The following is a 144,179-nucleotide window of genomic DNA, read 5'->3' as shown; positions in this document are numbered from 1 at the left end:
GCAGCATTCGAGGGCGGGCTAACAGCTGGCCGGCAGCTGGCCAGCACTCTAGCAATAGCAGAGAAAGAAAAAAAAAAAACGAAAAGAAAAGAAAGGGGGGAAAGCGTCTGGCCCGGTTGGGGGGGGAAGCCGAAAGCAGGGGCAAAAAGCAAGGAAAGCCCAGGCCAGAGGGCAGCAGCAGGAGAGCAGGCTAAGTAGGTCCCTTTCCCCTGGGTAAGGTAACAGGGAAGGTTTTTTTTTTTTTTTTTTTTTTTGAAACAGAAAAGAATTTTATTGTGTAACACTTGCAAAGAGTTACCAAAGGAAACAAAACAAACTATGCAACAAAACAACGCAAACAGAAGGTATAACACAGCAGCTTTCAGGAGGGAGAAAGTTTCAGGCTAGCCTGGGCCCAGAGTGGGGGGGCTTCCTCGACACTCGTGGTCTTCCACCCTCCTGAGTTACCTGGTGGCCTAGAGCAGGGGGGCTTCCTCGACACTCGTGGTCTTCCACCCCCTCGAGTTACCTAGTGCCGCGCCCAGTGTCACCGATTATCCCTCTCCTGAGAGTGCCCGACAAGATGGGCACGGCTGCGGGGTGGGTGGTTGGGAGGGAGGGGGGTACACCCATGTATTATAAGACTCCTCCTAGATGACAATAATGATGGTATTCACAGCAGCTAACGGCTGTGGCTGGCGTCCCTCGCTCCATCCCTAAATCAGAGGGTCAGACGGAGGGAACCGGACGGGGTCACCGAGCAGAGAACCCCGGAAAGCGCCCACCGCTCCTCGAAGATGTCAAGGGAGTCGGTGGACGCCGCCCAGAGGAACTCCGCCCGGATGCGTGAATGTACTGAGGATCGGAAAACGGCCCTACAATCGCAGGACGCCTCATGAGCCAACCTCCGCTCTCTGGTCTTATAAATGGCTGTTTTAGCCAAGGCTAGGAGGAGGTTAACCAGGAGGTCCCGCGATTTGGTGGGGCCACGGATGGGGAATGTATAGATGAAGAGGTGAGGGGAGAAATGAAGCCAAAAGCGCAAAAGAATATTTGTGAGGAGCCGAAAAAGAGGCTGCAATCTGGCACACTCTAAATAGACGTGCGCCAGGGTTTCCCTCACATTACAAAAGGGGCAAGTCTCCGGAACGGAGGTAAAACGTGCCAAAAACACGCCCGTGCTCACAGCCCCGTGAAGGAGCCGCCAACTGATGTCCCCGACGGGCCTCGGGACCAAGGTGGAGTACAGGCTGGCCCACCGAGGTTGCTCACCCTCCAAAGGTGGTAGGAGATCTCGCCACTTTGTATCGGGGCGGGACACCAGGGTGCGGGCGTGAAGGGTGTGAAGCGTGAGTGTGTATAAATATTTCCGTGGTGCAAGTTGAAAACTGACCGGCTGCAGTTCATGCAGCCGGCTTGCAGTGAAAGGGTGAGGGGTTTGTCGGGATCGGCAGGGTAGGGGCCCAATGGAAAGGTCCGGTGGGCCTGGGGTAGAGGATGGGCGGGGTGCACCCTCGCACAAGGCTTGGTTGACATAAGCCCGAGCAGCGGGGGTCAAGGTGGCCTTCACCTCCTGAAGTACGCGCCGGGGGGTACGAGGGCTGGAGAGCCCCATGCGCCGAGCGAGCGTCAGGGGATCCAGCCAGCCTCTCCGGTCGTAGTCCAGGAGGTCTCCGACCCTCGTGACTTCCGCCAGGACCAACCTCTGGCGCACCGAGCGGGACTCCGCCACCTGCACACGGAGTTGGGGGTTGTGTAGCAGGGGCTCTGTGAGGAGATCTGCTCCCACAGTGGCCACCACGGACCTGGTCGTTAGAAACGGTTTCCAGGTCCGGAGGAGGTCCTGGTAGAAGACCGGCAGCCCGGAGAGGTCTCGCGGAAAACCTCTCGGACAAAGATAAAAGAGCTGCCGGTCGTATTGGAACCCTTGGAAGCGGTGCAGGAAGGCGTGCGCCAATATGCTCCACGTCTAACTACCTGCACTGTAAAGGAGCCTCTGCAGGGCCTGGAGGCGGAAAACGCGGACCTGAGTGTACAGACACTTCAGGCCCTGCCCTCCTTCCTTCAGGGGTAAATGAAGAACTCCAACAGGGGCCCAGTGCATTCTTGACCAAAAGAACTCTAGAATCAATCTGCGGAGGGGGGTCAGGAAACCCGGGGCCGGGGCCAGGGTGTTGAGCCGGTACCAGAGCGTGGACAGGACTAGTTGATTAAGCACCAGTGCTCTCCCTCGGAGGGAGAGACATCGGAGTAGCCTCGTCCATTTCCGGATCCGCTCTATCACCCTGCCCTCTAAATTTTGCCAGTTCTCCGGCGGGGAAGGGTGCGTGGCGGAAAGGTAAACGCCGAGATAGAGCAGTGGACCCGCGCTCCACCGGATGGTCTGAAGCGCGGGTGGGAGGGAGCTTATCTACCGCCAGTCCCCCACCGCCAAGCCAGAGCTCTTGACCCAGTTGACTCGGGCGGAGGAGGCTGCCGAATAGATGGCCTGGCATGCCTCCACTCGCACCAAGTCGCCCGGGTCCTGGACCACGAGGAGTACGTCATCGGCGTACGCCGACAGGAGCAGCCGCAGCTCCGGCTCCCGCAGCACCAACCCTGTCAACCTCCTGCGGAGGAGACGGAGGAAAGACTCGATCGCCAGAGCGTACAGCTGGCCCGAGAGGGGGCACCCCTGCCGCACTCCTCGCCCGAAGCTGACCAGTTCGGTCAGGGTCCAGTTGAGCCTAACCAAACACTCCGCGGAGGCATACAGCACCCGGAGAAATCTCACAAACCGAGGTCCGAATCCAAACGCCTGCAGAGTGCTCAGGAGGTACCCATGGTCTACTCTATCAAACGCCTTCTCCTGATCAAGAGACAGGAGGGCGAACGACAGACCATCTCTCCGCCCGAGTTCCAAAAGGTCTCGGACTAGAAATAGGTTGTCAAAAATGCTGCGACCTGGGACAGTATAGGTCTGGTCTGGGTGGATCACGTCCGCCATCACGGACCCTAGCCGCAGCGAGATTGCTTTCGCTACGATTTTGTAATCCGTGCTAAGGAGTGAGATGGGACGCCAGTTTCGTAAATCGCAGAGGTCCCCCTTCTTCGGCAACAAGGCAAGCACCGCTCGCCTGCACGACAGAGGGAGGACCCCGCCCTGCAAGGACTCAGCCCAGACAGTGACTAGGTCTGGGCTGAGGATGTCCCAGAACGCGCGGTAAAACTCCATGGTCAGCCCGTCCATGCCCAGAGATTTATTGGTGGGCATGCGACGGAGGGCTTCCGAGAACTCGGCCAGGGTGAGAGGCAGCTCTAGCCGGTCTCGGTCGCCCACGCTGACCGTGGGGAGTTCCTCCCAGAGCACCCCGCAAGCGCCAGGATCGGTTGGATCCGGGGAGAAAAGGCTTGTGTAGAAGTCACAGGCCCTCCCACGCATCTCCTCCGGATCCGTGAGGGGGGTGCTGTCTTCCGCTAGAAGGCAGGTGACGTGTTTCTTGGCCCCCCTCGTTTTCTCCAGGGCATAGAAGAAGCGGGAGCCGCGGTCCATCTCCCGAAGGAGGCGGATGCGGGACCGGACGAAGGCACCTCGGGCCAGGTGGTCCTCGAGGGCCCGAAGCTCCTCCTGCTTCTCCCGGCACGCTCCGCAGAGGGACGGGTCCCCGGGGCTGGCGGCCAGGCGCCTCTCCAGCTCTAAGACCTCCCGTTCCAACTGCTCTATCGCTGCATTTCTCCGTCGGCTAGTGCCCCGAGTGTAGTTGCGGCAGAAGAGCTTGGCGCGTACCTTCCCTAGATCCCACCAGCGCCGCACCAAGGGAAAGGCACGCCACTGCTCCCGCCAGGCCAGCCAAAACTCCCGGAAGGACGTCACGAAGCTCTCGTCCTCCAACAGGCTGTTGTTAAAGTGCCAATAGGCCGGCCCCGGTCCCTCTGCACGGAGGGAGACCGTTATGGTGACTAAATGATGGTCGGAGAAAGGGGCTGGCCGAATGGTGGAGGAGTGGGCCTGTGAGAGATGGAAACGGGATAAGTAAATACGGTCCAACCGAGAGTGGTGTGACCGATGGGCCTCCACCCGGACAAAAGTGAATGTGGAAGTGTCATCTGGGTGATGGTCACGCCAGACGTCCACTAGGGAGTGATGTTCGACTATTCCTCGGAGAATGTTCGCGGCGGCTGGGCTCGGCTCGCCCCCTGAGTGGTCCTGTTCCTCGAGCGTGGTGTTAAAGTCCCCTCCCAGGACCAGGCACTTGTGCAAATCTAGGGTGCCGAGAAAGTCGGACACCCGCTGGTAGAATTGTGGTCGCTTTGGGCTCGTTTGCGGGGCATAGATGTTAACAAGATTGACCACGAGCCCCTCCATACGGACTCGAAGGTGCAGCAGGTGGCCTGGAACGACCTCAGTGACCCTAGTAGGGTGGGGGAGAACAGGGTCACCACTCCAGCTTGCCAAGTCGTGAAGTGGCTAAAGTATACCTCGTCCCCCCACTCCAGCCGCCACCTGTCCTTGATGGTCGGGTCCGTATGGGTCTCCTGCAGGAAAACTACAGAGTACCCCCCTTCCCGAAGGTAAGAGAGTACCTGGGACCTGCGGAGAGCCATCCTACAGCCCCTGGTGTTCAAGGTTGCAATAATAAGAGGCATCATGCGGAGGGCTGGGGGGGTGGGGGTTTCTCATTGGTGGGGGTGTTCATGGCCCCCGGTGGGTTGCACAGCAACCCGTGACCCATCCCGTGGATGAGCAGATCTTTCCGGAAGCCGCGGGCCCGATCGTAGGCCGCAGCACCGTGCTTTCCTTGCCCTCTGCCCTCCTTTATAAGGGCCCTTGTGGCCTGAAGAATTTGATCAAAGTCCCCCCATAGCTGGAGAGCCAGCTGTACCCTATTGCGGGCGCCACGAGTGTGTTCTAAGAACTTCCGTAGTGCATGCCGCAGCTCATGGGGGGGTGGGGTTACGATTTCTGGGGTATTCCCTGGTGGGGCTCTTAATACAGCCTCGTGGTCTGCTAAGGCGGGTAGGCAGGGTGTGGACCTCAGACGGGGCGTCTGACAGGCTGGGGTTATTAAATCCATTTCACGCCTTGGGGTGGAAGGGGATGGCGGGGCGCGACTAGAAAGTGCAAAGACTGCTCCCTGGGGGGAATCTACGAAAGGCAGGAAAGAAATAACCCCAGGGGCGGCAATAGCATTGCAGGAGGAGGTAAATTGGGCAGGGACAGGGGTGGGGGCAGGGACAGAGGTAAGGCTCTGGGCTTCAAGAGGTGAGAAGCTAAAAGAAGGTGCCTCCTGAGCAGGGTCGAGGGTTAAGGGGTAAGGGAGGGGGCTCCCAATGGCGCTAGGCGCTGGCTCCGTGGTGGTCTTGGTGGCCATGGCATCAGGTGGTGGACCACCTTCTGCAGGGTGCTCGCCCGGGAAGGCAATTGGGGGAGGGAGCATGGGGAAAGGGGAGCTGGGGTGAGGTTGCCCAGATCGAGGCCAGCCAGCAGTAGATCATCCTCTCCCTGGGTGACTGGGGTCAACTCTAGGGCCTCAATCTCCGCATACACGGAGGAGAGGCCAACTCCTGCTACCCCGAGGGCCTCTCCTCTAGGGCCCGCTTCAACGGTCGCTTCGGGGTTCGCGGGGGGTTCGGGTGGTATCCGGGCAGGAGGAGCTTCTTCAGGGGTCTCGGAGGGGAGGGTCTCCCGTGGAGGGGGGATTCTGCCCTCCAATGCCAGTCTGTCTTCCCCTCCCGACACCAGCGGATGGATCTCACTCGTGGCCGTAGCGGAAGGCTCAATATCAGTGCCTCCCTTCCTGGTCTTCCGGAGGGCTTCCGCATCGGATGGGTGCAGCGGAGCTCGAGCCTTCCGCTTGCCTGTCTTCCCCTGGACTAGGGTCCAGCCCTCCATAGTGTCGTCTGGGGGTTGGTTAGCAGGGGTTGTGTCGGGGGGCGGAGGTGATGGTTCAGGGGTTCGGGGGGGTAACAGTGAGGCAGCATGAGGGGCGGGGGGTTCTCCTTGGGGCGGGCCCTCTCCTATACCCGGTAATATCTTTGCCACACCCTCCTCCATAGGCTCCGCCGGATTGGTAATAGCAAGGGCGGGACTCCCTTGCTCGCCTAGGTGTTGTAGGGAAGGTGTTTCTTGGGCCCGGATGGGAGCAGCGATGGAGTGAGTAGGAGGAGGGTTGGTTTCAGGTGCCGGGCGGCCAGGGGTGTAGGCAACGACGGGGCCGATGTCCTGCCGGGTCTCGGGGGTCTCGGGTGCCCCTCCCCCCTGGGCCAAAGGGCAGTCTCTGCGGACATGCCCCGCTGAGTGGCAGAGGTAGCACCGGGCCTCTCCGGTGGAGTAAAAGACCAGATAGCGGGCTCCTTGGTAAGGGACTAGGAAGGACCCCTCGAGCGCCTCTCCATCACGTGCCGCCGGCGGCGGTAGAAGCTGCACTTGCCGGCGGAACGAGAGGACGTGACGGAGGGTGGGGTCCCTGCAGCCCAACGGGAGAGGGCTGATGACAGAGACAAGTTTCCCCAGGGTGGAGAGAGCAGGTAACAGGGCAGCACTGGGTAAAAAGGGAGGAACGGAGGTGAGAACGAGGCGAACGCCCAGGTCTTCTAGCGGCTCTAGGGGGACAAACACCCTCCCCCCACCACCAGGCCCTTCTCCACCGCCTCCTGGGTGGCAGCCTCCGAAGCTAAGAAAAGAACGACCTTCCCATACATTTTGGAGGCCGCGACAATAGCCATGGGTCCTACCACCTTCGCCAACGCCTGCATGTATGTCTCCACGTGGGGCGAGGCGGGCACCAGGAGGCAACGGACACCGTGCCTCCTGGTCAAGGTGGGGAAGGGGCCCCGGCCTCTGGTGATGGTAGCGGAGGCAGTGGGTGGGCGAGATGATGAGGCGGCAGGCAGGGGGGAGCCTGCCACCGCCCGGGCATACATCCTGGGGGCCGGGGGAGGGATGTTCGCAGAGCTGGTAGAGGGACCAGCAGGGAGAGACGCCATGGTCGATGATGAGGCCACAGCGGTGGGGGCAGCCCCTGCCATGGAGGGCCTAGTGGTTTTAGCGGGGCCCTTTCCTTTCTTCCCGCCCTGGCCTTTCCGGCCAACTGGGGGAGGGTTCCTAGAATCTGGGGGGGCGGTGGACGTAGCAGCGGCAGTAATCGCCCCGGTGCCTCCTACTGCCGGTGCCCCAGTGGGGGCGGTGGCAGGTGTTTTGACGGTGGTGGTGGTGGGGGCTTGGGGGTTGGGTAGGTGGGGGAGGGACAACTGATATTGTTAGAGGGGCCTCGCCCCTCTCATTCCCCGCCATTGTGAGCAGGGAGAGACGGGGAGACACCAAAAGGAGGAGGGGGAAGCAGATTAACTGCTCCTCCCTGCTGGGCTGCAGGCGGGGGGGGGATGCCAAATGGGTTGGACTGGGAGGGGGGGAAAACAGAAATCGGGGTCCGGTGATAGGGGCAAGCTGTGGGGTGAGCAGTCCGGGGGGGGGGGTGTAGACCCACGCACGTTTGTCCAAAGAGTCTCGTTTGGTCGGCTGTTATGTCCGGTCCGAAAGGCAAAGTTCAAAGCAAACAGCTGGATCCGAAGGCAGATGGCAGGTTGCCAGCAGGGACGGACGGCGGGGGGGCCGTGACAGTTGTAGTAATGTTGGGGGGGGGGGAAACCAATGGATCGGGGGGCAGCTCCGTGCCACACCCCCTGTGCCGCCACAAACGCAATTAAACCACAGTCAAACTCCCCCCCACGAGAGTATAATTCAAAAAATTACTCAGTCTTACGGCCCCCTCCACGATGATTTGTAGTTTCCCTGGGTGATTTCTTCTCCAGCTTGTTGGCTGTGTACCAAGGCTTCCGGCAGGCCGAGAATGTTGTAGAGATAAGAAAGGAATTCTAAACAGACAGCAAAACGGCTGGGTCTGGGGGTTTCCACTCCCCCCTCCGGGTAGCAAATCGGCAATCTTCCCCCCCTCCTCCGGGGGTTTCAGCTAAGGCAAATAGCTGCGCCCGAGAGCAGGCGTGGGGGGGGGGGTGCTGGCGGCAAGCTGGAGGCCGACCAGCACTCAAACGGCAGCAAAAAAAACCGGCAAAAAATCAAAACAAAACAAAACAGCGTCTGGCCCGGTCGGGGGGTGGGGGTGGGGGAGAACTAAGGCAGGGTCAAAAGTAAGAAAAATCCAGGCCAGGGGACTTTAGGAAAGAATAGAAAGCAGATAGCTGAGGAGCAAGCGAGGGAGGTCCCGTTTCCAGAACAATCAGGAACCTTCTGGAACCTTCTGGAGACAATTAAGGCAGACAGGCTGATTAGAACACCTGCAGCCAATCAAGAAGCTGCTAGAATCAATTAAGACAGGCTAATCAGGGCACCTGGGTTTAAAAAGGAGCGCACTTCAGTTTGTGGTGTGCGTGTGAGGAGCTGGGAGTAAGAGGTGCTAGGAGCTGAGAATGCATACTGTTGGAGGACTGAGGAGTACAAGCATTATCAGACACCAGAAGGAAGGTCCTATGGTGGGGATAAAGAATGTGTTGGGAGGAGGCCATGGGGAAGTAGCCCAGGGAGTTGTAGCTGTCGCACAGCTGTTCCAGGAGGCACTCTAGACAGCTGCACTCCACAGGGCCCTGGGCTGGAACCCGGAGTAGAGGGTGGGCCCGGGTTCCTCCCAAACTTCCCAACTCCTGGTCAGACACAGGAGGAGTTGACCTAGACCGTGGGTTCACGAAAATGAGGTCTGGTTAGCAGGGGTTGTGTCAGGGGGTAAAGGCAATGGCTCAGGGACTTGGCGGGGCACTGGTGGGGCAGCATAAGGGAGGGAGGATTCTCCCTGGGGCAGGTTCTCTCTCATGGTTCTCTCTCAAACTGAGGGCTGCCGTGAATCTCCAAGGTGAGCATATCTGCCAATAAGCGCAAGACCCACCAAGGTAGAGGAGGAACTTTGTCACAGCACGTACTGTGCCATGAGAAAGGGCTTCAAGAGAAACTACATTGCAGTTTAATTGGGTTTGGGGGCAACAAGATATTCTTTCTGCTCTGTGTGGACTGGGAGGTTTCTGGGCACATCTGACTTGCTTATCTGCTAACATGATGCTAATTAACCATGCAAGCCACAAAATCTCTAGCACCAGAAAATGTCCCAGCTCATTTGGAAAGCGCCCACAAGCAGAGGCTCATGCTGCTTAATAATTCAACCAGCACAAACAGTTGAGAAATCTCCTTGCTGGCATTACATCCAGTTAAACTAGGCTTGAATTTGGCCCTGAGGTCATTATAATGCTTAAGCTGTAATACACTTTGTGGATGTGTTGGGCAGATTCCTGTTTTCCTTGTCCTCCTTACAGGATCAGGTTCAGATCTCAATTGCGCTAGGATAAATTGATGGATTTAAACTGGTTTAACAGAGAGCAGAATCTGACCTTAAGTCTTGAAAATGTGAAGCAATTCAAAACTAATCAAGATAAAGTTAACTCTAGCTCCAGCCTCAATGGGTTAGCTACAGGGGCTTTCCTGGCAGAATTTTTTAGCCACTAGGGTGACCAGATGTCCTGATTTTATAGGGACAGTCACAATTTTTGGCTCTTTTTCTTATATGGGCTCCTATTACCCCCTACCCATGTCCTGATTTTTCATATTTTCTGTCAGGTCACCCTAAGCACCACACCCCTGGGTGGGTGGATAATAGCAGGGATTGATCGTGGGAATGAGATCTCTTGATCGAAAAGCATGAACTGCTGCTGCTTGAGCTCGAAGACCAGCTCTGTTAGTTAAAACTGTAACAGTCTCATTAGCAGCCTAGTCATCACCAGAAAGGGAAAGAGCATCACACAGAGTGGGTTACACTAGCTCTCTGCTTCAGGGAGGCCTCTCTGCCTTTGCTGAGTGGGAACTAATGAGAGCCATCTGATCTGGTTGCCAAGGTGAGTTATCAGAGTAGCTCTGCAGGTCCAGGCAGCCTTTGCAGTTTCTGTGCCTTAGAGTCATAGACTATCAGGGTTGGAAGGGACCTCCGGAGGTCATCTAGTCCAACCCCTGCTCAAAGCAGGACCAACCCCCAATTTTTGCCCCAGATCCCTAAATGGCCCCCCTCAAGGATTGAACTCATAACCCTGGGTTTAGCAGACCAATACTCAAACCACTGAGCTATCCCACCCCCTAAAAAAATACATCTTTGCATTGGCCAGGAATCGAACCCCGGGTCAACTGCTTCGAAGGCAGCTATGCTCATCACTATACCACCAATGCATCTAATTGATCTAATCTGTGCCTTACAGAAGAGGAGGAGAGAGTGCTGTAGAGCTGAGAGATTCCCCTCACTGTGTCTGACAGCCAGGATGGCCTGTCATGATTATAAATGGTTAGAGCCTTGGCCAGAGACCTGGAGTCTCTTCTCTGCCACATACTCCCTGACTAACCTTGGGAAAGTCACTTAGCCTCTCTGTCCCTCACTTTCCCATCTGTGAAATGGGGATAATAGCACTGCCCTGCCACACAGGGGTGAGGATAAATCACAAAAGGGATTGAGGGTTCATACGGCGATAGATGACAGACAGAGTGTTGTGCTGGGTTTTGAATTTTTAAACATTCCACTGTCTCTCCAAAGAGCCAACATGACCACAGGTAATGGCTGCAGTTCAGCATGCTGAGATAAAGTTGCTGCAATTGTGTGTCTCAGCCAGCTGTTAACAGGCAGGTAAATGCTAAAGATAGTGGGGGAGGAATATTGCAGTGCACGTGTGAGAGCTGCTGTGATCCAAATAAGGACACATCTGAGATGCGTTAATTAGTGCTGGCATTTCTATCAGAGCTTTGCAGTGCTCTAACTGTGTGCAGCCAAGGCCCACAAAGTACAGTAAGTTTAAAACAAAAAAAAGTACATAATGTTGGTAACCAAGAAGCTGCTGAACATAGTCCGTGGAGAGTTCAGTGTGATGGTACGATGTTCATGAACTGGGGTTCAACCAAGGAACCAGTCTGATTAAGTGAGCTTTCTACAAATGATAGGGATAGAGCTGGGAGGAAGGGACTGATAACCCAAGATCAGGATTCACCTCAGTGCTGTATCATGGTTAACGTTTATCATCTGCCATCCGTGTGCTTGGTGCTGTACAAAATCTAGAGGAAGATATTGTCTGCCTCACAGAGCTTGCAGTCTACGCACCTGAGCTTCAATGGGATGGCTGCATGAGTAGGCGCTACTCGATAGGAGGAAGGGTTGCAGAGCTGGGCCATAAGCAAGACACTGACAAACTTCACGGACACGTAAATGGGCCAGATTCTGCCATTCTGACTCAGATTCAGAAATGGTCCTGTTGATTTCAGCTTGCATAGTACGGTACTACACAGGGTGGCCCCATGCTACGGCGTCAATACTAGTCGGCATGCTAGATAGTAATTAGAACAAGGAAGCATGCTGTTAGGTAGTCAGTGTTAGGGTATCACTGAGTAGCAATGGGACTGCTCTTGGACTCAGATAACCTTACTTGTGTGGAATAGTACCAGAGCCTGGCCTTTAGAGATCAGCAGAGTATGGAGAAGTTGATGGTATTGGGGTAAGTGAAGTGGGAGCCATTTCCTGCCATTGAGACCCATGTTGAGTAGCACCTAGGACTACTCGCAGAGTAAGGTGTTCTTCATCGTGAGTAAGAGTGGCAGACTCCAGCCCTAAATAGATCCGGTGCGTTCCTGTGAACTCCAGTGGCTTTTACCTGGCACTGATCTCTTTGTTCATTGTGGTTGTGTCAGCATACTCGTGAGTGCACTCCCATGACCTTGTGAACTCCCATGGCCTTTTCGTGCCAAGCCCTGCAAGGCAGAGGAAAAAGGTCAGAAATTCCATGTAGAGTGCTTGTTTGCCCCAGCCCTGCAAGGCCAGGGTCTTGGATGGCAGACTCTATGTTTACTTAGCAGGCATGAACATTTATTCAAAGATTAAACACATTCAAAGATAAGGGGTCGGGGGCTGGGCTGCCTTGTGGGGGAACAATGCACAGAATGAGAGGTATAATCAGCCCTGGAATAGTGTACAAGCACATACACTCTCCCCCCACCCTTTGTTAACGTTCATTGCAATCTATAAAAGAAGTGTAGACAGGACCTAAAAATATGGAACCAGTGGGGAAATATTTCTACTTGGTTTTAAAGTTGGTTCAGTGGAGACAGCTTTAAAACCACTTAGAGCAGATTTAAGGAGTTTAAGGTGGCCCAATTGATCCATTTTCTCTTAACTTTGTGGTTCTCAACCAGGGGTATGCGTACCCCTGGAGATACATAGATGACTTCCAAGGAGTACATCAACTCATCTAGATATTTGCCTAGTTTTACAACAGGCTACGTAAAAAGCACTAGCGAAGTCAGTACAAAAGAACATTTCATTCCGACAATGATTTGTTTATACTGCTTCATATGCCATACACTGAAATGTAAGTACAATATTTATATTCCAATTGATTAATTTTATAATTATAAGGTAAAAATGAGAAAATCAGCAATTTTTCAGGAGTAGTGTGTTGTGACAATTTTGTATTTTTATGTCTGATTTTGTAAGCAAGTAGGTTTTAAGGGAAGTGAAACTTGGGGGTACACAAAACAAATCAGACTCCTGAAAGGGGTACAGTAGCTTGAGAGCCACTGGTTTCAAGACCTCAGGTTACCTTAAGACACCTAAAACTGGGTTAGCATTATGGTTCTAATCAGTATTAAACTGGACAATTTCCCTGGTGTTGATGGGACATTGGAGTCTCAGAGTAAAATTCTGGTCCCCACTGAAGTCAATGACAAAACTCCTGCGTCTTTCCTATTGTGGACAGCTTCTTAAAACAGGGAACCTCTTGTGGAGATCTCTCCTCCCCATCCCAATTTTACTCTTTCCTTGCAGCAGCACTGTGCATGTTTGCATGAAAAAGTGAGGGAGACGCGGTTTCCTGTATTAACTAGATTTTCCCCTAATGCCTGGTCTCTCACACAGTTTGTACTGATATAACTATTTTGACTAGGGGGGGGTCTGATTTTTTTTTTTAACTGATATAGTTATACTGGTACACCCCCTAACATAGACACAGTTGTATTGGTATAAAAGAAAAGGAGTACTTGTGGCACCTTAGCGACTAACCAATTTATTTGAGCATAAGCTTTCGTGAGCTACAGCTCACTTCACCGGATGCATACTGTACTTTCCACAAGGTGCCACAAGTACTCCTTTTCTTTTTGCGAATACAGACTAACACGGCTGTTACTCTGAAACCTGGTATAAAAGTGTTTCATACCAGTCTAGCTTATTCCCCTTCTCTTATGGGGGGAAAACTATACCAATACAAGCACCTTTATGCTGGGATAATTGTGACTACACTGCAGGGGTCATACTACTTTAACTATACCATTATAGTTAAAGCGTTGCAGCTTTTGGGTGCAGACAAGTCCTTAAAGAGACCAGGGCTGGGCTACAAGAAGTAGGAAACACCCAGGGTTACACCTTTCCAGATGCTTGGTCACTGTGACAGAGGCATTCCACTCACCGCCTGGTGCTGCTCCACACCCCACACTTGGAAAACCCTTGGTTTAAAAAAATTAGAAGCACTGCTGGTGGTGCTCAATGAGACAGAGAGTGGGCGGGAGCTGATAGCTCTGCCAGGCAGCAAGTCTTTCCTGGACATTTTCAGGTTAATATCATTATAAAGCTGAATGCTATACCATCCCTCTCTCTGGTTTACACATTCGTTATCACAGAGCCCAGGGAATGGATTCTAGTGACCTTTAGCAGAGTTCATCCCCCTTTTCTCTAAACTCTGATGACTTTTGTGCATACTGATTAGACAGCAATAAGGATTTCTGATATAAACACAGGTCGCTTTTCTTTTTTCTCCATTAACACAGGGTCAAATTCTGAGGTCCTTACTCAATATTTACTCTGGCAAACTCCCATTAAAGTCAATGGGGGTTTTGCCCAAGTAGGAATTGGATGAAGATCTTAGGATCTGGCTCTGGACATTTTCTGAACTCTAAGAAATGAAAATGAGCACAGGAAAAACCATCAGACACAAACGAACGAATAATTCACTCTTAGTTGCTGGCAGGACAAAGTAGGCCATGTACATAAAGAGAAAAGAAGTGACAGGGATACAAGAAGCCAGACCGCAGCTGCTGTACATCAGCATAGCTCCATGACACTAATGGCGTGACATCAGTTTACATCAGCGGGGGATTTGACCCTAGGGGGTGATATATAACCCTACTGATCCTATGGGCCAGCTTCTCCGGTGGACTGTGGCTGCTTGCACTATATGGTTGGTGTCGTTTGGTCCTAAAGCTGGTTTAACCAGGCCTAGAAGGATCACTACCGTATAAAGGGAATACTACCTAGGTGGAGGGGCTCCTACGACACTAGGTCTCCTTGTTGCTGGTGTAGCAGGATCCTTTTTGCTACACCAATTATCAACTGCAGATTTGGCCCCTCGGAGTTGCTGATAACTTGCCTAAGCTGCTTATGTTCACAAGATAGTGTCCCAATGGTGGTGGTGTCGTTAACGCCGAGGTGGCTGTTCCATCCCAAGACCTGGTTTGAGTTGCTTTAACATTCTAAAAGCCACTGGGCCAGATTCTGCTCTCAGCCAGTAATAACTTCCCTGAAATCATTGGGCCGGATTCTCTGGACTGCTGAGAAGCACTGGGGCCGGAAAGAAATGATGGCAGCTTTTAAGTTACTCCTCTGATCCTGGGGGACCCATCCCCAGGACAAATCAGAGGAGCACTTGAAGTGCTCCAGCTTGTGTTTGCTGCAAATGCCTGCTGGAATCCTTGCCTGGCCAGATGTGCTCAGAGGAAGTCAGCTTTCTGGCATGGGAACAGGGCCAGTGAAATCAGACCCATTACCTTGCTCAGGCTGAACTTTCTCCTGGGAGGAATTACCCAGAGTAGAGAGATGCAGTGGGGTGACTTGGCCTTACTGGACCTCTCAGATTGGAGAAACTGCAGCCCCTGCCTCAGGTTCCATTTTAAACTGTGCCAGCACATAATGAAAAGAGATCGCCAGCTCTGTGCTTAACAGCAGCCTGTTAAAACAAACAAAAAGAAGTATTTTTTCACACAACTCACAGTCAACCTGTGGAACTCCTTGCCAGCGGATGTTGTGAAGGCCAAGTCTATAACAGTGTTCAAAAAAAGAACTAGATAAGTTCATGGAGGATAGGTTCATCAATGGCTATTAGACAGGATGGACAGGGATGGTGTTTCTAGCCTCTGTTTTCCAGAAGCTGGGAATGAGCGACGGGATGGATCACTTGATGATTACCTGTTCTGTTGATTCCATCTGAAGTACCTGGAATTGGCCACTGTCGGAAGACAGGATACTGAGCTAGATGGACCTTTGATCTGACCCAGTATGGCCGTTCTTATGTTATGATCACCCATGTCGGACAATTCTATCGCTCTGCTGCGACCTTCCATGGTCCTCAGGGCCTTACAGTGGGGTACTTTGCTCTCTGAACTGTTTGTCAGTGGCAGGTTAAACTTGGCCAGTTCTTATTTAATTAGAAACTCCAGGATAAAAGTACAAAGCTGAAGAAATTAATTCTTGAGGATCACCCTCGGCTGGAAAATAGGAACACAAAATTAATTAGCAAGGCAGGACAGCCTGGTGGTTAAAGCATGGCCTGGGGCCCAGGAGATCCAGCTTCAATCCCCGTCTCTGCTGGGCATTTTGTGTGTGACTTTCAGCAAGTCACTTTAAATCTCTCTGCAACTCGGTGCCCCATCTGTGAAATGGGGATAGCAATGCTCCATTTCTCCTACCACTTGGGCTCTTGTTTATTTAGACCATAAGCTCTTCAGAGCAGGGCCTGTCTTTTACTGTGGGTCTGTACAGCACCTAGCCCAGAGCTGGCCTGACCCCATTTGCACCCGTCAGGTGCTACCACAATATAAAAGGTAAGAAATAGAAATATATAATATAGTTTTGGGGCTATTTTCAGCCTCTCTAATATTAGTGAAACCTAGCACAATTTGAAAATGTAATGCAAAAAATAAGTGGCCAATCTAGTGAGTAATAAATTAAATCCAATAGGCTGAGTGACAAGTCCAGTGATAAAATTAATACCCAATTGCTTTCTGAATCAGGCTTCTTCTCTGAAGTCAGTCTTGCTGTACCTTCATGTAACAACTGTCTGACCTGAATTCTGTGGAAGGATTGCATGCTTAACAATACTGGTGCTGCACAAAGTGGGCTGCTGTTTTATCCGTGACTCTTTATTCATGAAATGCAGGAGTTATGGAGCTAGTGCGTGTCTCTATGGTTACACAGAATAACAGAGAGGCTTTCAATGTGTATCCTTGGCAGGGGCTGGAAATGCTCAGAGAAGGTCTTTTCCATTATAAATCAGGTGGCAGATAGGAAGACCTCCATGTGATAGCTGGATTGCTTCTATATCACAGTTATATAAATAGCCTATGTTGAAAGATTCACTGGAAATTAGCTTTTAATATTTTCGACCATAGGCAGGGCAGTGAATGCAAGGCTGGAAAGTGGACTTCAAAATGGTTGGGGGCTCAGTTCTGCAACCCACAGTCAGACAAGTCACATGCATAAAGTGCTCATTTCAGGAATGGCCTCTGGGTTCTGGCCCTTGGTGCTGGCACATAATTGGACTGAGAAGTGTCAAAGTGAGATTTGCTGACTGTAAATATCCGTGATTGGGAGAATCTCAAGAGGATCGGCGATCTGATCTGGAAGAGAATTAAAAGTCTGCAAGTTTCTCTGAACTAATAATACTTAACATTTTCAGATGTGTCACTGCAATCAACCCAGTGAGGGAAAATTCAAATCCACTTGCATCTGCCATCTCATATTCCAACTCCTTTCCATACACCCAGCACTGTAGAACTCACTCCAACTCCCATTGAAATCAATGGAAAAATTCCCATAGAGTTCAAAGGATGTTGGATCAGGACCTACAAGTGGCCCCAGTATTGAAAAAATAACCCTAAAGTCACGTTAGGTGTCTAATGGAACAAACATATCTTGTACTTACGAAAGCTCAGGAGAAGTGGGGTATAGTTCACCATAGAATCTGGTTGGTTTTACTGCTAATTAGAGCTGGTTGAAATGTGGAATTTTTATTGCATGGGAAATTCCGACATTTTGAAACTTCGTTTTACCCCAAATTGGAATGAGAAGTCGAAGATTCGAAATTTCCCATAAAACAAAATTTCAGAAAAAATGTGTTTTGGAAATATTGAAATGACCCTTACGGAAGTGCTTTGGTTCAGAAAGGTGGAAGAGCTTTGTTTCAACTTTATCATTTTATTATATTATCTATTGTATATTCTATATTACATTGGACTTCACCATTTTCAATATAATCAAAGCACTTTGACCTTCCAAAACAAAACCTTTCGATAATTTTTCATTGAAAATGATGAAATTGATACATTCTCCTGACACATTTTGATTTAGTCCAATCAGCATTTTCTGACAGAAAACTTTCCTCTTGGAAAATTGTATGCAGTGAAGTTGTAGCCATATCAGTCCCAGGATATAAGTTAATGAGCCTTTTATTGTAGACATTATTGCTTTGCAGCAGTAATCACATGGTTATGGTTAAAGAGGCACTTTCATTATAAGCCTTTGCTGAAAAAGGCACCTTTCAGGTGCTGCAATTCTGCAGGCTTGTTTTATAGCCTAAAGGTGGGTTTTGGGGGGAAGCCTGATAAAATTCTGCAATTTCTGAGATATCTGAGTACGGGCAAAAGTTTTAGGTGCTTTACAGATCATCTGAAAGATGTGGTCTCTGCCTTAAAGACCTTCCAAGGGAAATATAACATGCTCCTCTGAGTAGATATGGGGCAAAGGGGCTTGGGTAGGGAGGAGGAGGATTACAACACCAAGAAAGTGGCATTCCTTTGAGAAGCACACAGATAACTTGATGGGTTTACAGGTAGTTTAAAGCTGGTTTTGTAATGTCAGTTTATATGTAGTCTAGACTCAAATTTAGATGATAGTCTGTCAAGATTTAGGGCACCATCTCAATCTGTCTCAATCAAGCAATCCATGGCTTCATCTCAGCTTCCTTCATCTAAATGTCTCCAAGGCAGAAGTGCTTCTCTCAGCCAAGAAGAACATCCTTACACACAACTCTGCCTTCGTCTCTCTCCTCCTCATCTCTCATTTACCCATATCTCTTTGGTCTGCGCATCTGCCTGTCATCTCTGGATCACTCACATCCTCTGGGCCCTACATGGTTACACCCTCCCTGTGGAGGTTACACTGGGAGCATACTGTGAGGATTCCTCCTCTGTGCCAAAAGCCCTCTCTCTCAAGGTTCTTTTCTAACTCCCCTCCTGAGTGATGGGCCAGGAGCCACCAGCTAAAAGGTGACTAGAGACATCTAGTGGTGGGTAGTCCTTGCAAGAGGGATTAGTAATATGCCCAGTGTAAGACTAAGGTCTTGTCTACTATAGGGATGTTTGCATTGAAAACATCCCCAATGCAGATGACCCATAAGTGAGAAGGGAAGGCTCACTGTTCTGCCACTTTACCCCAACAACCACCTACAGGCTAACGATCAAGCTGTGTACATGAGCGGGTTAGGAATTTTGAGGGCTTAGGTGAAAAATACAGATTTGCTGAACCCCACATGTTTTACGGAGGCACATCAGGTTTGATGAACTTCTGACAAATCACAGGCAGGGTTCCGGCAGAACCTAGCCTGACAGGCAGGCTTCCCTCTGAAAGCTGCCTGCCTTGCTGCCAGTTCGCCTGGTGCACGGCTGGAGAGCCCAAGCTACCAGGGTCCGCAGCTCCAGGGAAGCCCTGCCATGCGGACTCCCCCAGAGTTGAGGGCCCCAGGGCTGCCAGCCTTCCTGCCCCACAGCTGGCTCGATCAGCTGTCCACACTCCTTCATGTGCAATGGGATCACATCACCCACAGGGTATTCTTATTATTTGGCTAGTTACAGGTATAAAAGAAAGAATCAAAATCACTCTCTGCTGATGTAAGGGCCTTCTCTTACTGTGACAGTTTGAGGCCCTGTTCTTAGGCTAAGGCCTTTGGCTAAGCAGCAGAGGCAGCCATAAGCTAGGAAGCGAACAGTCACATCCTCACATTCCAAACTAGTCACATTGAAATAAGGTGCTATTGGGCTGTCAGGCACTATCAGGTCAGGATTGTATTCCTATCACCTCCAGAGAAAGGGAAGTGCCTAGAAAATGTAAAAGGAAAGTTAGTTTGATAGCATCCTGTCTGGCAAGAACTCACTTATCAATAGCTGGGATGTGAAATCCTCACTTCTGTATTGTTTTGTCATTATAGTTCCCACTTTGCTATTGTTTGTCTGTATAATCTCTGTCTGGTTCTGTGATTGTTTCTGTCTGCTGTATAATTAATTTTGCTGGGTGTAATCTAATTAAGGTGGTGGGATATAATTGGTTAGCTAATCATGTTACAATATGTTAGGATTGGTTAGTTAAATTTCAGTAGAATGATTGGTTAAGGTATAGCTAAGAATATTACTATATAAATTAGGGGCAAACAGGAAGTAAGTTGGGATTCGAAAATAAGGAAAAAGGAACTTGTATTTAAGCTTGCTGGAAGTTCACCCCAATAAACATCGAATTGTTTGCACCTTCGGACTTCGGGTATTGTTGCTCTCTGTTCATGCGAGAAGGACCAGGGAAGTGGGAGAGTGAAGGAATAAGCTCTCTAACACCCCACAGCTGGCTCGATCAGCTGTCCACACTCCCTCATGTGCAATGGGATCACATCACCCACCTCCTCAGCGCTAGGCTGGCTCCTGACTCCTGACACTCCAGCTCAAAACTGTCCTTGTTTACAAAACCCTCCCTGGATTTGCTTTCATTTAGCTCAGGGAAATTCTCTCTCTCTTCCACTCACTCCTACTCCTGTTTTGTTCTGGCTTCCTCCCTGGCCCTCGCAGTCTCACCACTGATCTGAGAGCCTTCTCCTGCGCAGCCTCTGCTGTCTGGTGTCTTCTCTATCTGCCTGTTTGACTCTCCATCTATTTTCAAATCTCCTCTGAAAAGCTCTTTTCTCCCTTGTCTCTGCTTCTAAATTTTCCTCCCTCTGCTTTCATTTTTTGCACTTTTATGGCCTTTTTTTTTTTTTTACTATGGAAAACATGGGGGTACAGAAGGCACTGTATAAAATAAAGTTCTGCTGTACTTTTAAAGATGTGTGACTAGGTGGTGTCCCCTGGTGGCTATGTTGTAGAACTACTTCAATCAATGCAGCAACTTAGCTGTTTGGCCTCAATTTACCCCACCCCACTAAAATACAGGGCTAAATCTACAAAAGGATGTTGCCACCATAACACACACCTCTCAACCTGACAAGATCTGAAGGTGAGACAAAGAGGGCAAAGATGATCATGAGGTTCAGGCAGTGCACTTGGACTCAGAACACCTGAGTTAAATTCCTGGCTCTGCCACAGATTCGCTGTGTGACTATGGGCCTCAGTCTCCAATAATACTTCCTTCTATTAAGGCTTATCTGTTTAAATTGCAAGTTCTTCAGAGAAGGGACCGTCTGTATCTGTATCAGACTGTGTATCTATACAGCATCTACAACAATGGAGCCTTGATCTCAGTTGGGTTTCTAGGTTCAGTGTCCAAAATGAAAGACACTTAAGACAAATTAAAATTCAGGATGAGGGAGAATTTCTTTTCCCCTTCACATAAGTTTTCCTTTATCTCAATTGGTTCAGCATTTCTGACGTAAATAATAATTATGGATCATGTAAATATACCTCATATTTCGCAAAAAGAAAAGGAGTACTTGTGGCACCTTAGAGACTAACCAATTTATTTGAGCATAAGCTTTCATGAGCTACATCCGATGAAGTGAGCTGTAGCTCACGAAAGCTTGTGCTCAAATAAATTGGTTAGTCTCTAAGGTGCCACAAGTTCTCCTTTTCTTTTTGCGAATACAGACTAACACGGCTGCTACTCTGAAACCTCATATTTCATATCTTTTTTTTGCCACAAGTGGAAGGTGCAGAAGGCATGAAAGAAAATGCTCCTGTTTAATACTTTTGCTTGTTGTTCCACATTGGTAATATACTCCTCAAACATTTTACTTTCACTGCTTCTTTAAGATGGGCTGAGCATTATTCTGTCCAATGACTTAGACATATCTGATACTTCTTGAATATTCTAGTTTGTTTCCTTGGAAATTATAGAAACATATACCAGTATCCAAAGTGCACTGAATTCCATGAATGAGAGGGAGAAAGAAAGGGAAAGTGAGATGGTAAATAGTTTCAAATATCTGTAATACAATCATCACTAGATGGCATCACAGGAAAAAGAATGAATGATGGATGCTCTTTGAGGTTCAGAATCTTTTGGATGAGTCCCACCATTCCCATTCCAGTACATCCAAAACACAGCTGCTAAAATTACCTTCCTTCCACATCAAACTGTTCTCTGTTTGAATCCCTTCTCTAGCTCCTCATCACCAACTGGATCTATTTAAACTTCTTGTTCTTTCCTCTTAGGCTCTACACGGCTCTACTAGGGTTACCAATTTTGGTTGCACATATTCCTGGAGGTTTCATCACATAACTTAAGCTTTAATTAAAGATTAATCTTTAATTCCTGGAGACTCTAGGACAAACTTGGAGGGCTGGCATCCCTAAACTCTGGCCCAGCAAGAATCTTATTGCATGCCCTCCTGCCCCATCCACTCTGTCAATGAAAGGAGCCTCAGATGGTCCATTCATTTCCTTCTGTCAGTCTCACTTCCATGCCTATAACCCAGACTCTCATAATGTCTGGCCACAGCAAAGGCCTGATGCTGCAAGGTCCTGAACTCCTCACAGGTGGTGCTGAGCACCCTGAACTACTAGTGGCTTCAGTGGGAGTTGAGGGTGCTGGCACCTTGCTGTATATGACAGAAAGTTGGCTGGGAAAAGGAGCTGCCAAGAGGTATCAGAAAGTGTGTGGGAGAACATCCTATTAGCAAACCTAATCTCTGCTCCATGGCCCACCATCAGGGTGTAGAAGTGGAGCCAGCCTGAAGGTATGTTTTCCAGAAGATTGTGATCCAGGATGATGCAACCTACAGAAGCCACAGTAAGAGAAAGTTTGTTACTGTTTTAGACCCAGGGTAGGCACTACGGCTGGTTGGGAATTTTCTAGCAAAATGTCTGTTCGTTGGAGAAAGCTGATTGGTCAAAACCAGAACTGTTTGAGAGGGAAAAGGTCTGTTTTGTTGACTCTCCCAATTTGAAAATGTTTTGGAGAAAGTTTTTTGAAATTGTCAAAATGGAACCTTTTGACATTTTTCTGAATGAAAGTTTAGTTTTCTGGTTTGAAATGACTTTTTCTTTCAAAATTTAATTTATTCAGACTTAAGAATTTTTTTTAAAACAAAGGTCAGAATTGAAACAAACTGTTTTGAAATGATCAGAACAAAATGTTTTCTTTGATCCTTTTTTTTAAAAAATCAGATTATTGACAAGTGAAAAGTATCAAGATTTTGACTTTTTGTCTTTACTCGAGATGGGGAGATTTTTTGAAATTTCAAAAGCTCTTATGGGATGGGAAAACCATTTCCTGTCCTGCTCTGGGCCCACCCTGTGCACATAAAGCCCCCTTCCTCTGCCAGACCTGGGCAACCTTATTTAGTTAGGGACCAGCCTATGTCAGGCTCTTTAACAACTGATGTTATGTATTGGTTATATATATTTCTTATTTCTTTTACTAGGTTTTTATCATTCTTTGTTATTTTGGATATTTTGCTGGGTTGTTTGAAGGTGGATTTTCTCTCAGTTTGGAGAATTTCAAAATAAAACAAAAATATCCTCAGGTGAGTTTAAAGCCATCAATGCATTCAAATAGTTATATTTGTAATAGAATGTGAAACTGTATTATACTGTTTAGTTAATTGGCGGAGCCATGTGTAATATACTTTAATCTGACAATAACCATTCCTGGCAGTGCATTAAATGATCTTATGGTGAACCCATCTCTGATTACTCCTGGGGAGATTCGGTGCAAAAAAAATAAAAGTTATGTGCACAATATTTTCAAATTCTGCAAAATTCTGCATATTTTGTCTAAATAATACAATATAATCACACCAGTTTCAATTATATTTGGTCATTTATTTCACAATACCAAGCATGTCTGTAACAATACAGACAACAAAGAAGATTCAGGAAATGTTTTTTGACAAATAGATTCCTTACTAGGTATATTAATACAGAACTCTGAGCAATAATTCATTTAAACTACAATACAGAACTGTATTTCCCACACCCCTCAGAAGCAGTGCCAAGGCTTGCGGGAGTCAGGAGAGGGATTGCTGGGAAGGAGCCTGGGTGTGAACTTGGAGAGTTGTTGGGTATAGGTGGGAAAAGTATGGAACAGGTTTTTTGAGGGGGACATGAAGGGATTGTTAGGGAGCTTCCCCCATGCAGACCCTTGCTGACCTCTAGCCTCTCCCATTCAGTCAGGAACATCTGCCCTTGTCTCTGTGTGTCCCTGCACCCCCATGTGTCTTTGCACCCCCTGTCCTTGTGTCCCTGCACCGCCACTCAAACACCCCTCATCCCTATGTGGCCCTGCACCCCCTCCCCTGTCCCCATGTGTCCCTGTGTCCCCACTCAGCCACCCCTGTCCCTAAGTGGCTCTGCACCCCCTCCCCATCTGGCCTTGCACCCCCCTGTGGCACTGTGCCTCCACTCCCATTCAGCCCCTGCCCCAGTCTGTCCTCCCCCACTAGCCCTTATGAGTCCCTGTCTGTGACCCCCCCACCAGCAGCCCCACGCTGTCTGTCTCCCCATAGCCCCTGTCTCCTGACCTGGCCTGACAGGCGCTGTGAAGAATGCAGGCTCTTTCTCTTCCCAAGCTGACCAGGAGATCCTGCTCTGTTCTATCATCACAGCACCATCTGGTGGGCAAAAGGCAGAACTGCAGCAACTTTCTGGCAGAAGCTTTTTTCTGTGCAAAAAATTAAAAATATGCACAGCTTATTAATTATGAATGCCCACAGTGGTGCAGAATTCCCCCAGGAGTATCTGATGTATCTCTCTACAAAGGAAGCCCTGTAATCAGTGCATATCTGGTATAAGAGCCTGACCTGCAACCTACCGTGTTCAAGAAGTACATGACAATAATATTATAATGGAGCACCACCAGTGTAAACAGAACACGGAGGCAGACATGCTCCTTGCTTCATAGAACAGTTTTAAACTATAATAGGGAATGGACCCTGCAAAAATGCTAACGTGTAGGTGCTGACCTCAATAAAGTTACTCGCAGTCGTAAGCACTATCTCTGCTGCTTAGTAAGTGTTTGCAGAACTGGCTGCATGAACCACACACTTTGGACCCATGAAATACTGGCTGTAGCTCCAGTCTTGAAGCAATGCAGATTTTTTTCAAAGCTAATGATCTGGGGAGCTTTTTGTGCTCAGCTACGTGGCAGCATCTTGTAATGTGTAACTGTATCTCTGCCCTCAAAATGATACAGATGGCTGTCCTAATCAGGACTGGCTGATGATTTCCAAAACACAATGACAATCTGGTTGGCTCATTGGACTGGCAATGAGGTATAGAGCTTTTCATCCCTAGAGAATTGGTTTTGGCTAAAAGTACTAGTGATTGAGTGTTACTGGGGGAGGCTGTCTGGTGGGATGAAGAGATGATCATCTCATTCCAGTTCCTTGTGGAAAAGAGTCAGTCTCACTAAAGCCATCACCACCATTGGAGTCTTCTCTAGGCAGTCTCAGCAGAGACCCCCCCAGGGCTTCAGGGGCTGGAATCTGAAGACTTTCCTGACACTGGGGATTGAGCTGGCCAGAAAATGGAAATACCGTCCCATAAAAAAATTCATGTTTTTGAAAAAATGTTCATCCTGAATCAGGGCAAATGTCAAAAATGACAACATTTCCAGAAAAAATCCATTTGGGTTCTCTCAGAAAAGAATTTGTTGCCTTTGCAGCTGTTTTCCTGGAGGCTTCTTGTCAATTTCACTTTCTTCCTGCTGGCAGACAGTGAATTTTGCAAGAACCTTCTTGGCCTGCAATTGGCCTCCATCATTTTGGTTTTTTAAGATGGAAAATCAAAAACTTTCAGGAAAATTGAAAATTTCTGACAAATTGTCAGCTAGCTTTACTTGGGGATTTCATCCAGCGGTGAGTAGCCACTGGTGTAGTCACATCACTGCAAACCTCTAGCGCTGACATGCAAAACCACTCATGATTTGCATCCATGCAGTAGCCCTGAGCGAAACCCGGGTTAACTGCACCAGTGTAAATCCCAGGTTGTAGGGCTTATCTATCCACACTAGGGGTTTGCTTTGAGAGCTACAGCCGAAAAGTGCTATATCAGACCTAGATGTTATTATTACAGCTGCATTGGTGGCTATAAGTAGGACACATCGCTCATGTAGATGAGATGTGAATTGTCCTCCTGCTACCAGAAGTGGTCCCTTCAGGTTAGAGATGAATCATACATATGTGTGATTTCTTGCAGGCTGGGGAGGCTGAAGGCTTTTGGGTCCCCACACAGGGGCTAAGAGCTCCCTGGTTGCTGCAGAGCTAGACCAGGGAAGGGGCAGCTCATAGCATGGCATGCAGGAGAGGGAAGTAGGAGGCAGTGGCAATTGCGGGCACAGTTAGAGGGAGGCATCAGCTGCAATGGCCCTGGAGTGGGTGTGCGAATGTGCATGTGCTGTTAAAAGTCTGGTCGGCAGTGTTGTGGGGCTAAGGCAGGCTAGTCCCTACCTGTCCTGGCACTGCGCTGTGCTTTGGAAGCGGCCAGTAGGTCCGGCTCCTAGGCGTGGGGGCCATGGGGCTCGGCATGCTGCCCCTGCCCCGAGCACCAGCTCCACACTCCCATTGGCCAGGAAATGCAGCCAGTGGGAGCTGTGGGGGCAGTGCCTGTGGGCAAGAGCAGCCTGCAGAGCTGCCTACTGTACCTCCGTCTAGGAGCCGGACCTGCTGGCCGCTTCTGGGGCACAGCGCGGAGTCAGGACAGGCAGGAAGCCTACCTTAGCTCCTCCACTAAACCGCTGACCAGGAGCCGCTGGAAGTAAGCCCGTGCCTCAACCCTGAGCCCCAACCCCCTGCCCCAGCCCTGAGCCCCCCCAACCCAGAGTCCCCTTCTGCACCCCAAACCCCTCATCCCCAGCCCCACCCCAGAGCCTGCACCCCCAGATGGAGTCCTCACCCCCTGCACTCTAACCCCCTGCCCCAGCCCAGAGATCCCTCCCATATCCTGAACCCATCTGCCCCACCCCCAGCCTGGATCCCCCTGCTTCACCCCAAACCCCTCATTCCCACAGCCAGTGGCCTGTGCTCCCCATTGCCATGCAGGAGCCTCTGCATTTATTTATTGGCAGATAAAACTTGCAGAATTTTAAAGGATTGTGCATAGAATTTTTAAGTTGTTGGTGCAGAATTTTTATTTTTTTTTTTGGCCCAGAATGCCCTGCGGAGGAACGTGTGAATTGCATGTGTGCACAGGTGAAGTGTGTGTGTATGACTGAGTGTACCCAGGTGAACAGTAGGTGGGTGAGAGAGCAGAAGTGTGCACAGCAGAAGGAACGGAGTGTGTAAGAACTGGTGTGCGCGCACCCAGAGGCCGGGCATGGCGGGCGCGCGCGCGCGCCCATGTCCCCCGTCCCATGGCTCCGCCCCCGCATGACGCCGAGCGAGTCCTGGGCCTCTTTTCCTGTCGGAGGCGAAGCCCGGCCCGGCCTCCCCTTTAAGGGCCTGACGCCGTTACTAGGGCGGCCGGAGAGGCGCGGAAACTGAACCGGCGCCGCGGCCAGAGCGACAGGCCCGGCAGCTCCCGCCGCACGCCATGGCCGCCGCCTGCCTGGTAGGGGCCGGGGGCAGCGCTTGGGGAGTGGGGCCGGGGGCTTGGGGAGGCTTGTTGGAGCCCTGTGAATGTTTCAAACAGCCCTCGGCAGCCGCAGAGCCAGCCTGTCCCGCTGCTCCGCCTTTGCCCCGCTCGCTTCCCTCCCCCACCCGCGCGGCGGCGGCGGCGGCTTTGCCGGGTGCTTCGGGGCGCGACACCGGGGCCTGGCCTGGGCGGGGCCTGTGAGTTTTGCTCTGTGGCCTGTGCCTGACGCAGCCCCCAGTCGGGTTGGCCGGGGCGCTGCCCCTTGCCTGTCCGAGCGAGGGACCGACCGGTTTCGGGACGGGGAGGGAAGCCTCGCCGTCACTGGGTCCGTGGGGGTGTCCCCGCTGGCGTTTTAAAAACAGCGCTCTTTAGTGGTTGCTTGTTGAAATCATCCCCACTTGTTGCAGGTGCCTTTTGCAACTAGGTTTTCTGCGTTGTAGCCCAGTGGGCTAAAAAAACAAAACAAAAACACTTTGGTAGTTGGCCGCCAGTGTCTGGTGTCTCACAAATCTCGTGAAGCGCACAGATGAGGTGAGATGGTGATGTTTTAACCACCCTGCTGCTATTTCTGGTTTACTTCTCTTCTCTCTGTGTGTGTATCTCACCCCCCCCCCCCCCGCCCTTCGATGTGCAACTGAATAGCTGCATAGATTGTGTAATTATATGCATAATTATACAACTAGTTGCACATATACTCTTTTTTTTTTTATCACCCAGTGCTGGGCTACTATTCTTTTGGAAATCTGACCTTGAATATTTTGGGGTGGGGAAATTGCCAAGCCTTGTCATAAAAATATGTACATTTTTTTTTTTTTTTTTTTGGTGTGTGGAAAGGTCACTATTAACATTAGCCTACATTCTTTCAATTTTTATTGTCTTTCAGGAGGATCCATCTCTGGAGAAACACTTTAAAGGCCATCGAGATGCCATCACTAGTGTGGATTTCAGTTTCAATAAGAAGCAATTGGGTAAATTATCTTTTTATGCTCTGACAGTCACCTGACAAGTCTCTTCTTTTTTCAGTGTAATTAAAGGAGCAGCTGAGTTACAAAATAGGCTCAGAAATAGTCACTTGTAGATCACTGAAGAGTTATTTTCAAGGCTGAAAGGCCCACATTTTTGCTTAACTTCTAGAAATGGCATTTTTAAGTGTGTGTGCACATGCATGTTTATCCTGACAAAGTTGCAAGGAGCATTGAGTGTTACACTGTCTCTCGCATATTTGTGTGCCTCATTTTACTCTGAAACCACTTTTTGGTAAAAACTTCACTTTTACTTGGTGTGACTTAAACCAAGGCTTGTTTTCAATCCACAGTCCATTATTATGATGCACTGGGAGGAGGGATAGCTCAGTGGTTTGAGCATTGGCCTGCTAAACCCAGGGTTGTGAGTTCAGTCCTTGAGGGGGCCATTTAGGGGATCTGGGGCAGAAATTGGGGATTGGTCCTGCTTTGAGCAGGGCGTTGGACTAGATGACCTCCTGAGGTCCCTTCCGATCCTGATATTCTATGATCCAGTTGTCTTTCCTGAGAACCAAATAGAAATTGACTACTGTCAACTGGCTTACTACATACATTGAGGCCCACTGTGCTTTTTAGTGCAGGAGAGAATTGCTATGTCTGTTGCTGAGGGGGTGAACAAAGAAATGATATGGCAAAGGTGCCCAGTAGACACACACACAGACACAGCAGGGCTAAGCACCTTGAAATTCAGTAGTCCAATAGGCTGTCAGAAGGCCTATTTCAGTATCCCTTATCAGGATCCTGGTAACCCACATAGTCCCTAATTTTCAGAGCAAAGGGTTATCAAAGTTAAGCATACTCTCTTAGATTACCACTCCCTCCTACCCTGTTTCCCTTTTGTTTCTCAGTGGCTCCTTTATTCTTGTTTTGTTTCCTGTCTCCCTTCCCTTGCTCTTTCTTCTTTTTAGGTTCAGGCCAGCAGCTGCAGATCAAGAGCAGTGCTACAATCCTACATAGCAAGTGCTGTGGGTACAGCACTTCTATGAATGAAAATGCAGGCAGGAAGACTCAAAATATTTGAGTGAGGTATATTGAGTCAGCTACTCTATATTCAGGCAGCCTGTACACTTTCCATTCTTTATATTCGATTCTTCATATTTTTTAAGCTGAAGAAGTGAGCTTTCATTTGATGCCATTTTACTGGGTTGTTTACCCTACCCAATGCTGTTAATGACTTGCCAATAATAAACTGCAAAATACTGCTTATATCTCAAAGTGCTTTACAGAGATGGCTAAGTGCTATTTTCCCCATTTCATAGATATGGAAATTGTGGTACTGCAGTTACGTAACTTCATCATACATTGAATCAGTAGCATACTTAGGAATAGAATTACTATCTCTGTAGAGGCTGAGCCTTGTCCTCAATCCACATGTTTTTAGCTACCTTCTTTATTTTAATCTTAATGTTTGTAGGGAAAGGTATTGCTGGCAAAAAGCCACAGGAATGGAAATGTATGAATTTGTTCCTTTAAAGGAACATGAATAATGGAACATCCTGTCTGAAATGGGTCTGTTAATCCTGAATCCTTTCCAAGAAAGGAGAGAGGTATTCTTTTTTGTATTGAAATGACTGTGAAATAAAAGGATGTTTCCAGCAAAAGCTATTTGGTATTTTGCCACAACTGACACAAACTAAAATCTCCTTGTGATTATGATACTGTAGCATCTAAATCTAGTATCAAAAACTAATCTGTTTTTTTCTAGGTATGTTTTACGTTTACTGGAGATATGTCCCACTTGGTGCTCTGACAGGGAGATAAAGATGATGCTTTTATCTGTTGGCAGGCTAAGATTTTTATACCACATAGTTGTCTGTTTTTTTGCTTTGAAAACCCCCACCAAAAAATCAACCCCTTCCCCACAAAGTTTCTATAGTTTAAATGTAGGATTAATTTGAAGAGGTATTTTAATTGTCACCATTTTAGAGGTTTGATGTCTAATATTTTTCTGTAAGTTGCCATTGAATCTGTGCCATTATACATCACAGTAAGTGTCCACTGTGCTACGGACATATAAAATGTGGCAGGCTGTAGGTGAAACTGGGTAGCTCTACTTTTATCAGGGTCAGTGGCATAGAGAAGTCTGGGAACCTTCATCTGAAGCAGTGCCTCAGAAGGATATGTAGGTAACTGTGTAACCATAGAAAAACCAGTGTCCTGGGGCACAAAGCACTGTCACAAGTGTTTCTTCTTTATGTTGCTGACTTGCTGGACTTGTCCGCTTTTGTATCTGCATTTGGATAATTAACCAAGCAAAGTCGTGACTGCTGTTTGCTCTCCAACAGAAAAAAATCTTTTGATGAAGAGAGACTGAGTCTCAAATCTTAGAGCGTCTGCACATGTGTGTATTGCTTTTTATTGGAATATCTCTAACAATGTTTGTACTTTTTTTTTGTTTTTATATTGTCTACTGCAATAACAGAATTACATGAACTAACTCTTAGCTTGGGTTGCCATGCTTACTTTCAATTAATAAGTGATGATTCTGAATGGTTGGATTGAATTGCTAATGAAATATAGAATATGTAGTGATGCCCCAGGGTTAACAAAGGTCTTAATTCAGTGGAGAGAACCATTGTTTGAAAGGGCTGAAATCTGTGCTGATCCCTTCAGTGCGTGTGATTGTTCCAGTGTACTCAGAGAAGATATTAAATGAGACTTTTTCCCCTTAAATTTAGCAAGTGGCTCTATGGATTCGTGCTTGATGATCTGGAGTATGAGACCGCAAATGAGAGCCTATCGCTTCGTGGGTCACAAAGATGCAGTGATGTGTGTTCAGTTTTCACCTTCTGGCCATCTGGTGGCCTCAGGCTCCAGAGACAAAACTGTCCGTTTGTGGGTTCCAAATGTGTAAGTATATCCTGCTTCCTAACTCTTTTATATTAAGTTGTAGTGTGTGATTTCCACTAGCAGGAGTGCTCCACTGTGAGGTTTGGGAATCTGTTATTTGCTAAAGGAAAAAATATTAGGTGATGCAACAGCTATCCTGCATAGGACTCTTCTATAAAGTGAATTTAATCCTGAAGAATATGCCAGCTTGTTAGCCCTAGAGACTGAAATCCTCTGTCTACAGAACAGGTATAGCATAGACCGTATCAGTGTAAACTTCCTGACACAGCTCTACTACTGTACTTAAATAGTTACCTACTAGTGTCCATCCCAGTTCATGTTCCATGGCTCATTAGTCCTTAGCTTTGCTCTGGCAGTAACACATACAGAGCTCAGTTTTTGTGATGTAGGCATCTGTTCTAGGAGTTGGATTTCTGACTTGCTTGTTGTAGTCCACCAAACAATGGGTGACTTTTCATGACATCTGGTTTTAAATTTTAATTGTTGACCTAAAGGTGGTTAACTCCCTGTCCCATTAATAGCATAACGATGGTATATGGCTAAAGCACAGGCCTGGAAGTCGGGAGACCTGAATTTTTGATGCTGTCATGGACTTGCATGGGACCTTGCCCTTTCTGTGCCTCAGTTTTCATCATTTCTAAAATTGTGATGGTGCCCTATCTAACTGGGAGATTGGAAGACTTAGTCTGATGTTTGTAATGTGCTTTGAGATCCTTGTCTGGCAGCTGCGAACCATTATTTTTGCCATTCCGAAACCATCCAGTCTCCCTGTGCTGCTGTTTTAAAATGATTGAAGTATGTTAGTTAGCCTAGAGCAGGCCCATCTACTACGCGTCCAATGGAAATACACCATAAGTGGCAAAGGCCTGCGTGCAATATGGACTCATATCACACTTCTGTCTGCAACTTTACTTTTTCTAGAAGTAACATCTGTTGGACCTCTGTATGGAGCTGAGAGTGTCTCCTTCCTCTTGCCAGACTCTTGCACTAAACTGAGGAAGTGATCTTCCCCTTCATGTGGTAACCAGCACGAGGATTCCAGCCCAGAGAGATGGGGAAGGGTGGCTTTCTGGGAAGTACTACTATTAAAGACCATAAAGAAATATCAGAGGGGTAGCCGTGTTAGTCTGGATCTGTAAAAGTGGCAAAGGGTTGGTGGGTTTTCACCAAGCATTCTCAAAACTATGATACCCACAGGGTGGAAATAAGGAAACAGAGCCAGACGTATACCCAGAAGCCTCCTCCTGCAAGACAAGCCCAAGAAAGAAACCAACAGAACTCCACTGGCCATCACATAAAGTCCTCAGCTAAAACCTCTCCAACGCATCATCAGTGATCTACAACCCATCCTGGACTACAATCCCTCACTTTCACAGGCCTTGGGAGGCAGGCCAGTACTTGCCCACAGACAACCCGCCAACCTGAAGCATATTCTCACCAGCAACTACACACTGCACCATAGTAACTCTAACTCAGGAACCAATCCTGCAACAAACCTCAATACCAACTCTGCCCACATATCTACACCAGCGACACCATCACAGGACCTAACCAGATCAGCCACACCATCACAGGTTCATTCACCTGCACGTCCACCAATGTGATATACGCCATCATGTGCCAGCAATGCCCTTCTGCTATGTACATTGGCCAAACTGGACAGTCCTTACGTAAAAGGATAAATGGACACAAATCAGATATTAGGAATGGCAATATTCAAAAACCTGAAGGAGAACACTTCAACCTCCCTGGACGCACAATAGCAGATTTTGCTGCAGGATGGCTACCTTTAAAACACTTCAGGACGAGACTTCAAAGAGAAACTGCTGAGCTTCAGTTCATTTGCAAATTTGACACTATCAGCTCAGGATTAAACAAAGACTGTGAATGGCTAGCCAGCTACAAAGGCAGTTTCTCCTCCCTTGGTGTTCACACCTCAACTGCTAGAAGGGGGCCTCATCCTCCCTGATTGAACTAACCTCGTTATCCCTAGCTTGATTCTTGCTTGCATATTTATACCTGCCTCTGGAAATTTCTACTACTTGCATCTGATGAAGTGGGTATTCACCCCCCGAAAGCTTATGCTCCAATACGTCTGTTAGTCTATAAGGTGCCACAGGATTCTTTGTCGCTTACAAAGAAATAGTGAGTCTGGGCCCTGAGAGGGAAGCAGACTTGTGGTGGGTCTCTCTTACTGGTGTTGGGTTTGTATTCTTTAGCAATTGAAACTAAACACAGCAGCCCAGGAGGCAGGGAAGACATTCTAAAATTAATCATTTCTGTTTTTGTTGGAGTGTTTTATGGCTATGAGTAATTGTATGTATTTTTGTTTATTAACACAGTAAGCCTAAATTAGCCTGTGCCCTAGTTCTTGCTACAATCTAGAAGTGAGTCAGATTTAAAAAATCCAGACTCTATTTGCTAGAGGAATAAAAACAAAAAAAGATTAGACTTGCCCCTCCTTCCCTTCCCAAGTCTCAAGACCCATTTTAAAAAACTCTTATTCATAAGCTAATAGGCTCTCTTGTAAATCCTTTACATTTTTGTTCTGTACTCAGAGTAAGTAATACATTTAGGGAAGATACACTATTATTCGTAAATAACAAAAATTTAATCTGTAATTTTTAGTGCACATCTCAATTCCTCCTTTAATATGGAGGTGTCGTACCTTCATAATGACAGCATGACCGTACAATAGATCCATTTTACAGTGAAATTGGATAAAGTTAAGCTACACTTACATTGAAGCAGTATGAAAATGTGCAGATTGCAATTTTAGTTATAGTTCACTTCTGTTTAATACAACTTTCCTGGAAGAAATATGACACACTTGTGTATAAAAACATGTGTATTATTTAAAGACACTAGATAAATTATACCTGATTAAAATTTAACCTCACCGTTCATCCATCTAGACAGAAAAAAGGGAGTGACAGTTTCTTCTTCTGCGTCCAGAGCCTGGCTGCTAATATATGTAATCCTGAAAATAAATTCAACAAAAAAAGCCTCCCTTATTGGAGTTCTTGGAAGTGAATGTGTAAATTATGTGGAAAGACTGGATCTTCTGGGAAGGTTGAAGTTGAATGAATTGTGTTAAATGATATCTCAGTGCCTTGAAGATATCAGTTCAGTGACTGAAGCTGTATGTATGGTTGCCATCTCAGAACTAAGCTAGAATGGAAAGGGAATTATTCTACCTGTGCCCGTCTTGAGGCAGCTCATGTGGTAACTTTTTTGAGTATTGTTGATTTGTGTGTGTATGTTTAGTATTATCAGTCACTGAACTTCTATAACTATACTCAAGGAAAATATCAAGATTAAGTCAGATGCCTCTTCAGTGTGTTAAATTCACAGCTTGATTAAATGTAATAAAATAAATGCACTGCAGTCTCTTTACTGAGGGCAGAACTTAAAGCAATAAGGGTAGCCTTGAGTAACTTAACAAAACATGAGGTCAGTAGCATTGCTGTTAGCGTTATACTGTGTGAGAAGGTCTTGACTTCATTAAAAATGAAGGTAGGTAGTTCAGAAATTTTCAGTACCAAATTAACATTTGCATGTCTTGCTCTGAAAACATGGATTTTATCCATTTTGAGATTCATTCATTCCTCCCCCTTCCTCTTCAGATCTTCCTTGATCCCACTTATCCTGTCCTCTAATCCAGGGGTTTTGAAAATAAACTAGTAAAAGAATTTAAACTCAATGACAAACTTTTTCTACCCTTATAATGAGAGTTTACAATGATGATTGTGACTGTGTCTGGAGACCGTACCTTTTTATCAAGCAAGCATTGAATATTAGCTTTAATGAGAAAACCCCATTACTTCTCTCATTCAGCTCTTGGCTTGAACTTTTAGATCATTCAGCGTTGTGGTATTGCTAGCCCACCCTACCCTAGGGAGTGGTTCAGGGCTAATAGTCTACCATCCACCTATTGAATCTTGGCATTCTCAGAATTTTGTACTGCAGTCTTGCATTTGTTTGCCAGAAAAATACCTTCTGCACCACTTTGAAAATGTTGGCAAGAAGAAGAACTAATGATACTTAATATTAAATTCTGTAGCTTGTTTGTGTTTTTAAATTGATCTCACTTTGTCACACTTCTCGTATTTCTGATTAAAAGTAACTATCGTGTATTTCTTAGAAGATGCTGTGTAGGAAAAGTATTTGCTGTAATATTATTTTGTGATCAATATTAGACAAACCATTGCTACCAAATGGAAGTGTATCTGAAGCAGAATATTTGATGCACGCTAATTTTAAAACATGTCCTTTTTCTTACCTCTGTGTAGACAACACAAATGTAAATTTTCTCAAGTTAGGATGGGCTCCAGTAACTAACATCAAACAGAACAGTTTCTTTTAGTGCTATGTTTTGTATAGTTCCTAAACACTTGTCTGCTCAGGATAGGTCAACAATTTCCTCCTAACATAACTGTATATGGTGCCTATAGAAATAGTGGTTAGAAACACTCCGTTTACTGTACACAAGCTTCAGGCTGTTTAGAACATAGTGTTTTAGCCTCTTGTGCAACTTAAAAATAATTCACTCCTTTTTCTACCTAGCAAAGGAGAATCTACTGTGTTCAAGGCTCATACGGCAACTGTAAGAAGCGTTCAGTTCTCCAGTGATGGACAATCCTTGGTTACAGCTTCTGATGACAAAACAGTCAAAGTATGGACAGTTCACAGACAGAAATTTCTCTTTTCCTTGAGCCAGCACATAAACTGGGTTCGCTGTGCCAAGTAAGTACGACCTGCTGGCAAAAAGCGGTGGTCATGTATGTCTTAAAACAAAGAGTGCATTCAACATGCGGCTTTGGTGTAACAACATTGCCTTATGCTTCAAATCAGTCCTGAGCTGAAGTAATTTTGAACAGGTATAGAGATCCATATATCCCTGTTGCCCAACCCCCAGGTAAATGTAACATCTCAGTTTTTTTCTTTAGCAGTTGGATTTGTGATGATTGGGAGAACTGCATGGAGAATTGCCTGCTGGGTGCAAAGGATGCAGACCTCTTGAGATACCTAGATAGACTTGTATGCAGTGCTGGGGAGGAACAAGTGGTACATGACGTAGGGGAAAGATAGGAGAGAGGTCCTGGAGGCCGAATTTAGGGCAGTAGGTAAGATATATAATTTTTTTTTTTTTTAAAAGTCCTCCATGATAGCATTCTCTGAAATGCTTCTAGTTCTATGTGTAGTGCCAGTTTGATAGTCAAACAGCAGGGTCTCAATGAGACTATGGTGTCGGGAGGAGGGATTTAGGTTTATTAGAAACCGGAGAACCTTTTTGGGAAAGGAGGGAGCCTGTACAGGAAGGACTGGCTCCACCTAAACCAATATGGAACGAGATTGCTGGCATGTAAAATTAAAAAGCTTGTAGTGGAGTTTTTAAACTAGGGCTGGGGGAAAGCCAACAGGTATGAAGATGCACACAGTTCGGACAGACACATCCCTGAGGGGAGGATTTATTAAAGTGGACGCTATATAGTCTAATAAAGAGCAGACGATAGAAATTGATAAAGTAGGTAGGAACTGAAGAGAAAGTCAGACAAAGACAGATAACTAAATATTGACAAACTTTATAAGTGCTTGTATACAAATACAGGAAGTCTAAATAGTGAGATGGTTGAACTTGAGTGCCTGGTATTAAATGAGGATATTGATTATTGCCATTGTTCCACCGTAGGACATGGTAAAACCACTGTACAGAAAATATAGGAATGACAGAGTAGGTCTTACTGGTGTGGGAGTGGCAGTATATGTGGGGGAATAAAAGCATAGAGTCAATTATAGTAACTATCTTAAATGAATCAAACAGTATAAAAGAATTTCTCTGGATGGAAATTCTATGCTTGAATAATAATCATAAGGAATAATATATTCCTATTGCTATAGGAATTACTGCTGACAACCTGACCAAGATGGTAAGGGTGATTGTGAAATGCTCAGGGAGATTAGAGAGGCTACAAAAAACAGAAAACCCAGTAATAATGCGGGATTTTTCATCTATCCTCATGTTGACTGGGTATGTGTTCTCAGGATGGGATGCAGAGATAAATGTTTCTAGATACCATTAATGATTACTTCTTGGAGCAGCTAGTCATGGAACCCACAAAGGGAGAGGCAATTTTTGATTTAGTCCTAAATGGTGTGCAGGATCTGGTTGTAGAGGTGAACATAGCTGAACCGCTCAGTAATAGTGACCATAATGTGATTAAATTTAACATACTGGGCAGGGGGAAATGTCAATAAAACTGACCACAGTAGCATTTAACTCAGTGGTTCTCAAACTTTTGCACTGGTGACCCCTTTCACACAGCAAGCCTCTGAGTGTGACCCCCGCCCCCTTCTAAATTAAAAACACAATTTTTTAAATATTTAACACAATTATAAATGCTGGAGAATCAAGCAGGGTTTGGCGGTGGTGACTGACAGCTCGCGACCCCCCCCATTTAATAACCTTATGACTCCCTGTTTGAGAACCCCTGATTTAACTTGAAAAAGGGAATTACAAAAAAAAATGGGGAAATTAAAAGGGACAGTCACAAGAGTGAATGCATGCCAACTGCATGGAAATGTTAAAAACACCGTAATATAGGCTCAAACTATGTGTACCCTCTTACTGGGTGTGGTTGTGGTGGTTTGTGGTGGTGGTTTTTTTTTTTTTTTTTTTTTAATTTTTTTTGAAGACCAAAAAAATGCCACCATGGCTAAACAACTGAGTGAAAGAGGTGGTTCGAGGCAAAAAGGCATTCTTTAAAAATTGGAAGTCAAATCCCACTGAGGAAAATAGAAAGGAGCATAAACTCTGGCAAGTCAAAAAAATATAATTAGGCTGGCCAAAAAAGAATTTAAAGAGCAGCTAGCAAAAACACAAAAAGTAACAGCTAATTTTAAGTACATCAGAAGTAGGACAAAGCCCACTGAACAATCAGTGGAGCAACTGGATGATGGAGGTGCTAAAGGAGAATTCTAGGAAGACAAGGCCATTGTGGAGAAGCAAAATGAATTATTTGCATCAGTCTTCACTGCAGAGGATGTGAGAGAGATTCTCACACTGGAGACATTCTTTTTAGGTGTCACGTTGGAGGAACTGTGTCTGACTAAGGTGTCAGTAGAAGAGGTTTTGGAACAACTTGATAAATTAAACAGTAATAAGTCACCAGGAACATATGGTATTCACCCAAGAGTTCTGAAGGAACTCAAATATGATATTGCAGAACTGTTAACTGTGGTATGTAGCTTATCCCTTAAATCGGCCTTGGTACAGTCGACTGGAGGATAGCTAATGTAACACCCATGTTTTAAAAAGGCTTCAGAGGCAATCCTGGCAATTACAGGCTGGTAAACCTAACTTCAGTAGCAGGAAAATTGTTTGAAATTATAATAAAGAACAGAATGATCAGACACATAGATGAATACAAATTAGTGGGGAAGAGTCGACATGGCTTTTGTAAAGAGAAATCATGCCTCAACAGTCTATTAGAATTCTTTGAGGGAATCAACAACCATGTGGACAAGGGTGATCCAGGAGATACAGTGTACTTGGACTTTCAGAAACCCTTTGACAAAGTCTCTCACCAAAGGCTCTTAAGCAAAGTAAGCAATCATGGGATAAGAGGGAAGGTCCTCTCATGGATCAGTAACTGGTTAAAAGATAGGAAAGAGAGGGTAGGAATAAACAGTCACTTTTCAGAATGGAGAGAGGTAAATGGCCGGGTCCCCCAAGAATCTGTACTGGGACCAGTGCTGTTCAACACATTCATAAATGATCTGGAAAAAGGGGTTAACAGTGAGGTGGCAATGTTTGCAGACTATACAAAATTACTCAAGATAACTAAGTCCAAAGCAGACTGTGAAGAGTTACAGAAGGATCTTAAAAAACTGTGTGATTGGGCAACAAAATAGCAGATAAAATTCACTGTTGATAAATTCAAAGTAATGCACACTGGATAACACAATCCGAACTATACATACAAAGTGATGGGTTCTGTCATAGAGACCCCCTTAGGACTGTCACCTTCTGTGCTGAAACTACCTCTGAGCCTGTTTTCTCTGATGGCTTGGGACTCTAGAACCCTGTCTTATTGAGCCAGACATGCTAGCCTGCTGCACCACGGACCCAGGGTCTGAACTATGCCCCCAAAGCTGCAGACTTAACTGAAAACAGCTCAGCAAGTACTCCTGTCTCCAGCACCCAGACATCCAGCTCCCAATAGGATCCAAACCCCAAATAAATCCGTTTTACCCTGTATAAAGCTTATACAGGGTAAACTCATAAATTGTCCGCCCTCTATAACACTGATAGAGAGAGATGCACAGCTGTTTGCTCCCCCAGGTATTAATGATTTACTGAGGGTTTGTTAATAAACAAAAGTGATTTGATTGAGTATGAAAAGTAGGATTCAAGTGGTTTCAAGTAATAACAGACAGAACAAAGTAAGTTACCAAGCACAATAAACCAAAACACGCAAGTCTAAGCCTAATGCAGTTAAGAAACTGAATACAGGTAAATCTCACCTTCCGATGTTCCAGTAAACTGTTTTTATAGACTAGACTCTTTAGTCTGGGGCCAATCCTTTCCCCTGGTACTGTTCTTGTTAGTTCCAGTTCAGGTGGTAACTAGGGGTTTTCTCGTGACTGGCAGCCCCCTTTGTTCTGTTCCACCCCCTTTTATATCTTTGGCACAAGGTGGGAATCTTTTGTATCCCTGGGTTCCCACCCCTCCTCCTAAATGGAAAAGCACCAGGTTTCAGATGGATTCCAGTACCAGGTGACATGGTCACATGTCACTGTAAGACCTCCTTCTTCATTACCTAGTAGCTGGGAGACACTTATACAGGAAGGCTTGCAGGTAAACAAACCCATTCACAGTTCATTGATTCTGAAGCACCCTTAATGGCTTCCACTTAACATGTTTATATCAGTAATACAAGTTTATATCTTAGGCCTTGGCTATACTTGCAAGTTAGAGCACATTAAATCAGCCCCGGGCACCCTAACTCCTGAGGTGTCCACACTGGCAAGGCACTTAGAGCGCCTGGACTCTGCGGCTGGAGTGCTCCTGGTAATCCACCTCCACAAGAAGCATAGACCTTGCTGAAACGCTCGGGTGTCCGTGTGGATGACGTGTTGCAATACTGCGCTGTGATTGGCCTCCCAAAACATCCCATAATCCCCTGAAGTCAAGTGGCCACTCTTGGCATTGTTTTGGACTGGGCTGCAGGCATGGGGATATCCCCTTTCAAAGCTCCGCTTCTGACAGCTGCCATGCTTATCTGCTCTGGGACAAAGCAAACCATTACTGTGGAATGTGGCGTGTGTGTGTGGGGGGGTTTGAGGCCGAGGTTTCCCCCTGCTGCTGTCTGAACTTACAAGACAACATGCTGATGTGCTCTCTGCCCCCCAAAACACACACACTCCCCTCACATACACATAACACACTCTCTGTCACACTCAACCCTCCCCCCCCCCCATTTGAAAAGCAAACTGTAGCCACTTGCACGCTGGGAGAGCAACCACAATGCACTGATCTCTCTGGCGTTGCAAGAGGAGCTAATGTGGCCACGCCGCTGTGCTTACTGCTGACAGTGTAAACGCATGGCAGCGCTTTCCCTGCTGCTGTCTCTGAGGGCTGGTTTAACTCCCAGCGCTTTACATGCGCAAATGTAGCCATGGCCTTATTCTCCTAACTCCAGACATAGAAATAATACATGGAAACAAATAGGATGAACACACTCAGTAGATCATAAGCTTTGTAATGATCCCTACAAGAGACCTTTTGCAAAAAGCATATTCCAGTTCCATTATATTCACACTCATAAGCATATTTCCATAAATATATGGAGTGTAACGTCACAACGGATAAGAACATAAGAATGGCCATACTGAGTCAAACCAAAGGTCCATCCAGCTCAGTATCCTGTCTGCCAACAGTGGCCAAGGCCAGCTGCCCCAGAAAGAATGAACCCAACAAGTAATGATCAAGTGATATCTCTCCTGCCATGCCTCCTGCCATGACAAACAGAGGCTAGGGACACCATTCCTTACTGGCTAATAGCCATTAATGTACTTAATGGATTCTACACAGGGTGTTGTCACTCAAGAAAGATCTTGGAGTCATTGTGGATAGTTCTCTGAAAACATCTCAATGTGCAGTGACAGTCAAAAAGGCTAACAATGTTAGAGACCATTAAGAAAGGGATAGATAACAAGACAGAAAATATCATAATGTTCCTATATAAATCCATGGTACTCCCACACCTCGTGTGCAGTTCTGCTTTTCCCATCTCAAAAAAAAATATTAGAATTGGAAACGGTACAGAAAAGGGCAACAAAAATGATTATGGGTATGGAATAGTTTTCGTATGAGGAGAGATTAAAAAGACTGGGACTTTTCAGTTTGGAAAAGAGATGACCTCAGAGAAGATATGATAAAGGTCTATAAAATTGTGACTGGTGTAGAGAAAGTGATTAAGGAAGTGTTATTTACTCCTTCACATTATGGAAGAGCCAGGGGTCAACGAAATGTTTAGGCAGCAAGTTGAAAACAAACAAAAGGAAGTACTTCTTCATACAATTGTACAGTCAACCTGTGGAATTTGTCAGAGGATGTTGTGAAGGCCAAAAGTATAACTGGATTCAAAAAAGAATTCGGTCCCCATCCAGGGATTGCTCAATAAATTGCCCTGTTCTGTTCATTCTCTCTGAAGCATCTGGCACTGGTTGCTGTTGGAAGAGAGGCTATTGGGCTAGATGGACCATTGTTCTGACCCAGTATGGCCATTCTTATGTTCTTTTCTGTCCATAAGAGAAGCAAGCTGTTTAGTTACTTCAACCCTGTTTCACTTCTTCTTACCCTGTTAGTATGGCGATTCCTTTCGACAGCAGAAAGCAGTATTAAAACGCTTATCTAAATATATCTGGTCACCTTTTAGGCTGATCAGGCTTCTGATTAGAAATTATCATCTGCACTCCTGTCCCTGCCTCGTTAGGAGAAATCTTTTTTTTTTTTTTTTTTAAAGGGAAAGTGTACTTTAAGAATGAAGATGGTCTTGGAGAAGAACTATATATAAAACTTTGGCATTTTGATGTGCTAAACTTGCTGTTATTTTAGGTATTCAATATGGAAGCTTGTAATGGGCTGATAAACAATTATCACTTGTGGTCTTAGTCAGAAAAGCACATATGACTACAAATAATAGCAAAAGTACTGTACAAAATGAAAGAATCAGCTTAAATGGGAAAGAATGTTGCTTTTAAAAAGCAGCTGTCATTTAGTTCTAACTGATTTTCATGCAGTATATATTAAATGAAGAACCCCTAAAATGTCCATAAAGTAAGGCTGCTGTTTCATCTGGGAGTTATAGTGAAATTAATCTCTAATATTGCTGTCATACTCTGGTGTTGGGGTGTGTGTGAGAATATATATGATGCGATATCGAAATAGTGTTATCCCCATTATGTTATACACATGACTGTAATTCTTTCATTGCAACCTAAAGCCTTAATCCTGTAAAGATTTATGCATGTGAGGAGGTGTGTTGATCTCAGTGGTGCGACTTGCATGCGTGAAGTTGTTGGAGAGGGCAGCTTAAGGTTGCACTAGTCTGGTACAGTCAAACAGCGTTTCTAATGCTACAGTTACTGTTGCCTATTTTGAACTTCTACTAACAGCCTTAACCAGAAATATAGGAATTTTGAGGACAAATAAATTACCTTTCCTAGTGGTAGTGAATCTAGAAATTGTCTGAAGCAGGGCCTAGAAATGAAGTATTTGAAACAGGTTTAAATGAAAACAAGTGGGATAGATGATCTGAAATCAGTTTAACCATTTTTTCTGAATAGTCTCTTAATCTATCTGCATGCTCTTCAATCATTTCAGTCCTTTTAGGTTGCTTTTCTCATAGAAATTAGCTTTGCAGATTTAGCTCTGCATTCTGCTACCCTTGCTCCTCAAGTAGTCATACTGACATCAGTGGGACTACTCAAAGAGTAAATACTTGTCTACACGAACATTTAATTTGCGGCAAGCTGGGGTGTAAAACTATCACATGCTAAGTATCCGTGGACCCTGCTGCTACACACTAACCATTCCCTAGTGCACTTTGATCTACCCTGCTTTGAAATGCGAGTAGATCGAAGTGCACTAGAGAACAGCAGGATCCACAATGCAAGGCAGCAGGGTACACAATGATATTTAGTGCCTGGCAGGCTAGTGCGGTGTAGATTTACATCCCAGCATGCTGTGAACTAAATATTGGTGTAGAGAAACCCTAAGATGCATCCTGCCATGAGTAAGGTATCCAGATCTAGCCCATACTGTCTATCCCCTCCAGCTCCTTATTGTTCTGAACTTTGTTATAACTCCTGTCTTTGTTTTAGATTTTCTCCTGATGGAAGACTAATAGCTTCTGCCAGCGATGATAAAACTATCAAACTATGGGATAAAACCAGCAGAGAATGTATACATTCTTTTTGTGAGCACGGTGGGTGAGTACCAGTAGAATGTGCAGGGGCAAGACACACAAGGCTGTTTTACCTGAGCCTTCCACACTGCTTTCACTGTTTGGAAGAGATTAAATCGTAACTGACTGACTGCACAGTCACATAGATCCTAGCTACACAGAAATGACCTTTAGTCACCAACAATTCCTTCCAGATATCCTACAGCTGGGCTTGAAAGTGACATGGATGTCAGTGTAAATGGAGCTAAATATATTTTAACATCCATCTAGTGGCCTAGGTGTGAGAACAGTTCTAGAAATCATTTTAGCCACATTTATGCTGGGGACAAAACCTCATTAAATGAAACTTTTCATGTCTCTTCTCTTCAACACACAATGTTGGTCTCTAGTTCTAGGGAACTTAAGGAGGTTTGGATCTCACTTCCCTTCACTAGGTTTGCCAAAACTTTATTGTGCTCTAAATTAATGAAGTTCAAGAATTAAAAGGTGTTTGTAATTATGCTTTGCACTTGTGCTGTACCTTTCATTCTAGCTCTCTAAACCACTCATAAAATTAGTCAAACCTCCTACATGTCTGTGAGGTAGGGAAGTGTTATACCTATTTTACAGCTAAAACTGAACCACTGCAAAATTAAGGGACTTCTCCAAGGTTACAGAACAAGTCAATGATAGAACTGAGACTAGAACCCATGATTTCTAGTTTTCCATTCCATAGCATCATTTGACACACACCTCGTCAATAGACCAGTAACTGCATACTGCCTTTTTTGTTTTCCCTTTCATACAATTCTCTTGTTTCAAGATAACGTCTGAATTTGTCATTAAGGTTGTATTTAATGTCATGACCTTTGATTCTGATCTCATTAATGTCATGGTATAATATTGTTATTTTTCATAAGCCTTTTTAGTACACACGGTTCCTCCACACAACAGATTTGAGAATTTGATGAAAAGCACTATATAAGCGCCTGGTGGTATTCTTAATATGGTGCAATGTAAGGATGCTAATAGGGCAGTCAGTTTTCTTGTATCTGATGTCTTGCTTGTATCAATAGAGCAAGAGTTACAAAGCACCTTACAAAGGATCTGTTTTATACTTCCTTTAAAATAACAATGTGTTCAGAGGATATCGCTGCATGTTGTATCTCATAAGCACCAATTAAAGAACTCCTATGATCTTAGTAAAAAATAATTACTTCTATTAAATATTAACTTTTGAAAATTAATGTTAAGACATTTAAATCTACAAAATTCCAGAAGGTTTGCTTCTGGAACTCATGTAATTGTCCTCAAATTCTTTTTAATACAAATATATAAAATATAGTGCTATATCATATCCTGCCTTAGGGGTGTGAGAGAAGCACAAGATAAATGTTAGTTGACTTGAGCTGTGTTTAGCATCTTTAAGTCAGAGTTCCTCCTGTCCCCATATTATTACACTAACTTACTGTAGTACTCCTTCTTGGAAGGGATCCCTTCAAGTTTAAACTGTTGGGTTTTTCTTTATAGGTTTGTGAATTATGTGGATTTTCATCCCAGTGGTACGTGCATTGCTGCAGCTGGTACAGATAACACAGTGAAGGTGTGGGATGTTAGGATGAATAGACTCCTCCAGCATTATCAAGGTAAGTTACAGACCTAGGAGAGTTTTTTGTTGTTTGTTTTTTTCCACTGTGGTATTTAACCTGATAACTGGATCCCCAGGAGGGTAGGCCAAGGGGGGAAAAAATTGCTTGCAATGCATTCTTGCTCACTTTACAAGTTGAAAATAAATCTTGCCAGGTCTAAATTAAACTGTTGGCACCTCTAGGCTTTATATAGCCTGAGCTATGTCCCTACCCAACAATGTTTTCAGCTTTGTGTGTCTGTTTACTTAAGTCAGACTGGGAGAACTAATCATTCTTTAGCCTCCCTATATTATTAATAAATAGTGAGTGTACATGTGGCTGATAGGTGTGGAAAGCGGTAGCAATGCCAAAAGAGCAGAGCTGTCCTATCACTTCTCCTCATTAGCCAGCTCCTCCTTCACATCTACCTCTAAAAGCATATGCTTAAACTCTTGTTACAGATGAGTGCTTTGAGAGGAACGCGTTCAATAGTAAATCAGGACGTGTGCGAAGAGGCCACTGAGGCTATCAAAGTCCTTTGGTACCATAAGGAAGCAAGTGAACAGCAGCACTGTAAAAAAAGAGAACTTACCTTCTCTCCTTTCTCTCTGAGGGTTTCTGAAATTCAAAGCTACATGATCTCCTGGTACTCTAGGTGTGATGAGATAGTCCCTAGGGTTAGCCTTCAGAGATTGCTGCACTCATTTGTCAAATGACCATGTCCCTGCTTAACCACATTTTAGTAAATAATTCTTCTTAGAGGCAGTGTTTTAATGAACCAGTCTGCAAACTTCAGAACTGTAAACATGCATATATAGAGCTGTTTTTACTGTTCATAGATTTTTAAGGTCTGTGATCATTTAGTGTGACTCCCTGTATAACACAGGCCATAGGACACAGGACTTCCCTGAATTAATTCCAGTTTGCACTAGAGCATATTTTGACATTCTTCTCTGGTGTTGTCTGGACCGGTGATCTGCTAGGTCACTCAAATCCTTGACTCTGGGAGCCAGCCTTACACTGCTCTGCTGTGAGAACCCCCACTCCTGGGCTGTTCACGCACAGCCTCTGGCATGTAAGCTGCTCCTTGGATTGTGCAACCAAATGATACTAGCCAATACCTCCGGTCCCAAACACAACCCTAGGAACCGCCGTCTTGCAGTGTCTAGTTATGCCTGCTAGACGGTGAAAGCTTATATGAGTTTGTCAATTTAACAAAGAAATTGATATGTACCAGGCTTGTTATCCCAAGGGGAATCTCTGACACGTTTCAAACCAAACGCACTGCTTCAGGTAGAATAAACAGATTTATTAACTATAAAGATAGATTTTAAGTGATTATAAGTCAAAGCATAAGAAGCCAGATTTGGTCAAATGAAATAAAAGCAAAACGCATTCTAAGCTGATCTTAACACTTTCAGTGTCCTTACAAACTTAGATGCTTCTTACCACAGGCTGGCTGGTTGCTCTTCAGCCAGGTTCTCCCCTTTGATCAGCACTTCAGTCTGTTGGTGTGGTGCCTGTAGATGTAGGTGGGAGAGAGAGAGAGTGCATGGCAAATGTCTCTCCCTTTTATCATGTCCTTTCTTCCCTCTTGGCTTTGCGCCCCCACCCCTCTTTCAGAGTCAGGTGAGCATTACCTCATTGCATTTCCAAACTGACCAAAGGAAGGGAGCTGACTCACTCGAGAGTCTGACAGATTCTTTTGTTGTTGCCTAGGCCAGTGTCCTTTGTTCCTGTGAGGCTGGGCTGGGTTTGTCCCGTACATGCCCTGATGAGGTGTGAACTGCCTCTCTGTTCTTGGAGAGTTTTTGCCTGGGCTTGCTTTAAGCCATGACGATACATTTTCAGCCTCATAACTATATACATGAAATTATAACCTTACTATAACAACAATGTTCAGTGTATCATGACCCTTCCGAAGACACCCAACATGACCAACTTTGCATTGGATACCACACAATCATTTTATAAAGATGAACATGGGGGTGTAGTGTGTTCCCCCGAGGTACAGAGTGTCACACATATCTCTTAGGAAAACATCCAATCTTGATTTTTAAAATGTCTAGTGATGGAGAATCCACCACAACTTTTGTTAAGTTGTGCCTATGATTAATTACCCTCACTGTTAAAATATTGCACCTTATTTCTAGTCTGAATTTGTCTAGCTTCAACTTCCAGCCATTTGATCACGTTATACCTTTGCTTGTTAGATTGAAGAGCCCTCTATTATTAAATTTCTGTTCCCTATGTTGATACTTATTAACTGTGATAAAGTCCCCTCTAACTTTTTCTTTAAGCTAAGCAGATAGATCTCCTTGAGTCTTTCACTATAAGGCATGTTTTCCAATCCTTAATTGTTCTTGGGCTCTTCTGTGAGCCCTTTTCAATGTATCAACATTTATGTTGATAAACCTATGTTATGAAAAACAAAGACCTTCCAGAAGAGGCGCAGTGCAGAATGCTTGTGGATGGTGGATGCATGTCACCATATTATTAGTTACGCTATAGTTGTAACCAAGAATTTCAACACGAACCAAATATTAGTGTCTGAGGTAAAGGGGGTATATTCTTTCTGATGGCCAAAACTCCACTAGCAAAGTTGTCTGTGTATTGAGAGAAGTGCTTACTCCAAACTGTGTGTATTAGTGAAACTTAGAAATGGGTATAAAACCTCTGCTGTTAAAACAGGCAGAACTTTTTAAATCCTTAAACTAGGGTAAAGGGCAATCTGAAACTGCTTATCAGCTTTCATGCAGTGGCAGGATATACAGCATGTGTTTCCAGCCACACCATTATTTGGCTCTATAGTGATCTCTTCCTGCTTATGATTTAGAGAGATTAAATTGTCTGGGTCTAGTGTGGCTTAGTTGCTATTTGACTGCCAGGTTTATTTTTGTCTCTTGGATTTTTAGCTGTATCTTTTTCCTGAGTGGCATTTTATTGTTATACTTTTGTTGTTGAAATCTTGTAAAACCAGCTATTGCATAAATCCTAATTAGGCACCAAACTTTCAGTTTGAAATAATAAATTAAAATTAATAACTTGCAATGGTTATGAGCACAGTGAATTCATGCCAGTTGCTTTGCAGATACAAATGGGTATCTCTCTCTTTCCTGTATGAGGATTTATATACTTAACTCATTTGATTTAGATAGAAGTTATGGATATCGCACATGTGAAAATGAAATTATATTTTTAGAAGAACAGATAACCATGAAATCACTCAATTCCACTAGAGGGCATCTTTTCCTTCAATATATAATCATATTAAAAAACTGACACGTTTCTGTATGATTCTGTATGAATCCATTGTAAGAGTCAAATTGGATTGATTAAAGAGTTGTAATTGATCTTTTGTTGTTGTCGTTGCCATGACTTTGTTCCAACTGCAACATTTGTAAATGATAGTCAAAGGTTTTACAATTTGCTTTCTGCTTTTCTATAGTGTGTCTCAATAAAGTAACTTATAAATAATCTGGACATACTTAATGAGCAGACAAATGAAGTGTTTATCCACTACACTGATAGGAGTACTCCTGTACAGCAGATCAACCAAAAAGAGTCTGTATAGCCATGTTATTGGTGTGAAATTCACTAATATATTAAGACCTGTTGTCTAGGGCAAATCTGATGCCATATTGCAAAATAAGGAAAACTAGCATCCCAGTGATATGACTTAACCTTCAACTACTCATTGTCTAGGAGGAGTAAATAGTGGATTCTTCAGAATGACTGTCTGAATTTACTCAGACATAAAATTTTATTAGTGTCAAGCCATTATGTGTATTAGGCATGATGCACTACTCTTTCAGATAGCAGGATAAAGTTATAGTGACATCTCTTACCAGTCTAGTTACAGCAAGTGCATAAATAATTAGAGGTAGCCTAATGAAAGACATTTTCCATGTCCGCCATCTGAAGTGTCTTTGGGGGTTCTGGCTAGTAACAGAATAATTTAGGGGACTAGATTATTCTATATGAGCCACTTGGAGGCAGGGACCGACTTTTTGTACTGTGTTTATTTGCATCTAGCACAATGGAGTCTGGTCCGTGGCTGGGGCTCCTAGGTGGTACCGCAATACAAATTAATAATGATAGTAATTTATTCCATTTATACTTATTACATTTGGAATAAATTACTATATCATATATTGTACATTTAGGTCACAAAAACCAGTGCAATGCAGATTTCATGGAGTTGAGTACCCTGGGCAATCATCCTGATCACATTGTGCATTGCCAAAATATTTGTTTTCCAAGTTTGTTTTTTGTTAAAATTTTTGGTACGGGGGTGGAGAAGGGGAGGCATCATTTGCAGCAAGGGAGAACAGAGGTTGTATTACTAACAGTAGCTTGGAATCCTTTGGATTTCCTTCAGTTTTACCCATTAGTTCTCTTTTTTTTAAACCTACAGCCCAGAGTCACTGATCTGTGAGTAAGCCATCAGATCAGAGGTGATCCCAGATTACAGTACTTTAGGAGCCAACTCTGCTGGCTCTGCAGTGCCCAAAGTTTGTCAGTTCACATTGTGCTTACATTAGTCTACTGGAACAGCCCTACACTTTTTTTTTTTTGTAACATGATGAATATTTTTTTTTATTAGAACTGTTGATAAAGAACAAAAAAAGACGAAAAATACAGAACAATAGATGTACAATGGAAACCACCTTTATTGAGGTTGTGTTATGGCCATCTTAATTTATATTCTAGTCAATGGCAGCGAAAATAGCATTAACTAATCTCTGGTACTCAATGGGCTGACCATTGTCACAGTTCATGATTTACATTTTGGTCGCAATACATAAGTTCACCCTATAGACTGCAGTGACTCAATTTTAGTGGATAAATCTGCAAAAAGAGATGTGCGTATGATCTTAGTACTAGGCTAATCATAACTGGCTGTTAATATTGGCCATATGCATTGTAGTTGTAACCATGTTGGTCCCAGGATATTGGAGAGACACTGTGTCTCTCTAATATTGGTCATACACACTTCTAAGCCTTGAATGGTAAATGGACAAGTCAGTGGCAGCGGCTTCCTCTTTCCCCTGTTGCCTCTACCATTCATTGGTATTGTTGGTTGCAGCATGAAATAGAGTTGGATCACAGTACTTGCTGTCAAACTCAGTATGAGTGGGTTGGGGGAGGAGGAGGAGGTGGTGGTATGAAGTATCTCTTGAGGGGAATGGGAAGCAGTTGAGCTATTGATGATCGCCTCCTACCGGCCCATGGTGCCAACCTCTACTACTCGTTAACTTCTCAAACATCTGGTGTGCTTTCTCCCATGCTGCCTCATATGCTTGGGAGGTGTTCCCCATTAATATCTGCAAAGCTACTTCATCATCCACCTTTAAATCTCCTTTGCTGTGAAGCCTAGAAAAAATTTGACAGTGATTATGCTGCTAGTTTGCTGAGACCACTGCCTATCATGCTGACCAGTATTGCATCATTCTTTGTACTCCTCCCTCTGTCTATATCTATCTGTTGTCTCACTTTCTACTTGGTCCCTTCCTCAAGAGGCTTACAATCTGTCTTTTTGTTCTGTATTTGTAAATGCCTAGAACAGTGGTGTCCCTGGTCTATGAGTTGGTCCCTAGTCACTAAGGTAGTACAGATAATAAATAGCAATAATTAATGGCAGAGGAGGACAGATGGAACTTTCTCTGAGCTTATGGCTGCCAAGAAGTACTTGGGCACAAAAGCTGTGGCTGCTTACAAAGCTTGGCCTTGACCTGTCTGCAGGGTTTGTATGGCTTCCTTCCATCCTAGAAAGTTCCCGTGCTCTTTGTTGAAGTTGAAAGTAGTTCATTTCCTGTCCTGGGCTTCAGAGGATCCACTCTTGGCCACCATCGTTCTGGTCACTTCTCTGTGCAGGCTTGGTCAAAGTATTCTGTTCTGAAATTTATTCCTTTGATAAAATACATGTATGTCCATTAACTGAATGGGTATATGGAGCGGGGGATAATAGATCTGAGTGTGGAGGTGTGGTGTTTAGATGTTGCTTGTAATTATAAGAATGGGGAGCACTGGCTGTTGGGAGTCGGAAAGGACAGGAAACCGGAAGGAGGGGGGAGGAGTTGAAGAGGCTGAGGGAGAGCTACTGAGGGTGCAATAGCAGCTTGGAAAAGAGGTTTTCATTTTAAAAAATAAAGTCCTGTTGAAGTTTGTTAGTACCTTGCCTGGCCACTACAACATTTTGGTGACAAGGATGGATCTTCTGCCTCTGAACCCACCTGTACCCTTTCTACAAAGCCCAGGTGAGCATCCAGTTGCTTTTACTGCCTGGATCCATATGTTTGAGACTTATCTGCCTGCAATCAGTGCTATAGAGATTTCTGAAGTAAGAAAGCGTGCTCTGCTAATCCACTGCCTTGGAGCAGAAGGGCAGCGTATATTTTACACTTTTCCCCTTGCAGACAATAAATATGAGACTGCACTCACTGCATTAAAGAACATTTTTGTACCAAAAGTGAATGTAGCGAATTGCTACAGATTTCGCCAGCGTGAGCAGAAACCAGGGGAGACTATAATGCAGTATATTGCTTCCCTGGGGAGTCTGATTGTAACTTGTGACTTTGGGAATATGGCAGATGAGATGATTAGAGACCTGCTCATTGAGAAAACAACCATGCTTCTTGTAAAAGAACGTTAACTTCTAGAACCACAACTTACACTAGAAAAAGCAATAACGATTGCTACCCAGATTGAGTCAGCTACAGCTGAAGCCAAAATAATGAGCATGGATACAGGAGGCACAGTCCAGGCTGTGACTCCTTTGCAGAAAAGTTCACTATCGCTGCAGACAAACAGTTACAAGAGGAAAACTAATGAAAAACCACCAAATCAGCAAATTCAAAATACAGTAAAAAGAAAAGGAGTACTTGTGGCACCTTAGAGACTAACCAATTTATTTGAGTATGAGCTTTCGTGAGCTACAGCTCACTTCATCGGATGCATACTGCGGAAATTGCAGAAGACATTATTATATACACAGACACCATGAAACAATACCTCCTCCCACCCCACTCTCCTGCTGGTAATAGCTTATCTAAAGTGATCATCAAGATGGGCCATTTCCAGCACAAATCCAGGTTTTCTCACCCTCCGCCACCCCACAGACAAAATCACTCTCTTGCTGGTAATAGCCCATCCAAAGTGACCACTCTCTTCGATGGGCTATTACCAGCAAGAGAGTGATTTTGTCTGTGGGGTGGCGGAGGGTGAGAAAACCTGGATTTGTGCTGGAAATGGCCCATCTTGATGATCACTTTAGATAAGCTATTACCAGCAGGAGAGTGGGGTGGGAGGAGGTATTGTTTCATGGTGTCTGTGTATATAATAATGTCTTCTGCAATTTCCACAGTATGCATCCGATGAAGTGAGCTGTAGCTCACAAAAGCTCATGCTCAAATAAATTGGTTAGTCTCTAAGGTGCCACAAGTACTCCTTTTCTTTTTGCGAATACAGACTAACACGGCTGTTACTCTGAAACCTGTCAAAATACAGTAAAAGCATGCTTTTGCTGTGGATCCCCACAACACCTTGCAAGCTACACAGGATATCCGGCAAAAGTAGCTCAGTGCAATCGTTGCAAAAAGATTGGGCATTTTGCTAAAGTATGTCGCAGCGGCCAGTTCAATCAACAGGTGCATGCAGTTACAATACCAGATGTTACTGTGCTGAGCATGGACAAAATCACTACTGTACATATTCCAGAACAAATAAAGTGCATGGTAAACGTTTCCGCCATACCCTCAGGCAAATCACTCTATTCAGCTAATGTTGGACACTGGCTCAGCAGTATCTATACTACCTGATTCCATCTATTTGCATTACTTTAAAGATGTGCCTTTTACTGAACCCAAGCTTCACTTGGTGTGCTATTTGAAAAACCATATTCCAGTACGTGGCTGCCTGCCAGCAATAGTTACTTTTGGTGATTGCTGTGTAACTGCAGAATTCTACATTGTCCACAAAGGTACTCCTATCCTTGGCAGAGATTTGTTGGCTGCTTTAGATCTCAGGGTAGTTAATGGACGAATTGATCTTCCTCAGCAAAACACTCTTGCGGTACACACACCAGTTTCAGCTGGGACCCAACACCAGGTTGAGGAGAAACTCGGCTGTGCTTATGGGTTTCCGCATAAAGTTAATATGCGGAATAATGTGATGCCTGTATGACAGAAATTATGGCGCTTACCATTTTCAGTCAGGGAAGCTGTTTCAGAGGAACTTAGAAAACTTGTTCAAGAGGACATTGTTGAAGAGATTAACTCCTCGGAATGGGTTTCACCTGTAGTAGTGACGCAGAAGAAGGGTGGAGGCATTCGCCTTTGTGTGGACTTAAGGGAGCCAAGTAAAGCTATTGTGATTGGCAACTATCCTCTTCCTCACATAGAAGAAGTATTTGCAGAACTCTGTGGAGCAAAGATGTTTTCTACTCTTGATTTGCAGAGCGCATACCACCAGGTTATGTTGCAAGAAGACAGCGGAGACCTCACAGCATTTATTACACGAGGGACTATTCCGTTTTAAACGTGTTCCATATGGTCTCGCATCAGCCCCAAGTGCCTTCCAAAAAATGTCATTGATTTTGAAGAATCAACATGGAGTTCAGTGCTATTTGGATGATATTATCGTGTTTGGAAATACTTCGGAGGAGCATGACAATAACCTGAAGTCTGTACTAAACTGCATCAGCAAAGCAGGCCTCAAGCGCAATAGGTCCAAATGCAAATTTAGACAAACTGAACTCTCCTTTCTGGGGCATACAATTTCACAGTCTGGACTAAAACCTGATCCGGCTCATATCCTGGCAATTTCAAATGTTCCTCTTCCAACAGATTTGCAAAACTTACGTTCCTTCTTGGGTCTTACCTCCTGGTATGCAAAATTCATTCCCAATTATGCTTCTGTCATTGAACCGTTACGAGAATTATTACGGGGAAGTTCAACCTTAGTGTGGACAACGGATGCACAAGCTAGTTTCGAAACGGTGAAAGACTTGATTGTACATAGTCCAGTACTTGCACTATTCAGTCCTGTCTTGCCCACAATTGTAACTACTGATACTTCTGATTATGGACTTGGGGCTGTCCTCATGCAACTTCATGAGGACAACACAGAGGGGACTGTTGCATTTTCTTCAAGGACACTAAGTAATGCCGAGAGGAAATATTCTACAGTCGAAAAAGAAGCACTTGCTTGTGTCTGGGCTACTGAAAAATGGAGAACTTACCTGTGGGGCCACATGTTCAAGTTGCGCACAGACCACGGCCCTTTGATGACGTTGCTCACTACGAAAGGACTGGGAAGAGCAGGATATCGTATTACTAGATGGTCTGCAAGACTACTCTTTTTCAATTATGAACTGGAATATAAACCTGGAAACCAAAATGTGGTAGCTGATTTGCCTTTCTCGCCTGCCTTTGCCTTCACCAGATGATCCACCGGAGGATGAGGGTGTAGTAGTTGCGCTTATTACAAGCACTCTCACTGCAGTTACAAGAGAACAATTTCAAGCTGCTTGTTCAGCGTGTCCAATTCAACAAAAACTATGGGAATTTCTGACAGACAGCCCAGTCACCCTAAAAACCTTGACCCAGTTTTGCTGCCTTATTTTAGAGTTCGGGCTGAACTTTCTTTTCTCGATGGCAGTGTGCTATGAGGTACACACCGGCTACTTATGCCAGAATAATTACAGTCAAAACTCATACACCTGGCACACAATACTCATCAAGGAATTGTCAGAACCAAATGACGACTATGGGATCTGTATTGGTGGTCAGGGATGGACTCTTAAACTGACGCACTCATAAAATTCTGTGTCACGTGCCAAATGCATGCTAAGACAGCAGTGACATGTACCCCTCCATTACAGCCTGTTCCTCTTCCTGAATCTGCATGGGAAGAAGTGGCAATTGACATTGTAGGACCCTTTGATACTGTTTCAATTGACTGTTATTATGCCATCACCTTAATAGACTAGTTCAGTAAATGGCCTGAGGTAGCATTTACATCGCAAATCTCTTCTGCTACAGTAATTAAGTTCCTCTCTTCAGTTTTTAGCAGGGAAGGTAACCCCAAAGAACTGGTTTCAGATAATGGTAGTCAATTTACTTCCTTGGAGTTTGAAACTTTTCTAGCAGAGAGGAACATTTTTACACAGAAGGTCATCCCTATACTACCCTCAAGCCAATGGGGAAATCGAACGGTTTAACAGAAGTTTGAAAGAGAGTTTGCAAAAGGCTAAACTGGAAGGGAGATTGTGGATAACCTTCACTATTGATTTTTTGCAAGCATACCGGGCTACACGACATGCCACAATGCGAAGATCACCCGCAGAGTTACTGCATGGGAAACGGATGAATACTAAACTGAACATTGCTGGATTGTTAAAGGCACGACCTGATGCCCCAACCGAGGATGATATGAGAAAAATAGTTGAACAGAACCAAGCAAAGTATAAGGCTTTCACAGACAAGCGGTGGGGTGCTAAGGAACCAAAGTTTCAGTGTGGTTCCTTCGTTAGAATACGAAAACCTGGAATTTTACGCAAAGGGGAATTCATAAATTCATAGCTCCTCTTAAAATCATGGCGAAGAAGAGACCTTACACCGATCGACTTTCTGATGGGCGGGTATGGAATGCTTCTTATCTTGCACCTGCCTATGCACCAACAGGAGATTATGCCAACACCCAGTCTGCATTTGATGACTTCACCGTAGTATCAAACCAACAAGACATTGCACTGGAACCGGGGCTTGAGAGATGGCCTGTCAGACCCAGATGACCATCTGTCTGGACTAGAGACTATGTTACGTAGTGTCTATAGTGTTTTTAGAGTAATAATTCTGTTAACAATATAGTGCTTGGTTTCCTATTTGTTCCTGTGGTTAGAACAACGTTTATTGTAATTGGGAGAGTTTCTCAAGAGAGGAGGGAATGTGTTGTTTAGATGTTGCTTGTAATTATTAGAATTGAGAGCACTGGCTGTTGGGAGTCTGAAAGGACAGGAAACAGGAAGGAGGGGGAGGAGTTGAAGAGGCTGAGGGAGAGCTACTGAGGGTGCAACAGCAGCTTGGAAAAGAGGTTTCCACTTTAAAAAATAAAGTCCTGTTGAAGTTTGTTAGTACCTTGCTTGGCCACTACAACAGGAGGCTATATACATTTCATTAGCAGTAGAAAATTATTACTTGGTGAAATTTTATCCCATTGTGATGGGTTCCTGTACTAACATTCTATTCTTGTGACATGAGCCAAAATAAAATATATCTATAGTAAAAATTTGTTCCATTTTTGATCTCTGGATGAATTTCTGTCTCTAGAACTATTTGCGTTTTTTTTTTCCCCCACTGCCCACCAGTTGGGAAAATTATATACATGATGGAATTAAATTCATTATTTCAATTACACGTGAAGGTTAAGTGTTTACCTGAGGCAGTAATCATTTCCAGGTTACCTGGGTTGGATTAAGAATCTTTTTTTGTATAGTTGGGCCTCTTTTTTAAAAGACACTTTAAGAATTGTTGATGATGTGAGAGCTGTTAGTAATGTTTAAGGGGAAATATCTACACTCTGTGTTACAACTCAACAAGATTATTTCAGATTTCACAATCTGATGCAAGATGTTACGTGCTTTTAAAATTCTATCTGCAGTTTGTAGTAAGACTAGGTAAGTTTAATGTGCAACTTGGATTGAAATAAAAATAAGAATGTTGTCTGGCTCTTTTTATAATAAAGCATAAATTCAAGGCGCTAGAACATTTTGGAGCTAGATAATGTAACTAAGAGATAAATTTGACTTCATATTCAAAACATCTTTAAGTGGTGTTTACTAGTATCCTGTAATATCACATATGCATAAGCAGTTGTACATTATGTGAAGTACTATATGTTCCCACTGATAAACATGCTCAATAGCATATTTATGCTATAATACATAAATATAAGGAGATCATTTTGTTGCAGAGGTTTGAAAAAGATGCTATTCAGAAGATTAATTCAGACTTTTCCTGAATTTTTTTTTTTAAACTCTTCCAAGTACCGCTCTTAGGCTCTGCCCCCATGTAGAAAGGCTTGTATCTCTGGATATGCATGTTTTCAAAATTAAAAATCCCAAAATACTACTTTACTGTTTTAACAAACTTTCATGTACTGGTGAGTTTTGTTGAAACTATAAAGACATCTCATGCTAGACCTTCAAATAGGGCCACTATCAAACATATGTTTTCAAGCTGGCTGGTACTTCTCTTACAAAGTATCTTAAACTAAGACTGCAGATTTTGGAGGAAGACAAAATTTTGACACAAGTGGCAAGTCAAAACAAAATCACTTTCCGTAGTTTTTCACAAAAGTGTTACTTAACATTCTCCCTGAGATTCTGGCTTTGATGTTTTGCCTTCATTTTAAGATGGCTTAGAATCTGAGAAAAGTAGAGCCTCAGTGGAAAAATGTTCCCTTTTTGTTGGTAAGAGAAGACCTTGGTGTACAGTTCAAATTTCTGGTTTAAACCTAAAATGCATAGGGCCAAACCGGGCTCTGGAGTAACTGGCAAAACTTACTCTTCCCCAGGCCTGAAGATATGACCCTCATTGTAGAATGCTTTGAAAAGAGTTCCTGCATAATGCGAAAATTATGATCAGAAAACACATTAAACACATTATAACAGAGTTTTGGAAAGTGTCTGCACCTTTTTTTGGGGGGGGGGCAGGAGGAGGGGACAACTTACTGTGTAAATTGGTTTCAGATGTTGGATGTATGTGTGTGTATGTATTTTTTTTTTTTTCTCCTCTAGTACACAGTGCTGTGGTAAATTGTCTTTCCTTTCACCCCTCTGGAAACTACCTCATTACTGCCTCCAATGATTCAACCCTGAAAATTCTGGATTTACTAGAAGGAAGGCTGCTGTATACTCTTCATGGTCATCAGGTGAGGAGAATCTTCACTATTACTTTTGTAAAGTAATGCATAAAGCGCGTGGACTCAGCAGATGGCCAGAGAAATGATGTTGAGTCGAGTGTTAGGCTTCAATTCTCTCGGCCTCTAACTCTTAAGGTTCCTTGATCAGATTTTTAATTAAACCTGAAATTTCATCGGGGGGGGTGGTGGTGGAGGAAATGTAGAGAAAACATGACAAGAAATGTAACTTATTAATCTAATGTACTGTTTTCATAAGCAAGGAAAAAAGGGAGACAGTATACACCTCAGATCCAAATTTGGCTTTAAAATTGTTTTTAAATTGTGAGAACTTGCTTTGTAAAACAATCTTTCCTTCAGAGTCAGCTACTGAAATAAAAAGTGCTAATACATAGGGATCAATATTGGAAAATGGCTCTATACACAGACTAGTTACTTTGTCTTATAGGGTTTCTGGGAAGGAGGAGGGGTATGTTCCTGGGCGTGATTTGGGGGTGAGAGCTTTTCTGGAGTCTTCCCATTTTGGCAGCTGCCTAAGATAAATTATCTTCATTTGATTACGTAATATTCCTGATTGGCAGAATTAACTTATTTGTATTCTAGTATTTATGCTGCTGGGTGTTTTGTTGTGGTAGGTCTAATTATATTCAGAGTGCTTGGAGCTCTTGTGTTTTTTTTAAATGTTAAATCTAAATAAATAGTCTAATTTTACTGTCCAAGCTGAGTGAGGCAGCAAAGGCATGAATAATGAAAAGCAAACAAGTTCTAAAATATTATTTTGCAAGATGATGATGATGATGATAGTGACAATTTAAATTTTAACCCAACAGTGTCCTTATTGGTTGAGGGCTGGGACTTCCAAAGTCAAAGGGCTTTGGGCTTTTGTAGCTCCACTTGGAAGCTCAACTCTTGTAGGCCCCATTTTGAAAACCCTAGCCTGAAGCTGAATATAGGGGTGAGTTACATGAAATACAAAAACAAGCTATCCACTAAATACAGGACATGTAAAAAAATACACACACACCCCGTTTTCTTTCATACTTAACAGTTAAAGGGAGCAAGGGCATTAATAATTTACTGGAAGAATCATAGAATATCAGGGTTGGAAGGGACCTCTGGAGGTCATCTAGCCCAACCCCCTGCTCAAAGCAGGATCAATCCCCAATTTTTGCCCCAGATCCCTAAATGGCCCCCTCAAGGATTGAGCTCACAACCCTTGGTTTAGCAGGCCAATGCTCAAACCACTAAGCTATTCCTTCCACCCCCCAAGCCATTATTGCATTGGCTGGGAATCGAACCCAGGTGACCCGCTTCAAAGGCAGCTATGCTCACCACTATACCACCAAAGAGGGCCTAGGTAGTGGAGAGTGAGGACTTTGTGCCTCTTATAGTGAGTCCTAGTTTGAGAGCAGGAGAAGGGGGAAGCATAGAGAGGGGGAGTGTCTTTTTAGTATGTGATGAACTTATTTATTAGGAGTCTGAGCCTGATTTCTACACACACACTTTCTCTCTCTCTCTTTTTTTTTTTCTTCTTTCTGCCTCCCTCTTCCCCACCGTGTGGTTGCATAAAGGAGAGAATTTGACCTTGGCCTGGAGTATTTCCAGATCTGAAAAGGTAGTGAATAGCTGAGTATTGCATTGTGCAATATTAGAGGAGACTTCATAAGTAGATTTGTGTGGATTGATCCTATATTTTAAAAAAATGACTAGACTGTTCTTGAATCAGCTAGTCAGATATGGGACTGACCATTTTGCATTGGATACATATGGACACAGACATACAAGTCGCTCAGTTTTGAGTCTGGTTTAGGTCAATCAGACATGCCGCTCATCATCTGCTGGATTCCGGCATTCCTTATTACGTTGTATTAGCAACAGCTGAAAACTCTTCTGCAGTGACGGACTGCTATAATCTGCTTTGCAACACGCTAGTTCCTCCAGTTAGGGAGTAATGGAAGGAGGTGGGGATGAGAGAGAGCATTTTTTCTAAAAAATCAAACATTCTTGTGCAATCTTAGTAGTGTATTAACTTAGGGCTTGGTTCAACAGACCTGTTCTGGCCCTGGGTTAACTTCTGCAACCTTATAAAATCTGCTATGTTGATTTAGAGGCTGATTTAATGTAACTTTTTCACCCCCCAGAAAGTGTGTATGTGATATGTATTGTGTCTTTACCACTTCCTCTCTAACCTTAACACAGTTGTCTGTACTGCCCCAGTGACAGGGAGATGCAGCAAGTGTACACCTATCCAAGCTAGTTTTGATCTAATTAGCTTAAGTAACAGTAGCAGTGAAGCCATGGCAGCATGAGCTTTTCAGCTCTGCCTGGGACCCTGGGTATTTACTTGGACAGCTAGTGCATGCTGCCGTCTGCTGCTGCTGTGGCTTCTTTGCTTTTGGTACCCCAACTAGCTAGCTCGGTAATGTCTGCATGTGCTGCAGTCACACCTCTGATGGCAATGTAGACATCTCCTCAGTCCGTGCCACTGTAGTTGAAAATGAAGTGTTAAAAGACAAATATATATGTATATATATTTTTTTTTTTTAAAAAATGAGCGAGATTGTAGAAATATTAGTTACTCAGATGAACAGCTTGTTCTGAAGACATTCTTGACTTGTGAGTTTGTGTGGGAGAATATACCTGGTCCAGATATGGTGGTTCTTCTGACAGCTGATTGCTGTTCTGGGACAGTTATTCGTAAGTGAAAATTTCAAGAAGAAAGATTTGAGTTCCTTCAAACGTGCTTTGACGCAACTGTTGGAGTGCCAGGAATTTGTGTTACTGGCTGATTTAGCTCTAGTTTAAATAGGGAGACTTGCCAAGTTTATATTGCTGTCTTTAATTATAATGGAGCTGGCCTCTCATACCAGAAGGATCATTAGAGAGACTGGAGTTCGTAGCTCTGAGCTGACATCTTGCAGCTGCAAAATATCATGCTGTAGCTGCACGTTTTTATTCTTAAGTGCTTCAAGTTGTGAAATACTTTCGCTCACTTTCATACAAACGAGACTTGGTATGCAGGCCCACCATTGATATTTGTTCATCATACAGGAACAGAATGTTACAGGACCTTTATAAATCATTCTTGGGTAGTCATTAGAAAAATGTAAATATGTACACTGTATGTATACTTTATCTGAAGGTTCTAATGACTACTTCCAGACAACTTCATTAACAGAGTAGACATTGTAAGCAAATGGTTACGTAAAACATTAGTATTGTTATATTTATAAATAGGAGTCCAAAAAATGCAGAGTTAAGATTCTGCAAGCAACCTTAATTTTGGCCATATAATCCTCATCTTCTACCCGCCTGATTGGTAAGTGGTAAAACTATAGAAACTCTCCACTTCACTGAGTAAAACTGTAAGACACTTTAAACAGGTGTATCAGCATATGGATGTGCTACTCTGCTATCTGCTGTCAAAATATAGAGAGAGGACAGCATCAAATTTGCATGCAGTTCCAGGCTTTCGGTGTGTGTGGAGGAGGGTTGAGGTAGATGCATGTGTGTCTGTGTATAGTGGTCTTATAAGTAGTGAAATTTTTAGATACCACTTGAAATATAGTAAATGGAGCCTTTATTTTTCCATTTTTGAACTTTTTTTTTTTAAATTAATTGTTGTCAAAAAGCCAGTGAAGAAGTATCTTGTAAGTATTTATGTACTTTTTTTATTGGTATACGTGCTCTTTTTAGTAACTGTGACCTGAAGTCATCTAAATGTTTTTCCCGTGACAAGATAATTTAGGTGTATAATGGCTTCTTACCTCTACATTTTTAAAGAAGTAATTATCTTTGCCAATACCACTCATCCCTTGACAGAAGGGATTAAATATCATGCCATCATGTGTTCACCCATCAGTAGGGTGAATTTCTGCCACTACATCTTCCTTATCCACTACTCAACTGGTTGTCAGTGGATAAACGGGTGGAAAATGACTTTGCTGCTGAGGCACTGTAGTATGCAGTTACCTCTGTGGAAAGGAAAATGGCATTGGCTCAAGGATTGGTGGGTCATGGTGTCTTTTAGTAGCATCACTGAAGGAAAGGAGTACTTGTGGCACCTTAGAGACTAACCAATTTATTTGAGCATAAGCTTTCGTGAGCTACAGCTCACTTCATGAAGTGAGCTGTAGCTCACAAAAGCTTATGCTCAAATAAATTGGTTAGTCTCTAAGGTGCCACAAGTACTCCTTTTCTTTTTGCGAATACAGACTAACACGGCTGTTACTCTGAAACCTATCACTGAAGGAGTTACTGAATTGAAGATTAGGTCTAGGATTCCCCCATCTGCTCCTTTTATGGTAGGAAGGGTGTGCATAGATGCTCTCAGTCAGGAGCAGGAACTCTACCAGGCAGCTCTGGTGGCTGACATGTTTTCCTTCCTGGATGTGGAGGAGGGTGGTGCAGGAGGCCCATGAATAACTGAATGACTTTGAGGGTCAGGTTAACTTGGTGAACTGCCACCCGTGATCAGCATTCCTTTTCTATTTATCTTTAACAAAAAGAGCTAGAAGCTGTCTTGTTAACGAAAGCTTAAACACAGGAGTTCATAATCTCTGTCAGGTTATGAAAAGTTTTGGAAGTTTTACAGTGAGTGACTTTCTCCAAAATTGACTTCCCAACTATTCTAAAAATATCTGGACAATAGTTCTCATTGCAGGTAACAAAACAGAACTTCAGATTTCCAGACCAAGCCATTTTTGAGCTGACATAGTAAGAGAAAAATATCAGGGGGTAGCCATGTTAGTCTGTAGCCACAAAAACAACAAGGAGTTCGGTGGCACCTTAAAGACTAACAGATATATTTGAGCATAAGCTGTCGTGGGTAAAAACCTCGCTTCTTCAGATGCATGGAGTGAAAGTTACAGATGCAGGCATAAATATACTGACACATGGAGAGAAGGGAGTTACCTCACAAGTGGAGAGCCAGTGTTGACAGGGCCAATTCGATCAGGGTGGATGTAGTCCACTCCCAACAATAGATGAGGAGGTGTCAATTCCAGGAGAGACACAGCTGCTTCTGTAATGAGCCAGCCACTCCCAGTCCCTATTCAAGCCCAAATTAATGGTGTTAAATTTGCAAATGAATTTTAGTTCTGCTGTTTCTCTTTGAAGTCTGTTTCTGAAGTTTTTTTGTTCAAGTACAGCTACTTTCAAATCTGTTACAGAATGTCCAGGAAGATTGAAGTGTTCTCCCACTGGCTTTTGTGTGTTACCATTCCTGATGTCCGATTTGTGTCCATTTATTCTTTTACATAGGGACTGTCCGGTTTGGCCAATGTACATGGCAGAGGGGCATTGCTGGCACATGATGGCATATATAACATTAGTAGACATGCAGGTGAATGAGCCTCTGATGGTGTGGCTGATGTGGTTGGATCCTCTGATGGTATCGCTAGAGTAGATATGGGGACAGAGTAGGCAACGAGGTTTGCTACAGGGATTGGTTCCTGGGTTAGTGTTTCTGTGGTGTGGTGTGTGGTTGCTGGTGAGTATTTGCTTCAGGTTGCGGGGTTGTCTGTAAGCGAGGACTGGCCTGTCTCCCAAGGTTTGTGAGAGCAGGGATCGTTTTCCAGGATAGGTTGTAGATCGTTGATAGTGTGCTGGAGAGGTTTTAGCTGGGGGCTGTATGTGATGGCCAGTGGTGTTCTGTTATTTTCTTTGTGGGGCCTGTCCTGTAGTAGGTGATTTCTGGGTACCCGTCTCGCTTTCTCAGTCTGTTTCCTCACTTCCGCAGGTAGGTATTGTAGTTTTAAGAATGCTTGATAAAAATCTTGTAGGTGTTTGTCTCTGTCTGAGGGATTGGAGCAAATTCAGTTGTATCTTAGGGCTTGGCTGTAGACAATGGATCGTGTGATGTGTCCTGGATGGAAACTGGAGGCATGTAGGTAAGTATAGCGGTCAGTAGGTTTCCGGTATAGGGTGGTGTTTATGTGACCATCACTTATTTGCACTGTAGTGTCTAGGAAGTGGATCTCTTGTGTGGACTGGTCCAGGAGGGAGGAAATAAAAGCACAAATCCTATTAACAGATGATAGAACCTAAGTTAAATTTTGGGTCTCTGATTCATGAGAGTCCCAGGTTATGGTGGTGTCTTTTTATAAACTGAATGTTTTAAGACTTAGCAGCAGCAGCATGTGTAACGTTCAAACTCTCTGTGAGCAAAATCACTATAAAAGGGTGTGGTGGTGCTAAATGGCAACTTATAGTACCTAACGGGTATGTTTACTGTGTAACTGACCGCTACCACAAATAGTACTATTTTACCTTTTAATAGTAAAATACTTAGTGAAGATAATATGTTTAAAACAATTGCTGCCTCTATGAATTTTTTTGAAAGCTTGCATATTACTCCTGTTGTGGAAAACATTACTGTTTGCTGAACTGCTTTCTGTCAAAGAGATGACATAATGTATTCCACCATAAATTCAGTAATTAAAAAATAAATGGTATCTATGGCAGAGATTTACCTTGGTTTCCTCTGCAGTGTCACAAATTGAACCATATTATGCATGTGTTTATATAGAAGTATTCATAGTCATGTATAACAAATAATACATAGGAGTATTTTCAATATACAGATGGGTAATTGAGAATGGCCATACTGGGTCAGATGAAAGGTCCATCTAGCCCAGTATCCTGTCTTCCGACAGTGGCCAGTGCCAGGTACCCCAGAGGGAACGCAGAAGAGGTAATCATCAAGAAATCCATTCCCTGACTCCTTTTAGTAATAGGAGGTGGTGAGTGCAGAACTTGTAAGGCTGACTTTTTTTCCTTAATGGGTACGGGCCTGATTGTACATGCTTTGCTCCTCATGAAGTCTTTAGGACAACGGACCCCAAAGTGGGTCGGGACTCCTTTTGAATGGAGTTGCCAGGACTGGCGCCCGGGCCCAGGGCTGAAGCCCGAGCCTCACAGCCCTGGGCTGAAGCCAAAGTCCGAGGGCTTTCACCTTGGGTGGCGGAGCTCAGGTTGCAGGCCCCCTGCCTGGGGCTGAAGCCCTTGAGCTTCAGTTTTGGCCCCCCTGCCAAATTACTTCACAACCTTTAGGAGTTGTGAAGTAATTTTTGTTGTCATAAGGGAGTCATGATGCAATGAAGTTTGAGAACCCCTGCTCTAGGAGTTCTGGATGTGCAAGGAATGCAAGAGGGAGGGGAGTCTGGATGAAATGATTGAGAGGAGACATAACTCTACAAATACATAAAGGGGTGGTGCAAAGAGGACAGGAAGCTGCAACCAAAAAGTAGTGAGCTTGCAAGACCTCAGGGTTAAGTAGGTTAAGTATTAAGAAAAACTCTAACTCCAATAACCACTAAACAATAGAGTCTGCTCCTACCTGGGGCTCTGGAATCTCCATTAATGAAGACTTTCAAGGTTCAGTAAGACATTCTATTCTGAAAGGCTTACAATAGTCTTCTTCCCACTCCCTGGGGCAATGTGTCCTAGCTGCCTCATAGTGGGACCTGCTGCACCGCTCCTGCCCTGATTCAACTCACTTTCTTGCCAAGAGGGCCATGTGCTTCACTTGGTCTCCATTAAGCAGACCCCTATCTCTCACTGTTGCTGAGTGCTATGTCTTTGACCATCATCTGGTCTTTCAGCATTGCCCATCAACTCCCACTTTCATACCCAGTCACTTGGCCTTTCTATGACACCCATCCCATTAGCATTAGGATGGATTCATTTTAAATCAAGGCAATTTTTAAAATCAGCAATATAAATCACCAGCTGGAAAGCTTTGATTTAAAAAAAATTGATTTTAATCAACATTTCCATTTGTACTTCCTTTATTTTTTAAAAGAAAGGTGCATTCTTATTGGTTAATATAGTAGAACCTCAGAGTTATGAGCACCAGAGTTACAAACTGACTAGTCAACTACAGACCTCATTTGGAACTGGAAGTATGCAATGAGGCAGCAGCAGAGACTGGGGGGAAAAAGAAAAAAAAAAGCAAATACAGTGCAGACTACAGTACTGTGTTAAACGTAAACTACTAAAAAAAAGAGAAAATTTAATTGTTTTTGACAAAGTAAGGAAACGGTTTCTGTTCTTGTTTCATTTAAATTAAGATGATTAAAAGCAGCATTTTCCTTCTGCATAGTAAAGTTTCAAAGCTGTATTAAGTCACTGTTCAGTTGTAAACTTTTGAAAGGACAACCCTAACATTTTGTTCATAGTTACGAACATTTCAGAGTTACAAACAACCTCCATTCCTGAGGTGTTCGTAATTCTGAGGTTCTACAGTATAACAATTAAAACATGTTGATTTACAACTAATTAGAGCCTTTACACTAGATTTGTACACCTTTTTGCAACATAGGATGGTATGCTATAACTCTATACATTTTTAAGCAATTATATAGCTTAATATTTTCAGATTCTTATTCTACATTGTTAGAATGTCTCTAAGGTGCCACAAGTACTCCTTTTCTTTTTGCGAATACAGACTAACACAGCTGTTACTCTGAAACCAGAAAATGAATGATATATTGCTTATTTACGAAATAACTTTTTGCTTATGATTTGTATCAAGCTGCATTAGGATGGTAACCAGAATTTAAACAAATACACAAAACAGCATATAAGAATTTTTTTATTAAAGAAAACAACCTTAAATGTTTTGGATACATAAACTTCTTTTATCAAAACATGTTTCACATTTACAACTAAATTATAATTTCAAGCGTTAACATATTTTGTATTAAATTCAGAATTAGCATTAAATAAGTTTATTTTAAAAAGACAAACTTATAATTTAAATGAATGTTTTTTATCCACTCTGATAAGCATTAATGACTTCTTGTCTGCTCTAAGCCTTCTGCCTGCCTGCCTCTCTTCCCTTTTTTCTATTGATATGGCGGTTGATTCTATCCATGCTTCACTCTCTTCCACCCTTGATTCTTTTTGCCCCCCTCTCCCGTCACAAGGTCTTCCTGCAAAACCCCAGCCCTTGCTCATACCCAATATCCTTCCTCCACTCTTCCTGTCATGCTAAAGAGAATCTGTGGTGGAAATCCAGGGACCATGCTGATTTCTCCACTATAAATTTGTTCTCTACTTCAAGCCTGCCAATGCCCTAGTTAACCAAATAGATTGAATCTCACATATGCAATGCCAGCTGCCTTTTAGCCACCTGTGACTCACTCCTTAAACCCTTCCCTCTTCCTGCTTCCACTTCTTTCTGAACAGGATCTCACTGACTTCTTCCAAGAGAAAATGGGCAAATGTGATGTGACCTTCCCTTTTCCCTCGGCTTGTCTTGTCTTCCTCTCCTACAGGTTTCTTCCCCCTTCTTCCCTGTGACTAATGTAGAAGTTTCTCATCTGCTCTCCTTGTCTAACCCCTACATTTGGCCCAGTTATCTGATCCCATTTCCTGATCTCCCATGTGCCCACTCTCACCTTCCCTTACTTGTCTCCTTAAGCTCCTGCTCTTGTGATTTTTCTCCTCAATACAAGTCTCTCCTATCTTAAAACAAACCCCAAACCCATCCGTGACCTTAATTGCCTCTCCAACTACCACTCCATCTGCCTTCTTCATCTCTAAGCTCAGAGCATGCAGTTTAAAATAGTTATCTAGAGTTCCTTTCCCTCAGTTCCATCCTAGAACCACTCCAATTCAGCTTGCACTCCTTGTACCTCACTGAAACAGCTGTCACTAAAGTTTCTTATGATCTCTTCCTAGCCAAACTCAGAACCAGCATTTCATTCTCATCATCCTTGACCTGTCTGCACTGTCAACTATGCTCTTCTTGAAATCTTTGGCTCCCTTGGTTTCCATAACTCTGTTCTCTCCTCGTTTTCCTCCTACCTCTTATTGTTTTTTGGCATGTCCCCCTTCACCTCTTCCCCAACTTTCCTTGGAGTTCCACATGGTTCTGTTTGGTCACCTTCTCTTCTCCCTCTATAATCTCTAGGTAATCTCATCTGCAAATGCAAGTTCAGCTACCCTGGCTATGCTGGCAATTCACAGATCTGCCTCTCTACTCTGGACCCGTCACCTGTTGAAACTAAAATCTCAGGATCTCTCTGTCTGTCTGACATCTGCTTGTGGGTGTCTAGCAGCTCAAGTTCAACATGGCTAAAACAGAGCTCTTAATTCCCCACCACCGCCTGCGCTTCCTGTTCCTTTGTTGATCACTGTGGACAACACCACCATCCTGCCTGTCATGCAGGCCTGCAGCCTGCGTGTCGTCTTTGACCCAGACCTCTCCGGGTCCTCACATCCAGGCTATGTCTAAGTCTTGCAGAATCTTTCTATATCACATCTCTAAGATACGGCCTTTCTTATCCATCTGTGCTGCTGAAACTCTCGTCAAGGCTCTCCTTGTCTTGTGACTTGATTACTGCAACATTGTTCTCTCTGGTCTTGACAAATGCAGTCTTGGCCCTCCCATATTCAATCAGAATACTGCTACTGCTGCTGCAAAGATCACTTTTCTAGCCCATCACTTTGGCTGTCACCCTCTTCTTTGTATTCTTTCACAGGTTTCCACCTTCTCTATTGCGCCAGACATAATCAGCTTGTTTTTTTCTTTCAATACCCTTCTGTCAAGGTTCCTTCCCCACTCTGAACTCTAGGGTACAGATGTGGGGACCTGCATGAAAACCCCCCAAGCTTATTCTTAGCAGTTTAGGTTAAAAACCTTCCTCAAGGTACAAATTTTGCCTTGTCCTTGAACCCTGTGCTGCCACCACCAAGCGTGTTAAACAAAGAACAGGGAAAGAGCCCACTTGGAGACGTCTCCCCCCCCAAAAAATATCCACCCAAGCCCTACCCACCTTTCCTGGGGAAGGCTTGTTAAAAATCCTCACCAATTTGCATAGATGAACACAGACCCAAATCCTTGGATCTTAAGAACAATGAAAAAGCAATCAGGATCTTAAAAGAATCACCTCTGTAAAATCAGGATGGTAAATACCTTACAGGGTAATCAGATTCAAAACATAGAGAATCCCTTGAGGCAAAACCTTGAGTTACAAAAAGACCCCAAAACAGGAATATATATTCATTTAGCACAACTTATTTACCAGCCATTTAAACAAAACAGAAATTTCAGAATGCTGCTACTGCTGCTGCAAAGATCACTTTCCTAGCCCATCACTTTGGCTGTCACCCTCTTCTTGTATTCTTTCACAGGTTTCCACCTTCTCTATCGCGCCAGACATAATCAGCTTGTTTTTTTCTTTCAATACCCTTCACAGCCTGTTTCCACACTACCTCTCTTCTCTGTCGACACGTTGACTTCTATCTCTTATCAGCCCACGATGCTGCCTCCATTTCCCACTTGTTAAATTTTCAAATGAGCATCTTTGTCCTTTCTCCCAATCTGCCCTTCACTCTTGGAAGGACCTCGCTGTAAACATCTGCAAAACTAACTCCTTATCCACTTTTAAAACCCTCCTTAGTCTCCTTTGAACATGATACCTACAAAAACCTTGGTAATGGTTAGCCTGCTAATATAGGCAGACCACAGCTTATGAAACTAACCAATATTGTCTCGTACTTTCCTATGAGTCTCTGTGCATCCATCATTTCTTGTCTTATATATAAACTGTAAGCTGTCTGGAGCAGGGGACGGTCTTTTGTTCTGTGTTTGTACAACTCCTAGCACAGAGTGGTCCTGGTTGATGATTAGAGCTTCTTGGTGCTACAGTAATACTACTACTAATAATAACAAAAGGCATTCCTGCCAAAGTACAGAAGGATGGACAAAGTTATCTGCTAGAGATCTGTTGCAGTCCCAAAGATTTGAGTAATGGTGCAAACTAGGAAGTTTAAAGACCTGCCTGAGACTTGGACAGTGTGATTTTACTTGAACAGAGGTGGCTTGCTCTCACTTTTTCATCCTCACAGGTATACTTCAAACACTTTTTTTTTTTTTAAGTTTCAATTTGCAGTACTAAAACAATTGAGAGAGTGTAAAAAACTTGTAAAAGATTCTACTAATCCCAAAATATACACGTTGTCTGACTGCTTCTTAATCTCAGATGCCATTCTTATTTACAGGGAGAATATTTAGGCAAAGCCTAGGCAACAGTGTTTCTTTTGTTTGTTGTTTCATGTCAACAAATTAAGCGTGTTGTATCTATTGACCTGTCTGTTCCCCTTGTTCTTTCCATTTGTACACACGTGTATTTTTTTATATCCGGTTCTATTTTTAGTCCATGTACATCCTATTGAATCTCCATTTTCCTCTGGCATATGGTAGGTGCTGTTCTTCTGGTTACATTGTGTGTTTGAAGTGATTTTGTAGCATGCTAAATTACCTGAATATACTCAAATATTTAGTGACCGATAAAATCATTTAAAGAACAATAGTTCTGCAGCTTAGACTTCTGGGTTGGTCTTGATTGTGAATAGCTTGTCTGATGTAAATTTCTGTCTGTCTTTTTCCCACCTGTTACAGTCAGGCTGTTCACAATGGAACTTGCATTAGAAAGGTGTTAACTTCAGATGCAGTATGTAATACTTGGAGGATTATAATCTTTCCAAAATGTTGATCTTTCTTTGTAAGACTTATTTGTTTATTTCAGAAATGTCATATCCTTCAACAGTATTGCACCAGTATTTAGATTTTTTCCAAGCAGATTGTATGTTTCACACTTGCATCATTCCTGGTTGGTTTGTTCTATTTAGAATCTCTCTTCTTGAGAGTGCGTGGTAGTAATTGAGAGCTTAGCAGTTCTTAATATGGAGAAGGCAGGGGGAAAACTACACACTGGCCACATATGTATGAATATTCTCTTTTTTGGGGGAGATACAGCTGCAGGGATAGTTGGACTACTACAGGGGTTCTCAAACTTCATTGCACCATGACCCCCTTCTGACCCAAGGAGGGGAGACCGAAACCTGAGTCCACCCAAGCCCTTCCGTTCCAGGCGGGGGGCCAAAGTCCCATGGCTTCAGTGTGGGCAGGGTGGGGCTTGTAACCTGAGCCCTGCTACCCAAGGCTGAAGCCCTTGGGCTTCGGGCAGGGGGGCGTGGGCTTTGGCTCTGGGCCCCAGCAAGTCTAACACTAGCCCTGGTGACCCCATTAAAAAGGGGTTGCAACTCACTTTGGGGTCCCGACCCACTGTTTGAGAGAATTGCTGGAGTACTAGTACTATGTGTTAATAGTCCCTATTGCCCACACTGGTTGGCCTCTAATTGTGCTAAGTCCTGTACAAACATATAGAAATTGGAACCGCCAAGTCAAATCCTGGCAAGACCTCTCCATTAAGAGGTGATTTATGCTACAAGAAAGTTGTTTTAAGAACTCATTTCAAATCCTTCCATGGGGTCATTGGATTTGTCCTCTGAAGGAATTAGCAGGAGATTTAGGCCCCTTAAAACCAGGGATGGACAGATGTCCTGGGATCTCAGGACATTCATAGCCTCCACTTGTGCAGGTATAATCTTGTGCCTGTGTATTTGCATGGACAAAGAAATGTGGGTGCAAGTAGCAGCAGTTGTCTGTCTGACAACAAACAGATGAGCTTAGTGGTTTACAACAGCAATTTATCTGGCCTATATTTAGTTGTAATGTTCAATGTATGTTGTTTTCTACGCACATCAGAGGAAGAAGGGGAGCTGGGTAAAGGGACATGGCTTGATTTTTGGCAAAATAAGTTCAGTGCTATTAAAGTAGCACATCCCCTTAACTTGATTAAGGTTAATGAAAAGCTGCTTGTCTGCCTGTCTGGGTGTAGTGTGACCTGAAGTAACATAGCAAGATTACTCAAACTCTACTTCAGTCAAAGTATACATTTTGTGTTCTCTATGTACGTTTTTACTTGTTAAATTAACTTTCCCAAAAGCTTAGTCATCTGCAGTCTCTGGAAACCTGATTCACACTTAGACAGAAGCTCAGCCATATACACTTATTGAAGCACGCTGCAAAGTAATTGTTTAGTGTCTGTCATAATATTTCATTCCCGGTATTCTCCACTATTTATTCCTCATAGAACAGTTTGTCTATTGCGTCTGTACTTAGATAAGTATTTCCTAACTCTGCTTTATTGCATATAAGTGTCTGCCTAATCCTTTTGAGACTGTGTACTTCTTAAATGTTTGTGAAAATACTTTAAACCATATGTTTAAACCTGTGTGAATAGTATTGCACTTCTATTCAACCACTACTTCAGTGGAAGACTAGTTAAGACTATTTAAAGTCTAAAAGAATTGACTCCTGGTATGTTATCCGTATCTCCCCACAATACAGAAGCATTGAGGCATGCCTGCCTGGTAGACATTTTGCTTACTCCTTGTTTTGATGCCACTATCATTCCATAAAGGTATGAGAGCATTCCAAATGCAGAGCTGGACTTGGCTATGTGATGGATAATCTCCTCAGTTGTGGCATTCTGTGATAGCATACTCCCTGGGTAGCAAAAATTCTCCACAGACCTGAGTAGCCAATGATTTTAGTTTATTATTCATTTATTGTGTGATGTTATATTTAATCAACGTTTGTCGTATATAATCATTGTATGTTACAGTTAATTTGTAGGATTATAAAAGTATAAGATTGATCAGTATTTAGAAGAATCATGTATTAGACATAAGTAAGACAAGCTGAAACGCAAGAACTGGTATGCCAAGGCCTGCAAGATTTAGCTTGGCTATTTTAGGCCTTGGAGACCAGAAATGATGACATAAGACAATGACTGAAAAATAACCCGATGCCCGAAGATTATGGGGGGTGGGGCAGGAATGGTACCAAGTGGTGATAATGTGCTAAATTACCCAGAAGATTAGAATTAGATCATAAAAATACTGTAAAGGTGCATCTGTCTCCGAAATGTGTCTTAACCGCAGGATACAGATTGTGCGTCAGTGCCAATGAGACTAAAGGGAATTTACACAGCCTATAGAAAATTGGGGTCTCTTAAGTTTCCAGGGAACACCAAGCAATAAGAGAAAAGAGGGTTGACCCTTTTATGGGCATGTACAGAATGTAGGTATAGACAGAATCATCCTATAAAAAGGAGATGCCCATAACAGGAAAATTGAGCTCCCTAAGGGAGACTCCAGCAGGAACCATCCCTCTTCTGTTGATCAAACTATGAGCGACCTATCAGACCCAAACACTATTGTTAAGGATGTGAGCATAACTATATTTGTAACTTGTGTATAGGTTTGTATAGAATTTCTATGTACTTGGGTAATAACTTTAATTGTAACTTTTTAAATAAAAGTTATAAGACAGTCTGTATCTTGTACTTGTGAATGTATATGTGGTCACTACCCTTGGTCTATGTGTTCCTAGAGACTCTAAATCTAAAGCAAGTAGCAGAGGTAACCTTCACTCTGTTTTTAAAAAAAAAAAAAAAAATGAGGAGTCCTTGTGACACCTTAGAGACTAACAAATTTATTTGGGCATAAGCTTTCGTGAGCTACAGCTCACTTCATCGGATGTATGAAGTAAAAGATACAGGAGCAGGTATAATACATGAAAGGATGTGGGTTGCTTTACCAAGTGTTAGGTCAGTCTAACGAGATAAATCAATTAACAGCAGGATACCAAGGGAGTAGAAATCTCTTTTGAAGTAGTAAGAGAGTGGCCCATTACGGACAGTTGACAAGAAGGTGTGAGTAACAATAGGGAGAAATTAGTATTGGAGAAATTAAGTTTAGGTTTTGCAATGATCCAACCACTCCCGTTTTTATTCAGGCCTAATCTGATGGTATCTAGTTTGCAAATTAATTCCAGTTCTGCAGCTTCACGTTGGAGTCTGTTTTTGAAGTTTTTTTGTTGTTGAAGAATTGCCACTTTGAGATCTGTTATTGAGTGACCAGAGAGATTGAAGTGTTCTCCTACTGGTTTTTGAATGTTATGATTCCTGATGTCAGATTTGTGTCGATTTATTCTTTTGCATAGAGACTGTCCGGTTCGGCCAATGTACATGGCAGACGGGCATTGCTGGCACATGATGGCATATATCACATCGGTAGATGTGCAGGTGAACGAGCCCCTGATGGTGTGGCTGATGTGGTTAGGTCCTATGATGGTGTCCCTTGAATAGATATGTGGACAGAGTTGGCACTGGGGTTTGCTACAGGGATTGGTTCCTGGGTTAGTGTTTCTGTGGTGTGGTGTGTAGTTGCTGGTGAGTATTTGTTTCAGGTTGGTGGGCTGTCTGTAAGTGAGGACTGGCCTGTCTCCCAAGATCTGAGAGAGTGATGGGTTGTCCTTCAGGATTGGTTGTAGATCCTTGATGATCATAGAATCATAGAATATCAGGGTTGGAAGGGACCTAAGGAGGTCATCTAGTCCAACCACCTGCTCAGAGCAGGACCAATCCCCAATTTTTGCCCCAGATCCCTAAATGGCCCCCTCAAGGATTGAACTCACAACCCTGGGTTTAGCAGGCCAATGCTCAAACCACTGAGCTATCCCTCCTCCCTGGATGCGCTGGAGAGGTTTTAGTTAGGGGCTGTAGGTGACGGCTAGTGGCATTTTGTTACATTCTTTGTTGGGCCTGTCTTGTAGTAGGTGACTTCTCGGTACCCTTCTGGCTCTGTTAATGTGTTTCTTCACTTCACCAGGTGGGTATTGCAGTTTTAAGAGTGCTTGATAGAGATCCTGTAGGTATTTGTCTCTGTCTGAGGGATCGTCGCAAATGCGGTTGTATATTAGAGCTTGGCTGTAGACAATGGATCATGTGATGTGTCCTGGATGGAAGCTGGAGGCATGTAGGTAAGTATAGTGGTCAGTAGGTTTCCAGTATAGGGTGGTGTTTATGTGACCATTGCTTATTAGCACTGTAGTGTCCTGGAAGTGGATCTCTTGTGTGGTCCAGGCTGAGGTTGATGGTAGGGTGGAAATCATTAAAATCTTGGTGGAATTCCTCAAGGGCCTCCTTCCTATGGGTCCAGATGATGAAGATGTTATCAATGTAGCGCAAGTAGAGTAGGGGCATAATGGGATGAGAGCTGAGGAAGCGTTGTTCTAAGTCAGCCATAAAAAAGTTGGCATATTGAGGGGCCATGCAGGTACCCATAGCAGTCCCACTGACTTGAAGGTATAAATTGTCCCCAAATATGAAGTAGTTGTGGATGAGGACAAAGTCACAAAGTTCAGCCACCAGGTTTGCCGTGATGGTATCAGGGATGCTATTCCTGTTGTTTTGTAGTCCATCTTTGTGTGGAACGTTAGTGTAGAGGGCTTCTACATCCATAGTGGCTAGGATGGTGTTTTCTGGAAGATCATCAAGGGATTGTAGTTTCCTCAGGAAGTCAGTGGTGTCTCGGAGATAGCTGGGAGTGCTGGTAGCATAGGGCCTGAGGAGAGAGTCCTGAATGTCATGAAATGCATCCATGAGCATAGCCAAACAAAGGATAGAAAAGAGTGGAAGCCAGTATGCAACCTTGTTTGAAGCTGTTGGTGTCAGGAAAGGGGTTTGATGGTGACTGGCACATCAGGTGCGAGCTCATCCCAAGGCCCCAGGCCTCACTGAACACTTACAAATGCAGAGCTGGAAACCAGTCTTGCTTACCTGTGTGTTAGTGTAATCAAAATAGATAATAGATCTTAAGTTGAAAAGAGTGTGTTTTAGTGTTTAGACTTTTATACGATGCTTGTAGAACACTGCATGTATTGATCTCTTATAACCTCTGTAGCCCATGGTATAAAGTTACATTGAGTGTTTGCATTGTAAACCTCTGTAATTGGGTAACTCGCCAAACAAAAAGCATTAATTAAGGTAAAGTGCTCGTCCTGCATACCAGATGTCCCACTGAAGGCAACTGAGGTATTGTATAGCATCAAAGGACAGAAGCCCTGTTTACTGACTGCATTGCTAACTCCATCCAGGAAGGAGAGACCTATGCATGAACTCCTCTCATCAGTTTTAGCTCTGGAGTGGAGGGGATAAAAATCTCTGACAAGGAGAAACTGAATCTCTTCTATGCTGTCTGGACTATGAGGAGCAAAGATTCCTAAACATAAGCAAAGAGACCCCCATACAGCTTGGTATGGTTTAGCCCTGAAGGATATTTTGAATTGAGATGACTACAACAGTCACCTTTTGAATTACAGACTGAAACTCATTTGCGTATATATGCTTGCTTGCTTTAACATGTAAATAACTCTCATTTCTTTTTCCTAGTTAATAAACCTTTAGTTAGCTTAGTACAGGATTGGCTATAAGCATTGTCTTTGGTGTGAGATCTAAGATACAAATTGACCTGGGGTAAGTGACTGGTCTCTTGGGACTGGGAGTAGCCTGAATATTGTGATCTTTGGTGTAAGTGATCATTTATCACATAGTCCAGCTTTCCTGGGTGGCAAGATAGACTGGAGTGTCCAAGGGGACTGTCTGTGACTCCATTATAAGACTATTATAGTACTCCGGGATTTCACATTTGTTACAAGATAGGTGAAATCTAATTCTAGAACATACAACCAATTTGGGGTGTCTGTCCTGCTTTTTGACAGTCTGCCCTGAGCATGGCGCACTCGATTGTGAGCCACTCCAGGCAATGTGACACATATCTTACCATTTTCCACTATTCTGGCTCTCATCTCATCATGGAAGGACTAAATGACAGAAAGGAACATTGCAGGGCATCCAGAGATGAGCAAAAGTCACCTGCGTCCCTCATGATTTACAGAGTCAAAAGCTTTAGTGAAGTTGACGACCACCATAAAAAGATCACATCTTTGCTCCAAATGGATGGACAGTTTTTTTTTTTAGTTTACTTCTCAGTCATGCTTCCAACATTTCCAGGAAAGCAGTTAATCCTCTTCCACAATGCCCATTACAAGCAGAGCTTGCACTAGTCCCCTATTTTATGAGACAATAACAGCAATCAAGCAGGGATGTCACAAGGAAAAGCACCTGCACCAGGTGGCAGTCCAGCAGAGATCTGTAAGCAGGGTGACTACCATACTGCAAGGCATCTAACATGGCTCTTCCACATTATCTGGGAGCAAGAATCAGTGCCACTGGACTTCAAGGATGCTGAAGTTGTCTGCCTCTATAAACGTAATGGTGATAAGGAAAACTGCGGTAATCATTATGCATTTCCCTACACTGTGTTGTGGGGGAAAATTCTTGGACAACTCATAATGGGTAGACTTAACACCGTCTGACTCTCGATGTGGATTTTGGTCTGGTCAGGGCACTGTAGACATGAGATTTGTACTTAAAGCAAAAATTTCCTCTTTCTTTAATGATTACACTTAGTTTCCAAGTTTGACACAGTGACTCTTTTCTTTGTAGCTCTTTTAGTATAATATTTACTGACTTCTGCAGAGGAAACTGATTTTAGAAATGCTCCCTTGTTGAAAGGTTGCTGTGTTCCTCAGGCTTCTGTGGGTTCCTCTCACTAACCACTGTCCCAGACTACTTAGAAAATTGCTCTGATGACATCTGACACAGGCTGCTGTTGCACTTTTAAAATGAAACACAAGTTATTTCCTCGTTTTGGAATATTGACCAGAACTATGCAAATATTAGCTGAGGGAGCTGCTTAGATTTATCAGCTACTGCTGTTTTCTGACGCTGCCTGCCAGCCTGCCTCCCTTCTGTTTGCTCTGCTCAGCACAAAGCGCCTTGGGAGGCAGGCCAGGTAGTGGGGATGGGAGAAGTGGGCTCCAAAGGAGAGATGGAGCTCTGCATGAGTGGGACTTTGGCATGGTGGATTGACTGGGGCTTTAGGGTCACACAGGGTTTCTGCAATGAAGTGTGGGGGAGGAGTACAGGGAGATCCCGGTGATTCAGCACAGAGACATTAGCACACCAAGATCATGCTGTAGTACTAGTAACTTGGTGCACTGGAGAATTGAGATTGCATCATTGAATACCCTTCACCTGCTGACATCTTGGCAGAGAAGCACTGGGCTATCCCCACCTCAGGCTGCATGCACAATCCTAATCATCCATCCTTTCTCCATCCCATCCACACTGGTCCCTTCTGCCTCCTCCCTCATGCCAGTTGCAGCTATACATTTATAGCAGGGAGTGAAGAAATGCAGTAACACAGCATGAGGATTGGGTTACATTTAAGAGGGACAGATCAGTTGAGACATGTCCATTTTACATTAACAGGTTTCTCTGTCTTTTTTGGGGGAAAAAAAAAAACTGATAAAAAGATAATTGGATTGATGTTCTGGTATGCTCTATGTGCTTCACTGATCTGAGCAGATGAGGGCTACAATCCCAATATTACCAGTTCTCACAATATTTGATGTCTCTGAAAGCACCAGCTCCTGCAGATACATGATTGTGTGAATCTCAACGTGGTGGGCATTTTATTTAAAATGTCTAGTTCTTGTAGTTTGGGAGGAGAAGCTTGAAAATGTGACTTCTATGGGCTTGGAAAGCAAATAGAGTCCCAAATAGTTAGATATGCTTTTTCAAAGTCACTTTTAAAGTTAATCATTATTTCTTTTTCTGGGGTGGAGGTGCTGATTCATGATTTTTGAATGTTTGGGGTTGCATTGCTGTCAGCCTTTTACCTTTTGAAAATGTAACCGTGTATATGTTCACAGTTTCCTGCTGTTGTTGACGATCTTCTCTTTTATTCTCTGCCCCTCTTCCCTCCTTCCCACCATTATTTGGAAACTGTAGAATAGACTCTCCTCTTTGGTCACTAACTCCAAGTGCTACTTCTAGAAGTACCAGTTTAACAAAAAAAGAGAGGATTGACCATTTTAAAATGAAAGCAGACTGAAGGGTTTAAAAATAGTCCCTCCCTCAGTCAGATTTAATAAATGAAGGGGGAGAAGGAAGTGGACTGAAGTTTAAAATTGAAGTTAGAAAAAGAAGTGAAGTCCATTACACTTAGGACAAGGAAAGATAACTTTCTTGGTCTCTCACTTGTATGCGACTAAAAACTAGGTGACTCCTCGGAGTCCAAACTTTCGTAAATCTGCATTTTAAAATCACTTAAACATTATTTTGAATGTATAGAGAGAGGTACAAAGGGTGGATTACTCCTTAAAAGAAGAGGGGTGGTGTTTTTAAAGTGGCCTAGAAGCCAGATTTTAGGGGCATTTAGGTGCCTGAAGATGCAGATAAGTGCCTAGTGGGATTTTCAGAAGCGGTCTCTTTGGGTACCTAAATACCATTTGAAAATCTGGCTCAAACTGATTTAAGTACTTTTGAAAATTTTACACATTGTCCTTAACCGCTTCTCACTAAAACACCTACTGTAGTTCTTTTTACACATGGCTATTTGGTATTGAGGAGCTGGGTATCTTAAATTAAAAACAGGTTTCAGAGTAACAGCCGTGTTAGTCTGTATTCGCAAAAAGAAAAGGAGTACTTGTGGCACCTTAGAGACTAACCAATTTATTTGAGCATAAGCTTTCGTGAGCTACAGCTTATGCACAAATAAATTGGTTAGTCTCTAAGGTGCCACAAGTACTCCTTTTAAATTAAAAAGTAAATGAGAAACTTCTAGTAACCTCTAAAGTAGCACCTATCAATCTATATTGAGGAATAAGTGTTTGATTTTGACTGAGTTAAAATTATACTAATACTTTTTGTCTGAAGACTCTTGAACCTCAGCATTGTAGCTCTCATCTATAAATGTTTTTGTTTTACAGGGGCCAGCTACCTGTGTTGCCTTCTCAAGAACTGGGGACTTTTTTGCTTCTGGAGGGTCAGATGAACAGGTGTGTGTGATGTATCTGCCTAATCTGACATCTCTAAATTCTGTTTTCTAGATTCTTGATGTAACTGAGTGAACAGAAAATGTGTCTAATTATGATGCAGAAAAATCAAGTGTGTTTGGAACTATGTAGTTTGGGCAGGAGGGGATAAATTAGCATGACCCTTTAAGATGATCGCATTTGAAAACTGGCTAAAATTGAGAAAGTTGTATGTCTAAGGTTAGGGAATGAAATTATAGATGGAGTATCTCCTCTGGAGCATTTGTAAGGTGAATCAAGATATAAGAGGAAATAGAAGAAAATAATCCAATAGAATATAGTTACTACATACAGGAGAAGTTTTTGAGTGCCCAGACAATCGGCATTTACTGTAAAGCACCTTTCCACTCAAGGGAAAGAGCTCTCTATACACTAAGCATCATGCCAAGAGGTAGGTCAATATTGTACCCATTCCTCATGGATAAACTGAAGCAGAGGAAGGGTTGTTATTCAAACAGTTTGAGAAGGCTTGCAGGGTGAAATTCTGGCTCTGTTAAAGTTCTGCTATTGCCTTCAGTGGGATATCACCCTCATTTTCCTCTGACCGCTCGAGAGATTGAGTAGGCAGGCATGTGTGGTGGGGCGAGGTGACAGTTGTTATGCAGGTTTTCATTCTCTCATGTTCTTTGTGTTGGTCTATATTCCTTATTAATGTTCCTTTATAATAGCTTCTGATTATTTTCCTCCCTGTTGTCTATATGAGGCTTATATCAACATGTAAGCCCCATGTATCTGAATCCCTTTGAATTGGCTTGCTTTCTTCCTTACTTGCTTTCTTCAATGTTATCCTCTTAAGGAAAAAAAAATTCTACCCTCAACTCATGACATAGTTTCTGTCCCATCCCCTCTTCTCCCCCCTCCTATTTCTCCCCCGCCCCCTGAAGCACTGCTAGGAAATGGAACATGTCTTTTTGTAAAGGTTACTTTACTACTTCAGTAAGATATTTTTTCTTTTTAGCCTTTAAACAGCATCTTTTGAGATGCTGATCTGATTATTTGCCCCCCTTTTTCTTGCATTGTTAAATAATAAGGGGTAATTTTGTTAAGGTTTTACTTGTAGTTTTGCTTTTGAAATAATTACCTAACTCTGTGTGTTTATAAAGAGATTAATAGAAATAGCAAGATGGCTGTAGTGTGGCTTTTCTGCTAATATTGATTTTTTTTCTGAAGAAACTGGGGTGTTATTGAAAGCTGTAGTAATGATACACTTCAAAAATAGTAACCATATGAAAATATTGTTATATAATCATTAAAAAACATTCATAACTTTTGAGATGCCTGTAAGTGACTTTTTTAACACATCTCAATTTCCAATTTAAAGTAATATGAAGAAAGTGGACAGTATTAACTGTTTTTCTCTCCATTACATAACTGGATGACTTGTGTGGTAACCTGGATATGTGGTGGTTTTTTCCCTTTAATTGTAAGTTGCAAAGGTTTCTTGGATTCCTTTATTTGGTTTTGAATTTGTATATTTTTTCATATGAGGCAATCACTGTTGTATCTGGCAGCTAGTCCTTTTTTTCTCAGAGATGACATTTCTCATGTCTAGAAATATCTCTTGCTACTGGTAAGCTGGGAAATGAAATTATAATACTTGATCTTTTCTTTTTTTCCAAAGGGTCCTACTCATCTAGCTTTTCTGGTATAACTCCCAGTTTTATACCTTTTTTGAAAAATCCTCCCTTTTGGCTGTAATTTTCTGTACTTAATATCAGCCCAGAGGTGAATTTGTGAGTGTCTGTGTGTGCATGTGCAAAACTTTAATGCAAGGAGGAAGAAATAACTCTTAAACTGTGTATATTTAAAGTCTTCTGCACACTTCTGTTATGAATGTGTTCAATAAAAATTTCCTCTAAGGTTAGAATTAAAATGCTATTTATGGAAGTTAAATACATAATGTCTATAGCCTGATCCTGCAAAGTTTTATACACATTCTTGACTTTATGCGTTGAGTTATTCTGTGTGTAAAATTAAGCCTGGGTATAAGTCTTTTGGGGGTTTCAGGTTATACACAAAGGTGTCTTTCTATTTTGGCTCCTGTTTCACAATTGCATGATCAGTTTCTGTAACTATGGAAGTATAATGTGAAATACAATTAATATTTCTAAAAACATGGAAATAAAACTGTGAACAGCTTTTTACACCACAAATACTTTTGTATATAATTAGTTGCTAAAATAAACTCCATAAACGTTAAATCCTTCAAATATTTAATGTCCTTTTATTTGTTGAATAGCTTAAAATATTTTAAACACGTACCAACTTAAATAGGAATCCTAGTTCCATGGGATACTCGACCCAAGGGAGGTCAGAAAAGGCCATTATCTTTTGAGAACTCAAACGATGGGCTTGTCCACACAAACAATTTTGCAGTTTGCTGGGTGTGACTCTACTTCTCACTAGCCTGCTGTGGACTGACTGAACATGTGGATGTTACTGATGCATGTTAACACGTGTTGATCTAATCCCATTTCACAGAGGAGTAGATCAAAGCACATTAACATATTGTTAATGCGCATCAGTAGGGTCCATACAGACAGGCTAGTCCATGGCACACTAGTTGTGGGATAGATTCACGCCCCAGCTTGCAGCAAACTAAATGTTTATGTAGACAAGCCCTATGCAACTTGTCTGTTGAATAACATCTTTCTGATGTTGCCAAAGCCTATTATATGGCTCTTTGCTGGCAAAGCTTTCCTCTCAGAACTCTGGGTGTGCTGACACTTTTCCAGACTGCCAGCAAAATTAATGTATATGTGTAAATTGAAGTTTTAAAAAGGATTAATTTTAGTCAGCTGGTTTTTATTCTGCAGGTGATGGTATGGAAAACTAACGTTGATGCTGCTGATTATGGAGATGTATTGAAAACTCAGAAGTATGCCACTAATGTAACAGGAACACTTCACAATCTGGTAGGTCAGACCATCTTACATTTAACATTGATGATTATTGTTGACGTTTTGACTTCCCTAGTTTACCTACCTATACAATATATTTGAGAGGAGACACTAGTTTTTCTTTGAAGCTTTTGTGGGGAGAGCTATCTTTTCTCTTCCCTACCAGCTGATCTCCCTGTTTCAAGTCATTACCAGGTGAAGCTAAATTCTAATCAAGTGCCCTAACAATAACTCTTCAGAGGACACTCTTGAAATCTGTGTGAGCACCGCTCACTGATATTCTTTCTAACACTTTTAGCTTTTGCGTAGATTGTGAGCCAGCTATTTCCCTTTTCAATGAGAAAACTCAGAGGATATTTAATGAGCATTACCTACACCTTACAAAGTGTCTGGCTGTATTTCAGGCTGCAGAGTCGTCATCTTCTCCAGCATTAACTTTAAGTTGCAGAAAGTCTGTTTTATTGATGAGGCTGGTATTGTTTCTGATTACCCCATAAAAAGTGCAATTAAAGAACTGGATGAGTAATATGGCCTTAGAGAAGGGGGAATATATAAGTAATAACTTCAATAGAATTGCTCTTAAAGATACAGTTACCATCTGGATAATGTTTCATTTAAAAGAAAACAAAACAGCAGCAACCGAAGTCTAGTCTTAGAAAAATATGAATAAATCGATTTGGCTTGTGACAGAATTGCTAAAATATATTTTGTAATAAGAACAGAAGAAAGACCATGCTGGAGCAGACCAGTGGCCCTTCTAGTTCAGTAGCCTGTCTTCCCATAGTAACCGGTGCCAGATACTTTAGAGGGAGTGCAGAGAACAGGTCAATTTATCAAGTGGTCCATCCCCTATCATTCAGTCACAGCTTTTGGCAGTCAGACTTAGGGACACCAAGAGCATGGGACTGGGTCCCTGACCATGTTGGCTAATATCCACTAATGGACCTATCCTCCATGAACTTATCTAAATCTTTTTTGAACCCAGTTATGTTTTTGGCCGTTGTGACGTCCCCTGGCATCGAGTTCCACAGGTTGACTGTGCATTATGTGAAGAACTAGTACTTTGTTTTAAGCCTGCTGCCTATTAATTTAATTGAATGACCCCTGCTTCTTGTTTTATATGAAGCCGCAAATAACACTTTTTTCCTCACACTGCTCATAATTTTAGAGACATCTATCATATCCCCCCTTAGCTGTCACTTTACGAAAATGAACTAGATGATTTTAGACTATTAATAATCTTCCCTAATTTCAGATGGCCTGCCACCCCCCAACCCTGCTGCCCTTTCACACATTAAAAGCAGTGTGTCACTGCAAAAGAAGCAGGCGTACCAGGCAGAACCTCTCCTCTCTTTACTCAGCCCTCTCTCCCCCCACCTCCTCTCCCGCCCCGAAGTTCCAATGGCCACTGGTTGTGCTGGCCGTGGTTGTGTGCATGCTTGTGTCTGGAAGATCAGCTCTTCACTCCATGTTAAGAGGAGTTGCAGTCACTTTGTTCCTTTCTTTCTCAGAGACAGTGGAGACTTCTTTGCTCGACTGGACAGAGGAGCAGGGGGAAGCAACACTTCCAAGGAAAGCAGCATAACCTATCTGTTAAAGTCGCTGCATTCCAAAAGTATTAAACCAGTGAAAATTGCATATACTGGAGTGAAGCATAACTAGATGCAGAGTGAAGTTTTAGTGTGAGGCCTTGTGACAGGGAAACTTTTAAGAAAAATATTACACCATTGCAACATGTGGGAAGAACTGTGGGAGCACTGGCATGGTGTTTAACCACAGTGTCTTCTAGACTTGCTGTGACCATGGTTAGAAGACATCTTGGTTAAAAACACTCAGGTGCCTTTCCATGCTAGCACTACTGCTGGTGGAACTGCATGGGGGTTAGCAAGAGTGGAAGTTAAGAAAAACACTAGTTGACACAGTCTGAGAATGGATAGTCCATTAAAACAATTCAGGACTTCCATGCCACATCTCTGTGATCTCAGCCCCAGTAGAAATTCTGCTGTATCATGGGAATTGGTTAAAATATGTTCTAGCATTGCCATGTGGATGAGAGACAGCTCTGATCCTCAGCAGAACAGTGGACCTTAGGATAAATCTTGGCCCCATTGAAATCAGTAGCAAAACCCCCTTGACTACAGTGGTTACAGGATTGCACTCATGGTCTTCAGGGTTGTCACTGTTCTTACCATGCGTATAACAATCATACTGTGAACAGGTGAATTGCAACATGGTTATAAATATAGTGAAGGCAGGACCTACACGAGTGCTTTATCAGTGGATTTGCTACACATAATCAAAATTATGGTCTTGTCCTTTTTTGTTTCAAAATAAAAACGCTCAACAGCCTCAGTTTTCAGTATCCTGATATACATTGGGTTACAAAGAATATTTCATTTTAAGAATCCATAGTTCTCCTGTTACAGGTTGGACTGTAAGAGGATGAGATAAACACATTTTTCCTTGCGAAGAGCCCAAGCACTGATTTAAATTCCATAGGTTGTCTAGCTTTAAAATTGATGTGAAATGGTCTGTAAAGCATAGCAGGTATGGTTGTTGAAAAGAGGTTAATGATTCTGGAGGTGGTTTGATTTTTTATTTTAAGTGATTGTAAATAGCTTGAACACAGAGCCCTTGTTTCCATAACATTGCACTTGCACATCAGTTTGACGACGACTTATCCTTAAAAGCTATTTTTGGATAATACTCTCTTTAAAGGTAAAATCTGTTTGTTTTTGTTTTTTTTTTAAAGCACTTTCTTATAACTCCAGTTTGTTGCAAGCATTAAAACTGAGATATGTTCAGCCTTCTTTATATATAAGGGCTGTGTTTTGTCTCAGGCAAGCTAGAGTGGTTTAAAAACAAGATATTTCTGCAGATAAATTTTGTTATGATTTTGAGAACTTATAGTTTCCTTCCTCCCCTTATCCTTGTGCTCAACCCACCTCTCAAAAAATTTACAAAATCAAACTTTAAAACTGCAGTTTTTGTTTTTCTTGTAAGTAGCTTTTGATTTCCCGATTAAGAACAATAACTTCGCCCACTAAAAAGGGAAGCTGCTTAATCTTTTCCACCACTGCTGCATGACTGTACTAAAAATTTTGTTTTTTTAAAAAAGGCTGTCTGCAGAACCCTTTAACTTTGTTACTGAGTTATCCCTTCAAGGGCTATTGTCAATTATTCCTTACCAATACTGCCGATACACTTAGGCATTATACTTCAGGACTTCCTGCGTCATTTTGCCTTTCACCTAAATCAATAAATGTTTCCTAATGAGAGTTTGTGCTACAAAGTCCTGCTACTTTATTAAGCATTGTATACTGACCAAAGTAGAGGTAATGTAAACAAAAACAGAACATGTAATGCCAGATAGCTCTTCTGGAAGCCTCCTTGAGAGAGGAGAAGCAGGTTAGCACGAGTGATGGATATAAGAAGAAATGAGTGATTGCATGTTAAGTTATACATGACTCTTCTATCTTCCGACTACTCTTTGCAACAGACTACTTGAGATCAAACTGGCCTGACATTGCATCATGGTGGTGGACACAAAACAGAACTTGATCTAAAAATGACTTCCCTTCTGATCCTGGGAGTAGGAGGGGAATAAAATTGCTGCATCCTTTATAAGATATCAGCTAGTTGATCCAGACTTTAGGGACCTTGGCTATAAAGGAAGGATGGGCTTCACCTAAATCAAAATGTAACCTGACTGCTGGCATGTAAAATTAAAAAGGTTGTAGAGGATTTTTTAAACTAAGGGCTGGGGAAAAGCCAACGGGTGCAGACAAGCACATGGTTCAGACAGACACATCCCCGAGGGGAGAATCTATTAATGGGGATTTTCTATATTCTGGCAAAAAGGAGAGGGTAGAATTTGATAAAGCACAGGTAGGAATTGAAGATAAACAGTCTAAAAGAGAATCCCATTCAATTACATCACATGAAAGCAGACAACTAAATGTTGATGATAAATTTCGTAAGTGCCTGTGTACAAATGCTGGAAGTCTAAATATTAAGATAGGTGAATTTGAGTGCCTGGCATTAATGAGGATATCGATAGACATCACAGAAATTTGGTGGAACAATGTTAATCAATGGGACACGGTACTATCTGGGTACAAAAAATACAGGAATGACAGAGTAAGTTGTGCTGGTGAAGGAGTGGCACTGTCTGTGAGAGAAAGTATAAAGTTAAATGTAGTAAAAATCTTAAATGAATCAAACTGTACCATAGAATCTGTATGGATAGAAATTCCATGTTTGAATAATAAGAGCATAGTAGTAGGAATATACTACCGACCACCTGACGAGGATGATGGTGGTTTTAAAATTTTCGGGGAGCTTGGAGAGGCTATAAAAATAGAAAACTCAGTAATAATGGGAGATTTCAACTATTACCATATTGACTGGGTACTTCAGGACCGGTTGTAGATATAAAATTTCTAGACACCATTAATGACTACTTCTTGGAACAGCTAGTCCTGGAACCCACAAGGGGAGATACAATTCTTGATTTAGTCCTAAATGGCACACAGGATCTGGTTCAAAAGTACATATAGCTGAACCGCTCAGTAATAGTGACCATAATGCAGTTAATTTTAACGTCCTTCAAGGGGGGGTGGAGACCAAAGAAGCCCTCCACAGTAGTATTTACTTGAAAAAGGGGAAGTACACAAAAATGAGGAAGCTAATTAAATTGAAATTAAAAGGAACAGTCATGAGTGAAATGTCTGCAAACTACATGGAAACATTTTAAAAATACCATTATAGAGGCTCAAATTAAATCTATATCCCAAATTAAAAAATGTTAAGAGGGCCAAAAAAATGCCACCAAGGCTAAACAGAGTTAAAAAGGAGATTAGAGGCAAAAATGCATCCTTTACAAATTGGAAGTCAGCTCCTACTGAGAAAAATAAAGAAGCATGTTGAGCAAGTCAAATATAAAAGTATAATTAGTCAACCCAAAAAAAGAATTTTGAAGAGCAACTGGCAAACTACTCAAAAACTAACAGCAAAAAAATTAAGTACATCAAAAGCAGGCATCCTGCTAAACAACAGTGGGGGCCACTGGACGATCGAGGTGCTGAAGGAGCACTGAAGGAAGACAAGGCCATTGCGGAGAAGCTAAATGCATTATTTGCATCTGTCTTCACTGCAGTGAATGTGAGGGAGATTCCCATACCTGAGGAATTTGGTGACAAACCTAAGGAACTATCCCAGATTGAGGTGTCTGTAGAGGAGGTTTTGGAACAAATTGGTAAATTAAACAGTAATAAGTCACCAGGACCAGATGGTATTCACCTGCAGTTCTGAAGGAAGTCAGATATGAAACTGCAGAACTACTAGCTGTGTTATGTAACCTGTCACTTAAATCAGCTTCAGTTCCAGTTGACTGGAGAATAGCTAATGTGACACCAGTTTTTAAAAAAAGGCAGGTGACTCTGGCAATTACAGGCTAGTAAGCCTAACTTCATTACCAAGCATATAGGTTGAAGCTATATTAGGGAACAGATTTATCAGGCACATAGATTAATACAGTATAATGGGGAAGAGTCAACATGGCTTTTGTGAAGAGAAATCATGCCTCATCATGTTGTTAGAATTCTTTGAGGGAATCAACAAACGTGGATCCAGTGGATATAGTGTACTTGGACTTTCAGAAAGCCTTTGACAATATCCCTCACCAAAGGCTCTTAAGCAAACTGAGCAATCATGGGATAAGAGGAAGGGTCCTTTCATGGATCAGTAACTGGTTGAAAGATAGGAAAGAAAGGCTAGGAATAAATTGTCAGTCTTCGGAATAGAGAGAAGTAATTACCTGTGTTCCCCAGGGATCTGTACTGGGGCTGGGGCTGGTCAATGTATCCATAAATGATCTGGAAAAAGGGGTAAACCGTGAGGTGGCAAAGCTTGCTGGTGATACAAAATTATGCAAGATAGCTAAGTTCAAAGCAGACTGCAAAGAGTTACAAAGGGATCTCACAAAACTGGGTGACTGGGCAACAAAATGGCATGTGAAATTCACTGTTGATAAATGGAAAGTAATGCACACTGGAAAACATAATCCCAACTATATGTACAAAATGATGGGGTCTAAGTTCGCTGTTATCACTGAAGAAAGAGGTATTGGAATTATTGTAGATAGTTTTCTGAAAACATCTGCTCAATGTGCATTGGCAGTCAAGAAAGCTAACAATGTTAGGAACCATTAGGAAAGGGATAGATGGTGGTGGTAGCAGCATTGCATTAATTCCCTGAGACCCAAATTGGGATCTCACTAGGTGCTTTCTGAGCTCCTAGGAAGATATGGTTCCAGGCACAAGCAGCTTAGTTTTAGATCTCAATCCTGTAAATGCTTCATCACTCAACTTTAAGCATGTGACTAGTGAGTGAAGTCCAAGGGGCTACTTACATGCCTAAAGCTAACTATGCATGTAAGCAATTATAGGATGGGGGTCTGAAGAAAGAGTTTAGAATTGAAGGTCTGGATCCTGCAAATGACTCCAAATGGATAGATGCTTATGCCTCTGCAGAGGCCGCTTGAATCAGTGGGGCTCACTGTGGGCACAGGAGTCTGTGCGTATGACAGGATGAGGCCTAAAGAACATATTTCCATCTTCTTGGAACATGTGATCTGAAATCTTTAATCCTATAATTTATTCTTCACAGAGAGTTGATCACACTGTCATAATTTCTTCTCAGTACAAAGGAAGCATATTGATAGGATGTAATTCCCTTACATTACTGACGTGATTTTACTAGCATATGTATTTCATTATATGATATATTTGTTGGTATTATTTTCCAGATTCTAGGAAGTGTTTAGTAAATTCTTTGAAGAGCAAATGTTGAACAATTGATATCACATTGGCATTTGGAAACTGCTTAGATATTTATCTGTATTTGTGCATTAAAAAGGGTGGTGGTGAACAAAATTGTGGGTTTTAAGCTAAGTTTGTAAATATAACTTTTCATACATACGAAAATAAGGAAAATTCAGTATCTTAAATAGACTTTTTTTTCTTAAGCTCAAATATTGGCCTTTGTTTAGGCATGTTAGCCTCTAAGTTTTGAAGTATGTGATATTACTGCAGTGCAGGAGTTACACTAGATAAGGCTGAGATGGAATTTAGAATGTACAGCTGTATTTTCTGCTGATTTTTACTTTCTGAAAGCCCTGCTTTTTGTCTGATGCTTGCGAAGCTTGCTCTAGGCCCTTCCGTGAAACTCTTTTTACTGTGAGGAAAGTTTTACGCACTATGGGACATGGGGAGACATGGTCTTGAGTGAGGGATTTTTAAAAGTGTGAAGATGTGAGCGTATGATGATGAACATGGCAAAAGGTAAGATTATCACTGATGGCAGAGGAAGTGTGCTATACCTCTTCAGATGTGATTTTTGCAGCCATATGAGTCAAATACTTATTTAAAAAAAAAACAAAACAAATATAGTGTATACGTATTCCAGAATGAGTCCTGGTGCCTTTGGTCTGTCTGTAGAATCTTGGTTTTTGAAATAAATAGGCTTTGCAGAATTCAGTTATTTTTAATAATTTCAACAGCTAATCCCGATGCTTTTTTGTAAGCATTTTTTCTGTTATCTATTTAAATTTTTAAAGTTGGGGTAAATTATCGAGGGGGGTCACACAATAATTATTTAATGACTGTAGATGTTGAGATTCAAAAAGTTAAATCTTTATGACCATAAAAACAAATATTTTAACATCACATGTCAAAATATACAAAGTAAGTGTCGTTAAACTCTTAAGATCTTAAGCAGCGTTTTCTTCCTTTCTGGATCTAAATTTGGTTATTGGTGAAATATTTTTTCTTCATTTTGTGTGTACAATGAAAAAGACATTTACCAGTAAACATCTAATCCTTCCAAGCCTAGAAATGTTATGGATGTGTTTAAATAGCACAGCCAGCAAATGTATTAAATTAGTTGCCGTAACTTAGAACAACACATCTGGATATGACTGAGTGTTTCAGGTGTGCCTATTTGGAAGACTGAACTTATGTATTCAGATGTGCAAAATTAGTCTCAAAGCTTCATGCTTCCACTCTAACAAATAGTCCTCTTATCCTTCTTAAACTGTAATTTGTGTGGGTGTAGATGTGGATGGATGGGTGTGTATACCCACACACACTCTACATGTCTTAAGGGGAACACTGCTCAGTAAAACATTTTCCAATAGTAATTTTAATTTTCAATTTGTGTTTAACAGTTTGTGAAATTTAAAAGCTAATGGTATAGCAAACTCACAAACAATAGTGGTATAGTTGCAGTACATTCTAACCAAAGGGACAGTAGCTTGTTCTCTTCCTAAACCGATGCTTTTCTGGTCTGAGCACACTTGACCTGACCTTGTCTTGTTGGAAAAGCTAAGTAAGTTTGGAACTCTTCCTTCACTAGTGGATTTAATACTTCCTCCCATGGTCGCTTACTCAGTGAATGTCTTAATTCCTCAGCATCTGTCATTCTAAAATGGCCGTCTGTAAAAGGGGCTGGGACATCTTCCTATAAAAGCGTTAATGCTGATTCTTAGTGACTTCAGGAAAAATGGCTCTACCTTGTAAGTTGGATAAAATCCTTCCCAAACAACGAAGAAACTGAATAATTTTAAACAGCCCGAGTGAATAGTCATTGGCTCTACCTTTTTATCTCTGCTGCATGCTTCCGTGTTATCTTTGCCATCTAAGTTCATTCACTTTCATATGCTTAACTGCGATATCTTTCATGTTGTTTCTTGTTTCTTTTTTTAATATTATTTTTGAAATGCAATACGTGCCAAGGCATCAAACCATTACTTTCAAATACATTTTACTTACTAGTTACTCATTACAATGATGATGTAGAAGTAAAGCATATAGTTCATCAAGATTTGTGACTTACTTTTTGTGTGATTAATTTATTAATTTTCATAAAGAGGCAAACAGTAAAAATACAAACAGGTAAATCACTCAGTTTGTATGCCAGCAAATACTGCACATTTCACAGATTATCGAACAATATTATGCAATTATGCATCTTTTCGACTTGTCTGGTCTTGCAACTTTGACAATACAAAATTAGAGAATATTACTCAGACATAACATGTTAAGGTGGGGTAACAATAATAAACAAAATGACATGCACAAATTGGCAAAAAGGGGAAGAGAGGATAGGCCAGGAGGGGGAAGACGTGGGGAAAAAAGTGAGAAGTCAGCTCAAATAATTCTAAGCTTCCATTCCACCTAACTCAGCATTCCTTATTCAGATATATCAAGAAATGGAGGTCCAAATTTATTTGAATTCATATCATTGCTCTCGACATTGATAAGCTATCTTTTTTTTTTTTTTTTTTTTTTTGCTGCTAACTCAGGTTGACTAGCACTGCTCTGTTCTGGGCATAAGCCTACTTCTTCATTTTTGTAAAATCATGTGCTTAGTAATTATTGGAGCTCTCAAGAACCAACATCTTTGTGGTGGAGTTAAACTCAGCATAGCAGGTATATACTCTAGGATATAATTTTCGGCTGAGGTTTGGTTGCTCAAGCCAAGCACTGTTTCCATTCTTGTGTCCACCTCTTTCCATAGCTTCCTGGCTACTGGACGGTCCCATAGCATTTACATCAGGCTTCCTTTTTCTTTATTACAGCGCCAGCAAATATCAGAAGACAAGGCCCCCATCTTTTACAGTATCTGTGGCGTCCAATACATTTTGAATAGAATCTTTTGCGGTGTCATTTGTAGCCTGAGATCCACAGAAACATTTTAACATTCTGTAATATGCTCTGCCACTGGGGTTCTTTTAAGGACTGTCATAACTCCCCTTCCCATGCTCTCACAAAAAACTCCAGACCAATGGAAGTCCTCTTCCTTAGTAAAGCATACGTAGTGGACATGGGCCTGTGGAGTTTATGAAGTATTTCCAAAGTTCCCAGTAGATCTAAGGCCTCTCGAAGTCCTAGGGCATCTGGACCAAATTGATGCATTATCAAGTGTTTTAGTTATTATCAAGTATTGCCATTCCACTGAGATTGGCAGGTCATCTAGTTGCTTAAGTCCATGGCTCTCAACCTTTCCAGACTACTGTACCCCTTTCAGGAGTTTGAATAGTCTTGCATGCCCCAAGTTTCACCTCCCTTAAAAACTGCTTGCTTACAAAATCAGACACAAAAATACAAAAGTGTCACAGCATGCTATGACTAAAAAAATTGCTTACTTTCTCATGTTTTAGCATATAATAAAATAAATCAATTGGAATGTAAATATTGTACTTAAATTTCAGTGTATAGTATATAGAGCAGTATAAACAAGTCATTGTTTAAATTTTTAGTTTGTACTGACTTCGCTAGTGCTTTTTGTGTAGCCTGTTGTAAAACTAGTCAAATATCTAGATGAGTTGATGTACCCCAAGAAGACATCTGCGTACTCCTGGTTGAGAACCACTAGTTTAAGTGTTAGAAAAGATACACAGCCCTCATCCATGACTAACTGGGAAATCCATATGATGTCTGCTCAGCCAGTTCTTCTAAATTATAGTTTTTTCCCCAATTTGCAAGTTTGGGTTACCCCAGATAGATGCTCTTCCAAAATGGTTAGGATGAAATTGGTACCCCTTAGCTAGGATGGCCCAGACCCTTCATGTAGCCTCCACAGCAGGCACCTTATTTTCCTCCACTGGACAAAAGATAAATGGAGCAGACCCCGAGAGGGAACTGGATGCATCAATACTAGGGCTGTCAAGCAATTAAAAAAATTAATTGCGATTAATTGTGCGGTTAAACAATAATAGAATACAATTTATTTAGATATTTTTGGGTGTTTTTTACATTTTTAAATATATTGATTTCAGTTACAACACAGAATTCACTGAATGCATCCGATGAAGTGAGCTGTAGCTCACGAAAGCTTAGGCTCAAATAAATTGGTTAGTCTCTAAGGTGCCACAAGTACTCCTTTTCTTTTTGCGAATACAGACTAACACGGCTGCTACACAGAATACAAAGTATACCGTGGTCACTTTATTTTTATTACAAATATTTCTACTGTAAAAAAAAAAAAAAAGAAATAGTATTTTTCAGTTCACCTAATACAAGTACTGTAGAGCAATCTCTTTATCATGAAAGCTGAACTTACAAATGTAGATTTATGTACAAAAAACCCCTGCATTCAAGAATAAACCATTGTAAAGCTTAAGAGCCTACAAGTCCACACAGTCCTACTTGTTCAGCCAATCGCTCAAACAAGTTTGTTTACATTTGCAGGAGATAATGCTGCCCACTTCTTGTTTACAATGTCATCTGAAAGTGAGAACAGGCTTTCTCATGGCACTTCTTTAGCCAGTGTCACAAGATATTTCTGTACCAGATGCTTCAACCACCATTCCAGAGGATATGCATCCATGCTGATGGTGGGTTCTGCTCGATAATGATCCAAAGCAGTGCGGACTGACACACATTCATTTTCATCATCTGAGTCAGATGCCACCAGCAGAAGGTTGATTTTTGGTTCAAGTTCTATAGTTTCCACATCAAAGTGTTGCTCTTTTAAGACTTCTAAAAGTATGCTCCACACCTTGTCCCTCTCAGATTTGGAAAGCACTTCAGATTCTTAAGCCTTGGGTCGAGTGCTGTAGCTATTTTTAGAAATCTTACATTGGTACCTTCTTTGCATTTTGTCAAATCTGCAGTGAAAGTGTTCTTAAAACAAACATGTGCTAGGTCATCATCTGAGACTGCTATAACATGAAATATATGGCAGAATGTGGGTAAAACAGCAGGAGACGTACAATTCTCCCCCAAGGAGTTGAGACACAAATTTAAGAAGTGCATTTTTTTTTTTTTTTTTTAAACAAGCATCCTCAGCATGGAAGCATGTCCTCTGGAATGGTGGCCAAAGCATGAAGGGGCATATGAATGTATAGCACATCTGGCACGTAAATATCTTGCGACGCCGGCTACGACAGTGCCATGGGAACACCTGTTTTCACTTTCAGGTGACATTGTTTTGTTTTTGAGTGCAGTTATGTAACCAAAAAAAAAAAAAAAAAATCTACATCTGGAAGTTGCATTTTCACAATAAAGAGATTGCACTACAGTACTTGTATGAGGTTAGTTGAAAAATACTATCTTTTATCATTTTTACAGTGCAAATATGTATAATAAGAAAATATAAAGTGAGCACTGTACACTTTGTATTCTGTGTTGTAACTGAAATAAATATATTTGAAAATGTATAGAAACATCCAAAAATATTTAATACATTTCAATTGGTATTCTATTATTTAACCATGCGATTAAAACTGTGATCAATTGCAATTAATTTTTTTTAATAGCGATTAATTTTTCTGAGTTAATTGCGTGAGTTAACTGCGATTAATCGACAGCCCTAATCAGTACCCATTCAGTTTCCACGCATGCGAGTATACTGGGGTTAGCATGCTTCGCCCACTTTGACATCTGACACAATAAAAGCATAATAGTAATTTTATAGGTCTGGAAGCCCATCCCTACCCAGACTAAAGGTAGCTGGAGTTTTTTAAATGGTAGTCATAGGCATTGACCTGGACCCCACAGAAAAGCTCTCATAATGTTGTTAAATTGTCTAGAATAAGATGGAAGGATATTTACAGGTAGGCTATTTAGAATACAGACGAGCCTAGGCAGAGAATATTCATTTTTATTGTATTAACCCTTCCCCACAGGCTCAGGGAGAGAGGATGCCACCTATTTGTATCGCTAGTTATATGAGAGAAAATAGTTCATTAATGTTTCTTGGTACTTTTATATCCAGGTACTTGATTGCATCAGTTTGCCTATGGAAATTCCATTGAGAAAAAGCCCTACATGATAACCAGGAGATTTCCAATAGTTTCAGTTTTTCCCAATTTAGTTAGTACTAGATACTGCTCTGAATTTTTAAATTAGTAATAGGAGAGCTGGAATAGTGGTTTCTGGTTTGAATATATACCAAAGAACATCATCTGCATAGAACATCAATTTATATTCCATGGAATCAGTTATATGCCTCGGGTATCTAGATGAGCCCATATAGCTACTGCCAGGGGCTCAAGAGCTAAATCAAAAAGCAATGGAAGTAACAGGCACCCTTGCCTAGTATCCTGGAGGAGGCTAAGATCTATGATTTTACAGACTTCCCAAATCCAAACTACCTGTCTTATTTTACTCCCAGCTAAATCTGTGTAGTGTTGTACCATTTTCTTTTCCACATTTGCCCTGTGGTCTGTCACATTGCTCTCATTGCTGAGTGCTGCATTCATTCCATTATCCAGTCATTCTTTATGTAAGTAAATTCTTCCTGAATTACTCATATGTCATATGTTTTTTCTGTTCTGACCTCTTGGTTTTCAAATTAGTAACTATCTCTAATTTTGGCATCAGCTCATACTTCCCTTTTAGCATTTTTTTTTTCTACTTGCTGTCGCATCCCCTCTTGGCGTGAATTTTCATCTAGCTGCATGGAGCTAGAACTCCCATTAACAGGTAATGCCCTGCACGATCAGATGTGAATATATACTGTACCTTGCCCTTCAGATAAACTGCTGCTCTATTCTACAAGAAAAGCCAAAAACACTACTCTGAATAGGAGTGATAGTGCAATGTTTGATTACTGTAGAATTGTGCAGTGGGAGTCTTATGCCCCTCCTCTGGTGTTGCTCCACTTAGAGGATGACAGTCTACTACTGCTCTCAGTTACTCTGTTAGCTCAGTGCAATGGATCTAAAGGTTCCAACTCTGCTGATGACCTTTGTAGGTGTCAGCATGATGCCACATGATGGAATTTCTGTTTCTTCTTCGAGAACATGTTTCCCTAACCTTATGCTCTGGAGTGGCTGAAACTTTCAAAAAATTCAGCCTGAGGCAGGCAGACACCACGGAAAATTTCAGCACAAATGATTAAAATTTGACAATGTTGGTTATAAGCAGCTGAAAACAGGGGTCTGATCATGGAAAGTGTCAGACATCTGTAACTGTAGATATCACTCCTTGTGTCACCTATAATAAATTGGGGGAGTCTTCTGTTTTCAAACTAGATTTGATCGTAGCAGCTTTATATTTCTTTGTGGAAAACGTGCATCTTCAAAACGTGTGCATTAAAGGAACAAAGACCTCTAAAAGTTTTGTACAGCACTAGAACTGTCAATATATTAGCAGATAACTATGCAATGTATGGCAGACCTTTCTTGCAATACTTACACAAACGTCTCCGATCGGGGTAGGTCCCGGACAATTGGAAAAAGGCAAATATAGTGCCAATCTTTAAAAAAGGGAAGAAGGAGAACCCAGGGAACTACGGAGTCACCTCAGTCCCTTGAAAAATCATGGAGCAGGTCTTCAAGGAAACCATTTTGAAGCAGTTGGAGGAGAGGAAGGTGGTCAGGAACAATCAACATGGATTCACCAAGGGCAAGTCATGCCTGACCAACCTGATTGCCTTCTACGATGAGATAACTGGCTCTGTAGATATGGGGAAAGGAGGGGATGTGATATATCTGGACTTTAGCAAAGCTTTTGATACGGTCTCCCACAGTATTCTTGACAGCAAGTTAAAAAAGTATGGATTGGATGAATGGACTGTAAGGTGGATAGAAAGCTGGCTAGATTGTCAGGCTCAACGGGTAGCGATCAATGGCTTGATGTCTAGTTGGCAGCCGGTATCAAGCGGAATGCCCCAGGTGTCGGTCCTGGGGCTGGTTTTGTTCAACATCTTTATTAATGAGATGGATCGCTGCAAACTTGCTGAAGGTGCAGAGGGCAACGAAAATTATTAGGGGGCTGGGGCACATGACTTCCAAGGAGAGGCTGAGGGAATTGGGCTTGTTTAGTCTGCAGAAGAGAAGAGTGAGGGGGGATTTGATAGCAGCCTTCAACTACCTGAAGGGGGATTCCAGGGAGGATGGAGCTCGGCTGTTCTCAGCGGTGGCAGATGATCGAACAAGGAGCAATGGTCTCAAGTTGCAGTGGGGGGTCTAGGTTGGATATTTAGGAAACATTATTTCACTATGAGGGTGGTGAAGCACTGGAATGGGTTACGTAGGGAGGTGGTGGACTCTCCATCCATAGAGGTTTTTAAGGCCGGGCTTGACAAAGCCCTGGCTGGGATGATTTAGTTGGGATTGGTCCTGCTTTGAGCAGGGGATTGAACTAGATGACCTCCTGAGGTCTCTTCCAATCCAGTCTTCTATGATTCTGCTTCTATAGTTTTAATGTACTGTTTTCAATTCCTACAAATCTTTTTACTGGCCTGTATTAAACTGTGGTATCTGACAAGCTGTGATGCTTAAAGAACCATTGCCAGGGTTGAGTGAAGTCACATTATGAAAATCTCATTGTTTCACTTTTCCTGGGTTTTTATTTCCCATCCTTGCTGATTAATAAAAACTCTGTGGAGAAGCTTCTAATTAAATAAAAAGAATGTATAATGGATGTTCACACTTGGGTGCATGCTTTCTGCAGATGATGGAATTAGAGCATTGCAAGTTCAGTTCTTCAACATCCTCAGCATTGGGTAATACAGGACTAAGTCTTACTGAAGTATTTCAGTGAACAGATATAATATTAATTGATAGTGCAAACATTAATGAAATAAAACAAACTTACTACCCAGAAGCCTTACAAAAACACAAGCAATATCCTTTCAGCGTCAGGTCTTTGTTTCCATCTTTCGCTAAGAGAGAGGATGCCCATGAGACGGGTTAAGATTTGCAGTGCCATATTTTGGGCTTCTTTGCCTTCTTTCATGTGGCCTTAAGGCATTGATATATCACAGCAGATGCAACCTTTAGCTGTAAAGTGCTGGAGGCACTTGTTCCTGAACAATCTTTCTTCTTCGAGATGTGTGTCCCTGTGGGTGCTCCACTTTACGTGTTTGTGCGCCCATGCGCTCGTAGTCAGAGACTTTTGGTAGCAGTGCCCAGTTGGGTCGCACATGCGTGGTCCCTGCCTCGCAGGCAGTTAACTGACGCTGTGCGACCAACCCCCACTCAGTTCCTTCTCTACCGCCCTTGGCTAGGAGACAGAGCAAGCAGCTAACTATTGTAGTTAATTAGTTACAGTCAGTTACTTAGTTTCCTTGTTAGCAGCTACTTAGCTTGTTTCCCTTTTCTTTTCTCCTTGGTTTAAAAAAAAAACAACCACCTCACGGCCAGGAACTTCAGAAAAACAACATTTTGAGAGCGAAAGCCCCCCTTCCCAATGGGAATGCCCGGTTTCCCGGGCTTTCAGCGCCTTGCTTCCAGGCTCACAGTGCCTGTCCCTGACAGCCAAGTTTGGTGTGTTTGCTGCCTGGCCAAAGCAGGCATGCCACAAAGTTTTGCATTGCCTCAGGCTCATGGCCAGAATGGCACAGAGTGGAGAGGTCTTTTGGACCTGTGGCAGAGCATGAGGCTCAGGACCCCTCCTCTCCCCCCTCACTTCGCCAACCGTGGCTTCGGACAGGGGTCCTTTCTCCAACCCCACATCGGAGTGCCCCGCCGGGCGTCACTCGAGGAAGCACCTGGATCCCCACCACAGGATTAAAAAAAAACAACAAAAAACCCCCCACAGCTGTCCCGCGGATAATAATAGCACCGGCTGTGCTGTCAGCACTGGGAGCTCGGGTGGCTAGAGCTCCGGCACTGCGGCAGACAGAGACTGCAGGGATGGCTCCGGCACAGGCACTGAGGGGAGGTCAGAGCCCAGTGCCTCCATGCAACAATCTACAGCCGCTTTGTGGGCAGGCATCCAGTACCGGCACCGGCTGTGCTGTCAGCACCGGGAGCCGAAGTAGCGGAAAATCCTGGCACCGCTAGAGCCAGAGACTCTACAAGAGTGGGCTCCGACGCAGGCACTAAGGGGAAATCAAAACCCCGTGCCTCTGCACCGCGATGTATGTTCATTCCACTGGCAGGCATCCAGCACTGGCTGTGCTGTGAGCACCGGGAGCTGAAGTAGCGGAAAATCCCGGCACTGCTAGAGCCAGAGACTCTACAAGAGCCGGCTCTGACACAGGCAGTAAGGGGAAACCAAAACCCTGTGTCTCTGCACCGCGCTGTACAAATGGCGGCGTGGCGCCCAACACTCACAGAGGCGCAGCCAGCAGTGCCGCCTTCTCTTCCACAGTCCTGACACTGACAAGGAGGCAGCTGCAAGGACCAATCAAACCAGCACAGCAGCAGTTCCTCAGACAGAGGGTTCTGGTATTCGGCTCTGCCCCGATCCCCCTATCCGCGGTACCAATACGAGAATGATACCCTCGGCACCAAGTCTTCCTGCATCCCCAACATCACTCACTGTCTTGCTCCTTATTTGAAGGAGAAAGATGAGGAAGAACAGAAGCTATTCCCCCACCGGCTCCTATCTATCAGGAGTCAGTCAACCCAGGAATCTCTCCTGGGGCATATTATGCTGTCCCCAGGTACTTACAGTGGTATGGGGACCCCCTATGCTGCTCCCATCCCAATGGGTATACTGGACTCCATGGGTCATATGCCCCACATGAGGGGGGACTTCCTGCCACAGCCAGACCCAGCACACAGTAATTCCCCACAGATTCTGTACCTGCACCCTCAGTGGTACCAGGGAAAGTAGAGGAAGAACCCCCACTCCTGCAGGGGACATCACCTACCCACTTGCCATCATTGTCTACAGAGGACACCTTTATGCCTCCTCCCCCTAATGTAGGGGATGATTTCAAACTGTTCCATGGCTTATTTGAGAGGGTGACCCTCTGTGGACATGTCCCTTGAGGAGGTCCCCGTGATACAGCATGGGCTAGTGGACTTTTGCATACATCCACTTCATTTAAAAAAAGAAATTGCCCTTCACATGAATGAGGCACTGATGGACCTGTAATGGTCATTCTGTGGACCCCTGTGGCTGCCCCTCCAGCCGGCGGGAGGTCTGACAGGAGGTGTGTACCAACAAAGGGCACAGACTTCGCATCCAGCACCTTATTTCTTAGTGATAGATGCAGTCTAGCGACGTGGCATGCAACAACAGCCCAGAAACACAGCTCATGATAAAAACTGGAAAAGACTTGATCAGTTTTGGCAATAAGTTACTTACTCCTTGGCTACATCTCACCTCTTCATAGCCAGCCATGCGACATTACTAACGAAATACAACTATACAGACTACATAAAAATGTCCGAATTGATTAATTTTATTGACAAGGACAAGGGATAACAATTTGCAGCACTTGATTCTGAGGACAGGGCTGCAACATCTGTGTCGACGGTGGTTGTAATGAGAAGGGCCTCACGGCTCTGTCTTTCTGGCTTCCCCGAAGAGGTGCAATCCACGGTGGAAGACTTGCCAGCCCAAATTATTTGCCAAAAAGACAGACGACTCACTCCACTCATGGACTCACGAGTGACTCTCCAATCCTTGGGAACCTATCACCCCAAACCCAAGAGGAAACAGAGGAATTATTTTACATCCCAACGATACCACTGGCCAATGTATTCACAACAACAGCGGTGATTTGACTCACAACGTCGCAGACACAGGCCCTGAGGGGACAACAATCTACTTCTCAAGTTGCTGCATCCCAACCATCAACCTCCGATAATTCAACAAGTTTGTCAGAAACACAACGATTCAAGATGGTCACACTACACACTGTAAGCGGCTGCCTGCTAAAAGCGTCAACCCAGCAAACAATATTGCAAGCCATCAAACAGGTGGTAACCCTCTTCACGAATCTGGGCTTCCTAATAAATACCAACCAGCCTCTCTAACAACAGTGCAAGAGCTGGACTTCATTGGGGCCAACCACAACTGTATTGAGGCCATAGCCTCACTACCGAGATAACGTTCTCTCACTGTCACTGGCCTCAGACCTACTGCGTGAAATAGCTCACAGGTATCTGCCAGGACTTGCCCCCAACTCCTTGACCACATGGCAGCCACAACATTTGCTCTCAGACACACCAGATTAAACATCCATTGCCTACAAGGAAGGCTACGTATCCGCTTGTTCCACACAGGCACAGCATAAACAAGCACCCCACGATATCGGGCAAAATAAAGGACCCCCTTCTTTGGTGGGCAAAACCGACCAACGTATGCACGGGGGCATGCTTCATTCAGACAACAAATGCCTCACTCCTGGGATGCGGAGCACACTTGCACCCACATTCTATATAGGGCTGCTGGTCCTCTGCGGAATCCCTTTGACACATAAACCTATTGGAGCTTCAAGCTGTCTGCAATGCTTGCTCCCAATTCCTGCCACTCATCAAGGACAAGCCTATCTGAAGCCTTAGCTTGTATGTATTATATATACAGACAAGGGGGAGCACACTCACAATACCTCTGTGTGCAAGCCATAAAACCATGACAGTGGTGCATCAGACACAAATCCACACCAGCACAGCAGATACCTTAGAAGACAGATTTCTCAGGACCACAAAGGGAGCTCGACAACTCAGTACTCCTGCATGTATTTCAATACTGGGAGGTTCCCCACAGTAGACCTTTTTATAACTGCACAAAATACCAAACACCCTTGTTTTCATTCTGGTGCAGGTCTTGGTGTGTAGTTGTTAGGCGATGCATTGCTCCTTGAGTGGAACATTCCCCTTCTCTATACCTTCCCTTCTATTCCTCTCTTGAACCTAGTGATCCACAAGATCAGGCTGATGGGCCACAGTAATTCTACTAGCATGGTCTTGCCAAACCATGGTATCCTTACCCCGTCAGCATGACCGTGCGTCCATGAATCACACTTCCACTTCTGTATCACCCACTGACCCAGGACTCAGGCTGTGTCCTGCATCAGAACATGGCTCCTCCATGGCTCATGGACCCAGAGCTTATCTGTTCAGAGGAGGTACAAAATATACTGTTACACAGTTGAACAGTTATGAACTGTCACCCATACACCCTGAAGGGGAGACGAGTTAAGGCCTGGTGCCAACTAAAACAGATGACTTCCATCCCAGGGACATTACCCTCTATACCGCGTTACCTATTAGAACTCAAATGGTCAGACCTATCCATGAGCTCAATAAAAGTCCATCTACCTAACATCACAACGTTCCACACCAAGGTAGATTGCCATCCCATCTTTGCCCATCTACTGACCCAATGTTTCCTCAGGGGACTCAATAATGCGTACCCTGAACTATGTGAGCCTACTACACCATGGGACCCGAACCTGGTCCTTCGGATCATCACCTCTTCCCCATTTGAACCCATGATGACATAATCACTGCTACACCGTTCTATGAAAGTAGCATTTCTTTTGGCAATGACATCTGTCAGACGTGTGGGAGAACTCTGGGCTTTCATGGCGGAACCCCCATACATAGTTGTCTTTGAGGATAAAGCCTCCCTCAGACCACACCACTAAACCCCACACAGATAGAACACATTACACATTTCATAATCTTGATGTTCGGAGGGCATTGGCTTCTTACATAGACAGGACTAAACCATCCCATAAATCACCCAAACTGTTTCTATCCATCACTGAATGTTCCAAAAGGAGCTCCATCTCTAAACAAAGAATTTCCAAGTAGATCCATAATCGCATAAAACTCTATCATCAGTGCGACTGCCAATCCCGCATGGGTTTTTGCTCACATCCCACTAGACCCTTAACAGCTTCCACGACTTCCCTGCACAATGTACCTATCATGGACATCTATAGAGTTGCTACTTGGGCCTCAGCCCATACCTTTAGACAGCACTATGCATTAGAGCAACAAGCAACATCTGATACCTCCTTTGGATGCTCTGTACTATCGAGGTCACGACTTCAACTCCGAAGCCCCTCCTTCCATTGGAGGGCACTGCTCTGAAGTCACCTAAAGTGGAGCACCCACAGGGACAGCAGTCGAAGAAGGAGAAGGTTACTCACTTTGTACAGTAACTGAGGTTCTTCGAGAGGTGCTCCACTACTCTCCCTCCTCCCCTCTACTTCAGAGTTTCCTTATTAGTCTCTGCCGTAGAGAAGGAACTGAGTGGGGGTTGGTTGCACGACGTCGGTTAACTGCCTGCAGCAGCGCGAGGCAGGGACCATGCATGTGTGACCCAACTGGGCACTGCTATCAAAAGTCTTAGACTATGAGCGCAGGGGTGCATGAACACCTAAAGTGGAGCACTCACAGGGACACACATCTCGAAGAACCTCGGTTACTGCACAAGGTGAGTAACCTTCTCTTTCCTTCCATATTCCATTTTCTATAAATGCTAGGCTGCTAGGTAGATCCCAACAGTTCTAGAGTCATGTACTGGAGTTATGGGAAGGAAAATATTTACCTGTAAATGTATTGCTGAATCACTTTAGCCTGGAACTTCCATACTGCCAAGGTCTCAGATGCCACTTTTTTTTTTAGGAAGTCTGTTACTACAAGTTGTACTCTCAGAAAATGCAATTGTCATTTAATTTCAGAGTTTATTCCTACTAACAAATGTTTTTTTGTCTGTCTGGCTTTCCAGTTGTGGGACAGAGCGTAGTGAGTACAGGTGTGTCTTAAATTAGAGATTTAAAACTGCATTTTTTTCTACGCACTTTTGTTTTGCATACATGTAACCTTTTCCAAATTGGAAATGGCAACTGGGCCTTTATTACCAATTTCATTGACTGTATAATATACGCTAAGCTATGGTAAGCCAAATTGTATGAAATATGAACTCATAGCTGTAGAAATTGATATTTTAGTTTTTGATCAGGAGCCTTACAGCAATAAAGCTTAGAAATTTCATTTTTGTGGGAGATGACTGCTTTTATTTTACTCCTAAGAGAGCTGATGAATTACATATTGAATGGTTAAAAACATTTTGATATCAAACAAGATGTTCAAAGCATTCTAGAGAAATGATTCTCAAGGTTAGGATTTAATTAAACTGTTTAAAATCCACAGTTGATGGCACCTTTTTAGCAGCCCACACAGACAGGCATAGGATTGAAAGGGCATATAAACAGAGCTGTAGTCTAGCAGAGGTCATTCTAGGTTAGGGTTGAGACATGTTGGTTGTGGAAGTTTACATTACAGCTGTAAGTTCTGTATCTGTTTTGAAGGTATAGTGACTTGAGTTGTGAAGACTGTTTATTAGTCTGGGGCCACTCATAGCACTAAATTGAGTGGTTTGGGGAGTGGGTATGTGGGAAGAAAGAGTCCCACTGTTGTGACCACTAGTGTAAATACTGCAATAAACCTTGCAGCAGCACCAGACTGGATGTAGACAAGACACAATTAAAGGAGGGAATCAATTGCATCTTGGATGTTAGAAAGGTGTCTGAATTTACCTGAACAGAGGTAGACAAACAAGACTGTGGTCTTCGTGAAGCATTATCTCAGATGCAGAGCGAGCAAGGTATGTACATTTGATTGCAAACTGTATCAGAGCAAGCAATGAAAATGAGACATAGGCTCCCAAATCAGCTAAGCATTGCAATGCTAAGTGCAGCAATACCTAAATACTTTTTAAAAATCTGGGCTTATGTAAACAGTATTGGTACAAAGAAAAGGAGTACTTGTGGCACCTTAGGGACTAACAAGTTTATTTGAGCATAAGCTTTCATGAGCTACAGCTGCTGTAGCTCACGAAAGCTTATGCTCAAATAAATTGGTTAGTCTCTAAGGTGCCACAAGTACTCCTTTTCTTTTTGCGAATACAGACTAACACAGCTGCTACTCTGAAACCTGTCAGTATTGGTACAGTATCTTGAAACAGCTTTCTAGTCTTCTGTGCACTTTTAGCTTTTAATAGCCAACTAAAATAACAGATCTTTTTACAAGCGTATAGTATTCCCCACCTTGTAAAGTACTTCTCCCTTGAGACTATTGCGTTTACTCCTGGTGTGTTGACTGTATTGATGGAGAGGGATGCTAATGCTTTATGCTGTCCTCTTACTTTGAGCTGTAACACTCTCATAGTTTTCCCTAACCTCAGCTTGTTTACTCACCTTTTTCCACCTTGTCTCCTCAAAGCAAGAGATATGCTGCATCAACTTTTGCTTTTGAAGATTCATTAAGTGATTTGATTTAACCACTAGGACGATTAATAGATATTAACAGCGAAGTCTGAGACAATTGTTTTCCTTAAGAGAAAGTGTTCTGCTTAGATAAGATTTTTTTTTTTGGCAGAAATACGAATGAGAATGATCAGACTTTTATTTTCCTCCTGTAGAAGTGAGTAGACTTGTTCAGCTAATATCTGGCATTTATTGAGTGTTCAGACTATTGGACAATAAAGCAAGTCATGACCAGGCATTATTGGAGAGGGGAAAATTACCTTTATTTCGGGGTGCCATTTCAGGCTAATTAATGTAAATTCGCCCACTTATGCTGCTGCTTTGTGGTTTATTTTAATACTTCAGGCATAATTCAGAGAGAGACAGAAGCAAGATTTGTTTTTCCCCCCGAACCATTATTTTATGTCAGCTTTAGAGAGAGATGGGTGGTATAAATGATTCAGTCCTTAGCTAATTATAAAACCATAGACTGTTTCTTTGTACTAATAGTTTAAAGTGAGTGAAATACCAAATGAAAATGTTACTGTTGTAATTTCTTATTTGACTACAAAGGAATTAATGACACCAGTAAATAAAATGAGACGCTAAATGTAAATCATAGCAGCTTCTGCTTTGCTGCATGTGTCTTTCTGTCTTTGAGCCTATGTCTTTTGACTTTTAAAAGCACGTACATCTAAGAACACTTGTACATAAGTATGTAAAATATTTGTGTGTTGATAGCTATCCATTCGTATACTTCCCTTGAATTATCTTGGGTGGTTTATAAAACAGTAGTCAGTAGGGCTTTTGGTAAAAGTCCTTCGGACTAACTCTTCTGTTCAAATTCCTCTTCTGGTCCTAGTACAGAATTCGTGTCATGGTGCCTTAAGCACAGAAACTGTTCTGAATTTGTATTTTTTTTTAAATTAATCCTTCTGAAGTCACATAGCATGTTGGCCCATCAGGGATCACTTGTGTGCATCCAAGACTCGCAGTGTTTTGAGTGTTTAGACACTAAAGCTGTTGGTGTCTCTTGCCAAAAAGCTCAGGCTGCATTGTGGTAGGGAGATCTGATGGCCAAGGAGGGTTCGGGAAGGTAAAACTAAAACTACCTCCTCTTATCAGAGATCAGAAGAACTGCCTCCTAGGTTTGGAAAGTAGCGGGAGAAGAAGAAAAGAGTCAAATCACCTGACCTGAGAGAGAGAGCATAACCCTAATCTACAAATCAACATAATTGGCTGTTATCCTACCTAGCGAAAACTTCTGACGTGAATCCTGCCTCTAGCTTCTCTTTACTATAAATAGAGTGGATTTTTTTTCCTTTAGGAGCAACTGATAGTACTTGAAGTTCCACCTTCCCGAAGAATTATCCTTCTAAGGGGACACCAGACATCTGGCTCTGTAATTGCACACCTGGTCATACCTTTGCTAGTTACAAAATGTTATGCATGTACGCAAAGTCATAAATCATAGGGTTAGAAGGGACTGCAAGGGTCATCTGATCTAACCCTCTGCCAAGATTCAGGATTTGTTGTATCTAAACCATCCAAGAGAGATGGCTATCCAGCCTCCTTTTAAAAACCTCCAGTGAAAAAGCTTCCACAACCTCCCGATGTAGTCGTCTTAACAAATTCACACAGTTTTTGGCAGTTTCTTTGATCACTGTGGTAATTAGGTAGTTCAAATAGTTACTGGAGTGGAAAAGGACCTGGAAACTTTGTGCAATATTTCACCAAAAAATCTCTTCCTATGATTTAACTTTCCATAGTAGGACCGTGGAATTAGATTTTCCATTGTTTGCTTTTATAATCCTGTCATTTGAGTCTCTCAACCCGCATTAGATACTGACTCCAAAACATCTCTGTTAAGAAGGTAAGTACTCACTAGTCTTTATAAGTAATATGAGGTGTAAAGTTTTTCTTTCCAAAAATCACATGGAGTCTTAAATGACCACAGGACTGAGAGCCAACTACTAGATATACTCTCCTGCCTGGAAAACACCACAGACTGCTATTTTCTTCCAGCTCTGGCATGGAAACAAGGAAAATATGGCCCAGAAAACGTGAGCATAATAACTGATGCATGGAAACCATGGATACCATGGAATTTTGGCACAAAATACAAACCAATTGGAATGCCTGGATGCCATGGAAATTGGTCACTCTGAAGAGACAGTGTAGGAATTCTGGTTTTTTTTTTTTTTTTTTAATGCTTCTGGATGTTACCTTTAAACACTTACCTAATAACAGTTATCTCTTAGTCACCAAAGTGACATTGGCTAAAGATAAAGCACAGCTGAGTAGAACAAGGTGAGACCAAGACAGTGAAGGAGAAGAGCAAGGTAAACAGGAGGGGAAGGGGTAGGGAAGAGAGAAGCTCGTGATAGGAATGCCCATCCGTAGAAAAGAGGAACTGCTGCTCTTTTTTGTCTTTTTATTTTTTTTTAAATAAAAATGCTGGGGAGGAGGTGGGTATTAAAGGAATGAGCGAACGTACACTCAAATGTCTTGTATGGAAATCTAAATGTTCTCCATAAACACTTCCTCTCTTTTTGTTCATGAGCTCTTTGTCTTAAATTGACTATTGAAATACATGTGGTAAGAACTCTAACTGGCCATTAGCTGGTTTCAGAGTAACAGCCGTGTTAGTCTGTATTCGCAAAAAGAAAAGGAGTACTTGTGGCACCTTAGAGACTAACCAATTTATTTGAGCATAAGCTTTCATGAGCTACAGCTCACTTCATCGGATGCATATTGAGGAAAGTGTAGAAGATCTTTTTATATACACACAAAGCATGAAAAAATACCTCCTCCCACCCCACTCTCCTGCTGGTAATAGCTTATCTAAAGTGATCACTCTCCTTACAATGTGTATGATAATCAAGTTGGGCCATTTCCAGCACAAATCCAGGTAGATGTTCTCCCCATCAGCATTTTATTTTGTTCCTTATTTAGCAAAGCTAGATGGTGATACCCTTTCACCAGAAATATCCCAAATTTGTCAGTGCCTAGTCTGATCAGTGTAGGAAGGTGCATCAGGCAGCTGGGCAATAGTGCCTTTTGAGTTTAAAATTGCTTGATTCATTGAAATTAATGTGTTTATCTTCCATGTAATCATGGAATACTAGAATGAATACTCCATGGTTTACAAAAAACAAGGGCGCTAATGTAGATGAGCCATGTATTAATGTTAGAACTCAACATTCTCTGTGCCAGGAAAACGGGATTCCATTTGAAATATTTTTGGATAAAGTTGATGGATGCACATGTGGGCTATCTGACCTATCCTGCATTTCAGCACTGTGTAGAAGTATATCTTAAACAAAAACATGCATGGTGTTTTGGGGATAAGCTCTGTGTTTTTAGAGAATCAAAAACTAGTTGTGTGCTAGCCTGAGGGGTTGCCTCTAGAGATGAGCCATAGTGGTGTATATCTGAGTGTTCCTTCAAATTAGTACAGCTTGTGTTTTCTTAGCTACAGATGCGAATATGTTGATTTGTGGAATAGTTCCAAACTTGAGGAATTTGAGCATTCCAGAAATTCAAATGCTAACACTGACTTGACAAGGAAGCATAAGAGCTGCCATATTGACAGACACGGTCCATCTTGCCCAATATCCTGTCTCCAGTGGAGGCCTGTACCAGACTTCAGGGGGAAGGTATAGAATAGGGCTATTATGGAATGATCCACCCTTGACTTCCACTCCTGACTTCCTGTAGTCAGAGGTTTAGGTTCACCCTGAGCATGGGGTTGCAGCCTGACTGTCTTGGCTAATAGTCATTGATGGACCAAATTATCCTCCATAAACTTATCCAGTTCTTTTTTGGAACCCAGTTATACTTTTGGCCATCACAGTATCACGTGCCAATGAGTTCCACAGGTTAATTGTGTGAAAAAGTACTTCCTCTTGTGTATATTAAACTTGCTGCCTATTCATTTCATCGTGTGACCCCTGTTTTTTGTATTGTATGAAAGGGTAAATGACACTTCTCTATTAATTTTTTCCCACACCATTCATAATTTTATAGATCTTTCATATCCCCCGTTAGTCGTCTCATTTCTAAGTTGCACAGCCCTACTCTTTTTTTAGTCTCTCCCCTCATATGGAAGCTGTTCCATACCATTGGATCATCTTTGTTGCCCTTTTCTGAACTTTTATCCAGTTCCATTATATCCTTTTTGAGATGGGGCAATCAGAACTGGACATAGTATTCAAGGTGTGACCGTACCATGGTTTTATGGATTATTATATTTGGTCTTATTTTCTATCCCTTCCCAATAGTTCCTGTTAGCCTTTTTGACCACTGCTGCACATGGAGCAGAAGTTTTCAGAGGACTATCCACAGTGACTCCAAGATCTTTCTTGGGTGGTAACAGCTAATTTAGACTCTTTCATTTTGTATGTATAGCTGGGATGATTTTTTCCAATATGCCTTACTTTTGAACTTATCAGTGTTGGATTTCATATGCTGTTTTGTTGCCTATTCAACCAGTTTAATGAGATCCCTCTGTTACTCCTCACAGTCTGCTTTTGAATGGTTTTACACATTTAGAATCATGTTGTATTTGTTCGGATAATGGTATTTTGTATCGATGAGCAGGAAGGAACAAGAGAACCTCACGATGGGGAGTTCCCGAGAACTGGTATTGTGTAGTACTCGTGACCTTCCTGATTAGTTTATCTTGAAACTAATGAGAATTTCCACTGGATGTCACTGTTACTCTCCACAGATACAGTTAAAATAACATTTTACCTGTAGTGAAAATGATTCTGAAAGAGGAGATTTAAATATCTTCTTTGTTTGACTTGCATAATGGGGTCCCAAATAAGACAACCTACCCATGCCAGTTTCTTTCCATTAGTTCCTGTTTTATTCCAACTAAGCCCTCAAACATAGTCTAATATTTTTAATATCAGACTATCCATAGTTTAAAGACTGTCAACTGTTTTCTTTCTAAATTAACATTATTTTTAAAAAATCCAGTTTTTTATAAAGTACCTTTTGAGTAGTGTCTGCTGACTTCTTAATTCCCTGTTTTGTTTTATATTGAGAGGGGTTTTAGCTCCCCCTTTTAGCTTTTGAGGGTCTGTCAAGGAAGGGAGAAACTTAATAGTCAAGGAGAAATAGTGAAACTGACTAGAGGCAGGGTGTTGTCAAATGGATAAAATAGACTGCAAAAAAAAAAAAAAAACCAACCCAGAAACCTTTTTGCTTCTACTTTCAGTTATATTAATCTTGGGTGTTAATTGTAACAATAGTTGGTATGAAGGTTTCAGATAGAAATGTGATTAAGCTGATTGTGCCCCTTTTTAATATTAGCTTTTCAGAAGCTAGCTGTAATTTTATATAATTGCTTATCGATTTGTATTTTCCACTGGCTTATATGTTCCAAAATTGACTCGTCCAAGACCCAGCAGTATGGTAGCTGAGAAGAATGCTCTCTAGTTAGAACAGTTTTCATAAGTTTCAATGTGAAGACTTTTGGAATGAAGGCTAATTATTTCCCCTGTCTCCATGGCCCCCCAAGTAGTTGGAGTGTGCCATTTAAGTGGGTGCTAAGAGCTGTATTGTATTTGAAAACTGCTTATCCATTCTTCTTTTAATGTTCAGTTGCTTCTTGCTATACTTCCAATGCCTGATAAGCAGATGTTGTAATAAGGTATTTAATGGCACATACGTTTACTCAGTTGTGCTGTATAAACTGTTCACTTGAACTATGACTAAAATAGATTAAACCTCCACATCAGTGTCATTGTCTTCAGTGTCCTTCCCCAGAATTCATCTGGCGTGTTACCTTACAATTTAGTAGTGAAGGAGTACAGGTGTCTTTTTGTGTAATGACACTTGATAGTGCTGAAACAGTTGTGAAGCTGGTACCTATTTCATGCTTTTGATAGCATGTATTATTTTTGCAGCATTTTTTCTTTTTCATCTGCTTAAAGAATGGGCTCTTGAACCTACTTCCAGTCCCATTGTAGTCACCAGCTTACCACATGCCCTGAACATCTATTAAATATAAGATAGCTGCTGCTTGTTTTCAAAGCACAGCAAAAGGGAAAAAGAATAGCCCTATGACAAAATGGAAAACAATGTCTATATTTGTTTTCTCCTTATTTTTCTTCAGTTGGGTACAAAATTCTAGTAGGCCACTTCTAGTATCCCAGACACAAGTTGTTGGTGGTGGTGGTTACGGAAAAGTTTGCAAGCACTTGGGCTTTTCATTAAAAACAAAAGGAGGACCAGAGAGCACCTGCAGGCTCTCCTGAGACCCCACAATGATATTTATCACTGTAACCAGGGGGACATAGTAACAAGTTAATAATAGCAGGTTATTTCCCAATAATGCAGCAGCAACCTGTGTTGTTGTTGTACTTGCACTGAGCCAAAAGGGCTGATAGTTGCTTCTGGAAGAACTGCCACTCAACCTGGCACACAGTTATGTAGCACAGGCTCTTTCCCATCTATTTGTTTTTAAACCAATAATAATGTGTCTACCTTTTTTCCCCTAAGTGGGGCACAAAAGAAATCCCAGAGGCCCGATTCAGATTCAGTATATTTTAAAATCTGTTAATTACTCTACGCAGCCTTTGCCCTGCAAAGTACTGGTTCTGTTTCTTATACAGGCAAAACTCTCATTGACTTCTGTTTTAGGATGTTTTGGGCAATAGTGTCATTTACAGGCATCTGAGCCTCATCTGCCCCTTTTTAATCAAATCCATATTTTTAGAGTCTAATAGCTCTGCCAGAATCTGAACACAACGGAAATCTGGATGAAAATGCTTTGACTTACCCCAGAAAAGGAAAAGTGATGATTTTTGTCGGGAAGGGAAGATCTCATAGAATAATGATAGTGCCGGCTAAACGTTGAGGCAGTAGGCTCTTAAACCTTTATTTTTTGACTGTCTCTAAATGCGATGTACCAAAAAAAAAACTTTTATAAGTATTTTTTCAGGATTATTATAAGTTGAACCATTTTTTTAAAAAAAGGAAAGCTGTCAGGTTCTTGCTTTGTTTAAAGGTAAAAGGATAACAGTTTATCGGTACAATTATTTTTCTGCTTCAGTGAGTCAGCTTCTTCTAATAGGTTCTGACATGGAAGTCTGTAAACATTTTAAGTGAAGATTTGTGTAATGTTAGTGTGCTTGTAGCTCAGATACACAGGAATGGGTATGGAGTAACTATAGACCAGTCAATCAAAATATAAAATTAGTTCGGTTAATAACAGAAGAATATTCTTGGTGGGGTTTTTATTTGCTGATCACCTACTGGGCACGTCAAATTTTTCTTTTAGGTAAACTCAGACAAATTGCAGTTCTATCAGGTTTCCTTTGGAGTTAATTAGCTTGTGCTAGAGCAAACATATATTAGTAAACTGTCACTGTTTGGAGTGCAATCCTTGGTGGTTAAACATTCTTGGAGCAGATCTAATATACAAACTGTGGAAATTCTTTGTAGGGCAGTGGTTTCCCTTCTTCCCAACAACTTCTTTGCTTAAAATAAAGCATGTGTACAAATGAGGTTCTGACTTCCTTATTTGTGATCTGCCCGGATGGGCTGCTGATCCATGGACTTCAATGGGGTTCTTCACAAACACTGAATTACACCGGTGGGGTCTTCCAGTGCAGGATCAGGGCCTTATTTTGTATTGAGGAACAGCTGGAAGGAATGTAGGGCACCAAGCAATGCAATTAATACTTAAAACAAATGTTTCACAATTATGCTATTCTAACTTCAAAAGCTAAGGGAATTAATGTGGATTTTTAGGGTGCAGGGCTGTTGATTTTAAAATATATATTTATATTTATTTCAGATAGGGTAAGAACTTGTCCTAGTCTTAAAATTACAGCATTGTTGTATAATGTGTTCAAGTGACTTACATCAAGTAGGGCTGAGACAGAATAAACAGCATTACTCAGAGAAACAGATTATTAATTCTGTGCTCAGGAATGAAGAAGGCAAGGAGTCATTAGCCATGTTCTACCTAGAGATGTGCCTGAGCAGCATGACTTGGATCTGGACTTCCAGCAATCCAAAGTCTGAGTGCCTGGTTCTCTGGCTTGGACATTTTGCAGTCATTTACACTAGTCCCAAGCAAGTGAAAGATGTCAACATTCTTATTTGGTTATCAATGACCATGCAAGGTGATGGAGGATCAGGGTCTGGGGATGTCTGGATCTGGAGTTTAGGTTCAAATCCATGTAAATTTTTGATCGTTTATGTAAAGTAGTAAGTATTGGAACATTCAGCATCACTTATTCCTGCAGTTAGCTTTTACATTACAAAAAACATTTCACTTTATTCAGTTGACACCAGTTCATTTGTATCCAGAAAGTAGATAAAGTTGTGGGGCTTGTCTCACATAAAAGATCACCTTTTAAGGAGGATGGGCGTAGGGGGGAGGGGGAGTTTTAGCAAAAATGTTTGAGTTAGGAGTTTATGTGGTGAAATGATCAAGCTTGCATAACAAAAACAGCTGAGATTGAAACTTCAAAGTTGACTTGTTTTGTGAGGAGAGACAGAGTTCAAAATCTAAACAAAATTAAAATGACTGAACCAAACTATGCATGTTTAACTTACATGTGTATTGGAACATTTTTGCTTAATTTTACATGCTTAACTGTAGAAGTCAAGTTTAGTGTAGCCAATAGATCTGAGAAGAGAGCTTATTGTTCCCTGTAATATTGAAAAAAACCTCTCTGCTTTTTACGGTGTTGGACTAAAATTGTAGGGATGTTCATCTCCATGGTAACTTGTATATTATTTATAATCGTGTGTGTGTGCAAAAGTATACAAATTGTCTCCCTGGTGTGTCTCTCTTCAGGCACACTTCGTATTTCTGTAGCACCTTCCATCGTAGTAGCCCACAGCTCTTCACAATCTTTAGTAATTTGAATCATGCATTACTTCCATGAGGTGTAGATATTATCTCCATATTCCAGGGTTACTTTCCCCAAGTCACACAACTACATGGCAGCTTTCCTAATTTCTAGCTGTGCGCTGTTGCCTCAACACCATCGATCCCTTTTCATAGCATAGATTCAGTTCTCTAGGACAGATCATACTTCACCGTAACCTATCCCTGAGGCAGAAATACTTCTTCTGTTGCTTGCATTGTACTAACAAATAGTGTCTCTCTGTTTTCCTAGCAATCAGAAATGGATTGCGGTGATCCTCCTAAGAAAAACAAAACACAAGAATCTGCCAGGAACCAGCACCAGCAAGAGGAGGAGACAAGTCTTGCAGATACCCTAGAGCATATTGTGGGACAGTTAGATGTTCTTACTCAGGTATGAAGTGCTTTATGGGCTCGTGATAATAGGTCATCTTCTGTCCTCAAGTGAAATATGGACTTTTTGAAATAGATCCTTAAAGTAAAATTGTGAATAGTCTCAAAACTTGTCTGTTTTTCAGAAGCTTATTGGTAAATCTCTGTAAAATGATGGAGAATGTCAAATTTCTGGATTATCTAAAAAGTTGTCACAATATCAAAAACAACATTTTTAAGGAGAAATATTGGAAGGACATAAAGAAGTTTACAGTCCACAAAACCTGTAATTTAAATATAATCCCATCTCCATCTACTAACTAGTATCTTGCTTCATGGTAAAACACAAACTGCTACTGAATTCAACATCTATGGCATATGCATTGTGCAACGTTCTACTGGCTTCAGTGAGAGCAGAGTTAGGCCAGTGCTGATGGCTTTTAAAAATCCCACCTTATATTTTATCCCCTTTTGTGGAGCTAATCTTAACTTTTTCAAGGAGTACTTTGAAGCTCCTTAGAGAATAATGTAGGGGTGTGTGACCGGAGTCCCATGGGAAGCCAGCTGAGGTCACTCAATTCAGGTGAACTGCAAAGAATGGGGCAGACAACTCCAAAGATGGTGGATATTTCAATACTTAGGTTTACCAAGCCAGCACTAAACCGCTTTTGTTATACCTTACTGGTTACTTAGAAGTCCAAAACACAATTCCTTTAAAGTAACTCAGCCTCAGGCCTCCACCTAGTTACCCAAGTCAGATATGATGAAGATTAATGAAAATCTTATTTCATCACATAAAATAGTTCTACCAATCCCAAAGGATTGCACACATTACCTTCCATATTAATGAATATTCCAGATCTTACCCCAATACACGCCTACAGCCAATTATTAACTAAAATTTTTAAAAAAGAAAAGAGAGAGTATGGTTAACAGATCAATATACATACAGACATGAGTTAAATTCTTGAGGTTCAGATTTATAGCAGAGATGGTGAGCTTTGTAGTTGCAAAGAGTTTTTAGAATTTAGTCCATACGTTATAGTCCAATGTCCAATATCATATCCAGGGAGTACCAGCTTAACTGGGGTCTCATCTTGCCACTTAAACTTCCCTGATAAAGCTTAAGCAGATCTGAGATGACAGGATCAGGACCCAAGCCGTTTTTATATAGTTCAGGCTTTCTTTGACAGCTCGGAGTCCCTTGGCGAACAATAGACTCTCATTTCCTAAGCATCGCCTTTAATTATTCACACAGATTAACATAAGGTAATTGCATGTTTTCCCACCATCTGCAGATGATTCGCTATATATTTCGAAGAGAGATTAATACAGCAACAGCCTATGTTTACAGTTCATTTATGTCTCTTTGATCTCTGAATTAACAGAATACAGCATAGACAGGGACTGTTCAATTACATTGTTGACCACTACCAGTATATATGTAAATGCACAAAAACCCAAACATTATCTCCCCATATGTCTTTAAGGGTTGAATTTGAGTCATTCATCCTGCAGGACGCTTCACCCTTTCTGGTCATGTGTCACGGGGTAGCATAAAATTCTAAATTCAGATCTAGATTATTCTATTAAAATGTATGTCAGCAGTAACCTTCACAGCCATTAATTCTTGGTCCTTTATATAAGCACTTTATGCTTTCAAAGCACTGGAAAATTTAAATTTGCAGTGGTTACAAATCATACTCTAAAATTAAGACCACTTTCTGTGAATTCACAATCATGTGGGGTTCCAAACACTAAAATAAATATCTTTTTGTCCTTTAAACTTTCCTTCTCCACAATTGTGAAAGCCTGCATGGATCCTGGGAGGGATGGTCTAGTAGCATACTATTTTCTGGAAATTAAGGAAATCTGTGTGTTCAATTCATATTTTTAAAAAAACCTGGTCAGTAGATTCTACACATAGCATTCTTCAGTTTGGGGAGTGCATCGCTATCTTGCACAAGAGAATTAACTTCAGTTCTAGATCCTCAGCCTATAAAATCAGCATAGCTCCATTGTCCCCTCCCCTGCTCAAATCCCACTCTTTCCCTAACTCCTTCCACATACTTCAAGTTCCCACATGTTCCCCAACAGCTTCTGTCCTGTTTCTCTCCACCATGCTTCTCCCTTGCACGTATCTGGGTCCCACTGCAGCCCTGTCTTGTGGTATTTTTTTGTTTTTGTTTTTTTAAGCATTAATTTTGTTTTAACCACTTTACCTCACTCACATCCACAACACACGACTCCTGCCTCCGCTAATTCTGCACACTTCTTACCACGCTATTCTTACTTACAGTATCACTTAAATAACACTACTTTAAACATTACAATACCAGCTTCCTAAAATGATAAACAACTTTCAAACTATTTCCACTTAAAGAATCCCCGCCGTTAAAACGCAACACATCCAAATCCAACACAGCATAACAAAACATAACCAGCAACTAAAAACCAACCCCACTTCCAACAAAACACCAGTTCATCACTCCAGTTAGAAAATTGTAATTTCTTAATGGTAACCATGTGGAATGGAAAGATTAAATATTGTATGTGGAGGTGCAGGGAGAAGGCATGTATTGCAGGGTGGTGAATGCTGATGACATAATGCAAAGAAGATCAATTCATGGTTGTGATTTGGAAAGGCTGAGTGAGAAGATTTAATGAGCGTCTTCGTAGCTATCTTAATGGTTATATTTGTGATATGGTGGTTCAAGTGTACATACCTGTTCTTTAATTAAGGTATTTTTTGTCTGAGGGGGATATAAAAATAAGAGTCTATATGCATTTATATAAATATAACAGGTTTGTTTCCCTTGTTTCTCATATCAAAACGCTAATTCTCATTCCAGCTCAGTCTTCTGCTCCTGAGGAACATGAACACGATTGAAAAGTGTGGAGGTTGGGGTGGATTGTCAAAATAGTCCTCGTTTTATCTAAATGTGTTGAATCTTGCAACACTTACATCTTTAGTGGAAATAGGAAGGTGAAAACCAAAAAACATTTTCTTTCAAAAGAACCATAATGCTATTCAATAAAAATACAAGAAAACTATTGGGGGGGGGGAGTGCTTTTAGATCCTACTGCTGATCCTTTTCAAACCATTCTGGTTAGCGTATCCAGTGTTGTACACATGAATAAAATGGAAGCTACTGGTTTATACGATATTCGTGTGCTTCACCAGTAGTAGGATTGGAATGCATTCTTTATCTTTCATTATGTAATTCTGATACACAATTCTAATTGTTGTGTAATGGGCTCCATTTCTACTGTATAGGTGTTTTATCAGAGGAAAAATACTGTAGTAAACATGATATGTGGGTTTAAAATAGATATATGTAATGCAAACATACCTTTTAAAAAGAGGTTCAGTAACTTCAGAAATTCCAAATGTTATTTTAGACCTAGCAGAGAGAGAGGAGTGGAGGAGGAATAAATTAGAACATAGGAAGTCTGAAAAGATGGTAAAAATAGCTGCATTTAGGGAAAAGTTTTCCAAGCTGTACCTACACCAGAATAACACTAAAATAATTTAATTTTAGTGTTTTAATCTTCACTTGACACTGGCTGTATCCTTAGGTGCACCCAGTATAGTTATGTGAGAGTAGATATGTGCACTTAATGATATTAAACAATTCCATAACTCTGCTAGCACTATGATGGTATTGTACCCCTTAGAGTGTGAGACTTTGGCTGAATGAGACAAGAAAACACACAACTAAGACTTCAGAGTGCTGCAGGCAGGAACAGTAGAAATAATTACTCTTATTAGCGAGAGGAAAGGCATGTGTGGAGAGGCTAGTGATCAATGGCTCGATGTCTAGTTGTCAGCCGGTATCAAGTGGAGTGCCCCAGGGGTCGGTCCTGGGGCCGGTTTTGTTCCACATCATTATTAATGATCTGGAAGATGGGATTAATTGCACCCTCAGCAAGTTTGCAGATGACACTAAACTGGGGGGAGAGGTAAATACGCTGGAGGGTTGAGATAGGGTCCAGAGTGACCTAGACAAATTGGAGGATTAGGACAAAAGAAATCTGATGAGGTTCAACAAGGACAAGTGCAGTGTCCTGCACTTAGGACGGAAGAATCCCATGCACCGCTACAGGCTGGGGACCAACTGGCTAAGCAGCAGTTCTGCAGAAAAGGACATGGGAATTACAGTGGACAAGAAGCTGGATATGAGTCAGCAGTGTGCCCTTGTTGCCAAGAAGGCCAACGGCACATTGGGCTGTATTAGTAGGAGCGTTGCCAGCAGATCGAGGGAAGTGATTATTCCCCTCTATTCGGCACTGGTGAGGCCACACCTGGAGTATTACATCTAGTTTTGGTCCCCCCACTACAGAAGGGTTGTGGACAAATTAGAGAGAGTCCAATGGAGGGCAACGAAAATGATTAGGGGGCTGGGGCACATGACTTACAAGGAGAAGCTGAAGGAACTGGGGTTATTTAGTCTGCAGACAAGAAGAGTGAGGGGGGATTTGATAGCAGCCTTCAACTACCTGAAGGGGGGTTCCAAAGAGGATGGAGCTCGGCTGTTCTCAGTGGTGGCAGATGACAGAAAAAGGAGTAATGGTCTCAAGTTGCAGTGGGGGAGGTCTATGTTGGATATTAGAAAACACTATTTCACTAGGAAGGGTGGTGAAGCACTGGAATGGGTTACCTAAGGAGGTGGTGGACTCTCCATACATAGAGGTTTTTAAGGCCCGGCTTGACAAAGCCCTGGCTGGGATGATTTAGTTGGGATTGGTCCTGCTTTGAGCAGGGGATTGAACTAGATCACCTCCTGAGGTCTCTTCCAACCCTATGATTCTGTGATTCTAATAAGAGGCCAAAGGAGGTCAGAAAGGACTGAATTTGTGCTTCTATGGAGTCAGGTGCTCCAAACGATTGTGGAGTTTTATCATTGCAACTCTGGAGGACATAACTAGCTATTTTGTTAGAGTTTGGTTAAATTTACCATTCCATGAGGCCTAGGCCCTAGATCATCAGTAGCTCTCTGTATCTATGCAAGGGAGTAAAGGGGTGTAAAGTGCTTCTTCCTGTCTTGTGAGGGCTACATGGACCATGGGTTACAACACTTGGGGAAGAAGGCTCTGCGAAGCCACCACTACTTCTCTTTCACACAGGTGGCTGGGGACTGGGAGGAGCCTTGGTGACCAGGTAACATGTCCTGTGCTGGATGTAGCCCTGAGGCAATACCCTCCATCCAGAGCAAGAGTAAACTGGGAAGGAGATTGTGACTCTGAGTTGCAGTCTTCTTCCTGAGCTGCTCTGGTGGCAGCTCATCTGCATGCTGCCTGTTGCCCAGTGAAGTGTCGATCTACCTCTTGACTGGTGTTGCGTGTTTGAATTCAGAATCCAGATATAAAGGCTCCTCTCTCTAAAATACGTAAATGCCACTGCATTTCAAGTGGTTCTTAAAAAAAAGTCTGTCTCCATAAAATTAAAGGTACACAGAGGGTCTACTTGCAAAAAGACCAGGAGTATGTTAGCTGTCTTACTGGTATCTTATAATGAACCATTTAATTAATATGCTTGACTAGCACCAGTAAGAAAAGCTTTACTTTCATAAGCGGAACCACACATTTAGGAACAGAAGTCAGGCTTCCCCTGTGGTATTTCCACATCCTGTATATTTGCACATTTGTCTCAGTTTTCCCAGGCATTTTAATTGTTTAGCATCGAGGGAGCGCTAGTATATTTCTAATGTACTATCTTGAGAAAGTTGGAATAAAACTGTGATCATGATGTTCTTTTGTTCCCATTGAATTTACTGAGCTCTAACCTTTTAATTAACATAATGTGCGGAACACGTTGTAGTTGTGATAAACTACTTTGGTTGGAAATTATGCAAACATCACATTGATCTCCTATTCATTTTCTAATGTCTCTTTTTACTTAGCCCATCACTTAAACAATTTATAATGTTCTATCCTAAACAGTGTTTTACGGGGGGAGGGGAGAAAAGATGATTTTTCATGACTTTGCAATGCCGAGAGATCATTAGTACTAGGAAACCAGTTGAACATTGACGTCTGAAAGTTGAGAACTGTGCTGCGGCCAATGGCCAGTTCTTTGTCCCATGTTGCAAATTTTTGACGTTACGTTGTCTGCTCACCAATTGTCAGTACCTTCCCTCCACTGAAAGCAGCTGTAAAGATGAAGTGGACTGCTGTCTACTTATGAGACAGTAGGACTGTTTTGATTGTACTAAGAGGCCTCCTCCTGCCAGACACCAGCTGGAAGTAGAAGTGATGATGCTGTAGAGGTGCTATGGCCTGCCCAACTGGCCATACTGAAGTAGGTTTCAGAGTAGCAGCCGTGTTAGTCTGTATTCGTGAAAAGAAAAGGAGTACTTGTGGCACCTTAGAGACTAACAAATTTATTTGAGCATAAGCTTTTGTAGGGTTGCTTCTTCAGTGAAGCACGTCAACTAACTCTAGAAAGCTGTATCAGAGGGGACTAGTGGCTGCTGCATACCACTTTTAGCAATGACACAGTAGGTGAATTTGATGTAGCTAATGTCTATGATGATGCTTTGTGTTATGCCTGTTAGCATCATGTTATGATGATTTACTCTTGGTTTGTGCAAATGTTTTTAACCAGTATTATATTTTTCTACTTGAGAGTAAATGTTACTCCATCTTCCTTTGTTTACTTTGTAAATGAAGTGGTCTTAAGATGACATGTAAGCAAGAATTATGTATTTAAAATATTAACTAGAATCACTTTTAGTTTTGATTTACTTTGCAAATATTTTATATTTTTTGTATATATAAACATCCTAAATATGAGTGCTATCCTAGATTTGACCTGCAAAGATAAAAACTTCAGGCTTCATTTTCCTGAGCAGCAGCATGAAATTCATATCTCTGCTGTTCTCAGAAATGGGCTAAACTTAAAGATGCAGCAATCAATTCAATGGGTTTGTTTATGCTACATTAAAGACCCACAGCTGGCCTGCATCAGCTGACTTGGGCTCAAGGGGCTTAGGCTATGGGTCTGTTTAATTGTGGTGGAGATGTTCAAGCTTGGGCTGGAGCATGGGCTGTGGGACCCTGTCCAGGGTGGAGTTGGGAGGGTCCCAAGCCCGGGCTCCACTAAGCAACTACACCACGGTTAAACAGCACAGTAGCCTGAGCCTTGTGAGCCCAAGTCAGCTGATACGGGCCAATCACAGGTGTTTAATTGCAGTGTAGTCAAACCGAATGTGTCCAGATGAGGAGTTGGAATGAATATTCTCATAACATTTTTATGAGGCAACAAAGATGTTTTCTTTTGGGTAACTTATTCATTCAAAACCCATTTGCTCTAGGATATGTTTGATATTCAAATATGTGTTAGTGTGCTATCTCACACTCTTTCCTAGCTGGACTTACAACTCAAGTATTCCTCTGTAAGACAGAAGGTCAGTGGATGAATATCTCCGCTGCAATGGAAAACTTAATTTGGAATGATTAGCATGCAGGGTTAATGTACTTTGCCATCATCATAAACACCTGCAGTTGCCATTATCAGTAGGACAAATATATGTAACACTAGTACACAGTGGGCACCTGCTGGGGGAAATAGCTTCTGTTTTGTGTGTGAAGAAAGATGTGTCTATTCCAAATGAAAACCGAGTTCAGAATCAGGTTATCATAAAAATTCATAAATTGCTGAGAGAACCCACCCTTAGGAAATAGAGTTTCATATTCATCCAAACTAATCCTCCATTAAAGCCAGGGGGAAAAACAACACAGTGAAATTTAAAAGAGTTTTTAAAGCCCTGAGATAATCCACACCAGGAACTAAGGGACAGTCTAGGTTGTGTGAGATTAAAGGATCATTTCACTTATTCCGGAAGCGATTGTAGAGGGGGTAAATTTTTTAAAATGAAATTCACTAGTATAAAAACACAGTTTGGAGGGGGGGAAATTAGTTTAATTCAAACTGAAAGTGGTCTTCAGAATAAATTATGTAGTCTAAAATAAGTAAAGCAAAATAATTGTGTTTACATTCAGAAATGTTACTCAGAACACATAATGGATAACAGAGATCAGAGGAGTGGCTTTTAGAAAATATGAAATGAATCAGTTTTGATTCCAGTGCTGTGTTCCTTATTTGAGATCTTTAGGAAACATTTCAGGCTGAAAAACCTCTGAAATACTGGAGGAGCTGTTGCTTTTTGACATCTTAGGATCTAGGTCCTCTAGATGAGGTTATTTTTCATAATTCTCAATCCTCCCTTTTGACGATACAATAGCTTTGAGCTGTCAGACTCATTTGGGATATTTCATTTCTTTGCAGGATATTGACAGTGCTCTGTATTATATTGTTGTAGCTACTGTTTGCTGGAAGCAACTCTGAAATATGCTTGTTTTGATTCCTTTATAATCTGGAAATGTGGAAGGTTTTTTCCTTCTAAAACTGCTTAAATACCACCCTTATGCTCCTCGTGTCTCACTGTAGTATCACTGCAAGATGCAATCCAAAGATCTGCTTCTGAAAAGTGCTGAGCACCTACCTTGGGCTGCTGAGGACCTTCAGATTCTATTGTCCTTCAATGAGAAGGAGCTCTCGGTACCTCTGAGAAATGGCCTGATGCAATCCCCCACTGCAGTCAATGGGAATCTTTCCATTGAGTTCAGTGGGCTTTGGATTAGGCCCGAGGTGCACAGCTTCTTGCAGGACTGGGACTTTGGCTTCTAGAAGCTATTACTTTAAACCTGGGCTGTTGTCCATGTCTGCTCAAATAAGAAATCTGTTGTGCTAAATATGTTTAAAGTGGTTTGAATGCCTTTAAAATGACTAATTCTGCAGAGCTACTGTGAAAGTATCAGTGTTTAGATCACTGTGAACTGTATTTAGTTATGTATATTCAGTATATATTTGTGGCTAAACTAAAGTAGATAATTTTAGAAGTATATTGTATATATTTCTCTGTGTACTATAAAACAGCATAAACGCCTGAAAGGTCACCAGATAACACATGGGGAAGGAGACCAAAAATCAAAGTTAAGAACAGCTTCCATCCTTAAATATCCCATAAAATGTCCTTAAATAAAACTCCAATGTAATATTAAGATAATCTAACCAGTAAAGTGCTCTAAAAATGATTGTGTCTTAAATACAATAAAGAATAATTAAGCAAAATCTCATATTGCCACTTTGGTTAAAAATATGACATTACAGTCTACGGTCCTTCAATATGCAGTTCCCTCAGAGCTTCAGATGGGACCTGTTACCTTGCTATAACACAGCATGCACTGTTTTGATGGCATTGAATCATGTGGCCCACCCATCTTAGTTTTTTGAAGCTCATTTTTCTTGGTGTAATTATGACAAAGCCCTCAAGGCTCTGGGGCTTTGAGTTACTTTGTATTTTTTCTTTCCTTTCTTTGATTAGTTTGTATGTTCGGAACGTATCAGTCTTTCCCTAGGGACTCATGTGCAAGGCTTTAGCTACTCCAATATAGCATTAACAAGCCTAAATAATATCTCGAAGCAGGCCTTGCTCAGGTACCTACTTCCAGGTGACACCTTAATCTCAACAATAAATGTATGATTCAGATAAATATATCATGATTAACACCAGTGCAGTTTGGCCACGTTTGTCATAAGTGTCCATGAGAATTGTGAGGACCTCGTGAAGAATAATGCACCCTAAAACTTCAGCCATAATTTGGGGGGGGTTCACCTTGCTCTGCACCACGAAGCACGGGTCGCTTGCAGGTTTAAACTAGTGTAAATAGTGGAGTCTCTGTAAATCATGATTTGAGGACTTCAGTAATTTAGCCAGAGGTTAGGGGTCTATTACAGGAGTGAGTGGATTCGGTTCTGTGGCCTGCAATGTGCAGGAGGTCAGACTAGATGTTCATGATGGTCCTTTCTGACAGTAAAGTCTATGAGTCTGAGTCTATGTCCTGATGTTTGTCAGTATAATATTGTGGTGCTTCAGCACTGCTTTTCATATGGCACGTACTACCGGGAACATTGGCATGGATATGGAGCACAAACCCTATTCTGTGGGACTTGGATTGTTTCTTACATTAGGTCTAGAAATCTCTGTTGGCCTTATTATATGATATCATAATTATGAGATTATGAAAACTGAAGAAAATGAAATAACGTATTTGTAATGCCAAGATGTAATCATTCTGTTGTCTCCTTTTGTGCTTTTTGGTTTGAAATCCTCATATCTAAAATTAAGTTATTAGGATGCCTTTAATTCCTTTTCCATTGTGTCCTGTTCTGGTAGATTCTTTTGCTAGAATGAAAACATACCTTTATAAATAAATGTGTGTGATGCAGAATAAAATCTTAAGAGGTAGGAATAGGGCTCTTTTGCTATTTGATACAATACATGCTAATGCTCTGCCAGACTTTTCTGAGGTAACATGTTCCAAACTAGGAGGACTTGTGGCACCTTAGAGACTAACAAATTTATCTGACAATGAAGTGAGTTGTAGCTCACGAAAGCTTATGCTCAAATAAATTTGTTAGTCTCTAAGGTGCCACAAGTCCTCCTTTTCTTTTTGTGGATACAGACTAACACGGCTGCTACTCTGAAACATGTTCCAAACTGTGTCCAAAGTACTAGCTTCCACTTATCATAAAACCACCAAACAAGTTTCATCCAAATTGTATTTGAAATAAGAAAGACTTTTCAAGTTAAGAGATCAAGCTGTAAACTCCTCAAATCTCAATTAAAAAAAAAACAGATTCTGTATTATAAAATCTTTAACGATGAGGGTAGTAAGGAAAATACTTAAGGAAAGTAAGGAAAGTCATCTGGCTAGACTGATCCCACTTCCCAACTATCCAGAGGGATGTGTGTTGTTCCTCTTGTGTCTAGATCTGCTGCTGCGTTTCTTGAGGAGTCAGTAGCCGATAGAATTACTAACTTTAGAAATCACCCTCCACCCTGCTGATAGTCTGCATTACTGCTCTGTGTAGAGGAGGCCCTGGATACTAGTAACCATTTCTGGTGTTTTTCCAGTGTTTATTGGATAAACGCCAGTTTCATTTGTGTGAGGAGTGTTTTATCAGTGTTTATAACAGAGCTTCTCATTTTAAGTTTTAACTGATAAAGTAAAAATTAGGGCTGTCAAGCAATTAAAAAAAATTAATCACAATTAATTGTGTGATTAATCGCACTGTTAAACAATAATAGAATACCATTTATTTAAATATTTTTGGATGTTTTCTACATTTTCAAATATATTGATTTAAATCACAATACAGAATACAAAGTGTACAGTGCTCACTTTATATTTATTTTTGATTACAAGTATTTGCACTGTAAAAAACCCAAAAGAAAAAGTATTTTTTTAGTTCACTTAATTCAAGTACTGTAGTGCAATCTCTTTATCATGAAAGTTGAACGTACAAATGTAGAATTTTGTACAAAAAAACCTGAATCCAAAAATAAAACAATGTAAATTTAAGAACCTGCAAGTCCACTCAGTCCTACTTCTTCAGCCAATCGCTCGGACAAACAAGTCTGTTTACATTTGCAGGACATATTGCTGCCTGCTTCTTGTTTACAATGTCACGTGAAGGTGAGAACAGGCATTTGCATGGCACTGTCGTAGCCAGCGTCGCAAGATATTTACGTGCCAGATGCGCTAAAGATTCATATGTCCCTTCATGCTTCAACCACCATTCCAGGGGACATGGATCCATGCTGATGATGGGTTCTGCTCAATAACCATCCAAAGCAGCGCGGACCGACACATGCTCATTTTCATTATCTGAGTCAGATGCCACCAGCAGAAGGTTGATTTTCTTTTTTGGTGATTCGGATTCTGTAGATTCCACATTGTAGTATTGCTCTTTTAAGATTTCTGAAAGCATATTCCAGACCTCGTTCCTCTCAGGTTTTGGAAGGCACTTCAGATTCTTAAACCTTGGGTCGAGTGTTGTAGCTATCTTTAGAAATCTCTCATGGGTACCTTCTTTGCATTTTGTGAAATCTGCTGTGAAAGTGCCCTTAAAATGAACATATGCTGGGTCATCATCCGAGACTGCTATAACATGAAATATATGGCAGAATGCTGGTAAAACAGAGCAGAGGACATACAGTTCTCCCCCAAGGAGTTCAGTCAAATATTTAATTAACACATTATTTTTTTAATGAACGTCATCCGCATGGAAGCATGTCCTCTGGAATGGTGGCCAAAGCATGAAGGGGCATACGAATCTTTAGCATATCTGGCACGTAAATACCTTGCAGTGCCGGCTACAAAAGTGCCATGCAAATGCCTGTTCCCACTTTCAGGTGACATTGTGAACAAGAAGTGGGCAGCATTATCTCCTGTAAATGCAAACAAACTTGTTTGTCTTAGCAATTGGCTGAACAAGAAGTAGGACTGAGTAGACTTGTAGGCTCTGAAGTTTTACATTGTTTTGTTTTTGAGTGCAGTTATGTAAGAAAAAAAATCTACGTTTGTAAATTGCACTTTCACAATAAAGAGATTGCACTACAGTCCTTGTATGAGGTGAATTGAAAAATACTATTTCTTTTGTTTTTCATTTTTACGGTGCAAATATTTGTAATAAATAATATCGAGTTTGATTTCAATCACAACACAGAATACAATATATGTGAAAATGTAGAAAAACATCCACAATATTTAATAAATTTCAATTGGTATTCTATTGTTTAACAGTGTGATTAAAACTGCGATTAATCGTGATTAATTTTTTTGAGTTAATCATGTGAGTTAACTGCGATTAATTGACAGCCCTAGTAAAATATGTGAAATTGTTTTAGTGATTAAATATCGATTAATTTTATTTAATGCTTTCTATTTCAGCATGGTAGCCGTGTTAGTCTGTATCAGCAAAAACAATAAGGAGTCCTTGTGGCACCTTAGAGACAAATTACTTAGAGACTAACAAATTTATTTGGGCATAAGCTTTTGTGGGCTAAAACCCACTTCATGAGATGCATAGAGTGGAAAATACAGGGGGGTATATATACACAGTACATGAAAAAATGGGAGTTGCCTTACCAAGTGGGGTTCAGTGCTAACGAGACAATTCAATTAACAGTAGAATACCAAGGGAGGAAAAATCACTTTTGTAGTGGTAATGAGGGTGGCCCATTTCAAACAGTTGACAAGAAGGTATGAGAAACAGTAGGGGGAAATTAGTATGGGGAAATTAGTTTTTGTGATGACCCATTCACTCCCAGTCTTTATTCAGGCCTAATTTGATGGTGTCCAGTTTGCAAATTAATTCCAGTTCTGCAGTTTCTCGTTGGAGTCTGTTTTTGAAGTTTTTTTTTGTTGAAGAATTGTCACTTTTAAGTCAGTTATTGAGTGACCAGGGAGTTTGAAGTGTTCTCCTACTGGTTTTTGAATGTTATGATTCCTGCTGTCAGATTTGTGTCCATTTATTCTTTTGCGAAGAGACTGTCTGGTTTGGCCAGTGTACATGGAAGAGGGGCATTGCTGGCACATGATGGCATATATCACATCGGTAGATGTGCAGGTGAACGAGCCCCTGATGGTGTGGCTGATGTGGTTAGGTCCTGTGATGGTGTCCCTAGAATAGATATGCGGACAGAGTTGGCTCCAGAGTTTGTTGCAGGGTTTGGTTCCTGGGCTGATGTTTTTTGTTGTGTGATGTGTAGTTGCTGGTGAGTATTTGCTTCAGGTTGGTGGGCTGTCTGTAAGCGAGGACTGGCCTGTCTCCCACGGTCTGTGAGAGTGAGGGATCATCCTTCAGGATAGATTGTAGATCCTTCATGATGCGCTGGAGAGGTTTTAATAGGGGGCTGAAGGTGACGGCTAGTGGCGTTCTCTTACTTTCCTTGTTGGGCCTGTCTTGTAGTAGGTGACTTCTCAGTACGCTTCTGGCTCTGTCAATCTGTTTCTTCACTTCACCAGGTGGGTACTGTAGTTTTAAGAATGCTTGATAGACATCCTGTAGGTGTTTTGTCTCTGTCTGAGGGAGTGGAGCAAATGCGGTTGTAGCTTAGAGCTTGGCTGTGGACAATGGATTGTGTGATGTGGTCCGGATGAAAGCTGGAGGCATGTAGGTAAGTATAGCGGTCAGTAGGTTTCCACTATAGGGTGGTGGTTTTGTGATGAAGTGGGATTTAGCCCACAAAAGCTTATGCCCAGATAAATTTGTTAGTCTCTAAGGTGCAACAAGGGCTTCTAATTGTTAATGCTTTCTATATCTAATATTTCAGTATTACCAACTGCTTCAGTGTCCTTGAAATGCACTTTTACATTGCTGACTATCTTTGATTACTTCAAAATAATCAATAAATGACTTCCAGCAGAAAATTTTATCTCCATGTAATTTAAAATTTGCTTCCTGCATACTTTGCATGTCTGTATCTAGATTTTAGAGCTATGAGAAAGAGCTAATGGTGATTGTATTTATAGGGCATTAATCAGCCTCTGTAGAGGGCACAAATACAATGTTAAGATAAGCATTTGATGGGTTGCCCCCCTTTAAGAGGCCACCTGATGTGCTGGAATACCACTGAGCCCACCTGTTCCACCAGTCTGGGCTCCCTTTACCCTGTCTTGCTGAGCCAGGCTATTAAGCCTTCTCTAGCACACACACACACAGGCAGGGCCACACCCAACTGCAAAACGACATACACTGAGTTCAGCTCTGGGAAGCCTCAGCTAAGGGATTTGCCCCAGCACTCAGGTGTCCACCTCCCTTGGAGTGCAGACCCAAAGGTATATTGTCTTGCACTGTGGAGAAATCTATACAACGCAAGCTAATAAATTTTCCCCCTCCCTCAATGTGGAGGAAGGTATGAACAACTTCTTGTCCCTCGGTTAGAAATTACAGAAACTGGGTTTAATAATAAACAAAACAAATTTTATTAACTATAAAAGGCAGACTTTAAGTGGTTAAAGGGGTAGCAAACAGAACAAAGCAGATTACTAAGCAAATAAAACAAAACACGCAAACTAAGTTTGATTCACTAAAGAAACAGATTACAAAATGTAATTTCTCACCCTAAATATTGTCACACTGTTGATTACAGAAAGTCTTGAAAGGCAGCTGCACTGGCCTGCAGTTTGAGACTTCAGGTATTTCCACTCACAGACTGGATGCCCTCCCAGCCTGGGTTCAACCCTTCTCCCCTCAGTTTAGTTCTTGTTCCCAGGTGTTTTTCAGTGTCTCTTTGGGTGGGGAGGCAGAGAGGTACCACAATGATGTCACTCCCCTGCCTTATATATAGCTAACTGACACAGCAATCAGGAAAGGAGAAAAGAATTGGAACTAAGACATGAAATCAAAGATAACAGGCCAAAAAAGGGACTAACTACTCAAAACACCTGTATGTCAGGGGTTTTAAGTGTACACCTATTACATGAGCTCTCTGGTATTTGGCCTTTTAGAAGCAGAAATTGTCTATATGTAAAGGGAGACAACACTCCACCAAAAGGGGGGAGGGAGTGAAGAGGAAATCTGGGCCCACGCTTTGAAAGTGCTCGGCATCCATAACTAGGGCCAGATTTTCAGCTGAGCTTGGCAGCTCCTATTATCCTCAATAGAAGTTGCTGAGCTTGAAGCCTCTTTGGAAATTGTGATCGTGGAGTATAGCCCTGGAATAGCTTGTGGTACGTTATATTTAGCATCTGTGCTAAGCAGTAAGCGTACAGCATGTGGCTTATCTTCATATATCACTCAGCAGTACTCTTTATTTTATTATTTCCCTTTGCAGACTGTTTCCATTCTGGAGCAAAGACTGACACTGACTGAAGACAAGCTGAAGGAGTGTCTTGAGAATCAGCAGAAGCTCATGCACAGTAAAGGGAATTGATTCCACGAGGGGCTGATAAAGCCAGAGTTGTCTGGAGGCTTGGGGTTTTGTTTGTGTGTTTCTAATACTTTGGGTGAATCATTTTTAACAGATGGAATCACTTATTTTATTAAAATAAAATGTACAGCCAATGGCATCTGTAAATACACATTTTTGTTACTGTAAGAATAAAATTCTCTTATTTCACTAAACACAGCTAACGATTGGTGATCCTTTGAGTTAACTCCCCGTTGAGCAGAGGCAGTGCTAGCCCATGGGGGGCCCTAAGCAGGAATATTTTTTGCCTTCACAATACATAATAAAATGTGAATAAGGGGCCCCTATGAGCTGCTCGGGGCCCTAAGCAATTACTTAGCGCTGGTCTATACTAGAATCGCTACAGCAGCACAGCTGTACCCATGTGGCTGCGCCACGGTAACGCTGCTAAAGCAGATGCTGTTTGCCGACGGGAGAGAGCTCATCGGCATCCTGTCAGCATCATTACTCCACCTCCCCGAGCGGCAGTAGCTTAGGTCACTCAGGGGTGTGGCTTATTCACACCCCTGAGCGACATAAATTATACCGAAGTAAGCGCTAATGTGTACAAGCCCGAAGTCTGCTTACGCCTCGCGCTGGCACTGTTGAGAGCACAAGTATTGTATGTGGAGCGTAGGGGAGGGGAAGATCTTAACTTCTCAGAGCTGCTGCTGAGTTAAACTAGTTAATCTGAGAATTTGGGGAATGTGAAGCAACTGGGAAATGCTGTGCCAGATTTGCTGATCTATTGTTGAGGTGTCTGCGTGCATGCTGGGGTGTTTGCTCACAGGCAAAGAATGCCCAAATGGTGGACGTGCACCTCTATTCTAAAACTGTAGCAAGCATCAGAGAACGTGATTCATGCTTCTGGAAGGTTCTGCATCACCAAGTCCCAAATGGCTCCTAGAGAATTTGATGAAGAGCGAATCTGAACGTCCTTTGCACAAAGGATATTGTAGTGTGTGGGATCTACTCATCTCTTATGCAGTGTGTAGAGGGTGAAAATAGCAGGGCCTAAGGCGAGATGAGAGGCACCAGCTAGGAAGAGATACAGTATGGTCCCAAGGAACATTCTCCTTAATATATCTTGATTCATTTTTTTAAGAGAGTTGTGGGGAGGAGGATAAATAGCAGAACTGTTAGCGCAGCCTTTTACTTTCTTTCTCTTTCTGAGTGTCCCAGATCAATTTTATCTTGATATTTTATAGCTGGAATGGCACTTCAGTTCACTTTGATATCTTCCCCCCATAGACTGTACGGTCAGGAGTCTATGCATGTGTCCAGTATGTGACTGCACAGGAGCCTACACTTCTGGGCCCCCTGCTTTGCTAATACTCCTCCCAGCATTCACCCATGAGCTCTCCCTTTCGCCCACCCCCCCCAAATGCTTGTTGTAGTCACTACTACCTACCCACCTTGAGAAATCGGCTGCAGGAGCCCCAGCCTCACCTGGTTGCTGAACTCCTCCTAGCTGCTGCATTTCTGACCCTTTCAGTTGCACTGATTCCCAGCCTCATTCCTTTCCCACATAGCTTCCAAATCCTGCCATCTCCAGATGTGCTCTGGGCATTATGGAAGTTTGCCTGAGGCCTGGCTGGCATGTCTGTTTTCACACAGGGCTATGCAAAACCAGCCCTTTTCTTGCACCTGTTTCTGCAGAAGGCTGTGTCCCCCTGAATTCTACCGAAACCTTGTAAATCCGACAGAGCTGTTTATTTCCATCAGGATAAAACTCTTCATTGTCTCTCCCAGCACCAGAAAGTTCCTTATCTCCTCCTATGCAGGTGCTTCCCCCATCTCCAACTTCTTCGAGCTGGAGCTACCATAATAGATTTCACTCCTTTTGGTTTGCAAGCAGCCAGTGGCTTTGTTTTGTTTCCAAGCATCTTTGGTTGATTAATTTGAATCTCTTTCTGTGTAACCACAGACTAAGAATGCTTATTTTCTCCATTTCCAAGCTGTGAATCTGAAAAATCGTTATTTTCACTTAGATTCATCTACTGGAATCGATCCAGTGATATTTTTTCCCCTAACAACCAATTTTTTTTAATGCTCTTTCTAGAAGCTTTCAGTGGCCTTCTGTTGTGAAGTCATTACCTCATTTTGACTGATGGGCGGGGGGCGGGAAGGTTAATCTGCTTTTAAAGGAGGAGGGCTATTCCTAAACTGATCTAATTTGATTGGCAGAAATTATTACAATAAAAGGTGGTTTCATGGAATGAGAACTTGTAATTGGATCTTATCAGTTGAATCCAAATGTCTTGGAATGCTCTTTAGTTAAATTAAATTTCAATTTTCTCCATTTTCTTGATTCTCTTAAGTGCTTTCCCCCTAAAACTTTATAAAATATAGCTTTGTATTGCTCTTAATAGTGTAAATATATTAATGTCTTGGAGATGTAAGCATTTTGTATAGTATTTTTTATGGAAGCTTTCGATAAAGCAATTTGGGTATAACATTTGATGTAGACCCTTTTCCTTTTAGTTTTTAAGGTGAACTAATTTCAAAGATGCTCGTGTTTGTGTGTGTGTGTGTGTGTGTGTGTGTGTGTGTATATATATATATACACACACACACATATATATATACATACACAACTTCTATTATAATTGGATTAAATGGATAATAGTGGTGTAGACATATCATATTCTGAGGCTGCTTCTTTCTATACAACTTTCAACCAAAAATGCTCTTGATCAACACATTTCTAATTATTCTCCTGAGCATTAGAGATTGCATTCTCAAGTTAGGAACACAAATGCCATGAATCTTCAAAGAGAATTGCCCTCTTAATTCACTTAGGCGGTTTTGGAAATTCCACACTTCACATTACCAATGTAGCTCCAGGTTTCTGTGATCTCAGAAAGACTGATAAAGTATCTTAACAGAACCTAGAACAAAATACTCCCCCTCCCGCCCCCCCTGCGAGTGATTTAAATCTCCTCTCATTTTTAAGTTTCGCATTTTCAGGGCACTGGACAATCTGCAATGACCATTTTGCAAAACTGCTACTTCAGGAAGCAATTGAATAGATGAGTGGTGGGGGATGGGTTGTAATTTTATTCCAAAATGTACATCAATACAGTCTCAAAAGGGTTCAGTTTTGCTGATTTTGCTCTGGGTGACTCCTGGGAGGACAACCAGGGGTTAAGGATTTTGGTTTGGATCTCCAAGGCAAACCCTAAGCCAAGTTCTTAAAAAAGCAGTTTAATTTGTTGCCATTAGATTTGCCAGACATATGACCTCACTAAACTTTTAGCAACAGTTCTTTGTGCCGAGATTGGTCCCTAGGGGAGCTACATACGCCTGAAGGCTGCAGCAAATGGATTTTTGGCTGCTCTGGGTATGGAGCATGTTAAACATAAGCATGATCTGTGAAAACGCAAGAATCTTCAAGCACGGCCCACTTTCCTTCCTGTCTGGGAGCTGGAATTGGAGAGATACCACAGTTTAGCTCATAACCAAGTAGGTAAAAGCACAGAGCACTATGATGCTGATTGTTCTGGGTTAGAGACTGGGTTCTCAGCAGAAATTACCTCTAGCTGCAGTGTCATAACCAGACATCCATCAGCTAACTAAAAAATAAGATTAAACTCGGCACTATGGAGAACCTGTACTTGTCCTCACTAGCCTGGCGGTACAAATCACACATTTGCTTGGTCTCTTAATAATTAAAAAAATAAAATAAAGTTACATCTGCATTAGAATTAAACTTCTTTTCAAAGCATAAGCAACTTGAATTAGCCACTTTGTGGTGCTAAGAAGGCAGAGGTGCAATTTTTATCCAGGTTTTAGAAAAGGTCACCCTATGCCAAATGCATTTCCAACAGGATGATTTATTCTGTTACCTTTGTTCCACACAGCACTGATTTGAAGTGAAGATCATGGATGGCTCACATGAATCCAGGCGTTGGAAAAAAACGGAACCCAATCAACAGCTGTCTTGCGTGGAACCAGCTTGCTGCTGTCGATAACATGCTGGACTGTGAACCATGAGGTCTGGGTTCTGTTCCCAGCTCTGAAACGAAACAGTCATCACGGAGGAAGGTTGTTAGCTCTGTGACTCAGTTTCCCAGCCTCTAAAATAGGGATAATGACACGTAACTTTTGTAATGTGCTTTGAGCGCTACAGAAGAGCAAATGATAGATCTAAATACCGTATGTTTGTTAAAGGGGGAGAGAACCAATATTCTATTCAAGTAGATTTTTAGCATACTTTGGTTCATCTTTCTAACTGCAGCAAATTAAGCCATCAGTGTGTAGTTACAAATTTCCCACCTCTCTGGCATTCGCTTTACCTTGGCTGGAATGACTGGCTTCTGTCACTTAGGATATTTCAGACTGCAATGTTTTGGAGACAGAGTTGCCCTCTGGATGTACACTAAATGATGGGGCCTTTCCCTAGCAGCACTCCAAACTACTTTATGCTCCGAACATCACTTAGAACATAAGCATCCTCCTCTCCAGTAGTGCAGTGCATGCTGGGAATCCCATGGATCCTGCATCGTCACAAAAACAACCAGGGTAAATCAGCATGGTGAGTAGTGCCCCGAATCCTATCGCTTCTGCTCCCCTTTGCCTTTTCTACTCCTTGCGGGCATTTTTCACACAACCAACAAGTCACTTCCATGTTGTTAATGCAGCTTCAGTCAAGAGCACAGTGACTCTTGGCATGGTTAAACTGTTAGCAGGCCACATCAGTATGTGTTTCTGAAAATGGCAAATAAGCAGCAGGTCTAAATTGCTTAGCAAGCCTTCAGCACAGTGGAGGAGCAGCATGTTTTGGTAATTGTACTGGTTTGCCTGCTGGAAGGGTTAATTCCATAAATTGCAGAATAGCTGCCTGGAAGAGGTTTAGTGTTGCTTCACTTCCCTTCTCCACTCCTTCGGTGAGTATTTTCTTAACAGCTGTCTGGGAGCTGTTCCATTCAGACTTCCCCCAGCGTGGGCCTATGAAAACACTTAGTCTGCTGCACTCAGGAAAGTTTCCATTGTCACACTCACATAGCCTTTACTGGAAAGCTAAAAATGGGCCTTGGTGCACGCTCCTGCAATTTACCATGGAGCGTGACTTTCCTGATATTGTATTTTTATTCTTAATGGAGGGGGAAATTCCATCACTCTGCTGAAACAGCAAGCGAAAAGGGTCTCTGGAAATCTGAGTGGTCTCACCACCTCACTTTGTACATTCAGTGAATGGGATCCCCATGGAACCCCAGTTAGAGGACAAGGTCACTGCTTCCCACCTTTCTGTGAAGTCATCCACTGTACATAGGTGAGGCAGTAATAGGCCAAGGTGTTGCCTGTGTTAACTTGAGGAGTGCATTATCAGTGTAGCCAGGTGCCACGTGCTAACTGCAGAGACACCAAGCTGGCTTTCACTCCTGAATTCCTTCTCCACCCCTCAAGGTTGTACTGTACAATCTTGCCACAAGGTTGGGCTTGGTTCAGGGGACTCTATTCTTTGCCCTGGAGAAAGAGTTTTGTTACTTCAGCTGTAGGTATCTGTTGCTAGATTAAAAAAAAAGTTTGGTAAAGGCAGCAGTAAATGTCCACGTCTCATTAAATGTGCACACTTTCCAGGAGTTAGGGAGAGAAGGTGGAGGATGCCAAATGATCCAAGCTGTTATCCTGTAAACAGCTGACTCAAAGGAGAGCTTTGGGAGATCATTGGGGCCAGGCGTTGGCAGCTTAAGAATCTCATGATTGCCATTGGGTTCTTTTGTGAACCCCAGGATAGAGTCAAAGGATCAAATCATGCTGGTGACTTTTGAACTGACCTGCACCGCTCCACTTGTTATGTAATTGTTGAAATTAGTAGCTTTGTCCCATGGATCAATGCTGGTGGGTATGATCTCTGCCTAAAGCGAGATCAACTAAAGAGTCTTGGGGAAGCTTTTGAGCTTCCTAGATACCAAGTGGTTGGTTTGAGGAAGGGAAGGAGTTGCGCTTCTATGCTTCGTCCAGGGGTTTTACTCCTTGAACCTTGTATATGTCCTGAGGTCCACAGAGAACTGATGTGCTCATGTAGATGTCCAGCCCCTCCCAGCTATCTCTGCTCATTTCCTCCAGCAGCACAGCTTCCTTCTGGAGCCTTGCTTACCCATCTCCTCGGCGGAGCCTGCAAAGTTCCTCCCCAAGGGCATTGGAACATGGGAATCGTCGGGATTGACTGCTGACAAGCTAGGATCCAGCTCCTACAGGTAAGTCCCAGTGGGCCTGCAGGCAGGTGATGCTGTATCCAGGGGCTCCCCCTCGGTCGCATTCCCCTTTCCGCCTAACCATAGATTCTCCAGTCCTCTCCCACCCTCTGACCCCTTGGCATTCCCAGTGCGGGTGGGGCAAGGGGTCACGTAGAGCCTAAATAGTATCTTCCCTCCCCCCGGCAACATGCTGACCATTTGATCTGGTCTTCAGCTCCTGTCATGACATTCTGAATTAAAGAGGGAGATGTGTCCCTTTGCCCCACCTTTCAATGCCTTCTCGGGGGCAGGGCAACATTCACTCAAGAGTGAAGAGGAAAGGACACAACTCATAGACACAACACTGCTCTTCTGCCATGGGAGAGTAACTAGCTGTTCCCCGTGCAGCTTGCTCGGTTGCTGTATTGGGTCACTTTGGGAAGGGATCCTCTTCCTGTGACGCTGCTTGGGTTTAAATGTAGTCATGAAAAAGTCTGGTCTTGAGTTTAGGCCCTAGGAGGCCGTCCTGCTTACGGAGGAGTTTGGAATAGCAAGATATTGTATTGGTCTCTCTGCCTGGACTTAACACCCCCATCAGTTCTACAGTGCCACTTTAAAAGGCCATCATTGTTTTGTTTGCCAGGCAGTCAGACTGCCCCATTTGTGCCAGGTGCTGTACATGCACAGAGTAAGACCGTCCCTACCCCAAAATGCTTACTGTGTAAGCAGACAGAAGGTGAGCGGAAAACAGGCATAGAGAAGGGAAGTGACCTGCTCAAGGTCGCCTAGGAGGTCATTGTCAGGACTAGAACCCAGGTCTCCTGGCTCCCTATCAGTCCTGTCCATTAAACCACACTGCCTCTCTATGCTGAAAAGAAATCTGGATTCCTGGTCCAGGCTGCTTCCAGTTCGCTGCGTACTGACGACAAGGTGTCTTATCTGTTACACTCAACGCTGGGCAGGGCACAGGCTGAACGTGATCCTCCAAAACAAAATCCCTGTGCCGAGGGGATAAGTCGATAGGGAAAGCTGGCAAGAGGGGTTCAGATGCAAGGACCACAGGGAGATGATGTCCAGCAGAATGGCTGACAGGAGGCTAGAGGAGCTGAGAATGTTACAGTTGCAGACTCAGTGGAATTGTGATATTTAGTGTTTGTAAGAGGTGTTGCCTTTAATGGGAAACTGGGATTAAACCCCAGTGAACTTGCTGCAACTTCACTTAGAGGTCCGTGAGAAATGCAGCAATGAAATACAGAGAATTCAGGGACTAAGGATCCAAAAGGTGTCCTGTTCAAATATTGTTGTATCAAAACACGGTTGAGCTGATTAAAGCAGCCAGTTACAGGTATAGCTTTAATGCCATTTGATCGTTTGTTTAAAGATAGATCCCCCCCCCAAGCCTTTTTTAAGATCCTGTTTAATGTTTCCTGGGGGAGAGATTGACTTGTATATTGTCTGTTTTTTCTTTAGTCTATTATTTATCAGATCACTAGATCTTAAAAAGGAACAATCAGTGGAGTGCTGAGACCCAAACACACTTGATGGGATGATAAACCAGATGCTGAGTACAGAAAAACCCTTCCTTCCTTTTGAAGAATGTGTGGCATCTGTAGCCATGGCCCATCAATAGTGCTCTGTGCATCAGCCAAATGGGTTGCCCTAGAATGTAATACAAGACGCTCCAAAGGGTGACATTCCCACCTCGTTCTAGCCCAGGACTGGGTTACTGGATGTAGTGTTGCTGCAACATTTCTCAGCCAGCCCGCTGTGATAAATGAAAGGCGGGGAGGGGGGTAGCTCCCTTTTATGGACACACAGCCAGCCAGTAGCTATATAATCCCTCTTAGTAGCTGTTCTCTAATTGCTCTACCTGTAAAGGGCTAAAAAGTCTCACTGTGATGCACAGGTAAAAGGAAGTGAGTGGGCACCTGGCCAAAAGGGGATGAAAGCCTCAAGGGAGCTTGGACGGTGGCATGGAGTGACCCACTGCCGCTCAGCTCTTCTAATAGGTCCAGGTTTGTTGTAGAAGGAGGACTCTTATACAAGGAAACCCCTTTCTGGTGGGCACAAGGAGGACTGGTATCCTTAGAGACAGTTGGTAGTTCTAACTAAGTATAGGGAAAAGCTCTTGAGCTTAGCCCACAATCACCTTAGTGGCCATGCTGGGGTGAATAGGACCAAAGACTGTTTGGGAAAGTCATTTGACTGGGAGGGAATGGGCAAGGATGTTTCTACCTATGTCCGATCTTGTGAGGTGTGCCAGAGGGTGGGAAAGCCCCAAGACCAGATCAAGGCCCCTCTCCAGCCACTCCCCATAATTGAAGTTTCATTTCAGCGTGTACCTTTGGATATTCTGGGTCCCTTCCCTAAGAAGACACCCAGAGGAAAGCTGTACATACTGTGACAAAGCTCTGTCCTTGCCTCCGTGGGTCCCGCGTTTCCTGGCGGATTTCGCTAGCCTCAGAGGCTCACTGTGACCCTTCACGTAACCCTTCTCTCTCTAGAGACAAGGGTCACAGTCTACTGAGCCATTTTCATCATAAGCCAGCAAGGGAAGTGAGGAGAAGTTACGCTTCCTTGCACAGTCTCTGTTGTCTCCCAGTCTCAGTGATTAATCAGGGGGCAAAGGTCGTGGGGGGGAGACCGGGCCCACCCTCTACTCCGGGCTCCAGCCCAGGGACCCTAATAGTATCAGCTATGGTAGCTGACCTTTTAGAAACATGACACGTACAATTTCCTGGGCTACTTCCCCCACAGCAGCCCTCACTTCCTCAAGCTCCACTTCACCCTTACGTCAGGGTCTCCTTCCTTGTGCCTGATATGGTGTGTACTGCTCATTCTCTCCAACAGCGCAACTTCCTCCCACAGCTCCTGACATGCACACCCACCTGACTAACTGGGAGGCTTTTAACTAGTTTCAGCCAGCCCCTGATTGTCTTCAGGTGTCCCAATCCACCTAGCATTCTCCCTGCCTTCTGGAAAGTTCTTAATTGGCCCCAGGTGTCTTAATTGACCTGGAGCAGCTGCCATTTCACTTAACCTGGTACCAGGAATTTGTTTAGCCTGGAGCTTATATATCTATCTCCCACTACTTTTCTATAGCCATCTGGCCTTGCCCCGTCACATAACTGATCTTCATGGATTTTGCCACCCAATGGCTGGAAGCAGTAGCTCTAAGCAACACCAGGGCTAAAAGCCTGAGCCAGGCATTGGCAGACATTTTTGCCAGGGTAGGTTGGCCCTCCGACATCCTTACGGATTCGGGAACTAACTTCTTGGCTGGGACCATGAAACGCCTTTGGGAAGCTCATGGGGTGAACCACTTGGTTGCCACCCCTTACCACCATCAAACGAATGGCCTAGTAGAGAAGTTTAATGGCACTTTGGAGGCCATGATACGTAAATTTGTGAATAAGCACTCCAGTGATTGGGACCTAGTGTTGCAGCAGTTGCTCTTTGCCTATAGGGCTGTACCACATCCCAGTCTGGGGTTTTCACTCTTTGAACTCGTTTATGGCCATGAAGTTAAGGGGCCATTATAGTTGGTGAAGCAGCAATGGGAGGGGGTTACATCTGCTCCAGGAACTAACGTTTTGGACTTTGTAACCAACCTGCAAAACACCCTCAAAGACTCTCTAGCCCTTGCTTGAGAAAACCTACAGGATGCTCAACAAGAGCAAAAGGCCTGGTATGATACACATGCCAGAGAGCTTTCCTTCAGAGTAGGTGACCAAGTCATGGTTCTGAAAGCACTCCAGGCCAATAAGATGGAAGCATTGCAGGAGGGGCCATTTATGGTCCGAGAGCACCTGGGAGTTGTTAATTACCTCATAGTGTTCCCAGACCCTACCCTAAAACCTAAAGTATGTTAATTCTCTAAAGCTCTTTTATTCCTGAGAAATCACAGCCCAGGAGAGAGACAAAGCTGAGTGGTCTGAGGTAGTCTACTATGAAGGGAAAAGCAATGGTGGCGTAGAAGAGGTGAGCCTTTCCATTATCCTTTGTCGTAAGCAGCAACAGCAAATCCAGGAGCTGTGCACCAGCTTCGCACCAATGTTTTCAGCCACCTCAGGATGGACAGAACGGGCATGCCACTCCATTGACACAGGTGATGTTTGCCCAATTAGAGCCCTACCCTACAGGATGGCTCCTCAAGCCAAAACCGCGATAGAAATAGAGATCAAGGACATGTTACAGATGGGTGTAATACACCCCTCTGAGAGTGCATGGGCCTCTCCAGTGGTTCTGGTTCCCAAACCAGATGGGGAAATCCGCTTTTCCATGGACTACCATAAGCTAAATGCTGTAACTCATCCAGAGAACTATCCAATGCCACACTCAGATGAGCTATTGGAGAAACTGGGACATGCCCAATTCATCTCCACCTTGGACTTAACTAAGGGGTACTGGTAAGTGCCGCTAGATGACCCAGCCAAGGAAAGGTCAGCTTTCATCACCCATTTAGGGCTGTATGAATTTAATGTGCTCCCTTTCAGACGGCAAAATGCACCCACCACCTTCCAGAGACTGGTAGATAACCTTCTGGCTGGATTGGGGAATTGGATTAGTGCACTCTCCCCACCCTCAGGTCCTTCTTGCCGCCAGTGAAGGTGCGTCGGAACTGCTCTACCTTGATGACCATATTCTCAGATTCATGGGCAGAAAACCTGGAACACCTCCAAGCTGTCTTCCAGCGCATCAGGGAGGCAGGATTAACCATTAAGCCCAAAAAATGTCAAATAGGCCTAAACAGGGTAACATACCTTGCACACCAGGTGGGTAAAGAAACTATCAACCCCCTGCAGGCTAAAGTAAATGCTATCCAAAATTGGCCTGTCCCTAAGTCAAAGAAACAGGTTCAATCCTTCTTGGGCTTGGCTGGGTATTACAGACAATTTGTTCCACACTACAGCCAAATTGCAGCCCCACTAACTGACCTAACCAGAAAAAAACAGCCAAATGCAGTTCAGTGGACTGAGAAGTGTCAGAAAGCCTTTAACCAGCTTAAGGCGGCCCTTATGTCTGACCCTGTACTAAGGGCCCCAGACTTCGACCAACCTTTCGTCGTAACCACAGATGCGTCCGAGCGTGGTGTAGGAGCAGTTTTAATGCAGGAAGGACCAGATCAACAATTCCATCCTATCATGTTTCTCAGCAAAAAACTTTCTGAGAGGGAAAGCCGCTGGTCAGTCTCAGGAAAAGAATGTTACGTCATTGTGTATGCTCTGGAGAAGCGGTGCCCATAGATTTGGGGACCGCGTTTCCACCTGCGGATTGTCCATGCTGCAGTGAAGTGGCTTCACACAGTCAAAGAGACTAACAAAAAACTTCTTCGGTGGAGTTTAGCTCTTCAAGACTTTGATTTTGAAATACAACGCATTTCAGGAGCCTCTAACAAAGTGGCTGATACGGTCTCCTGGGAAGGTTTCCTAAAATCAGCTGGGTAAAAATGTCCCTGTGTTCTAAATCTTGGTTCTTAAAATGTGGAAAATACTGTTTAGTTCTTCAAGTAATTAGTAGTAAAATTAGAGGTGCATGTATCTTATTAACTCTATTTTTTCTTCGAGTGATTGCTCATGTGTATTCCACAATAGGTGTGCGTGCTCACCACATGCACCGGTGCTGGAAGTTTTTCCCCTAGCAGTACCTGTCAGGGGAGCACCCCCCATGACCCCTGGAGTGGCGCCTGCCTGGCGCGGTATAAGGGGAGCTGTGTGCTCCCCCCACCCTCAGGTCCTTCTTGCTGCCAGTGAAGGTGCGTCAGAACTGCTCTGCTCCAGCTTTGCTGTAGCTCGTCCCCAGAACTGTTTGTTCGTTCAGCGTTAGTACCTGTAGTTAGTTAGCTGTTTAGTTAGTCAGTGAGCCCGGGCCAGGGCATGCCCCATGCCCTGGGGTTTAAGTCATGTGGCTCTTGTAGGTGTTCTATGCCAAGAAGTGACCCGCACTTCACTGGTGCAACAGCTGGTTTCCTTTTTTTTTTTCTTTTTTTTTAATTCTTAGCTCTTCCCCGGAGGGCGAGTGAAAGGGCTTGAGGGTACCCCACAGGAAGAAATTCCCAAGTGCGCCTGTTATACCAATAAAATAAAAACCAGCAGGATCTTATTAAAGGGGAGAAGGCAAAATACCACATTTATTGTGAATACAGAAAGAATCGTAGTAAGTAGTTAGTTATAGCTATAACATTCCATTCAATCTCATATTTATTCACACATTCATTCATACAAACACACACACAGGTTCTGCAAGGTTATCATCATAGTTACCAGCCTTAGAGTTGCTCATGCCAAGCCACTGGCCAGGTGGCCTGGACATGAGGAGGGAGCAGGGCCTTGTCAGATGCTCATCTGATGCTCCTGGAAGTTGGTTTGCAGAATCAGGCCCCAAAGTTCTCACTTTCTAGAGTCCATTTTTATAGGAATTTCTTCCTATGCCAGTCTATGGGAATTGCTTCATCATGCTGTTGCTGAATCAATCAGCAGATGGCACATTCCTGACGGCTCCGTGCTGCTAGATGTTATCTTGTTCTTTGGTTCTCCCATTCTTGTGGCTGTTGGGTGGATTCCAGTCTGCCCTCCAGGGGTCCTCTGGTTATTTCCACTTGATGCCTTCTTCAGCCGATGGACACTGGATTCTTAGGCTGGCACCTCCCTGATCATTCAGTTATTATCCACACCAAGCATCCATCCACATACATCCTCTATCTCTATTTTAATCACAATTGTTAATAAAGCGAGATGAATACAACAAAAGGGCGGGGAGTCTCTGGGTGCTGTTTCTGTTGTTACAGAGTATTGCTTTGAGTCTCTCTCTGTGTGAGTAGTTGTTGTTACAAAGAATTGCTTTGAGAACAGACTCTGTCTTAGAATGTACTAACACAATTAGCAGCTTGCAAGTTTCACACATAGTGGGAGAGAAACAGTACTAAAAACCAAGAGACCTCTTAATTACTAATACCTTGGAATTTAAACTATGGGGAATCAAACTCATTTGTGATTTTAATACAGAACTACTTTAACATGATCCAACACGTCTTCCGGAGCTCTCAAAGGGGTTCTGCACTTGAGTGGTGGCAGCATCTACCCATCCAAGGTCAGAGAAAAGCTGTAACCTTGGGAGTTTAATACAAGCCTAGAATGGCCAGTATTAATATTTAGAATCCTTGCGGGCCCCCACTGTTCTGCACTCCAAGTGCCAGAGTGGGGAATTAGCCTTGACACCTGCTATTTGTTGAAATACTGAAACTATCTGAGAAGTCCGGCCAGTGCAGGGACTTGGGGTAAAGCATTAGTTATTTGTATGGCTGGGAACGTGGGTAGAAGAATCTCCTCTGTGAGTAAGGAAAGGAACTGCTGAGAAAGCATGATAAGTTTCTCCCTCTTTGTTTGTCTTTCCTCTCGGGGGGCGGCAGTCTTTGTTTAAAAAGAGTAAACACAGTGGCTAGGTTGTGGTTGGTATGTGTACGTATAATAGCTAATCTATGAGATCAATAAATTTGATTGATTTTAATTTAGTAATTGTATCTATCAAATACATTAGGCTAGAACGGGGGTAAAAGCGGGGGATTGCTGCTAGAGACGCAGACCTGGCTTCCCCGAGGGAACGTTGTGCTTTCAAAGGATCCCCACAGTGGGGAAAAAAGAGAATGGGATTGGGAGGTGGAAAGGAGAGGAGAAGAGAGAGAAGCCAGCCTGTGGGATTTCCTGGATCCAGAGGGAAAGTGAAAGCTAGTGAGATCTACACCAATGTCCCTCACCAAAGTA

At 42.7% G+C, this 144,179-nt stretch overlaps 1 protein-coding gene across 5 annotated transcripts; it reads left to right on the top strand.

The window, feature by feature from the left end:
- Positions 1 to 26,534: 26,534 nt before the first annotated feature.
- POC1A (POC1 centriolar protein A) lies at positions 26,535 to 130,413 on the top strand. 5 transcript variants are annotated; one of them, XM_037904700.2, is made up of 12 exons: positions 26,575 to 26,770; positions 27,678 to 27,762; positions 28,725 to 28,842; positions 30,495 to 30,666; positions 35,233 to 35,412; positions 43,057 to 43,164; positions 44,649 to 44,764; positions 57,546 to 57,679; positions 79,209 to 79,277; positions 82,130 to 82,228; positions 114,316 to 114,456; positions 130,124 to 130,413. In XM_037904700.2, the coding sequence occupies exons 4-12, from the start codon at positions 30,506 to 30,508 to the stop codon at positions 130,220 to 130,222; spliced, it is 1,107 nt and encodes a 368-aa protein (XP_037760628.1). In that variant the 5' UTR covers positions 26,575 to 26,770; positions 27,678 to 27,762; positions 28,725 to 28,842; positions 30,495 to 30,505; the 3' UTR covers positions 130,223 to 130,413. The 5 variants fall into 5 exon arrangements, with proteins under 5 accessions (XP_037760624.1, XP_037760629.1, XP_037760628.1 ...); XM_043551563.1 differs by lacking the exon at positions 26,575 to 26,770 and adding an exon at positions 27,038 to 27,325; XM_037904696.2 differs by lacking the exon at positions 28,725 to 28,842 and having other exon boundaries at positions 26,535 to 26,770.
- The last annotated feature ends 13,766 nt before the right edge of the window (positions 130,414 to 144,179 follow it).

This window comes from Chelonia mydas, chromosome 7 (assembly GCF_015237465.2).
Source record: "Chelonia mydas isolate rCheMyd1 chromosome 7, rCheMyd1.pri.v2, whole genome shotgun sequence".
NCBI classification, from domain to species: domain Eukaryota; kingdom Metazoa; phylum Chordata; order Testudines; family Cheloniidae; genus Chelonia; species Chelonia mydas.
Note: the sequence above shows the minus strand (reverse complement) of the source record. Positions and strands in the feature narration are given on the sequence as shown.

What these genes read in the sequence shown, in the direction of transcription:
- POC1A (XM_037904696.2), top strand. An exon ending in TTTCAATAAGAAGCAATTGG is followed by an intron (nt 27,763 to 30,494) that starts GTAAATTATCTT and finishes CCTTAAATTTAG; the next exon opens with CAAGTGGCTCTATGGATTCG. An exon ending in CTGGAGGGTCAGATGAACAG is followed by an intron (nt 79,278 to 82,129) that starts GTGTGTGTGATG and finishes TTTATTCTGCAG; the next exon opens with GTGATGGTATGGAAAACTAA.